Genomic DNA, 143,552 nt, shown 5'->3' with positions numbered 1-143,552 from the left:
GTATGACAAGGGAGCATGAGAGGAATGGAGGAACTTTACATAGGGAAAAGGGGAGGGAAGGGGAAGTGAGGGGCAGGAGAATAGGAAAGATGGTGGAATGAGATGGACATCATTATCCCAAGTACATTTCAAGTACATGTATGAAGACATGATGGTGTGACTCTACTTTGTGTACAACTAGAGACATGAAAAATTGTGCTCTCTATGTGCACTATGAATTGAAATGCATTCTGTCATATTTAACAAGTTAGAATAAATAAATAGTTTTTTTTTAAAATGGCTTGGTAGTGGAGCACTTGCTTAGCATGTTCAAGGTCCTGGATTCAATTCCCATTATCTGCAAAACAATAATAATAATATAAACATAAATATGTAAAAACAAGAAATTTCTTTCTCGCCATCTGCCCAACCTGCGCAGATAACCATTATTGTTTCTTTTTTTTTTTTTTTCTGGTACCGGGGATTGAATTTAGGGGCACTTGACCACATCCTCAGCCCCATTTTGTATTTTATTTAGAGACAGAGTCTCACTTAGTTGCTTAGCCCCTCACCATTGCTGAGGCTGGCTTTGAACTCACAATCCTCCTGTCTTAGCCTCCCAAACATCTGGGATTACAGGTGTGTGCCACTATGCCCAGCCCGTTATTGTTTCTTGTGTGTCATTTCCAGAGTTTTTTTTTTTTTTTTACATACATAAGCAAATATGATTACATATTACTACCACCTTTTTTTTTACACACAAAAAAATCATTCTAGACATATTCTGTATCCAGATTTTTTTTATAGTGTATGTAGGATTACAACATTTGTATCATGTGGGATAGGTATAAAATACAATTTTTTTTTTTTTTAGTTGTTGAGAATCTTTTTATTTATTTATTTACATATAGTGCCAAGAATCAAACCCAGTGTCTCACACATGCTAGGCAAACTCTCTACCACTGAGTCACAACCCCAGCCTAGCCCATATTTAACTTTTTAAGAAAGAGTCAAACGGTTTTCCCCCAGCCTATTTTATTTAATAAAATAATCAATGCTTGTTACTACCATTTATTTACTTATTTGACCTTTTTTTTTTTTCCTCAGTATTAGGGATTGAACCCAGGGCCCCTTAACCACCAAGCCACATCTCCAGCTCTTTCTTTTTCTTTTTTTAAGTTTTATTTTATTTTGAGACAGGATAAGTTGCTTAGAGTCTCACTAAGTTGCTAAGGCTGATCTCAAATTTGGAATCCTCCTGCCTCAGCCACTGGGATGACACACCTGGTTGTTTATACCATTTACATTCCCACGCCAGTGTAGAAGATTTCTAGATCCTGCACATCTTTGCTAGTACTTGGTATGTTCTGTTTTAAAATTTAGCCATTTGAAGAGTATAGTAATATTTCATTGTGATTTAAAAAAAAATTTTGTAGTTGTAAATGGTTAGAATGCCTTTATTTTATTTGTTTATTTTTATGTTGTGCTGAGGATTGAACCTAGTGCCTCACACATACTAGGCAAGCACTCTGCCACTGAGCTTCAGCCCCAGCCCTTCATTGTGATTTTAGTTTGCATTTTCGCATTTGCTCTAGCAAAGATGGTATCTTTTCAAGTACTTATTTTTTATATGTGAATATCATCTTTGGTGAAGTGTCAGTTCAATTTTTTTTTTTTAAGATTTTCTTGCTCAGTTGCCTGGGCTGGTGTCAAAATTCAACCCTCCTGTCTCGGCCTCCTGAGCACCTGGGATAACAGGTGTGAGCCACCACACCTGTCATCAGTTCAAATTCTTTGCCATATTTTTATTGGATTATTTTTTTTTTTATTGAATTCTATAAGTTCTTAATATTGTCAGGATACAAGTCCTTTATTTTTTGTACTAGGCATTTAACTGGGCGCTTTACCACTGAGCTGAGCTACACCCTAGCTTTTTTTAAAAAAATTTTTTGAGTCTGGGTCTTGCTAAATTGCTTAGAGTCTCACTAAGTTGCTGAGGTTGGCCTTGAACTTGAAATCCTCCTGCCTTTGCCTCTGTAGTCGATGGGATTACAGGTATGGGCCACCAAGCCCAGACTGTGTTTTCATTATGGTAATACTGTCTTTTTTTTTTTTTTTTCCTTTCCCTTCTGTGATGGGGGTCCAACTAGGGCCACTAGGCAGTGCTCTACTGCTTAACTACATTCCCAGCCCATTAATACTATCTTTTTTTCCTTTTTGATACTGGGGATTGAATCCAGGTCCATTTTACCACTGAATACATCTCCTGTCCTTTTTATTTTTTATTTGAGATGGTCTTGCTAAGTTGCCCAGGCTGTCCTTAAACTTGAGATCCTTCTTCCTCCGCCTCCTTAGTTGCTGGGTTTACAGGCTTGCTCAACAGTTCCCAGCTCAGTAACATTCACTTTTCAAGAGAACATTTAAATTTTGATCTAATCTAGCTGGCGCAGTGGCACATCCCTGTAATCCCAACAGCTAGGAAAGCTGAAGCAGGAAAATTGCAACTTCAAAGCAGCCTTATCAACCTAGCAAGGCCTTTGGTAACTTAATGAAACCCTGTCTCAAAATAAAATAATAAAAGGGATGGGGATGTGGTTCAGTGGTTAAGCACCCCTGGGTTCAATCTCTGGTACCAAAAAAAAAAAAAAAAAAAAAGCGTACTATAATTGTGAATATATCTTTTTTACTTTTAATTATGTCAATTTTTGCCTCATGAATTTTTTCCACTTTTTTTATTGGTGCATTAAAGTTGTACATAATGATGGGATTTGTTAAATATTCATACATGCACACAACATAATAATAAACTTTAACCAATACCACTCCCAACACTTCTCCCCCCGCTTCTTGATTTCTCACCCTTTGGTCCCTTTCCTCTACTGATCTCCTTTTGATTTTCATAAAATCCCTGCCCCCACTTTTATTTTCCGTTTTCCTCTCTAGTTTTTGCTTATGAGAGAAAACATATGACTTTTTTTTTTTTTAGTTGTAGACAGACACAACACTTTTATTTCATTTATTTGTTTTTATGTTGTGCTGAGGTTCGACCCAGTGCCTCACATGTGCTAGACAAGCACTCTACCACTGAGCTATTAATCCAGCCCTGAGAAAACATATGACTCTTTACCTTCTGAGTTTAACTTATTTTGCTTAACATGATGGTCTCTTGTTCCATACATTTTCCTACAAATGACATAATTTCATTTTTCTTTATTTTACCTCATGAATTTTGGGGGGTTACCAGGAATTGAACCCAGGGTACTTAACCACTGAACCATATCCCCAGCCCCTTTTTTATATTTTATTTAGAGACAGGGTCTCAATAAATTGCTTAGGGCCTCACAATTCTCCTGCCTCAGCCTCCCTAGCTGCTAGGATTACAGGTGTGTGCCAGCTGCCTCAGAATTTTTATGCCATTTAAGTTGTGTGCATATTTAGGATTGCTATATTTATCTAATGAGTTGATCCTCTTACAATTATGACGTTCTTATTTTGTCTTATACTTCTTCCTATTGAGTGAATCTTCCCTAATACTAATATAGCCAAATTAGATTTCTGTTGTTTAGTCTTTGATTCATCTTTATCCACTTTCTGTGTGTGTGTGTGGGGGGGGGGGGTGGTATTGGGGATTGAATTCAGGGCCTCACAAATATTTAGCAAGCACTCAACTACTGAGTTATGCCCTCAGCCCCTAACTATACTTTTACATTTAATCTATTTCCTACTCTAAATATAAAATGTGATTCTTAAACAACTTAAATGTTTGGGTCCTGCTTTTTTTTTTTTTAAATCCAGCCTGACAGTGTGTTTGTTGTTTGGAATGTTAGTTCATTTAATTATTTATGGTAATTATTAAATTGAGTATTTTAAGTTTACCATTTTATTTTCTTTCTTTCTCTCTCTCTTTGTTTTTTGTTTGTTTGTTTTGTTTTTATTTTTAGTACTGAGTCTTGAAACTAGGGTTTCTGGCATGCTAGGCAAGTGCTCTACCATTGAGCAAAATCCCCAGTGCTTTATCTCCTTTCTTCACTTTAATTTATAACTATATAAGTGTAATATAACTGTATAAGTTTTTAGTGTTTGCCTTAACAAGTATGTTGCACAGTATTACTTATTGTAGTTCTAAGAACCACAGCATAGATTCCCATTTATCATTCCCCTGCACTTATGATCTTGTTTTTATGAATTTTGCTTCTATATATGCTATAAGCCTCATGGTATATGTATAATATATGTGTGTATGTTGTATTTTATATAAATGTGTGTATGTATATGTATATGCATGTGTATACACACACATGTAAATATATGTGTGTGGGGGGTATGTGGGTGTATGTGTGTGTGTGTGTGTGTGTGTATGTATATATATATATATATATGGATGGAGATTTTTTTGCTTGAAATCATAAATAGTCTGTAAGGAAAATAAATATAAAGTAAAATAACTATCAGAAGTTCTTTTATGCCAGGCATGGTGATGCACACCTATAATCCCAGTGACTCGGAAGGTTGAGGCAGGTGGATCACAAGTTCACAGCCAGCCTTCGCAACTTATGAGGCCCTAAGCAACTTAGCAAGACCCTGTCTCAAAATAAAAAAGTAGCCAGGCATGGTGGCACATGCCTATAATCCCAGCAGCTGAAGAGGCTGAGAAAGGAGGATTGAGAGATCAAAGCCAGCCTCAGAAACTTAGGCCCTAAGCAACTCAGTGAGACCATGTCTCTAAATAAAATATAAAATGGGGCTGAGGATGTGGCTCAGTGGTTGAGTGCCCCTGAGTTCAACCCCTGGTACCAAAAATAAAAATTAAAAAAAGGGTTAGGGATATGGCTCAGTGATTAAGCACCCCTGGGTTCAATCCCTGATACCAAAAAAAAAAAAAAGTTCTTATGAGCTAGGGGTGTAGCTCACTGGTAGAGTGCTTTTTTTGCCTAGCATGTAACTGGGACCTAGGTTCCATCCCTAGCACTTGAAAAAAAAAAAAGTCAGGAGGAGAGAAATCCTTTCATATTTATTCACCTATTCACCCTTTTGGTATTCCACATTCTTTCATGCAGATCTGTTTCTATCTGATATTTCCCTTCAGTATGAAGAACTTTTAATACGTTTGTTGGAGAGAGTTTCTCAGGTTTTGTCTGTGTAAAAAATGTATTTAATGTTTATTTTTAAACACATATTTTTATTGAATGGAAATTTTCACACTTAGGGCTGGAGATGTGGCTCAAGCGGTAACGCACTTGCCTGGCATGCGCAGGGCACTGGGTTCGATCCTCAGCACCACATAAAATAAAATAAAGATGTTGTGTCCACCTAAAACTGAAAAATAAATATTTAAAAATATTCTCTCTCTCTCTCTCCCCCCTCCCCCTCTCGCTCCTCCTCTCTCTCTTTAAAAAAAAAAATTTACACTTAAAATAGATACATGAAAATTCTGTGTAGTGATGGAGTGCCGTGTGATATTTCAATTCATGTGTACAATGTGTAATGTTTAAATCAGAATAAATAATACATTTATCCTAAACATTTATTACATCTTTATGGTGAAAAATATTCAAAATCCCTTTTTCTAGCTTTTGTTTTCTTTCTTTCTTTTCTTTTTTTTTAATTTGGCATAGTAGGGATTGAACCATGGCACTTTACCTGAGTTTTATGACCAGCCTAGCTGTCTTGTCTATATTTATTTTCATATTGGGGATTGAACTGCGGGGCACTGTACCACTGAGCTATGTCCCTATCCTTTTTATTTTTTTATTTTGAGATGATTTCATGAAGTTACCATGGATGGCCTTCAATTTGTGATTCTCCTGCCTCACAGCCTCCTGAATAGCTGGGACTATAGGTGTGCACAACTGTGCCCAGCTGTTCCATTGTTTTCTTGCCTTTGTCATTTCTGTTAGAAATTAGCTGTAGTTAAAGAGACATATGAAGCTCAGTGGTAAAGTACTTGCCTAGCATTGTTGAGCAAGGTCCTGTGTTAGATACCACACACACACACAAAAAATATATATATATATATAGTTTTTTTGTTGTTGTAGAAGATGGACACAATACCTTTATTTATTTATTTATTTATGTGGTGTTAAGGGTAGAACCCAGTACTTCACATGTGCTAGGCTGTATGATAGATTATTTGAAATTGTACCATAGAGGCTAAAGATGTAGCTCAGTGGTAGAGCACTTGCCTAGCATGCTCAGAGGCCCTGGGTTTGATTCAATGAAACAAAGAAGAAGAAAAGAAAAATTATACTGTAGTCTTTCAAAGTTCTCTTTTTGGGGTTTTACTTTTAGTTCCATTTGGAATAATTTATATTTGCTTTTTTCTAAAAATTCATGTTTTTATTTTGTCCAATCTATTGTTATTTATTTTTATTTTTATTTTATCTCTGTTGCCCAGGCTGCGGTAGAGGTTCTAAGCTCAAGTGATCTTTTTGCTTCAGCCTCCAAAGTAGCTGTGATTACGGGTGCACACCACCACGCCTAGCTTAGTCCTTTTTTTCTGACACACAGCATCTTGCATTTGTAGTATTTCTATTTCAGTCTCTTTTAATTTCCATTTCTGTGCTGAATTACTCATCCATTCATTCTTGTTTACCTTTTCCACTACATTCTTTTAGATATTTGTTGCTGGTATTTCTTTTTTTTTAATCTTTATTTATTTTTATGTGGTGCTAAGGATCGACCCAGTGCCTCACACATGCGGGCACTCTACTACTGAGCTACAGCCCCAGCCCTTGTCACTGGTATTATAAAGACCCTGTCTAATACAACCATCAGCTTGTCTGTGGGTTTTCTGGTATTGACTTTCTTCATGGGTTAAATTTACCTGTTTCTTTACCCATCTAGTAACTTTTTTATTTGTTAGAAATTATATGTTGGGGGACTGGGGTTATATAGCTCAGTGGTAGAACGCTCACCTTGCATGTGCGGGGGGGCCCTGGGTTTGAGCCTCAGTACCACATTAAAAAAATAAATAAATAAAATAAAGATGTAAAAAAGAAAGAAAGAAATTATATGTTGGAGGGGCCGGGGTTGTGGCTCCATGTTAGAATGCTTGCCTAACATGTGTGAGGCGCTGTTTTCTTTTTTTTTGAATTTTTTAATATTTATTTTTTAGTTTTCGGCGGACACAACATCTTTGTTTGTATGTGGTGCTGAGGATCGAACCCGGGCCGCACGCATGCCAGGCAAGCACGCTACCGCTTGAGCCACATCCCCAGCCCGAGGCGCTGTTTTCGATCCCTGACACCACATAAAAATAAATAAAATATAGGTATTGTGTCCATCTATAATTAAAAAAGTATTTAAGAAAAAAGAAATTATATGTTGGAGAACAGTAGATACTAAGTATGTACTCCTAGAAAGCCATGCCCCTTTGCTATAAGGGAGGTTTGAGTCCATTTACTCTGTAGTTGGGCTGGTCTGGACTTCATTGCAGCCATAGTTGGACTCTGTTCAGCATTGGCCAGACTTCAGATGTCTTGCTGTGCTTTATAGACTTGCTGCTTCTGGTGTTTTTGTTTTGTTTTTTTGCTCTGGAGGATTTCTTTGGTCTTTTGTTTTGCTCCTGGTACTTTCTAAGAAAGGAAGTGTGCAAAGAGTGACCTCAGATATTGAGGTATGATTTGTATGTATGTGCCTCTGACTTCAGGTTTTCTGTTATCTTTATTATAGGTATTCCTGGAGTGGAGAGCCACTCTTTTTGACCTGCCCTACATCAGAAATCACTGATATCCCAGCCTGTAGCCACTGTGGAGGTCAAAGAATATTTGAATTTCAGCTTATGCCAGCACTGATCAGCATGCTTCAAAGTGCTAATTTAGGTAAACTTTATTAATCTGAGTTTATGCAATTCTTGGATTATCTTGGTATTATACTAAAATGATAGGCCATGTTTTTGTTTAATTATAAAATATAGTATTTTGTAGAAAACTTGGGAAATAAAAATTGCTTTAGGAAATTTATAATATAACATTCTGAGTGTAGTGGCACATACCTGTAATCCCAGTGACTAAAGTCTGAGGCAGGAAAATCTCAAGTTCAAGGCTTTGCCTGGGCAATTTAGTGAGATCCTATCTCAAGAGTAAAAAAATAAATAAAAAGGGATGGGGATATAGCTCAGTGGTAGGATGTCCCTGGGTTCAATCCCCAGCACCACCAAAAAGAAAAAAAAAAAAAAAAGAAAAATTATGATCTAACCAATCTAACACAACTACTAACAACCATTTTCGGTGATTAAAGGCTGGGCATTTCTACTCTTAATATTATTTTCATCACCTTATTATACAATCAAAATTTATAATCATTTAAAAACATTTGTTGCTGGGGACATAGCTCAGTTGGTATAGTGCTTGCCTTGCATGCACAAAGCCTTGGTTTGATCCCCATCACCACAAAAATAAATAAATAAATAAATACAAACTTTGTCTAGTTGGGTGCGTAGGCCTATGCCTGTAGCCCTACCTACTTGGAACGATGACATAGGAGAATTGCTTGAGGCTAGCCTAGGCAACATAGTTTTTGTCTCAGAAACAATGGGAAAAAATATAAATTAATAAAAAATAAATTGCCTTCTAAATGATTATAATTAATATTTTGTAATCATTAGTTTTTCTTTTGAAAATTTTAAAGAAAAATGTGAAGTTTTTTATAATAAAAGTACATTAACTTAGTCAGCTTCACATTACTATTACAAAATATCTGAGGAAATTAACTTTTATCAAGATGGCCAGGTATGGTGGCACACACTTGTAATCCCAGCTACAAGACAGACTGAGATAGGAGGATCATAAGTTCAAGTCTACCCTTGGAAATTTAGCAAGTCCCTGTCTCAAAATAAAATAAAAAGGACTGGGGATGTAGCTTACTGATAGAATGCTTGCCTAGCATGTGGGTTTAATCCTAGTACTTAAAAAAAAAAAAAAAAAAAAAGACAAAACCGTAAGAAGTTTATTTTGGCTTTCAGTTCTGAAGGTTACAGTCTACTATCAAGTAGTTCCATTGCTTTGAGCTTGTTGTGAGGATAGCACATCATGGTAGGAGCATGTGGGCAAAACTAGGCAGTGGAGCCAGGCGTGGGTGCGCACACCTGTAATCCCAGCAGTTTGGGAGCCTGAGGCAGGAGGATCATGAATTCAAAGCCAAACTCAGCAAAAGCAAGATGCTAACCAATTCAGTGAGACCCTGTCTCTAAATGAAATGCAAAATAGGGCTGGAGATGTGGCTTAGTGGTCGAATGCCCCTAAATTTTTGATACCAAAAAAAGGGGGGAGTGGGGGTGTGATGGGGATGTGGCTCAGTGGTTAAGTGCCCCTGGGTTCAATCCCTGGTATCAGAAAAAAAAAAAAAAAAGACAGCAGGGGGTAAAATACGGATAGTCAGATATCTGTCCATTCTTTTCCCATTTACAGAATAAGTCTCCATTCTCCAATTTATATTGGGACCAAGCCATATTACAAGAAAAATAATTTTTTTTTCTCTCCTTTTTTTCTTTAAAAAATCTTCTGCTTTAAAATAATTCCAGTTATTGCCAGGCATGGTGACACATGCCTCTAATCCCAGCGACTCAGTAGGCTGAGGCAGGAGGATTGCAACTTCAAAGTCAACTTCAATAATTTATCAAGGCCTTAAGCAATTTAGCAAGACCCTGTCTCCAAAATTATAAAGGGCTTGGGATATGGCTCAATGGTAAGGAGCCCCTGGGTTTAATCCCCAGCACCAAAACTTTAAATTCCAATTATGTTAAATGTAAGGGGTAAATTCTCGTTGATATACATTGAATTCCCATAATCTTCAGTGGTTCTGAAAAGGAAAAAACAGAACAAAAACAAGCCTGAGGCTATTCTTTGAGTCCCTAACCAAGACTGGACTTTTTTTTTTTTTTTGTACCAGGGATTGAACCCAGGGGCCCTGAACCACATCCCCAGCCCTTTTTAATTTTTTTTTTTTTTTTTTAAAGACAGGGTTTTGCTAAGTTGCTGAGGCTGGTTTTGAACTAGTGATTCTCCTGCCTCAGCCTCCCAAGCCACTGGGATTATAGGCATACTCTGCCATGCCCGGCCAGGAATCTATCCATATTGTATCTTCAGAGTATCCTTTGTCCCAATCAAGATCTGACCTATATGTCTGTCTGAAAATTACTGGCGGTGCAAGCATGCTTGTTCTTGTTATGTGGTCCTCAGGGTGCTTGATAGGCCCTCATGAAAAGAAATCTCTTATGAAGAAGAAAAAAAAAAAAAATCCTTAAAAAAATCCCTAAATCTCAAGTAGTCTAGGTACACATAAGGATTTACAATTTTTAAATTATTATTTTAGATAGCAAGGATACAATAAAACCTTGTAGAGAGCTTTGAGGCACTTTGGGATAGAACAAAGAAAGTTTTTTTTTTTAATATTTATTTTTTAGCCTTAGGTGGACACAATATCTTTATTTTATTTTTATGTGGTGCTGAGGATCAAACCCAGTGCCTCACACATGCCAGGCGAGCGCGCTACTACTTGAGCCATATCCCCAGCCCCACAAAGTAAGTTTTAATACAGATTTATTTATAGCTGACATTCACTATGTAGGGCAGAATAGTTCAGCTGGAACATGTAACATGAGACTGTATAGAGAGAGTTTAGAGAATGGAGGGGGAGGGCATGACAAGAGGTCATACTCAGAACTTAGATTTATGGCAGAAGATTAGAGTTAGGAGATTGTCCACTAAGTGTATCAGGTCTGAATGTAGAGATTAATGGAGGTATTTCTTTGATTATCTTGTCAGGGCCTAGTCCCTCCAAAAATGTCTCTAGTGAACCCCACATTTGGTAAAACAAAGGGGTACTCAAAACACTGGAAGACCAATCCCTCATATGTGTCTTCTGGATAAGAAACTTTAATTCTTTCTGATCCAGGAATGGGGTATATTGGCCAAAGAGTGTGTCCTACTTTTGGCACTTTTATCAACAAACACTCATCTTCCAGGGGAGAAAAGAGCTTTTGGCCAAGGAAAGCAGGAAGGAAAAGAGAAAGGAGGAAGGGAAAAACAGAAAAAAGAGATCACCTGTCTAAATCCCATAGAAGCTGAGAAACCTGTAGGTGGTCTTGCAATGCAGTGTGAGAGAAGAAGGAAAGGATTTTTAAAGATCATTGAGCTCCTTCACAGTTATTCAGAGATTCTACCAGCTCCCTAGAACGTCAGCAATCACTTTTTTTTTTTTTTTTGCAGTTGCCGGGGCGGGTCCCAGGGATTGAACTCAAGGCACTCAAACACTGAGCCACATCCCCAGCCCTGTTTTGTATTTTATTTAGAGACAGGGTCTCACTGAGTTGCTTAGGACCTCATTAAATTGCTGAAGTTGGCTTTGAACTCAAAATCCTCCTGCCTCAGCCTACTGAGCTGCTGGGATTACAGGTATGTGCCACCGCACCCAGCTAACAATCACCTTTTTGCCACTTGAATCTACACAGCTTGGGAATTTCCTAGCTGCCCAAGAATGGGAGCCATGGCTAGTGAGGCAGATTGAGGTTATGCTCTTCAGCCTTTGAAAGTAAAGGAAATAGGCGAATGCTAACAGAAAAAGTCGTAGCCAAATCAAAAAGAAAGTAGACCTACCAAAGTTGATGTCTCCAAAGTTCCCCATATGGGCCACTACGAGATGTAACAGAAGAGAAAGGGGGAATTCAATTTGGGACCAACGGGGTTCTTGGCATATGTAATAGAAAAGAATTTCAGCATGTGCCAGACAAAGGCATTTATTTAAATGCCTAAAGAGGTTTATTTAGGAAGAAGATATACATTCAAGGGAGAATGTGGGCTCTCTTGAGAATAAGAAGCTTAACCTCCCTTTTTATTTTTTATTTTGAGACAAGGTCACAGTAAATTGCTGAGGCTGGCCTTAAATATACGATCCTCCTGCCTTTAAGCCTTCAGAATTGTTAGAGTTACGGGCATGTGCCACTGCGCCTAGCCTCTCATTTTGATTTCTATTTGTATCATCTTGGAGAAATGTCTTTTCAAGTCCATTGCCCCTTTTAGTCAGGTTATTTATTTTTGTTATTGTTGAGTTGTAGAAATTATGTTTTCTTTCTTTGTTTTTTTCTTTTTGAGAGGGGTGATGTTAGGGGTTAAACGCAAAGTCTTTGTGTACCCTAGGCAAGCACTCTACCTTTAAGCTACATCCTTTTTATTTTGTGACAAGGTCTTACTAAGTAAGTTGCCTTAGCTTGAGTGTACAGTTATCCTGTTTCAGCCTCCTGGGTAGTTGGGATGGCAGGTGTGTACCACCATGCCGTTTTAAGTGTCCTTCGTGATGAATGTTTACATGCATTCACTCTTATGTATATACTCCCCCAGATTAAGATGGAGAATGTTGACAGTGTCCAGGAAGGCCCCTGGGCCTCCTTCCCAGATAGCAGGCCCCTTCCTCTTCAAGATCCTCACTCTTCTCATCCCTGTTCCCTAGGAATTTTGCCTGGTCTTGAACTTCACATAAATGAAATCATAATGTGTAAATGTTGAACCTGGCATTTCTATATTTTCCAAGAACCCCTCCTTGTTCTCTGACATTTTTTTAAATGACATTTTGTGTTTGTTGTTCAGTCTCTCTCTTTCTCTATCTCTCTTTAAGAAACATTTTCTCTGTTTTGGAGTTTTCTTTTGTTACTTGCATTGTCTGTTTCCTCCAATTTGCTAGTTTCTTCTGTGCTTGTTTTGATGACTGAATTTTATTGGAGCTTTTCTGTAAATGCCCGATGATGCTTGGTTGGTTGTTGCCGGGTTTCTGTTCTCACGACTAAAAGGCTCAGGGTTTACTCCAGTTGAACTGGGCTAACTGGGCTGTGCAAAATAACCACACAAGAGACACAAATACCTTTTTCTTTGGGATCACTGTGATGGCTCCTTTGACCTTAAGGATCCACAGGAAAAGAGAGAGAGCATGCACTGACCCCTTTTATTGAGGAGAAGCTATTCAAATGAGGCAAGGGGTCAGGTTTCAGGAAGCTGAGTCTATCTGACTGACATCTGGGTAGGCCACACCCAAGGGCACAGTAAGAGAAGGGGACACACACAAGGCACTAACAGGGAAGATTCTATTCTAAACAGGGCAAGGGGTTATATTATAAAGGAACAGGTGAGCATAGCTTCACCCATGGGACTGTAGCAAGACACACCCATGGACGAGACACCATCCCTGGAACCCAAGAAGGGTGGGGAAAGCTCTGCCACATTTCTGTGACTGATCATCTCAGTACCCAGCCGGGGAGTGTGACTCAGTCACGTGCAAGGTTGGTCTCCCACAGGTTGTTCCTGTTTAAGTTCAAGTAGGCATAGAAAGCCTTTAATCCAAGTGACTTAGGAGACTGATACAGGGAAATCGAAAATTCAAGGCCAGCCTAGGCAACTTAGACTACCTTAAAATATAAAATTAAAAAGGGCCAAAAATATAGCTCAGTGGTTACAGTGCTTGCCTAACATGCACCAAATCCTGGGTTCCATTCCCCAGTGTGTACATACACATACAAAAGCACACTAACTGGAAGTTTTGTGGGAAGAGTAGGATTTGTTTACTGGGCAGTGTCTTCGTTGGGTATATATTAAAGAGCCCTAAAAAGTTTGTATTTGGAGATTTTTTTCTCATGGAGGTGGTTCAATTTCTCCAAGAATGATCTTATACTTTTTTACCTTAATTGTAGATGTCTTGTTTTTATTTTCTTTTTTTTCAGATGTTTATTAAATCCTTTATCCTTTATTGAGTCTTAATGGGTCAGCTCTGCTTCTGACTATGCCTTGAATCCCTGTGCCTCCAGTCTTGTTCATTTGCTCTAAGGTTCCGTGGACTTGGCAGAAGTCTGGCTAAGCTGAGTGGCATGGCAAGCTGTAGGAGTTTTCTACCAGTGCCTGTGTCGCATCTGGAGTCTATTTTTCTGCTACTTTTTATTAAATTTGCCTTTTGACATCAGTGTCAACTTATTATATGATGCACTGCAATCATATTGTAGCTGAAAGCCATAAGCACAGTTTTTGCTTTATGTAATTATATATTTCAGCTTGTTAGGTAAAATCACTCCCTTTAGTAACATCAGTTATCCTGATACTGAATCATCTTTCTCCTTCACTTCTGTTATTTCTACTTACTTACCTAACCTTTTTGTTTACAGTGAGCACTTAAGATGTACCGGGCTGGTCTAAGGATTCATACGTAATGAAATCTTACTATCATGATGAACACATGTCTATCACAGCGAAGTATCATAATTCTCAAGGTGATAGAACTGGGGTGTGAATTCAGGCATCTTGTTCCAGAGTGTGTGCTCTGCCCACTAAATATACTTTGACAATGTGAATGCATCTCGTAATGTTATATTTGCTGGAATCCAGAATATGTTGTATTTTTCAGATCTTTCTGTGGAATTTGGAACAATTCTAGTTTACACATGTGAGAAGAGTTGCTGGCCTCAAAATCATCAGACTCCCATGGAAGAATTTTGTATTATACAAGAAGACCCAGATGAATTACTGTTTAAGTAGAAAATTCCCTTTTATTTATACAAATTAAAACAAATGTTAATATGCAAATACAAGAGTTTACCTTATTTAACTATCAAGTTATTAATTTTTACTTGTTTATTTTTTGTTTTGGTTTTCATTGTTCAGGGGACAGAACCCAGGGCTCTGTGCATGCTAAGCAAGTGTTTTGCTGCTGAGCAGCATCCCCTGCCATTATTTATTTATTTTGTGGTGCTGGGGATTGAACCCAGGGCCTTGTGCATGCAAGGCAAGCACTCTACCAACTGAGCTGTATCCCCAGCCCCCCGCCATTATTCTTGTTTTGTTTGTTCATTTGTTTTGTGGTAGTCGGGATTGAATCCAGGAGTGCTCTACCTCTAAGCTACATCCCCAGCCCATTTTATTTTTCATTTTGAGATAAGGCTTCATTAAGTTGCCCAGGCTGGCATCAAACTGTGATCCTCCTACCTTAGCCTCCCAAGTAGCTGGGATTATAGGCACGCACCACCATGGAGGCTCATAATTCTTAAGTGTTGATCTTTTTTTTTATGTTGTGGCACTTGTGTGGGTATTGGAGCCAGGGCCTCCTGACTGTGGGCTGGTCTGTCCTTCAGGGTTAATGACTTGACTACACAGTGACAGGTCAGAAAGTGGCTTCTCTCCAGCCCAGAAGGCCAGTGTTCCCTGCACAGGCATTCTCTTGGGCATTCTAGGGAAAGTAGCTAAAGAGCCAAGAGCCTGATTGGCCTATTACTACCCTCCTGTCTCTACACCCCACTACACCCTACTGCCAGTCCTGGATGCTGCCAAAGCAAAACACCCAGCCCACCTTGGCTACTTGAGGCTCCTGCCCTGCAACACTGACTGCTGGGACCTGCCCCTGGTTCTTGGCCCATGATCCCCTCCTGACCTCACCCACTTCTGCTCTCACTCTGGATATTATCCCTCTGCCTAAATGTCCACCTTTCCAGTCTCCCATTTTTTCATTCTGTTTCTATTATCAACCCTTTTCTGTCTGCTGCTCTTTGACAACAGTGTGAAAACACTCATACTAGCCATGTTCAGAGCTGTTCTTAGTCTGTGTAGATGAGGATGATGAGACCCGGATTATCAAGGGATGTAGTCCTTCTGAGCAGTATGTGACTGGTGAAAAATATACCTGCTCCTGCTCCTGGGCATAGCTGAGGGAAGGTGGCTGTATGTATACAAACTGGAAGTTCTCAGTGAGGCTTCAGGAATGCTGAGTTTGCAGAGCTAAAGCTGAGCATAGACCTGCAGAGGGAGCTTCTGTTTCTCTCTCATGCTTGCACAGCAACTGCCAGTTTCCTTGTGGCAGTTACATTTAGGCAGAGATGGCCTTAGCTTGCTAGACCAGTTATTCCAACTGGAACAGAAAGTAGACTGATCAGATTTATAGGTGGAGTATTTTGTATTTATTTAAATAGATAGTAATCCCCTCCTTTGATGTGAAAAATGGAGAAAGTTGTTGCATTAGAGTGTCTTTAAGGATCAGAAGTTGATATAGTTTCAGATATCCTAGTTAGGTGTTATGTTTCTGATTTTTAAGATGGAGACAAACTGCTTGCTGATCAAACACATCCTTGAATCTAGATATATATACTCGATTATAGGTCTTAACCTATGTAAGTAGAATACAGATTAGCAGGGACATTCCCATGATCCCATTAAAAAAATTGTTTTTTTCCCAATATTGGAGATTGAACCAGGGGTGCTCTACCCACTAAGCTATACCCCCAGTTCTTTTCATTTTGAGATAGGACCTCACAAAGTTGCCCAACCTGGCCTCAAATCTGTGATTACAGGCGTGTGCCACCATACCTGGTACCATAGAATTATTATTGTGGCATATTGTGGAGAAAGCAAAAAAGTGAAACTGGCCAGGAATGGTAGTGCAGGTCTGTAATCCCAGTATTTCCGGAGGCTAAGACAGGAGAATTTCAAGTTTGATTCTAGCCTCAGCAATTTAGTGAGACCCTTTCTCAAAAAATAAAAGAGATTCAGGATGTAGCTGAGCAATAAAGCACCCCTGGGATAAGTCCCCAGTACTAAAACAAAACAAGTAAAGTTCTGTTTGTCACTCCTTAAATGACTTAGGCCTAGAAAGACACCCAGTAAACATCCTGATGAGTTGGACAGGGTTATGGTATAGGTGGGACTTCCAGTTTTTTACTTTTTTTTTTTTTTTTTAAAGGGGTACTGGGGATTGAACTCAGGGGCACTCAACCATTGAGCCACATCCCCTGCCCTATTTTTGTATTTTATTTACAGACAGGGTCTCACGGACTTGCTTCAGGCCTTGCTGCTGCTGAGGCTGGCTTTGAACTCAGGATCCTCCTGCCTCAGCCTCTCAAATCACTGGGGTTACAGACATGTGCCACCTTACCTGGCTACATTTTTACTTGTGTTCTATTGTCACTTGTTAAGGTGAGCAAGCATATTACACTTTATACATATGTGCACATACACATGCACCCAACAAACCCACAAAGAAAAGCAGAAGTCCTCAATTAGGCACCAAGTATAACCCAGGCCAAGAGAACACAGGACAGGCAGGAAAGAAACCAAAGAAAGTGATTGATTTACAGAGTGTCTGGAGAGGGAAGGAAGGTCAACCTCCTGAGGCATCTTTTAGGTTTAGCTGTGGGGTGGAGCCTTGTGAGAGCCCAGCTAATGGTGGAGAAGGACCAAGCAGCCCATTACACAGAGGGGCCCTCCACCGTGGTTGACCCTGGTTCTTCTTCCACTTCTGCATTAGAGCAACAGCCTGAGTCTTCCTCATAGACCAGCTTGGTGTGGTTGCTGAACCCAGCAGCTGAAAGACCACAGAAGTCAAAATAGTATTTTTCTCCATTTTTAATGTTTTTCTACTTTCTTCTAATAAGTTGTTTGTTGGAAGTGCTGGAAATTGAACCCAGGTCGTCTCTCCTGCTAAGCAGTAGCTCTGCCACTGATTTGCAGTCCCAGACCCAATTTATTTTTGTTTGTTTGTCTATATTTTTCTTCATGGAGCATGAGAATTTGGGAAACATAAAAGTTCAAAGAACTAATAAATATTGTCTACAATTCTACCACATACCAATACACAAAATAGGGCTGGGGATATAGCTCAGTTGGTAGAGTGCTTGCCTTATATGTACAAGACCCTGGGTTCAATCCCCAGCACTACACACACACACACACACACAAAAAAAAAAAACCAATACACAAAATACTGTAATTTTTTTTTCTTCCTGTCTTTTATTTATTTATTTATTCTTTTGTTTTATAAAATTTAATCACATTGTATTGTTCCAGGAAAATTTGGTATAAAAGAACTGGCTCTAGTGCCAGGCATGGTGGGGCACACCTGTAATTCCAGCAGTTTGGGAAGCTAAGGCAGGAGGATTGCAAGTTCAAAGCCAGCCTCAGCAAAAGTGAGGTGCTAAGCAAACTCAGTGAGACCCTGTCCCTAAACAAAATACAAAATATGGCTGGGGATGTGGCTCAGGGGTCAAGTATCCCTGAGTTCAATCCCCAGTACCAAAAAAAGAAAAAGAAAAAGAACTGGCTCTAAGGATGCAGTGAGACTGAAGAAAGAGGCATACAGATCCAGGGTTACACAGAAGTACAATTTATTTAGGATTTAATGATAGAAGTGTGGTCAAATACAGCAGCAAGACCAATGAATTTGAGACTTGGGTTACAGGGAGGACTTATATAGTGGTCAGTATCAAAGTGATTTCAAAGGCTGGGAATATAGCTCAGTTGGTAGGGTGCCTCCCAAGCACAAGGACCTGGGTTCAATCTCAGCACCATAAAAGTGATTTCATTCAAGCTGGAAGATACCAGGTTTATCTCAAGCTAACATCAAGAATGTCAGGCACATTCTAGCAGCACCAGGGGGTCCAGTTGATCCTAAAGCCCACATTTCTTTTCTTTTTTTTTTGGGGGGGGGGGGCAGGTGCTGGGGATTGAACCCAGGCCTCACGCATCAAGGCGAGCACTCTACCAACTGAGCTATATCCCCAGCCCTAAAGCCCACATCTAATTCTGCTGGTTTTGTTTGTTTATAGAGTGAAAACAGACCTGGGTTACTCAGGAGCAGTCACGCATGGTGTTTACAACTCAAGGTGGTCATAGTCAGGTTAAGCTGAATTCTTACATGTTTAAATAGTTTTCTGTATCTTTTTCATTTAACATTTTATTGTGAGCATCTCCCCCATTGATATTTTCTCCATGACATAATTTGTAATTGATGCAAAGTATTTTTTAAAATAAATATGAAAAACTTTATACAAACTAGCCATTTGTTTTATCCAGTTTTTGTTATGATGACCATCAATCACTAAGATTAAATCTCTATTTTTTGTGTGTGAAGGGGAATTGAACCTAGGGGCACTTTACCTCTGAGCTATGACCCCAACCGGTTTTACTTTTTATCTTGAGATAAGGTCTTGCTAAGGTGCTTAAGTACTCACTAAATTGCTGAGGCTGGCCTCAAACTTGCAGTCCTTCTGTCTCAGCCTCCCAAACTGCTGGGATTATAGACATGTGCCACCACACCTGAAGTTTTTTTTTTTTTTTTTTTTTTGTGGTGCTGAGAATCAAACCCAGGGCCTGCACTATGCTAGGAAAGCACTCTACCACTGAGCTACACTCGCATTCAGCACAGGATAAAATCCTAGAATTTGAATGAATAGGTCAAAAGCTGTGTGCAAGTGCCAGGGGTGTAAGCTCCATGGTAGAGTGCTTGCCCAGCACTGCAAAAATAAAAAATAAAATTGATCTTCATCTCTGAGTGTCATGTCCTATATCTGGTGCCTGTACTCTCAGCTACTGGGGGGCGGGGGTGGCTGATGTGGGAGAACTGCTTAAATCCAGGAGTTGGAGGCCAGTCTGGGCAACACAATGAGATCCTGTCAAAATTAAACAAACAAACAACAACAACAAAAAAAAACAATAATAAAAACCCTATATACTTGCACAGTTGTAAGTTTTTAAAATCATACTGCTAAATTCCCTTCTAGAATCTTTTGGGTTTTTTTGGTACCCAGGATTGACCACTGAACCATATCTTTAGTCACCCCTCCCCTTTTAAAAATTTTTTTAGCTGTGGATGGACACAGTATCTTTATTTTTTTATGTGGTGCTGAGAATCGATCTAGGGCCTCACACATGCTACCGCTGAACCACAAACCCAGCCCATCTCCAGCTGTTTTTATTTTTTATTTTGAGATAGAGTTGCTAAGTTGCTTAGGGCCTCGCTAAATTGCTGAGGCTGGCTTTTACTAGTAATCCTCCTCTCAGCCTCCCCAGCCACTGGGATTACAGGTGTATACCACCATACCTGGCAGTAGAATCTTTCTTTAGAACATTTACCTGGAGCATATGGGAGCGTGTATTGCAGTTGGAAAAGAAACCGAACAAATCCCCCAAATTTCAACTGAGACTTTTTTCCTATTAAATTTTTACAACATGGGTTATTTCTGACCCCAGATGTATGGGGGTTTTCTCACATACACTAAGCAATCAACCAATTCTGCAGTGGTGAACACCAGCTAGGTGTCCTCAATTCAGTTCTGACACTACCTAGAGATACCCTCAGATCCTTCAGGTTGAGGGTTCAAGCCTCAAGACTTCCCCCTGCCAATTGCATAGCCCAGATTGTTTTACCTGTACTTCTGACCCATCAGCTCTACACTGGGGTTCCCACGATTCCTTTCTCATGTCAAATCCAGTTGTTGGAGTGGCTTGCACAACTTAGGGAAAGAAATTTACCAGTTTATTGTAAGGGATATTACAAAAATTGCAGATGAAAAGGAGCATAAGGCATGGTGTTGGAGGTGGGGAGTGGAGCTTTTGGGCTCTGGGCTAACATTCATGGGTTTGCCTGTCTAGATGCTCTTAAGCCTGTTCTTTCGGGTTTTCATAGACTTCATTGCAGAGGCATGATTGAAGCATGGACAACCTTGTAGAAATGTGACTGTACACAGAGGGTGTGATCTAATGCTCATAAGCTGGGTGGCAAAACCCAACAAGGCCTGTCAGTAATCTGCTTGGCCTCTCTGTGCAACATGCTTCCCTTCAGGGCAGGGACAGGATCCCTCTGGAATGAAACAGGTTTTATGACCTACTATTCAAGTGGGATAGCAAATTTCTTTATGGAAGCTGGACACAGTGGCTCAACCCAGCAACTCTAGAGGATGAGGCAGAAGAATGGCAGTTTGAGGACAGCCAGGTCAGATTAGGGAAACCCAGTCTCAAAAAACGAAAGGGCTGCAGATGTAGCTCAGTGGTAGATCACATCTGGGTTTATAACAGTGGTCCACTTCACCTTTGGAACATAGCCTTCACTGCTCTGTGGCTTATTTTAAAAGGAACATATTTTTCTGTTCCTCTTCTCCCTTTCCCTAACCTAGGACGCAGAGAACAAAAGTACCTTTTCCCATCCTAGGCACTTATCTGTCCTTGAGCCACACCCACCACTGGAAGAAGGGGTCACCAGAAGATCTAAGGCATGACTAACTCCCAAATTAACAAATTATTTCCTTTCCTTTCCTCCTTCCTTTAGGCACCAGAGATTGAACCCAGGGCGGCTTCACCACAGAGCCACTTCACCACAGAGCCACATCCCCAGCCCTTTTTATACTTTGAGATAGGGTCTTGCTAAGTTCCTTATGATCGCTCTAAATTGCTAAAACTGGCTTTGAACTTGAAATCCTCTTGCCTCAGCCTCCTGAGCCTCTGTGATTATAGGTACTACTATGCCAGGCTTAACAAGTGAATTTCAACTACCATCAAGGTGCACCTGGGACCCCCATCAGGGCATACTGGGAATGTAGCCTGTGAAGAGCTTCTTTAAAAGCCCTCTGTTCTCTTGATGGGCAGGAATCACAGCTCTAGACAAAAGTACCCTGTGCTTCTCCTTTGCTAGCAAAGCAATAAATCTTTTTTCTTTTTCTCAAAACTGTGTCCTCTGGGCTGGGGTTGTGGCTCAGTGGTAGAGTGCTTGCCTAGCATGTGTGAGGCCCTGGGTTCGATTCTCAGCATCACATGTAAATACATAAAATAAAGATCTATCAACAACTAACAAAAATATTAAAACAACAACAAAAAAACTGTGTCCTCCTTATTAAATTGGCATCAGGGATAAGGACTGAGCTTTCAGTAACAGGTTAACCCCTGTACTGCAAGGGAAGAAAACCTTTTTCTTTATGGACTACTCCAATACAGAAAGATTGAGTATCTATGACCTATTGTTACCGTAGTTAACTGGAGACAGAGTCCTTGCTTCCCCAATGCTGAAGTATAACACCAGAGAAGCACACGGCAGCAAGTTTAGAATGGAAAGTAGAAGCTTTAATAAAGGACAGCAGAAAAGACTTCTCCCCAGAGGAAGAAGAGGACCCAATAGGTGGAATCCGTGGAAGTGGGGAGGTCTTCCCTCTTTTATAGCTAAGGTCTTCTTTCAGCTTTCCCATTTCTGTCGCCGTTCCTGTCCTTAGATCAGTTATCTTGCAGTGATAGATAGTAGGTGAGGAGACCCAAAAGGTGAGGGGCAGACGGGCCTGAGGAGTAATCTGCGCAGGACAGGCCTGGGGCCGCTTCTGATTAGCATCTCCCTGTTTGCTGGGAGCTGTTTTATTAACATTTCTTTAGAATGGGCTCTGGGCCTTGGGAACATTAACATTTCAATTTCTCCAAGTGCTGCTCTGCTTTCCCAGGCTCCATTCTCAACATGGCCTTCATTTTCGATTTTACTAGATATTAGATCCGATTTACCTAACTACACTAACTACCTATCTTTCAATCTGGCTTCATTACCTTGAAGAAAAGACATTCTATTTTCTACAGCCCATCTTAGGGAGAGTCAAGAATTGGACAAAGACCTATATATATCATAATATTCCCAATTACTTGTTTCACTATCTTTTGACAACAGAATGTTTTATATATATATATATATATATTTTTTTTTTTTTTGTCAGTTCAATAGGTGAAACCAATCCCAGTGTGATTTTGCATGTTTGTTGTTGTTTGTAATGCTGGGACTCAAACTCAGAGTCTCACACATGCTAAGTTGCTGCTCTGCAATATTTTCTTATTAATTTGTAAGAGCTCTTTACATATAGGGGCAGTTTTCCAACCCATAAATAATGTCTTGGTTGGGAATTCAAACCGCTGCCTAAAAGGAGATCTTAAGAGGCTTCTCAGGTGGAAAAGCCGGTCTGTGCACATATATGAGAAGCACTACAGGTCTCTTCACCGTTGGAGGTCTCGGAGCCATTCGCAAAGAGGAAGGCCTGGGCCCAGGGGACACTACACACCACATCAGAGGCAGACCCGGGACTCCGCCTGCCTGGCGCCGACTGGCGGCCGCAGTGCGCAGGAGCGGAAGCTCGGCCGCCCTTCCCCCACCCGCTTCCGGGCGCGGCTCACTTCTCCCGCCTCCGCCTCCGCCGCGGCTCGTGGACGTCCCGCCATGGCACTGTCTCGGGGGCTTCCCCGGGAGCTGGCTGAGGCCGTGGCTGGGGGCCGGGTGCTGGTGGTGGGCGCGGGCGGCATCGGCTGCGAGCTCCTTAAGAACCTTGTGCTCACCGGCTTCTCTCACATCGACCTGGTGAGGGCCGGGCGCGCGCTGGCTGAATGGCGGGCTGCGGTGCGGGGGCCGGGGGGCTTGGGGCCCAGAGTTCGGGACCGGATTTGGGGGCGCCGAGAGCGGTTCAAGAAGTCCTGGGTCGTGGCTGCCTCTGTGGAGGGAGCTATTCGACCGGGACGGGGCGCGCCTTCGCACGTCGGGCCTGCTCCGGAGGCGGAGAGGCCGCGGGCCCGGGTCTTCCGGACGCTCCGTCGCGGGGCCGCTGCCCGCCCCCCCTCCTCCGTCCCCCTGCAGCGCCAGTTCGTGGCGTCTCAAAGCGATGGAAGTGGCCTCGTACCTTTTCACTTTGAAACTGTTTCCCAATTGCAGTGGAGTGAAGGAGAAGATTGAGTCTCGTGGATGTTGTGACTCTAATTTGCAGGTCTCCCCTAACTCAGAAATTACGACCCAGAGGACAGCTTTCACAGCAGCCCCACGTCCCGAGCGCTCGTCTGGAGCGGTTTATACTAATTCATTTACTCTTTACCACCATCTCATGCGTGTGCACTGTTTTCATCTCATTTTATTTTTAACAGATGAGGGAAGTGAGATGCAATGGGATTTAGTAACTTACCCTGGGTCACGAAGCAAAGTGGCAGGACTCCTTTGGGGCTCGCGCTCCTCCGCTGAGTACAGCATAGATACACTCGCTTATTTCATTCAAGATGTGTTTAGGGTTTTAACTTTTGCGTTGGTATACAATGACAGAAAGCTACTGTAATTGTAAGTCAGGTTATTTATCTCTTAGATTGGAGATAACACCTGGAACTTGGATGTGAGTTTAAGTACACTTAAGGTGTACCGGCAAGGTGAAGAGGGAAAAAAGTAGAGGAGACAGACTATTCTAATAAAAGAGTGAAAGGTAGCAGACTGAACTAAGGACTGATTAGAAGGAAGGAATATACACGTTTTTCTTTGCTTAGTTTTTCATCCAGTTCTGTACCGCAAATTCACATACGCTGATAAATACTGGTACTTTCTTAAAATAAGCATTTTGCAATAGATAAGATAGTGAATTTCCCAGTAATTCTGGAGGCTGAGGCAGGAAAATCACAAGGTCAAGGGGAGCCATTCTCACCAGTTTTTTTAGACCCTGCCTCAAAAAGAGGGGTTGGGGGCTAGTGATGAAGCTCATTGGTAAATTATTACCCTTGGGTTTATGTTTTTTGTTGTTATTGTTTTGAACTGGGGGGGGGGGGGGCGTAACTACTGAGCCATATCCCCAGCCCTTTTTAAAAAATTTTATTAGAAACACAAGTCTTCCTAAGTTGCTCAGTGCCTCACTAAGTTGCTGAGGCTGGCTTTGAACTTGCAATCCTCCTGCCTCAGCCTCTCGAGCCATTGGGATTACAGGCATGCTTCCACAGTGCCCTGCTGTCCATGGGTTCAAATCCCCAGCACCCCTCCCACCAAAGAGTGATGTGGGAACCTGAAAAATAAAAGGTTATATTTTTTAACATTTTTATTTGGTTTAATTTTTGTAGCAAAGTTAGAAGTACAAATAAATCCTTAGATGGTTATATGTTTTGACAGTGTTCACAAATTATGACTAAAACTGTTAGGATTTGTCACAATTTTTTTAGAATATGAGGACTGGGGATGTAGCTCAATAGTAGATCGATTTCCTAATATGCCTGAGGCCCTGAGTTCAATCCCCAGTACCAAGAAGAAGAAAAAAAAGCTAGAACATAAAATTTTTTGTGTGTGGTTTTTCTTTTTTTTAATATTTAGTTATAGGTAGACACAATATCTTTATTTTATTTTTATGTGGTGCTGAGGATTGAACCTAGTGCCTCAGGCATGGTAGGCCAGCGCTCTACCTCTGAGTCACAACGCCAGCCCTGTGTGGTTTTTTTCTTTTGAGGTAGATTCTCCTGTTGACCATACTGGCCTCCACCTGAGATCCTCCTGCTACAGCTTCCCCAGTAATTGTGATTGTCGTTATAGCCCACCTGCCCAGCTACACTTAGAACATTTGATTACTGTTTATTAAATTTATTGAACTGAAATTAAATTATTGCGGCCATTTTTTCCTTATATTTACTTTTTTGAGGGAGTGCTACTGGGGATTGAACACGGGCACTTTACCACTGAACTACAGCCCCAACCACCATCACCACGACCCCCCCCCCCTTTTTTTTTGGTACTGTGGATTGAACTTGGGCCCTGAACCACCATCACCAGCTCTATTTTGTATTTTATGTAGAGACAGGGTCCCACTAAGTTGCTTAGTGTCTCACTGTTGCTGAGGCTGGCTTTGAACTCTCAATCCTCATGCCTCAGCCTTCAGAGCCTCTAGGATTACAGGCATGCACCACCTCCAACCCCATTTTATTTTATTTTTCAAATTTTTGAGATAGGGTCTTGCTAAATTGCCTAGGCTGGCCTGGTACTTGTGGTCTTCCTGCCTCATCCTCTTGGAATAGCTGGGATTACAGGTGTGGGCCATGGCATCAGGCTCCTTATTTATTCTTTTTTGTTTGTTTGCAGTATAGGAGTTCTAACTCAGGGCCTCCTACATAGTGTTGAGAGCTCTGCCACTGAGCTACAACCCCGGGCCTTCTTATAGTTCTCATATATATTTTTAGGCAGCAATTAGATGAGACTTAAAACATGACACTTTTTTAACCATATGTAGAAAAGTTCTTTTATAGTCCTCAGTAATAATTGTAAGTGAAATTTGGTATATAAATGTAGGCTTGAATTAAAGAAGGCAGCAAGAATTTAGTAAATCTGGTAGTCACATATTATTTAATAAAAAGAACAGGGCACAGTAAAATTTATATTGGATTTGAAAGAAATTAGATTGAGATTTAGAATTTATATGTATGTATATAAATTTATATCTTCACTAATCTACACACACACTTTTTTTTTTTTTTCTTTCATGGTTCTGGGGATTGAACCTACAGGTGCTTTGCCTCTGAGCCACATCCCCACCCCTTTCTGTTTTTCATTTTGAGACAGGGTCTTAACTAAATTGCCTGGGCTGGCCTTGAACTTGTGATTATCCTGCCTGAGTCTCACAAGTAGCTGGGATTAGACATGTACCACCATGCCAAGCTAAATTTTATATTTTCAGTAAATCATATATATTTTAATGCCTTCAAAGAAATTTTCTGAAGTACTTATAAGGATGATTAAATAAACAAAAAGCATTCTTTTCATTGCAGGGGTGGAGGTACCTGGGATAGACATGAGGGCCATTTAACCACTGAGCCACATCCCCAAACCTTTTTCTGTTTGAATTTTAAGACTGGGCCTCACTAAGTTGCTGAGGCTGGTCTTGAACTTGTGATCCTTCTGCCTCAGCCTTCCGAATCAGTGGTCTTGAACTTGTGATCCTTCTGCCTCAGCCTTCCGAATCAGTGGGATTACAGGTGTATGCCACTGTTCCTGACAATTTAGCAGTTTTGGTATAATTGGTCTGCAAAGCATTTTCTCTGCTATGTAGCAAATATTAAAAAATTCTAGGTTATAAATGCTTAAGATAGTGATATTGTTCAAACATACCACAATATTTGTAATTTATCTGGGGTTTATGCATTTGTAGATTGATCTGGACACTATTGATGTCAGTAACCTCAACAGGCAGTTTTTGTTTCAAAAGAAACATGTTGGAAGATCAAAGGCACAGGTAACTATTTCTCATACTGTTTCTATAATCCTTTGATGAATCTTTTATTTATGAAACTCATTAAGTCCCAAGTTTTCAATTCTGCAAATATTTTAATGAAATTGACACAGGAGCATTAGAATAGGTTGGAAATCATAATCTAGAGCTTATTATACAACTTATGATTTTTGTCAGTGACATTAATATTAATGAATATTATTATTTTCACCTATTAAAGGAATATGTTTTTTCTGTAAGTATTTATTGTAAGGTTACCATAGTGGTATATTTTGCCCAAGTTAAGTTTTTTAGGTGTTATGTTGATGGGACAGTGAGCCATAATGGCTTAATTTTTGCCTTTCTTACAAGAGGAAGAAAATGGGTAAAGCTATCTCTTATTTATTTATTTTTTTTAGTTGTAGTTGGACACAATATTTTATTTATTTTTTAAAAAAATATTTATTTTTTAGTTGTAGTTGGACATGATATCTTTCTTTTATTTATTTTTATGTGGTGCTGAGGATCAAACCTAGGGCCTGGCACATGCTAGGTGAGCACTCTTCTGCTGAGCCACAATCCCAGCCCCTAAAGCTATCTCTTTAAGCTGTGCTGAGAATAAAAAGATGGAAGTGAAGGGAGGACTAGCCCTCTGTTTTTGGTCTACCAAGGAAATAGAAGTGTTCTACTTAATCCTGTAATTGGGGTGATTTGTTGTGTCTTCTTCATATTTAAATTTCTGATTTCCATAGCCTTGTTTTCCTGTACCCCCTAGAGGTTGGCTCTTCTTTGTAGCAAGAGAAGCTACAATCTTCATGATTTCTATGCTTAAAGCATCTTTTCTCTCTGTCAGTCCTTTTGTCCAATTCCCAGTTTTCTTTTCTTTTTCATATTTTGGCTCCTTTCTCCAGGGATACTTTGCTAAACCTTTAGACTTAGTGGATTAAGTGAGGTCTTCCTCTCAAAATAAGCTTTTTTTTTTTTTTTTCCAATATTATAGGGTCTTGCTTAGGGCCTTGCTAAATTGTTGAGGCTGGTTTTGGACTCCAGATCCTCCTTCCTCAACCTCCTGAACCACTGGGATTACAGGCGTGTGCCACTACACCCTACTCAAAACAACCATCTGTGTATCATTGTAGTTTGTATTTATACTTGTGTAGATGGTTATTTAAGGTTTCTTTTGATTGACACTTGGCTTTTGCAGTACACATTTGTTCGTTTCATTTTTTTTTTTTTTTTTTTGCAGTATTGAGAATTAAACCCAGGACCTTGCACATGCTAGGCAAGCTCTCTACCACTGAGCCACAGCCCTAGCCCTGTATATAATTCCTTCCTTCCTCCCTCCCTCCCTCCCTCCCTTTCTTCCTTATAGAACCTAAGGTATTATGTGCACTTACTTACCTGAGCACTTTATCACTAATTTACACCCTGTCCTCACATTTTATGTTTTTCCTGAGGCTTACCATTCATACAGAAGTGGATGTGCTATGGTATAGGAGAAGGTTGTCCTGTTTTATAAATATGATGAAGTTTAATCTTAATGAAATTTTATCACATTTTTGTATTTTGTTAGTGTTTAACATAAATAAGACTACTGGGTAAGTAGGTGAGTTACCAGAATTGTGTCTGCCAGAAGTACATTTCAAATGTATATTCAAAAAAATGTTATAGTAATTTACTGTTGTTTGTTTTCCAGGTTGCCAAAGAAAGTGTACTGCAGTTTTACCCGAAAGCTAATATTGTAGCTTACCATGACAGCATCATGAAGTATGCTCTAATTACTATATTGTGAAGTTGTATTTGCTGTGAATTTTTAATTAAGCTTAAGCATGTTATTTTTATTACCCAGATATGTGTGCCCAGATCATTATGTTTTTTTAAAAAGGTTTTTCTAGGATAATAAAAATCTGGTAGTTTGTGCCCATGTAAGTTAAGTGGTATTTTACCAGTTTATGTATGTTTACATGATCTAGATAAGTAATAAGATTTAAATATTGTTAATAAATAAGTTACTTGGACACTTAGGAAAGATCTTATATATATATTTTTGTTGGCTTGTTTCATAGTAGGAAATGATCCCAGAAGTGCTTTACACTGACCTACATCCCCAGTCCTTTTTATTTTTTATCTCGAGATAGGGTTTCCCCAAGTTGGTGAGGCTGGCTTTAAACCGATGATCTTCCAACCTCAGCCTTCCACGTTGCTGGGATTGTAGGCGTGTGACATTGCACTCAGTTCTAATTAAAATAAGATGTTTAAAATTCCTTGTAGATAATAATTCAGACATGTTTAAGTATATTTCATTCTGATTGATTTTAACGGTTGCTTGTTTAATTTAAAAGGTTTCCGTCCAAAATAATCTGTTTATCAATACTCTAATGTGGTAATTTAACACTGGGAATTATAGTGGGTCAATAATTTTGATAATATATAAATGATATATGAAATAAATAAATATTTAATGTGGGAGGCATGGAACAAAGAAACTCTGGGTACAAATTACCTTTTTTTCTTCTTCGTATGTGGTGCTGAGATTGAACCTAGGGTTTTGGGCATGCTAGGCAAGTGTTCTACCACTGAGTCACATCCCCATCCCCTAAGTTATCCTTTGTCTACAGTTGCTGTCTAGCTCAAAAGTAAATGGTATGAAAAATACTCCTTGTTTGTGGGCAGTTGGTTGGGTGCTTGCCTTGCATGCACAAGGCCCTGGGAGCAGTCCTCAGCAACACACATACACACAAATAGTCTTTGTTTGAGATACTAGAATTAGAGACAGCCTTAGGCTTTCTCATAAGGGCATTTGTATCTTCAACTTATTTTTTCCCTCTAGATGTTTGGTCTACAGACCTGCCTATAGCCCCATAACCCTCTTATCCTGTGTTGTTTTCCCAGCATGCTAAAAGCAGAGACCCTAGGGGCCTGAGTCCTGCCTGATTGGGACCATGTGGAGTGAAGCCATAGGCCAAGCAGATCCTGGGAATGTGTTCTTTATATGTTCCCAGGCACTTGGCTGCCCTGAGAAGGCCTGGTGGGACTAGTGAGGTCATGCCATCTTTCTGTTAAGTTTGAGATACTATTCTTATGCCCGAGGTAGCTGGCCAAAAAGCATAGGAATTTGAGGGAAATAATTTCTTTTAATTTACTTATGTTTGGAAAAAGTCAGACTTTATATGGTATATGTTCTTTTTATTTATATATATATATATATATATATATATATATATATATATATATATATATATATATATTTAGTTGTAGTTGGACACAATACCTTTATTTTACTTATTTTTATGTGGTGCTGAGGATCGAACCCAGTGCCTCACATGTGCTAGGCAAGTGCTCTGCGGCTGAACCTCAGCCCAAGCCCCTTTTATATGGTATATATTCTTAACATCAGTTATATTTTGCTGTTGTTACTTTATTACACTTTTCTGAATTTTGTATTATACTGTGAAGATTGTATATAAGGCTGGTTTTGTTGATCTTTTTGTTTTGCTTTGTAGCCCAGACTATAATGTGGAATTTTTTCGACAGTTTATATTGGTCATGAATGCATTAGATAACAGAGGTAAGATCATTTTACTATTTTGACATCCCTGTATTTTCCCTTCCCCATATTAAAGCTTTTAAGAAATTTAGTATTAAATTTTTTTTATGAGTTAGAACTTTAGAGAACTAAAAGGAAGTAAGACCAGGTTTAAAGTTTTCCAATTGGGCTCCCAGTGATTCAGGAGGTTGAGGCAGGAGGCTTGCAAGTTCAAGGCCAGCCTCAGCAATTCAGTGAGAACCTCACCAATCTAGTGAGACCCTGTGTCAAAATTAAAAGGGCTAGGGATGTAGCTCGGTCTTAAAGCACCCCTGGGTTTGGTTCCCAGTACCAAAACCCAAAAACAAAAAAGCATGTCACTTGCAATTTTTTCTAGAAATGATTTTTTTTCCAGGCAGGAATTCAGCAATTATATATACTTTACTAATTGACCACATGGTGTAAATAAAGGGGTGTATGTGGATGAGTTTGTTTCCTTGGTGGCACACTTTAAATACAGTGTGACTTTGTGTGGGGACCTAAGAAAAATGACTCTCCAGGTCTCATTAAAGACCAGTTAAAACACTATAAGGGGGACTGAACAGCATTTTTAAAGCTTCTCAGATAATTCTAAAAAGTGCCATCAAGGATAAAAGTTCATTGTTTGGGGAATGAGATGATAGGGTGCTAAAGTTAAAAGGCACAGCTCCTCTCCTTTGTGCTGGGGATTAAACCCAGGGGTGTTTTACCACTGAGCTAAATCTCCAGCCTTTTTTATTTTTTATCTTGAGACAGGGTTTCACTAAATTGTAGGGCCTCATGAAATTGCAGAGGCTGCCCTTGAACTTGATATCGTTTTGCTTTAGCTTCCTGAGTTGCTGGGATTACAGGTGTATGCCACTGTGCCTGGCCTTCGATTATTTTTAGTGTATCCAGTGCTATATAAGATACTAGACTGGATTGAAGGTGGTACTGGGAATTAAATCCTTGGCCTCAAACATTCTAGGCAAGTGTTCTACCTCTGAGCTGTATCCCCAACTTCTTTGTTTTTTAATTTTGAGATGGTGTCTGCTACATTGCCCAGAGTGAGCTTGAATTTAAGATCCTCTTGCCTCAGCTTCCTGAGTAGCTGGGATTATAGGTGTGTTATCACCACACCTGGCTCCCTTAGATTGTATTACAATTTTGGGAGGGGGAGGTTTGTGGGGATTTGACCCAAGGACACTTAAGCACTGGACCCCATTTCCAGTCCTTTTTATTTTGAAACAGGGTCTTGCTATTGCTTAGGGTCTCACTAAATTGCTGAGATTGGCTTTGAACTTGGAATTTGAACTCAAGACTCAGTCATGGGGATTATAGGTGTGCAACACTGCGCCTAAAGAAATGTACACATTTTAATATCGTATTCAAGCCCTTTACAACACAGGATGGTATTTCATATAACCCAATTTTGTATAACCAGTCATAGTTTGTGTGTTTGGAATGTGGGGGGAAATATTTGAATAATATTACTTGCCTGTAATTACTTCCACATGTAAAAGTATTTGTCAGATAAGTTTTGTAATAATTTTAGGCCAGAAATACCAAAAGAAAAAACATTGAAAGCCTGAATGATTCTTTTAACCTGATTCATCTTTTCTCTCCTAACCTTAAACTGCCTTAATTGTTCTTTATTTACTTATATGTATTACCTTATAATTACAGTAGAATAGTACAGCAGTAGAAGAAAAAGGTAGCCCTTTGATTTTTTTTTTTTTGTAGTTGTAGGTGGACAGGATGTCTTTATTTTATTTGTTTATTTTTGCATGGTGCTGAGGATCGAACCCAGTGCCTCACATATGCTAGGCAAGCGCTCTGCCACTGAGCTATAGCTCCGGCCCCTTGGTGTTTGTTTTTGCAGTGCTGGGCATCGAATGAACCCAGGACCTTCAGCAGGCTAACACTCCCAGCCCTAGCACTTTGGAATTTGAGAATTTAAAAATTGTTTCTAGGTATGCTTTTCCTGGAGTAAATTTTTTTATTTTGTTTTGTTTTTTAAAGTACTGGGGATTGAATTCAAGGATGCATTTTTATCACTGAGCTATATCCCCAGTCCTCTGATTTGAAACAGGGTCTCACTAACTTGCTGAGGCTGGCCTCCAATTTGTGATCCTCTTGCCTTAGCCTCCTCAGTTGCTGGCGTATAGGCACATGTTACCATACCTGGCTTGTAGTAAATTTATGACGTTGCTAATGAGTCTTAGAATGTCTATAATTCCTCTAGCCATAGCCATTAGAAAATTGTACATAAAATAAAAACGAGAAATGTTATGGATAAATTTCATTGTAGTTATTGATAACCAATTTGTGTTTTCAAAACACTTTTGCTGGGGCTGGGGTTGTGGCTTAGTGGTAGAGTGTTCCCCTAGTATGTAGTATGCACAAGGCACTGGGTTTGATCCTCAGTACCACATAAATGTAAAAGAAAGATATTGTGTCCACCTAAAACTAAAAAGTAAATATTAAAAAAAAAAAAAAAACTCTTTTGCTAACTAATATTTTTCTTCTAGCTGCACGAAACCATGTTAATAGGATGTGTTTGGCAGCTGACGTTCCTCTTATTGAGAGTGGGACTGCTGGTTATCTTGGACAAGTAACTACTATCAAAAAGGTAAAGAAGAGTTTTGTGCTTTACTTTCCAAATATTTATTTGAGACCTTAGGGAGGAAAGAAATAAACTTTGGATCCTGGTTTGGTGGTGCACACCTATAATCCTAGCTATTTGGGTGACTGAGGCAGGAGGAAGGAATGCAGGTTCAGAGCCAACCTCAGCAACTTAGACCCTGCCTCAAAATATAAAAGTCTAGGGATGTAGTTCAGTGATAGAGCACCTCTGGGTTCAATCTCCAATACTAAAAAAAAAAAAAAGGAGAAAATAAATAATGAACTTTGGGTTTATATACTGTAAGCAGGTTAACATCCAAGACAAAAGGATTTTCATGCCATATAAAACTTAAGATGAGGGCTGAGGATGTGGCTCAAGCGGTAGCACGCTCGCCTGGCATGCGTGTGGTCCAGGTTGGATCCTCAGCACCACATACAAACAAAGATGTTGTGTCCGCCGAAAACTAAAAAATAAATAATAAAAAAAAATTCTCTCTTTAAAAAAATAAAAATAAAACTTACCATGATGCTTAAAGCTATGGGTTAATTCTCCCAAAATTAGGATGCTATATAAGATACCCCAAAGGACAATAGTTGGAAAGATCTTTTGGATCTGTGCTACTTTGTTTGAATAAACTTATGCATTGAAATCCTTAGACTTGCAAGCATAATAAATTTATGGTAAACAATTCTTAGTGCTGAGACTACACCTTGTTCTGTAGTTGATAAATGGTAAACCACCCTTCTAGAAGTTACCTTTTGTGCTGGAGGTATGGCCTAATGGTAGAGCATGTGCTTATTATCAGTCCCCATCACTAAGTACATTTTGTCTTAAGGAATGTCTTGAGGGTTACTTTTTGTCTTAAGGAATTTGGATGTGGAGATCTGAAGAGAACTGTTTTGGGTGTATTTGTAAAATATTTCAGACACTTAAACTAAAGTATACTAGAGCAAATACCTGTGTGCTTATAACCTATTTTTATAAAATCCCCACATTGGGATCGATTTGCTGTTCAGATCTTTTTTTCTTCTAGTTATTTTAAAGAGTTAAACAAAAATACATTTTGAGAATTGCTTGGGAAGTTTTGAAACTATGAAAAGGAAGTGCCAGGCTCAGTGGTGCCATGCCTGTAATCCTAGCCGCTTTGGGAGGCTGAGGCAGTAAGATTGCAAATTTAAAGCTAGCTTTGGCAACATATGCGAGACTATTTCAGGAAAAAAATAAAGAATTGAGGGTATAACTCACTGGTAAAGTGCCCCTGGGTTCACTAATTACACTGTATTTAAAATTTGCGGGTTTTTAGCTGGGCACAGTGGCACAGTCTTATATTACCACCTACTCGGGAGACTGAGGCAGGAAGATCACAAGTTCAATGCCAACCTTGGTAACTTGGTGTGATCCTGTCTCATGATAAAATAAAAAGTGTTGGAGATAATTGGTCTTTGATAGAGTGTCCCTTGGTTCAATCTCTAGTACCAAACACACATGTGCACACACCCACACCAAAAAGGGAAGAAGAAAGATTTTCAGATTTTATCTTATTTGTTTTGTGGATGGGGGCAGTTTATCTGTGTTAGTATTTAATTTATTTCAACTATTAAATAGTGCCACTGGAAGCTCACTCATTATCATTCTACAAAGGTGATTGTACCTGTTAGTGTGTATTAAATTTAGTTGAATAAATGGAGGTTCTCAGTGTCTGTTCATATATCAAGGCAGTAGTTCTATTTTTTCATGGTAATACACAGCATAACTGCTTGTGGCTATGCCTCTAAAGAAAGAATGTTGCAGGGTCAAGGGCACAAGAAATAGTGTTGTGGGGGAAAACCCTGAATTTGCTATAATTTATATTAAAACAGTATTTTCTGGATTATTCTTTAGTATAAATTAGAAAGACATTATTTACCTCATTTCAGTGCTCCTGAGACACCAGTGTGCATTATAGGACTGAGGTTAAGAGTTGCCAATGAAAAAACAAGCGAAATTTGGTAATACCTAGGATTTTTTCCATGTTTCTAGGTAGCTCTTAAATACTTTTAGTTTACATAATTTTTATGAGATTTTAAAGGTATGGCTGTGAATAATGCTTAATAAATTTTCACCTTTGGGCTGTTGTCAAGGAAAGCTATTTGTCTTTCTGGTAGCTTTTTTTTTTTTCCTGTTTCGTACAATCAACACAAACTTCTCTTATTTGACATTGAGGTAGAATAATTTTTATTGGTTTGATGTAGGTAATGTTCATTGGGCCAGGAATCAGAGGAGTCCTGGCTTATTCTTAGCTGTTACTGTGGTTGATTTAATTAGCTTTTGTATTAAGAGATTATTTATCTGTAAAATAATGATCTTGGAGTTGATAAATATTGAAGTATTATTAAATATTAAATTATTATCTTAAAATTTCCTAGATAGCATAAACAGGAATGTAGGTGAAGGAATGAAGTGTTTATATTACCTTATAATGTTGAAAAACCACCATTGAAATAAATATTTTTTTCATGTCCTGATTTTGTAGGGTGTGACCGAGTGTTATGAATGTCATCCTAAGCCAACCCAGAGAACTTTTCCTGGCTGTACAATTCGTAACACACCTTCAGAACCTATTCATTGCATCGTTTGGGCAAAGTATTTGTTCAAGTAAGAGAATATGTATTTCTGGACATACTTTTTAGTACTAATGATGGGAAATGAGATCACTTTTATTTAAATAGCTTACAAAGATTGTACTTATGGTTAAATACAGTGACGGGACACTTAAGTAGGTTTCCTATGGTATTTCTTGGATTAAATTAAATTCAGACAGCATTCATTGCATGCCAAAGACAATTTAAGAAGCTTAGTCTGATATTGGAGACAGGCACATAACTAAATAAATACAAATAAGTATATTTGGAAATATGAAAACATACTTATAAATAACCCATTGGTTTAAAAAGAAATTACAATGGAGTTAAAACTTTATGGGGCTTGGGCTATATCTTAGTAGTAGAGGGCTTGCCTACCATGCACAAGGCGCTGGATTCCATCGCTAGGACCACAAAACAACTTTGTGATGATAGTGGAAAATACTACCTTGAAACTCAGTAGAGTTCATGGAACATGGTAGATGAAAGAAAAGTTATAAGCTTACATATGTGAAGAAAGGTTGAACAATTAATGACCTAAGGATCCAATTTAAGTGAGAACATGAACCACAGAATAAAATAATAACAAAATGAAGGATATAGTTGAAATAAGAGCATAAAAATCCTAGGAGGTTTTACTATCAAATAGGAAAGAACAGAATTTTAGCACAGATTAGATTGATATTAAGAAAAGAGGGGGCTGGGGTTGTGGCTCAGCAGTAGAGTTTGGCTAGCACGTGCAAGGTGCTGGGTTTGATCCTCAGTACCATGTAAAAAATAAATAAAGATATTGTGTCCACTACAACTAAAATAAATAAATAAATATTAAGCTAAAAAATTAAAAGTGGATAATAAAAGGAGAAGAAAATGTTAATACATTGACGATTTTAATGGTCTAGATAAGTTGATTTTTTTTTTTTTTAAAACATGTTAGATCTTTTTTTTTTTTTTAATATTTATTTCTTTTTTAGTTCTCGGCAGACACAACATCTTTGTTTGTATGTGGTGCTGAGGATCGAACCCGGGCCGCACGCATGTCAGGCGAGCGCGCTACCACTTGAGCCACATCCCCAGCCCCAAGTTGATTTTTTTAATATTTTATTTTTTAGTTGTAGTTGGACACAATACCTTTATTTTATTTTTTTATGTGGTGCTAAGGATCGATCCCTTGGTCTCGTGTGTGCTAGGTGAGCACTCTACCGTGAGCCACATTCCCTGCCCCTAGATAAGCTGATTTTTAAAACCTTACAAAACTGACTTACAAAGAAAATATAAGCTGGGCTTGGTGTTTCATGCCTGTAATCCCAGCAGTTTAGGAGGCTGAGGCAGAAGGATTGAGAATTTACAGTCAGCCTCAGCAAAAGTGAGGTGCTAATAAGCAGCTCATTGAAACCATGTCTCTAAATAAAATACCAAACAGGTCTGGGGATGTGACTCAGTGGTCTAGTGCCCCCAAGTTCAGTCTCTGGTACCAAAAAGAAAATAGTGAATACAGCATACCTTGGACAAATTTAGTAGCATATTTTGAATAGTGCATCAAACCTATGTTACTTTACAGTATATGAATTCCAGTGTATTTTCAAAGAATATCCCAATTTTGGGTAAATAGGCCTAAAGAAATTTTTTAAAAAGGAATACTAAGTTCATATTATGGAGCTATCATGTCTTTGTTGTTGTTGGGGAATTGGGGTTATGGCTCAGCGGTAGAGCGCTCGCCTAGCACGGGTGAGGCCCTGGGTTCGATCCTCAGCACCACATAAAAAGATAAATAAATTAACTAAAGATATTGTATCCAACTACAACTAAAAAATAAATTAAAAGGTACAATATATATGCATTTGGAAAAGTATCCATATATAGTAAACGTAGATCTGATAAAGTTTCACTAAAAATAAACTCTCCAGGCATTGTGGTGCATGCCTTTAATCCCAGCTATTCCTGAAATTGAGGAAGGAGAATCGAAAAGTTCAAGGCTAGTCTCAGCAACATAGCAAGACTCTGTCTCTGTCTCAAAAAAAAAAAAAAACAAGGCTGAGGTTGTAGCTCAGTGGTAGAGTGTTTGCCTAGCATGTGTGAAGCACTGGGTTTGATCTGTCTATGACTAAAAATATTAAAAAAAAAAAAAAAAACCCACTCAAACTTTCTTTATTTGGCAGTTGTTTGTAGAACTGATTGAGATTTACAGAAAAGTGAGACGATAGTACAGAGTTTCAAAGTATCCTCATACCTCATTCCCCCATTAACATTTTATATTAGTACAATATATACATAACAGTTAAAAACCAGTATTAATCCAGGCACTGTGGCACACACCTATGATCCCAGCGGTTCAGTAAGCTGAGACTGGAGGATTGCAAATTCAAAGCCAGTCTCAGCAACTTAGCAAGGCATTTAGCAACTCAGCGAGACCCTGTCTCTAATAAAAACAGGGCTGGGGAGGTGTCTCAGTGGTTAAGCATCCCTGGGTTCAATGGCAGTACAAAAAACAAAAAAAAACCTCATTATTAACTAAAGTCCTTATTTTTTAGATTTCTTTAGTTTTTTACCCAATATTATTTTCTTTTAATTAGTTGTAGGTGGACACAATATCTTTTTATTTTTTTATGTGGTGCTGGGGATTGAACCCAGGGCCTCACATGTCCCGGAAGAGTGCTCTATCGTTGAGCCACAGCCCCGGCCCCCAATATTATTTTCTAAGATCCCATCCAGGATACCACATTACAATTAGCTTTTATGTCTTTTTAGACTCTTTGGCTGTGACAGTTCCTTAGTTTTTCCTTGTTTTTGACAACCTTCACAGTTTTAAGGAGTACTGGTCAGGTACTTTGTTGGTTGCCCTACTATTGGAATTTGATGTTTTTGTCATGATAAGACTGGGATTATGGGTTATTGGGAGAGATCAGTGATTAAGTGCCATTTTTAATCCATAGCAGGGGGCATAGGCTATCAATATGGTTGATGATTGTTGATATTGGCCTTGATAATCTTGCTGTTAGGTTTCCCCACTGTACTTTTTTTCTTCCTCCTCATATTGTACATTTTATTTTTGTTTATTTGTTTTGATACAAGAGATTGAACCCAGGGGTGTTTAGCCACTGAGCCACATCTTTTATTTTGAGACAGGGTTTCATTATGTTGCCCAGGCTGCTCTTGAATTTGTGAGCTCAAGTGATTCTCCTGCCTTAGACTCCTGAGTAGTTGGGTCCATAGACCTGTGCCACCATGCATGGCTCTTCTCCCCCTGAAATTATTATTTATTCAGTCATTTATATTTATGTGCACTTGTTAACATTGAATATATTTTTTTTCTTTGGGTTATAATCCAGTATTACTTTATTTTGTTGCTCAAGTTGTTCTAGCTTTGGCTCTTGGGAGTTCTTGCAGTTGGCTCTGTGTTCTTTTGATATACCCTCATCAGTGTGTGGCTATTTTAAGTAGTTCCTTACTTTCTGGCTGTACAAGATGTTTCAGAAATATTTTATGTTTCCTGCTCCTAGAATAAGCCATTTCTCTCTTTCTTTCTCTCTCGTAATTTTTTTTATAGTTGTAGATGGACAAAATGCCTTTATTTTGTTTATTTTTATGTGGTGCTAAGGATTGAGCCCAGTGCCTCCTCACTCATGCTAGGCAGAGCACTTTGCCACTGAGCTACAGCCCTAGCCCAAGCCATTTCTCTTGAATCCTAGTTTCTTTTATTGAACAGCTGCCGCAGTCTGGCTGGGCACAAAATCACGAGCCACTCACAGCCTTGTAGATTCAAACAGCAATTCTTTATTCCCAGCTGTCACCGGCACTCTACACGCACGTTCTGGGGGAAATCCACACTCTCCACCAGTCTCTGAATCCCAAATACTCTCTGAATCCCCTTGAGAACTCAAGGCGCCTGAGGCAGCAGGATACGCCCTATTCCCAGCAGGAATCACCTTAAACCCCGATCCACCCTAAACCCGGATCCCGGATCCGCCCTGGTCCTTGAGCAAGGTCACCTTTCATGCAAAGTCACTGCAAATGACCTGGGTCCACAATGGAGAGTCCTTCCTCTAAGCAACATGGGGTAGGCTGACAAGGAAATGCCATGTGTCGTACCTACTTAGCTATGGCTCTCAGCAAACAGCGATTTTATAAAATCAAATCTGTGTAGGCATGCAACTGGGGTGTTGTTTTAGGCCCTCTTAGCTGATAGAACAGAAAATAAATGTTTATATAAGTCTCTGAAGATTTCTATATTTCTATTTTTAACCATCTCTAACTATTGTAAGCTAAACATGAGTTCATGTTAAACTGTAGTTCGTTACTACATGAAGCATTTTAGCTTCTTGGTGTGTAAACTCCCAGATTGTTCAAAACCTTGCTCCCACATTTGCCCTTCATGTACTTAATGTAAGCTTTCCTTTCATTTTAAAAAATGTTTTGAAGTGACGGTTCAGATAAGGATGCCCATTATTGCTGCTTCTATTTGGTTATTCTACTGCTGAGCCTGCACAATAAGAAAAGGAAAATATTGGCTTAAGAATTGAGAAAGGAACTGGGGTATATAGTTCACTGGCAAAGTGATTGCCTAGTATATATGATACCCTGGGTTCAATCCCCAACACTGAAAAAACATATTGGTGAGCTGGACACGGTGATGAACACCTATCCCTTGAGTCCAGGAATTTGAGACCATCCTGGGCAACATAGAAAGACCCTATCTCAAAGGAGGGAAAGGAAAAAACAAACTGGTCGTTTGCATGCAATATAGTTGGTTGTCTACATAGAAAACTCTAAAGAATCTATAGACAAATGATTAGAAATGATAGTTTACCAATGCTGCATTTCTATATGCAACATCAAGTGTTTAGAAAATGTAATTTAAAAGTAGATAAACTAAGCTGGGTCTGATAGCAGTAGTCCTCTGTAGTCCCAACTATTCCGGAGAACAATATGGATCACTTGAGAATAGGAGTTCCAGGCTAACCTGGGCAACTTAGTGTGAGAAAGATAAGAGGGGCTGGGGTTGTGGCTCAGTGGTGGAGTGCTTGCCTAGCATTCATGGGGCACTGGATTCGATCCTCAGCACCACATAAAAATAAAATAAAGATATTGTGTCCACCTAAACTAAAAAATAAATTTAAAAAAAAAAGAATAGAGAAATATATACATATATAACTAATCATAACAGATAATTAAGTATAAAAACATAAAACAGGATAAAGTACCTGAGAATGAATCTTAAGATGTATAAGACCCAATACAGTAAATAAATGACTGTTGGAAATAAAAGAAGGTAACATAATGAAAGGAGAAAAGGAGGCACAGTGACACACGCCTGTTACCTGAGCAACTTAGTGAGACCATATCTCAAAAATAAAAGGGGCTGAGGATGTGGCTCAGTGGAGAGCACCCTTGGTTTCAGTCCCTAGTACCAAAGAAAAGATAGAGACTGAGTCTGAATTGGAAGTCCCAATATTGTCATTTTTTTCCAAATTATAGATTCAGTGCAGTGCCAACTAAAATCTTATCAGGGATTTTATTGAAACTTATTTAGCTGATTTTTTAAAATGCTTTTGGCGGGTCTAGGATGTATGTAGCTCAGTGATCGGTAGCATGTGCAAGGCCCTGAGTTGAGTCCCCAGCACACACATAATACATACATATGTACTTACTACACACACACACACACACACACACACAAACAATTCATGTGGAGCTGAGCATGGTGGCATACACTGTAATCCCAGCAATTCAGGAGACCGAGGCAGGAGGGTCACAAGTTTAATGCCAGCCACAAAAAGTTAGCAAAGCCCTTAGCAATGTAGTGAGAGACCCTGTCTCAAAAAATAAAAAAGGGCTGGGGATGTGCACCTGGGTTCAATCTCCAGTACCAATAAATAGACGGACTGGTTGATGATATATGGAAGGAAAGAACCTAAGGAGCCAAAACATTCCCAGGGAAGAATAATTTGAGTAATTTGCTATTACAGATATCATGATTTAATATAAACTAAAATTAATTAGTATGTTCCTAGTGTAGGGATAAACAGGTCATTGTGAGAGATTATATATCTCATGACAGTATTTTATACGCATGTGTATAGATACACATACACACACATATATGTATATATGAGCTGAAAAGAATAGATTAAGTAAAAAGTAGGGAAGTTGGTATCCTTGTGGGAAATTTTTTCACGTCCTAAGTTAAGCAATATATTAAAATTAAGTCTAGGGGCTGGGGTTGTGGCTCAGTGGTAGAGTGCTTGCCTCGCATGTGTGAGGCACTGGGTTCAGTCCTCAGCACCACATAAAAATAAATAAACAAAGGTATTGTGTCCATCTACAACTAAAAAAAAAATATTGTTTTAAAAATTAAGTCTAGGGTAATAGGAAAAACTTTAAACCTTATAGAAAGACATCTTCATCCTTAGGATTAGGGAACAATTTTCTTAAGACAAGTTGTTAACGGTAAAAGAAAAGATTGAAACATTCAAATCCTTTAAATACTTTTGTCATCAAAAGATGTTTTATGATGGATTAAATAACGGGCCATTGTGTAGGAGTAAAGATTTGTGATAGTCAGCTGAAAATTGTGATCTAGAATAAAAGCAAGATGTAATCAATAAGAAATGGTAATCAGGCATTTTTTTCCTTAAAGGGAAATCCAAACAAGCAACACACATAAATAAATATGTTTAACCCTACAACTGATGTACAAATTTAGACATAAGACCACACAGCTAGATACATTTTACACTTACTAGTTGACAAAGCATTAAGTCTAGAGATGATGTAAATCAATAGGAACTCTCAGACCACCATTGTTGGGACTTAAATTGATTCAACCAAAGGGCATTTTCTTATAAAATGAATCAGAAGATAACCTAAGTCATATCCTTGAGGAAAGATTGGAAAGTTTTATATCCATAAGAGTTATTAAACAGTTTTTAGGATAACTTGAGTAATAAAGGAGAATCTCAGCTTAATAATTTTCTATTATTTCTTAAAAGATCATGCATAAAGATAAATAATACCACTAAAAAAGGGTCTTCACTGTTGAATTTCCCCACCTAGAACATAATGTTGAACAACTAAATGCAGTATACTTTTAAAATGTTATTCCTCTGTTAAAATGGTATCTCCAGAGGGATATAAAAGCTATTCACTAGAATCTACTAAAATTTGGCCATATTTGTGTTGTGGCTAATGTTAGCATGCAAACTGTTTAAACAGATTGTTTCAATGCTCATAGGTTTATGGAATGCAATTTATCCATTGTTCACTATTTATCCCTGCTAAACATTAAATATTCTGAATTAGTTGTTTGTGACAGAAATAGGAAAATTATGGGTTGGGGATATAGCTCAGTTGGTAGAGTGTTTGCCTTGCATGCATAAGGCCCTGGGTTCAATCCCTAGCACCACAAAAAAATAAAAATAAATAAAATAAATAAATGCTGTTCTGGGATATCTATTAAAAAAAAGGTAGGACAATTAACTACATTTGCTCAGAATTTCCTGATGTTCACAAATACTTACTGTTCTTAAATTTAACAGCCAATTGTTTGGGGAAGAAGATGCTGATCAGGAAGTGTCACCTGATAGAGCTGACCCTGAAGCTGCATGTGAGTAAACTATTTGACACATTTTCTTTTTTAAATATTATTTTAGTTGTAGGTGGACACAATACCTTTATTTTATTTATATGTGGTGTTGAGGATCGAACCCAGCAAAACTTACATGTGCTAGGCGAGCCACATCCCCAGCCCCTCGACGTGTTTTCTTATTGTGGCTGCTCTCTTTATTTCGTTAATTTGACATTGGTAGCTTAAGAGAAAAGTGATGGGTTTTTTTTTTTTTTTTTTTTTAATGTTCTTAAAATATGTTGTTTCAACTTTAAAACAGTGTTTACCAAAAGGATAGTTTCATTTTATCAGGATAGAGGGAAATATATCAGTTAGGAGTTGTTCCCAGGAGCATTCTTTCAACTATTATACATGTGACCTTCAAGGGAAGCACAAAAAGATGCTGATAACTTTTTTTATTTTCCTTTCTTCTTGAACTTAGAATGTGTTGCTTTTGAGTGACTTCTGTGAGTGACATTTTCCCCCCACATGTAAGAGCTCAGTTTTACACTGAAAAAAAAATACTATTGTTTTATAGGGGAACCAACAGAAGCTGAAGCCAGAGCTCGAGCATCTAATGAAGATGGTGACATAAAACGTATTTCCACAAAGGAATGGGCAAAATCAACTGGTTATGATCCAGTTAAACTTTTTACCAAGGTTAGGTTTACTTTTTTTTCTTTTTCCCCTGGGGATTTAACCTAGGGGTACTTTACCACTGAACCACATCCCCAATCCTTTTCATATTTTATTTTCAGACAAGGTCTCACTGACTTGCTTAGGACCTTGCTTAGTTGCTGAGGCTGGTCAAACTTGTGATCCTCCTGTGTTAACCTCTTGAGTTGCTGAGATTATAGGCATACACTACTCTGCCCAGCCTAGGTTTATTTTCTTTATAATTGTGGATAGCTCTATTAATCTGATTGTGTTTGTTTTAAATCAATACATAGAATTGAATTAAACTTTTTTGTGCGTATATGCTAACGTCCTAACAAAATGACTGATGTAGTCAGCACATGCAAGTTTGGAAATTTTAGTGCCTATACTAAATATCAGTTTAGTATCTCTCCAGGAGGTAAATATAGAAGCTTGCATCCCCCTCTTTGTTTCCTTTTGCTGTCACAGAAGTTGGTTTTCTTTATAAACAATTTTGGTTTAATCCCTTTTATCTCTTCCTGTTCAAATCATCTGTTAGCAGTTTTGACTTGATTCGTTCTAAATACCTCTTGAATCCTAAATTGCTTTTTCTCATCAGTTTAATATACAGGATAGTTTTAGAAAGCTCTACAAGGCTTTTAAAATTGAATCTGCCTAAGTATTGCTCAGCTAGGCCCTTAGTTCTAAGTTTTCTATTTTTTCTTCTTTGACTCTGTGGCAAATTATTATCACAGTAAATACTTGAAACTTTCTCAGTTTTTCTTAAATTGTCTAATGCATTCTTGCCACCCTAAGGACGTGGTCTTAAGCTTATAGTAAGAGGTTTGTAGCCATTGGACATAATTTACCTACCTGTTGAGAATATCTCACTTGACTGCAGGCTGTTATCTTTTTGTTTGTGTGGAAGATAAACCTCTTTTGGTAAAGGCAGACTTTTCCAGAGGGCATTTTTCTTTGGCTTTGTACCTTGTTCTTCAAACAGTTTTTCTCCTCTGCTCTGTGTCTTGGATCTTTCTTGGTTCCTTCTGTCTACTTTACAGTATGCATAGGTCCCACTATCTTAAGCAAATGGGCTACTGCTCACTCCAACTTATATTCACTTCCTTATGTTAAGAAAGGTTGTCTCTCTTAAGGCTGTCACGTTTATTTTATCACAAAGCCTTTTTCTCGAAAAATTGTTTTTATTTCTGATATACTTAAATGCACTAAACACTGATGTGGACAGCATTAATAGCTTTCAAAGTAGTATTCTTAACACTTATTTTCATTGTAATCTGAGCAACATTTGAATACCAGAATAATCTGAAGTACATCTACAGTCTCTTCTTGAGCAGGTAAATTTAAGCATCTTCTTTGTGCTGGATACTTCTGTAAGTATTGGGGATTTAGGAGTGAACAAGACACAAGAACACCCTGCTGTAGATAGGAAATCAAACAGTGAACAATTAATTCCAGATTCAGTGTTTAATGATATTAAGTTCGGATGATTTTGAATTCCTGAGTTCCAACGGGTTCAAAAGAGGTTTTCTAGAGGAGGTGACATTTAAACTCAAGACTAGAAAGAATAAGGATGGGGATAGAAGTGTAACATGTACAAAAAATCTAAATTGAAAAACTGAAATCATTCCCGTTCAAGGGGAAAGTGGAAAGGGATAACTGAAAGTCAAGGAAACAGCAGATTAGCCAAGGCTTTCTAGGCTGTGTTAAGGATGTTATACTGCACCAGTGGGAATTTATTGAGAGCATGTCTTGTAGGATCACTGTAAAGACATGGAGGGGGATGTAGTGTACCACTCTAAAACTCGATATTCATATTGTAACTAATATGAGTCAGTACCCATGGAGTTGTGCAGTGCCAAAGTAATACAAGGTACAAGCCATCTGTATTCACAGTGGAGCATGGAGAAGTAGACTCAACAAGACTTTGGATGTATACAGTGAGGAATCTGGAAAGCTAACCTGGTTTCTCATTGGGCTGGTGAATAGTATGGATGGGTGAGGCAGAAAGTAAATTTTGTGGGGGTTGGGGGAATAGGAGAAGGTAATACTGTCAGTTTTGAACTCATGTAGATTGCTCTCTATCATCAGAGCAATGACAAGTTGTTCTATAGGTAAGTAGGAGGTTTAGGTGTGTTTGGGATCCGAGTTTATAGATTGAATTTAATTAATAGAAATGAGCATGATGTATCAGAGATGATGGGATAATGCAAAAGTCTGAAGGACTACTCTTGTCTGGCAGACTTTTCTTAGCCAAATGTTCAGTATCCTTTACTTTTTTTTTTTTTTTTTTGTACCAGGGATTCAACTCAGGAGCAGTTGAGCACTGAGTCACATACCCAGCCCTTTTTTGTATTTTGTTTATAGACAGTCTTGCTGAGTTACTTAAGGCCTCACTAAGTTTCTGAGGCTGGTTTTGAACCCGCAATCGTCCTGCCTCAACCTCCCAAGCCGCTGGGATTACAGGTGTGCACCACCACGCCTGGCTACAAGTTGTTTTTAGCCTAATGTGCTGCCCATATCATATCATAATGAACTTAACTTCTTGCCTGTGTACTCATTTTAAATGTTACTATTTACCTTGTATTCTTTTTCTATGCCTTAGATAGGTAAAACAAAAATCCTCATGGTTTTCAGCTTTATGAGTTTCTTACTAAATATTATTGTCATTGTTTATATATTTAGCTTGTTTTCCAAAGATTAAAGATGAGTATGCTTTCATAGAAATTTTTATGATATTTCAATTTAGCTGAAGGTATATTCTTACCTGGTACCTGCAGTAAATTTGTTGAATAAGTTAATCACAAATAGAAAGGCTTTTAAGAGGATAGGATGCCCCTGTTCCCAAGAGCACTTCCCTAGTATGTGGGAAGCCCTGGATCTCATCGCTCACACTACAAAAGGGAAAGAGATGGAGAGAACAATGATAAGGAGAAAGTAAAAATAATTAAAACACCTGAAATCCTACTATTTCGGTTTTTTGTTAGTCTACATGTGATAGTGTTTTATTATAATAATTGTGTGTTTGGGGGTTTTATACCTCCTTTTAGCTTTTATTTTTTTATTTTTTGCACATGTAAATATTTTAGAAGGGGGAAGGCACATTTCAGAGAGGTTACAGAAATTTGGTAATTGAGTTGTTCTAGAATATTTGTGCTTTATTGGCCTGGATCCATGAACTTGAAGATATTGTTCACCTGATTCTCTAGTATCAGTAGTTGTATTCAATTCTTGAAGTTTATTGATAGTGTTTATTAATCCCTTTAATTTGTATGATTTTGCTTCAGACTGAACTTTGGAGTTTTAGGGGAACTTTGGGGGAGGTGGTTCAGGAGGTCCAGGCAGTCAGCATTCCCTTATCCTCGCTTAACTTCTTCTTCCCTTAACTGTTTTACTGGTTTTAACTATTTTATATGTAGGGATTCTGTGTAAACATTTGAATATTTTTTTAATGGCTTTTGAAAATTGTTACTCTGCTTGCATTTGACATGTGTGATTTGTTTTGTTTTGTTTTTGTGGATTGTTTTTTGTTGTTGTTTTATTTGTTTGGTACCGGGAGTTAAACTCAGGGACACTTGACCACTGAGCCATATCCCCAGCCCTCTTTTGTATTATATTTAGAGACAGAGTCTCACTGAATTGCTTAGCACCTCCACTACCCTTTTGCTGAAGCTGGCTTTGAATTTGCCATCCTCCTGCCTAAGCCTCCTGAGCTGCTGGAATTGTAGGCGTGTGCTGCAGGTGCACCTGGCTTTGACATGTGTTTTTAAATCAGATTTCACAGTAAATCATCAATGAAATTTTAATGTATTTTATCAACTTGGGACTTGTAGGGCTCATGGGATTTATCTTTTCTTTTTTTTTAAAGCTTTTTAAAGATGATATCAGGTATCTATTGACAATGGATAAACTATGGCGGAAAAGGAAACCACCTGTTCCATTGGACTGGGCTGAAGTACAGAGTCAAGGTAAAAAAAAAATACATTTTAATCAGGGCTGGGGCTATGGCTCAGTGGTAGAGCGCTTGCCTGGCATGTGTGAGGCACTGGATACGATCCTCAGCATCACAAAAAAAAAAATAAGTTTATAAAAAATATTTTTAAAAAGAATTAAACTCTGCATTCCATCTTACACTTAAAAAAATATGTTTTACTTTTTGGAATACCTAAACTGGAAATCACCTCACCAAAAATGTTTTAAGTACTGTATTTTTTTTTGAAATTGTGTTCATATGTTAAGATAACATGAAAAAGAAAAATCATTAGATCTATACTCACATTGAGAAATAGCCATTATTAATATTTTAAGGAATGTTCTGATCATCTTAATTGTGCATACAGATGCAAGTAGTCATGTACACGTTACATAAATGGAGTCATATATTATTTGTATATGCTTTTGCAGGGGGATACTGGATTGAACCCAGGTATACTTTACCACTGAGCTACATCCCCAGTTCTTTTTGTGTTTTATTTTGAGACAGTCTCACTGAGTTGCTAAGGCTGGCCTCAAACTTGAAGTCTCTTGCCTTAGCTTCTCTTGTAGCTGGGATTACAGGTATGCACCACCGTGCCAAACACTGTTTTTATACTCTTGGCCTGCTTTTTTCAGTCAGTATTATTTAACTAGTCATTTGTTGATTAATATGTAGTTGCTTCATATGTTCCCTGAAACAGACTGCATCTATATGTGCATCTATCTTTGTACCTCTGTAATTGTCTTTTTTTTTAGATTTAATTTTAAAACACATTTTTTAAAAAATTAAATGAAGGAAACTTTTAGTGACCACTTCCTTATTCCACTCTTCATTGACACATTGTGTTTCTAGTTCATGTGAACTGTATTGCAGTATGTGCACAGCAGTGCAGAGCACACTGGAACTTAAAAGATCCCTGGAGATTTTAGTCACCACTTTGAAGCAGTTTTCAACAATATAAGATGCTTAAAATTAAGCATTGGGCAAATTGAAGTATGATTCAATAGCTTCCATTTACTGAGTGATAACTATGTACTAGGCATAATGCTTATCATCTTTGTTATATCCATGAATCCCCCAGTAATGCAAGTCCTGATGGCCTTGTACTTTTTCTATCAGTTTTAACAGTTTTCTTGTTCAGATACTTGTACTGTAGTGATATAATTTTAATGAGATTTGCTTTATATGTAGACTAATAAGAATTGGTGTAGGATTGAATTTATTATGTAGATCACATTAGAGAAATAATGCTTATTGAAATTTGTAATTATTATTATTATTTTTTGAGGAGAAGAATCCAATCCATCAGATCAACAAAGTGAACCCCAGCTAGGTCTGAAAGACCAGCAGGTTCTAGACGTAAAGAGCTATGCAAGTCTTTTTTCAAAGAGCATTGAGACTTTGAGAGTTCATTTAGCAGAAAAAGGAGATGGAGCTGAGCTCATATGGGATAAGGTTAGTATTAAAAATGAGTATCATCTATTGCTTATGTATCTGATGTATAGTTCTTAATCTGTAATAGCAACTAGTATTTTTTTGTTTTTTAGATATCATTTTTTTTCTATCAGATTTTGAGGAAATATCTATAATTTGGTGTGGATGTTTTCATCTCTAGTTACTATATTTGTCAGATTCTTCTTTTTTCTTTTGACATTACTGGCAGTTGAACCCAAGGCTTAGGCAAGGCAAGTGCTGTACCACTGAGCTTCACCTCAGCCCTCCACTTTTGAAGTGTGAATTTTCTATAAATAAATTTGAGCAATGTAATAAAACTTTATTTTGGATTCTAGTAATACATTTATAATTACGTTGACTAGAAAGATAATGTGAATTTTATTAGTGAAATGTTTTACTGATTTAACATTCTGTGTAATACAGACTTATTTAAAGTGATCATGAAATCTTTTCAAAATGACAGCTCATTCGCTGTGTATTTGATCTAGAAAGTAATAAAATTGCCTTTTTATTGAAATAGATATAGCTGTTCAGAGATTTAAGAGAAATACTTCTCAGTATAAAAAATGATATATATTTATTCTTAAAGTTAAAAATAATATTTAATAGTGCTCTGCAGTTAGATATTGTATTTTGAGTTCATTTTACTTAATTTTAATTGTAGTCAGGGGATTTTAAAAGAGTCAGACCAGTTTTAGAAATCCAAGATACCTTTCTGTGCACAAATTTTGGAACTTTGTTTAATCAGATATCTAAAATAAAGCTAGTAAATTTAAGTTCTTGAGGTCTTTGGAGGTGGGGGGGGGGGGGTATTACTGGAGATTGAATCCAGGAATGCTTTGCCTCTGAGCTGTATTCCCAGCTCTTTTTGAGGCAGGGCCTCTCTAAGTTGCTGAGGCTGGCCTTGCACTTTCTTTTTTCTTTTCCTTTTCCTTTTCCTTTTTTTTTTTTTTTTAGAGTCTTCAATTTCAGATTTTCTAAAATATGTAACATCATTTAATGTGGCCTTGAATTTTCTATCCTCCTGCCTAAGCATCTGGGATTACTGGCATACACTACTGCACCTGGCTCTTGAGGCTTTTTGTTTGTATTTTATGGTTGCAGGATTGAATCCAGAGGCACTCAACCACTGAGCTACATTCCCAATCGTTTTTTGTTTTTATTTTGTTTTATTTATTTAATTTTGAGGAAGGATCTTGCTAAGTTGCCCAGTCTGGCCTTGAATTTGGTATCCTCCTGCCTCAGCCTCCTGAGTCACTGAAATTATAGGTGTGCACCATTATACATTAATCTTTTTGGTTTACATGATACTAAGGGTAGTTTTTCAAATATTTTCATTGTTCTAGATATTTGGAAAGTTTTTTTTTTTTTCTTTTTTAATCTGTCATAGGGGCTAAAAAAGGGAACTTGGAACTGAGAATTGTTACCTTCTTCGGTAAAGTCCTTTTGATACCTAATGGGTATCATAAGCCAGTTGCCTTGGAAATTCCTCATGCACACTATTGATAATGTGAAATATTCTTACTCATCCTTAGCACAACCTTGTGAGATGCTCAGGAAGGTTGATTTGTCTGAAGTTGCACAGCCAGTTAATAAGTACATGAAGGAACTCACTTCCTAACAGCTCTTTTTCTTTTTTCTTTAAGAATAAAAAAGCATCTTCTTACAGAGAGAGAGAGAGTTACATCTCAACTCAAGAATTTACCAGAAAATAGAAGTAGAAACAGTCATGACAGGGAGTAGCATTTTGAATTTGGAGATGAACTAGGTATATGGTGATAAACAAATGTTAAACTCTGAGCCTTTGCTCCAGGAATTACTCTGGGCCATGCAAAAATAGCATTTGCCTTTAAGGGTGGTCATCCTTATTAGCTGAAAAGTGACCCAAAGGCTGAATAAAAAATATTAACATGGCTTGATAAGTCCTTTTTCAGCAGATCCACTGAACTAGAGTTGACTCCTTCAGCTCTAGTTTTGTACACTGAAGAATTCTGCACAGGGCATTGCTAGTAAAAAGGGCATATCCAAAATGTTTTCTTCCATCCTGTTATATCTTCTTAATTCAAAGCAGAAAGCCTTACCGAAATCTAATTAAAGAGTCTAGGATATGGCCTCAAGAAAAATGCAAATTATAAAGAAAAAACTTTGATCATGTTTCGTTATCTGAAGACACAGCACACATGGGTGAGTGGTGTATCTCTGAATGGAGTTTGGAGGAGGAGAGCCCAAAGTAGTAGTCTAGGTCTTTCTGAGACTTTAATGAAACTGTTTTGTCAAACAGCCTGTGTCTTTGCCTGGATTCTGTGCTTATCCAGCAATTATCTCATTATTAACTAGTGAACCTAGGAAAGGGTTGCCATCATCAATTAATGGAATTGGGATTCTGGTGTATTATGTACTTGGTCCCCAGTGCATTTGTTTAAGCATGAGCAATCTCCTAGAAGCATGGTAGTTCTTGATGTTATTTTTTGACTGTATTCCTGGACCAGAAGTCATAAGCCCCTCTCCCTTTTATCCAATCTCCATGCTACTTACTTGAGAGTAGCCTCTCTTTCATGACTACCTCTTGTTCTGGTTAATTGTCTACAATATTATACATATGTGAAGGTACTCTTGTATGAAAGTAGTACTAGTCAAGCTAGTGAGTTCATGGGAAGACTTGTTAAATAATTTATATTATTGGCAGGATGACCCATCTGCAATGGATTTTGTCACTTCTGCTGCAAATCTCAGGATGCATATTTTCAGTATGAATATGAAGAGCAGGTTTGATATAAAATGTAAGTTGTTTTGTACTTCATTTGTATCATCAAAACCTCAAAGTTGTTTTTTCTTTTTTAACAGCTAAACATGTTCATCTTTTTCCCCCCACAGCAATGGCAGGGAACATTATTCCTGCTATTGCTACTACTAATGCAGTGATTGCCGGGTTGATAGTATTGGAAGGACTGAAGATTTTATCAGGAAAAATAGACCAGTGTAGAACAGTGAGTATTTCTGTTTGCCTCTTTTTATTCAAGGTCTTTTTAAAATTGTAGGAGTTGATATATAGTCAGTAGTAGAGCATTTGCTATGTATGTGCATGGCCCTGAATGCAATCCTCAGCACACACACCCCCAACTCCCAAAGTATAAAAAGCACGTAAAACAGACATTTTTTAAAATTAAAACAACAAAATTGATTTAAAGCAAAGGAAAAACAATTGTTTTAGTTATCTTGTGTGAGTGCATGTTTAAGTAATCTTCCTGGAAATTTCAATAGAAAAGAAAGCACATTGACTTATTTTTATCTAATAAGTGAAAGCAGAAGCTAATTCGTTTCTAACATTTCCAGTTTTACCAAATTCTTGGAGAAATTTAGCATGAGATCTACATATTAAAAAGATTTTCCAATTCTATGGTTTAAAAAAATGGTTATTCTTTGGTCATTGGTCTTTGGTCATTCTTTTTATTCTCTTTTAGAATTATTTTATATTCTTTGATTAATTTTCAAGTCTGAAATCTTTACTACGGATATGTCCCACCATTTCTACTAGATCTGTGTTTTGTTTACTTAAGTCTTGATTTATGGTTTTGTAACAATGTATTTTAGAATTGTAGCTATGACAGTTCAAGTATCTATACATACCTTGAAGTACATTACCTCATAGAGTATTTGTACTACCAACCTAGGATAATCTTTTCTTTTTGTGGTACTAGGTATGGAACCCAGGGCCAGTGCATTCTAGGCAAGCACTGTGCCACTGAGCTCCATCCCCATTGCTAGAACTACTTTTAAATTCTCGACTTTAGGTTTTCAACCCATACGTGTTTAGACAGTAAATCTGCTTGGTTCCTTTCTTGCTGTAATGATTGATAGGAAAGACATTAGCCCTTCCACCAAACCCAAGGTCAAGATAATTCCTCTTGCTGTTTCTATTGGGAAGGTGTTTTTCTCTTTGCTCTCCCTCATTTCCAGGTTCTTGAAAGAGTTCCTATATTAGTAAAGGATGGGCTAGGTGTGCCTCTTCAGGCTAAACCACTTGACTGGGCACCATGGCATACACCTGTAATCCTAGTGGCTCCAGAGGCTGAGGCAGAAGGATCACAACTTCAAAGTCAGCCTCAGCAACTTCATGAGGACCTAAACAACTTAGCGAGACCCTATTTCAAAATGAAAAGGGCCAGGAGTAGTTAAGTGCCCCAGTAGTTAAGTGCCCCTGTGTTCAGTTCCTGGTCCCCCCCCCGCCCAAAAAAAAAAGTCTGAACCACTTGAATGTTCTGTTTGGTTCCTGCTTTTGTTATTGAGTTTGTCTTAGGAGGCTTTGCTTTCTTACCGGCTCAAAGAAACTTCCTAAAAAGTTCAAGTAACCAATACTTTTGCTACTGTTTATGTTCTCCTTTTTATGATAGTGTTGTAATCAAAGGACCCGTTTACATTTTTAGTTGTAGGCTGACACAGTACCTTTATTTTATGTTTTGTATGTGGTGCTGAAGATTGACCCCAGTGCCTCTCTCATGCTAGGCAAGTCCTACCTCTGAGCCACAACCCCAGCCCCAGGACCCATTTATTTTTCAGGAATTTTTAAAAATGTCCAGCCTGCAATGGTATTCTTTTTTTTTTTTCTTTTTCAGAATTAACAATACATTCTTTATTTCATTGTTGTTTGGCAGAGCTGGGAATCTAACCCAGGGCCTAATGTGCTCAGAAAGCACTCTATTACTATACTACACCCCCAGCCTTTATAAATTTTTTTAAGGTAACTTCTATGTTTTCATAAAATCTCAGGGTGAAGGAATGTACAGTCATATAATCACTCTACCATCTTGATTCAATTCTTTTTTTTGTTTGAGTGCCTGGGATTGAACTCAGGGGCACTTTTGACCACTGAGCCACATCCCCAGCCCTATTTTGTACCTTTTTATAGAGACTGGGTCTCACTGAGCTCCTTAGTACTTTGCTGTTGCTGAGGCTGGCTTTGATCTTGCTATCCTCCTGCCTCAGCCTCTGGAGCCACTGGGATTACAGGTGTGTGACACTGTGCTGATTCAATTCTATTTAAATGTTTATTTTGGCTGCCATAATTTTAATTTCTAAGAACTTTTTAAAAATTGTTCTTCGGCTGGGGATGTGGCTCAAGCGGTAGTGCACTCAGCTGGCATGCGTGCGGCCCAGTTCGATCCTCAGCACCACATATAAACAAAGATGTTGTGTCCACCGAGAACTAAAAAAAATAAATATTAAAAAAATTTTTTTTCTTTTTATAGCAAACAACTTTTCCTATGGCTTCAGTGTCCCTTTGAGCCCACAATCATAATTGATTGTCAGACTTACTTTATGTCAGTTTCCTGTAACATCCTTCTGATTTCTTTGCTCGTTTCCATCCACCTCTTGGACTGTTGATACCTATATATCTGGATTTACTTTGTTCACATTTTTAAATGAGTATTAAGATGGATTAATAATGTTTGCCTGGGTATTAACAGTGATACCTTTTTTGGAGTGATGATTGGTCTGAGTGCCTTTACACAGACTGAGTACACAATCTGAGTTATATCCCTAATCCCAATTTTGTTTTATTATTACTTTCCTTAGTATGCTTAATCTTCCTGGCAAAGCCCAAAAATCAAAGAAATGTTTCCCCCATTTGTTTTTTAGTTTGCTTTCTAGCCCTGCTACATGACCAGTATTCACTGTAGGGAAAAGTTACAGAGGGGGGACTCTACTGTCTCCAAGGATTTACTCCTTTAAACTTGGGGGAATCTATAGGGTTCTCCTTTAGAGTTAATGATTCTTAGTAGACACAGTGCTACATTGTAGACGAATATGGAAAATGTGTATCTAAGCTTCTTCTGTTCTTCTGACTTTGTTGTATTTGTTTAATCTTGCTAGTGTGCATCAAACTTTATAGTAGTTTAAGGTTGGGACCTTTCCTAATTCAGTGTAATTTTAAAAAAATTGGTCTTGGTTTTTAATTTTTTTGAGGAGGAGATATTAGACAAATAGCATTAATACCAGTATCTTTCCCCTATTTCCATAAATGTTATTTTAATTGTCCTAGGAAATTTGGAAAGGTGGTCACTTTTGTTCCATATATCTGTAAAAGCATTATCATTAATTGCAGAAGTGTGTTGGTCTTAAAGAGGTTGACTTAAAGTAACTGAGAATAAAAACTATGAAGGAGGGGCTGAGGATGTGGCTCAAGCGGTAGCGTGCTCGCTTGACATGCGTGCGGCCCGGGTTTGGTCCTCAGCACCACATACAAACAAAGATGTTGTGTCCGCCGAAAACTAAAAAATAAATATTAAAATTCTCTCTCTCTCTCTCTCCGCTCTCTCTTTAAAAAAAAAAAAAAAAAACTATGAAGGACACCCAGAAGCTGATAATGATGATACCAGAGACAAATACGGCTATACTTATACTCTTGCTAAATTAATCAGCAGAAGCATGTGGAGTCGGTTTACTCTTTAGAGTAAACCCAGCTGTTTATATGGTAGCTAAATAGAAAAGAAGATTAAAAAACTAGACTCTTTAAAAAGTTATGATTTTCCTGATCCTTGCCATCTCTAGAGGAGGATGTTTAAGTAATGTTGTTTTTTTATTAATATACAAAATGATGTTTTAGATTGGTACATAAAATTGTAATTCACATTTCTGATTCCTGCTTTTTGGTTTTTCTCCAAAGATTTTTTTGAATAAACAACCAAACCCAAGAAAGAAGCTGCTTGTGCCTTGTGCACTGGATCCTCCTAACCCCAATTGTTACGTGTGTGCCAGCAAGCCAGAGGTGACTGTGCGACTGAATGTCCACAAAGTGACTGTTCTCACCTTGCAAGATAAGGTGAGTTCAGGGGCCAATTCTCTTCCCTAAAACAAAAAAATCCAAGTGTCCTTTTATCCTTTAAAGCATATTACTAAATACCTAGTAACAAACTAAATTCTAGGTAATTGCTCCGAAAATCTCTGAAGTGAGTTGCTCTAATTTCCTGGATTATTTTACTATCTAGATTGCTGTGCTTTTCTCTCTGATTCCAGAATATGTGCCTCCTATCCCAGGCACATAAGGTATAAGTGTATTTGTCTGGAATATGTACCATAGGTGGCATAGTATCATGGCATGCAGACTTCTTTGCTCTTTATTTCCCACACAGTGAGTAAATTCTGATTTTTGTTCATTTGTTTGTTTTGGCAATAATAGGGGTTGAATCCCAGGACACTCTACCACTGAGATAAGTCTCCAGACCTTTTTATTTTTTATTTTAATATAAGGCTGGCCTTAGACTTGTGATTCTCCTGTTTAGCCTCCCAAGTAGTTCTTTTTTTTTTGGATAGATAAAGAAGTGTCTTCGCAGCTGGGGATATAGCTCAGTTAGTAGAGTGCTTGCCTCACATATAGAAGGTCCTGGGTTCAATCCCCAGCACCAAAAAAAAAAAGAAAGAAAGAAATGTCTTTGAATAGTTTTGGCTATGGCCAAAACCCACAAAGAGTTTTTATGTTTTGTTTTATGGTAGTACTGACAATTGAACCCGGGGTGCTAGACCACTAAACTTGGCTATATTCCCAGGCTTTTTTTTTCTCTTCTTGAGGCTGGCCTTAAAGTTGTGATCCTTTTGCCTTAGCCTTCCTACTAGCTGAGATTATAGTTACAGACTACTGCACTTGACTCAGACAAGGTATTTTTATGAATTGTGAATACTTGACTAAGAATAGCAAAGTTCTATGTTTCCAGTGGAGCAAAATCCCAGTTAGTAGCTTTGTATTAAGGGTAGGGATAACTTGCAGAGTTCAGGTGCTCTAGATGTTGGATAGTACCCATTTCCACAAAATTAGGAGGCTGTTAATTATTTATGAAATCTGAGACTTAGTGACAGTATATAGATTTTTGTAATATGACCTGATTCTGGATTCACTTGTAGAGCAGGAGTATAAGAAATGGGGGTTTAAGATATAGTCTAAGTCCTGTGTGGTGATGCACACCTGGAATCACAGCTTCTTGGGAGGCTAAGGAAGGAGCATCACAAATTGGAGGGCATCTTGGACAACTTAATAAGATCCTAATTCAAAATAAAGAGGGCTAAAGATGTAGCTTAGTGGCAGAATGCTTGTCTATGAGTGAGGCACTGGGTTCAATCCTAAATTGTTTAGATTACTTTTATTGAACTTTTTTAAATGGCTGAAAAGTGTCCCTTCCCACTTAGGGAAGCATTTTGGATTGTTCTCTGATTGAATCCATCACAGTGCTACATATTTACATACCTCTTAAGATAGGTGATTAAGCCTTTCCCAAAGTGGGTAGGGAATGACCTTCCTCCCAGAACTCGCTACATAGGGAAGACTAATTTGCAATCATATCTTGGTCAGGGAAGGCAGCAGATCTTGGTTAACTGGCCATTGGAGGGTTGCTGCTCTCTTTTATTCCTAGGAATTATTATTGTTGAAAATATTGACTTGGGATTAAAGATAATTCCTTTATTTGAGGGTAATTAGACCCCTAGAGAGATACTCTATATCACTTTTTAGGAGCTGGTAGTGATCAGAATATGATCACTTATAAATCTTCCAAACCTATATGGAATTCAGGAAGGATGAGGTCATCTGAGAATCAGGTTAGTAAGAATTTCTTTTCATCTGTCAAACCTTCTGTTACAGGGCTGGCATAGAAACTGGGATGAAATGTTAAGTTTGGAGTCCACTTCCTAATGTTCAGGGGAAGAAAATATCAAGAGCCAGTCAAGTAGTTCTTAAGTCCCATTTAGAGGAAGTTTGCTCTGATCTACATTTGTGGTTGAATGTGGCTAACTCTCCAGTTTTTCCTAACTAGCCCCTTTATGAAAGGAGAAAGTAAGAGCCTTTATAGAAAAAAATCTAGAGGTTTTTATTTATTTATTTTTAAATGGTCTTTAAATGCCTCTATTAATATTTTTTAATCTTTTTTTTCCCCTATAGATAGTGAAAGAAAAATTTGCTATGGTAGCACCAGATGTCCAAATTGAAGATGGGAAAGGAACAATCCTAATATCTTCAGAAGAGGGAGAGACAGAAGGTATTATTGCATTTATCCACTCCCCTCATTTAGGGGCATGAAATTATTGCGCACTCTAATGTGCTAACTAACGTGTACTCTCTGCTCCTCAAAGGAAGGAGAGTGGAGTACAAATTATCTGTTCATTGCATATGTTACTCGGTTCCATGGTAATGGGGGTGACGTTTGGTCATGGAAGTGTTTTCCCAAGGTGGTGTTTCCTTGATGGAGTCACCACAGCACAAATTTGGATGCTTCTAAAACTCGATACTAAGGGACTATTTCTCAATAACTCAGTGGACAGATTGTGACCAGTTTTAGTGACTGCATTATTCTTGTCTGCTTCCAAGGAACCTCTTTTCCTGTGTCATGGAACCTGGAGGCTACATTGGTAATGAGAAAACTTCTGGCTTTTAAATCAGTGGGGAGGATAATCTTGAGTTTCTTGGGTGTTTCTAAGAATGGGGAAGTCTTGATAGCCTGCTCCTGCTACACAGCAGAAAATGTTGGTGAAGTCAGTGCCTAGTTTTAGCTCTCTAAGCTTTCGTAAGTTTTAAACAGGGCCTAGGAATGTGGCCCAAAGGTAAAATGCTTGCCTAGCATGCACAAAACCCTAGGTTGGCTCCTGAGTACCTCCACTTCCCCTCCTCAAAAAACAAAAAACAAAAAAAAAAAAAAGGAAAGAAAAAAAAATCTAAGCAGGTTATTACTTTTGTTAAAGTATTTGTTAGAAGATAAGATAGAATACATTTGATTGGATTCTGTTGAAGCTTCTATAGTAAGAATTGCATTGTAATTAGACCTCCTTCAGATTACTTTAATCAGTCTGATTAGAAAGTTCCCACATTCCTTCTGCTATTTTTATATCTCATTTCTTGGGTTACCAGTTTATTCTTCCATGTCCCAGTTCTTTACCAGTGTACCATTATTATTTCCTGTGTGTCGGCTTTTTTATCACCTATTTGTCTAGTGGTCATTTATTCACTATTCTTTGCCAGGTGCTAATAGGGATTCAAATATTAACCTTTCTTTAAGGCTTAGTATCAGGATACTTGGTATAATTGCTTGTTGAGAATTGTTTGGGATATTAGATCACATGTAATTGGAGGCCATATATTGGCTGGGTGTCAGTCTATTACAGGAGTCCACTTGAATATTCATGTCCCATTTTAGCTAACTGTCCTCATCCTAAAGAAGTTTTGGTTTGTGATATGTTGTCCCCTTAGTTTTCACTAGTTCTTTCAGATGTTAGTTTAAAAATGGAGGGCTAGGGATGTATCTCAGTGTATAGTGCTTGCCTAGCATGCATGAGACTTTGGGTTTGATTCCAGCACCCCCTTCCCCCCCCCAAAAAAAAAAACAAAAAAAAAAATATGAGGTCAAGAATCTCAATAGTTAAAAACATGTCCCTATTTCATGGAGTACATGTGGTACTGAGGTTGAAACAGTGGTTATTCAAATGCATGGAATTCTGTATTTTAGGCATAGTCTTAGGGTATTTATAACAAGCATGGATTCAAGATAGCAGTCCTTGGCACAAGGTACTTTACAGCCTGGAAGGAGAGTAGATTTAGTATATAGTATATTGAAGAAGGGTCAAGTACAGGGTATGAATTGAAGGAGAACATATTTTGCTTTGTGGAGGGAGGGTTAGGGCAGCAAGAGAGGGGAAATTGTTGGGTTAACTTTTAAAGAAGAGCTGGGGACCTGGACAGAGAAGGGAAGGTCTGCGTTTGGATAGAATAGATAGCATCTATAAAAGCATAAACTAGTAAAACAACATAAAAAGCTCTAGAAATGGAGAATAATTTGTTTCCATTACAGAATGAAAGTGCCGTAGGGTTGGCAGTGGTGGTGAGGCTGGAACTTTCTGTGTCATACTTGCTGTGTTTGTCTTTCTCTTCTCCTCTGACTTGCCTGGCCCACTATCCCATTCGCACCAGGGTTTAAACACAGGAGCAGTGTGGTTCCATATAATGTGCAGAGGGTCTATTAAAGAGGGTGTGAAGTAGAGGCAAGGAGCCAGTAAGGGTTAGAAAGAGTAGCATCATTAGGCCTGTACAATGTTGTTAGTAGACTCTGGATTCAAAGATGATGCTAATTCTCTAAAATAAGAACCCATATTAACTTTTGAACCCATTAGTTCTTTTTTTTTTTTTTAATTGATTTTATTTTTTTAAATACGCGACAACAGAATGCATTACAAATCTTATTACACATATAGAGCACAGTTTTTCATGTCTTTGTATGTAAAGTATGTTCACGCCAATTCATGTCTTTATATTTGTACTTTGGTTTTTGTTTGGGTTTTTTATTGTTGTTGTTGTTTTGCATTACATATACCACAATTTTCATATCTCTGTATATAAAGTAGGTTGACACCCAATTCTTGTCTTCATACATGTACTTTGGATAATGATGTCTATCACATTCCACCATCCTTGCTAATCCCCTGCCTCCTCCCTTTCACTCCCTCCCCTCTTCCCTATCTAGAATTCATCTATTTCTCCCATGTTCCCCCTCCCTACCTTATTATGAGTCAGCATCCGTATATCAGAAAAAAATTCAGCATTTTTTGGGTGGGGGGGATTGGTTAACTTCACTTAGCATTATCTTCTCCAATGCCATCCATTTACCTGCAAATGTCATGATTTTATTGCTAAGTAAAATTCCATTGTGTACATATACCACATTTTTTAATCCATTCATCCACTAAAGGGCTCCACAGTCTAGGTTGGCTCCACAGTTTAGCTATGAACCCATTCTTTCTGAGGAGGATTATATTAACTGAAAGGGTTTGAAACTGGAACTGGAATTCAGTAGGAAGTATCATTGTCCAAAGATATTCCACACAGATGAAAATAGTTCAATAAAAATAATCTGGAAAAGAACTAGAAGAAACCTTCAGTATTTTCTGGGTGTCAAAAATTTAGGGAATGCCTGGTGTAGGTGGTGCATGCTTTTAATCCCAGCGGCTCAGGAGGCTGAGACAAGAGGATGGCAAGTTCAGAGCCAGCCTCAGCAATTTTAGCGAGGTGCTAATAAGCAACTCAGTGAGACCCTCTTTCTAAATAAAATACAAAATAGGGCTGGGGATGTGGCTCAGTGGTTGAATGCCCCTGAGTTCAATCCCCAGTACCCACCACCAAAAAAGAAAGAAAGAAAGAAAGAAAACCTTTTAAAACATTTTTCTTAAATGAAAGAAAAATGGTTTAAAAAAAAAAAAAGCTAAGTGCGATGGCACATGCCTGTAATCCCAGTGGCTCAGGAGGCTAAGGCAGGAGGATCACAGTTTCAAAGCCAGCCTCAGCAACTTAGCAATTCAGCAAGACCTTGTCTTTAATAAAATATTTAAAAAGGGCTGGGGGTGTGACTCAGTGGTTAAGCACCCCTAGGTTCAATCCCCAGTACCAAAAAAGATTATTGAATTGAAAATTTAAATTATGTAGAAATGTATAGCCTTTAAATATAATTAGCCAGGTGGGGTGGTATATGTCTGTAATCCTAGGTACTTGGGAGGCTGAGGCAGGAGGATCACAAGTATGGGGTAGCCTGGGCAATTTAGTGAGGCCCTGTCTCAAAATTATTTTAATCATGGTAGCATATGAGGTGGGAAGATCCCAAGTTCCAGGCCAGCCTGGGCAATTCAGTGTAAAAAATAAAAAACAACTGGGATATAGCTTTTGTTTGGGGGGATTGGCTAACTTCACTTAGCATTATCTTCTCCAACGCCATCCATTGACCTGTGAATGTCATGATTTTATTCTATTTTATTGCTGAGTAAAAATACCACCTTTTTTTAGAAAATAGTTCCAGTTCAAACCCTTTCACTCATCCACAGTGAGTGGATATAGCTCAGTGGTGGAACTCCCCTGAATTCAGTCAGACCCTAGTACTGCAAAAATAAATAGATAAAATTTTAAAAATGTAATGAAAGCGGTTGCTGATGTTGTACAACTGTAGAATGCTAGCCTAGCATGTGTGAGCCCTTGGCTTCAATCCTCTGGTACCTAGGACCAATAATAATAAACAAACATGATAATATCACCATAATTGTTTTTTTTTTTTTTCCTGGTACTGGGGATTGAACCCAGGGCCTTAAAGATGCTAGTCAAGCACTCTGCTACTGCATTACATTCCTTAGAAAATCTATGTGCCTTGTATAACAAATATTCAATAAAATAGACTTCGGAGGGAATATAATTTGGCATGAAATTGGGGAAGCAGTGTTGTTGTTATTGTTGTTTTAATATTTTTATTTTATTTATTTTTTTATGTGGTGCTTAGGATTGAACCCAGTGCCTCACACATGCTAGGCAAGTGCTCTACCTCTGAGCTACAACCTCAGCCCTGTTTTTGCAGTTCCAGGGATTGAACTCTGGGCCTTTCACAGGCTAGGCAAGTGCTGAGCAATCTGTCACTGAACACTTGCCTAGCCTGAGGATGAAGTTTTGAATGAAACTTAACTGCTTTTGTAGGCCAGGAAAGTGGAACATTTGGACAAGCAGGAGAGAAAGGATAATTAAGGCAGAAAGGCCTTAGAATAGAGGGAAGAGATATGATACCAGAAAGTCATTTGGAGGAGTTGTTCTTCAGTGGAGTATTTATAATTCATGTAGCAAAGGTTTTTGTTTTGAGGTGATGTTTTACTGTGTTGCCCAGGCTGGCCTAGAACTAATGGATCATCCTGAGTAGCTGGGACTACATGTGCACGTGGTGTGCCCGGCTACAAAGAATTATTGAATGCTAAGAACTGTGTGCTACATGCTGGGGATTTTAAGATAGAAATGATAGGTGAAGCCAGCAGCTGGGGAGGCTAAGGCAGGAGGATCACAAGTTCAAAGCCAGCTTCAGCAAAGAGCCAAGCGCTAGGCAACTCAGTGAGACACTAAACAACTCAGTGAAACCCTGTCTTTTACAAAATAGGGCTGGAAATGTGGCTCAGTGGTTGAGTACCCCTGAGTTCAGTCCCAACTACAAAAAAAAAAAGGACGATGAAGAAAAGAAATGATACGTGAAAGAAGAGAACAAATTGAACTGATTATTTGGGGGACATTTTGATAGCTTCTTGTTGAATAAAAAAATGAAAAGTCCATTTGTTTTCCTTGATACAGTGCTGGAATCTTATCTAATTGTAAAATTCACTAAAAAGTGTACTAGGTTGTCACAGATATCTTTTTACAAGTAGAATATATTTCAGACAACTCTAAAAGTTGCTTTGACTTTTCTAGGACTCCAGAATTAATTTGATTTGAATGAGAAAAGTTTCTCAGAATTTCTCACTTTGGTCCCCTTGTAGTAGTACATTGACTGAATTCCTAAGTACCTAACAGTTTCAGTGTATTTGTCTGCTGTATCTACCAGAACAAATACCACAGCCTAGGCAGCTTAAACAACAAAAATTTATATTCTTCAAAGTTCTGAAGACTGGAAGTCCAAGATAACATTGTGTTGCAAGGTTTAGTTTCTTCTCAGGCCTCTCTCCTGGGCTCGCTATGTGTTCACATGGCCTTCCTTTTGTGAAAGCACATCCCTGAGTATTTAAATTTCTTACTACAGGGACACCAATCAGATTGGATTAAAGCCTACTGGTAAAGGGTTCGTTTTAATTTAATTACATCTTCAAAAAGTTTTATCTCCAAGTACAGTAACATTCTGTGGTTCTGACAGTAGGAATTTTGGAGGGACATAGTTCATGATAGAGGAGTGTCTTGTTTTGTTCGTCCTATTGGGGACTGAACCCAGGGGTGTTCTGCTACTAACCCCTACATCCCCAGCCCTTTTTTAAAAATTTGAGACACGGTCTTGCCAAGTTTAGAGGCTGGCCTTGAACTTAGGAACCCTCCTGCCTCAGCCTCCTGAGTCACTGGGGTTACAAGGGGTTGGGGTTTTAGTTTTATTTTTTGTTTTTTAATCTTTTTAGTTATATCTTTATTTTTTAATAAATTTCCATATGGTGCAAAGGATGGAACCCTGTGCATCACATGGGCAAATGTTCTACTACTGAGCTAACACCAGTCCCAGGGGTTTAGCTTAAAATTAACTTGACTGCTCCATGAAGACATAACTAAAGGATCTACATTTCTTTTCACATTTTCTAGCTAATAATCATAAGAAGTTGTCAGAATTTGGAATTAGAAATGGCAGCCGGCTTCAAGCAGATGATTTCCTTCAGGACTACACTTTATTGATCAACATCCTTCATAGGTAGGAATTATTAATATTTTATGTATAAGAAATTAGAATATACAAATTTAAGGTGGAGGAAAATGTTTCCTACCAGTAAACCCTACTGTTCAGTAAAAACTGCAAGTGTATTTGCTTGAGTTGGCCATTGAGTTACCTGAAGTTTGACCTATAGGAAGTTTGAGGATTCAGAAATAAAAGGGAGGGGCCAGATGTGGTGACACACTCTTGTAATCCCAGCATCTTGGGAGGCTAAGGCAGGAGGATCAAGAGTTCAAAGCCAACCTCAGCAAAAGCGAGGTGCTAAGCAACTCAGCAAGAACCTATCTCTAAATAAAATATAAAATAGGGCTGGGGATGTGGCTCAGTGGTTGAGTGCCCCTGAATACAATCCCTGGTACCCCCATAAAATAAAAATAAGACTAGAAATAAAAGGGATAAGCAAAAAATATTTAAGGGTTACCATCAACAATGGTAGCTGATGTATGACTTAGAGTATAGGCCTTTGAGTAGTTCTAATCAGTGGTGAGTTCATTTTAATAATTCAACTGGAATAAAATAGTTAATTTTTAAAATTCCTCAGAAGATAGAACTACTTTCCCCCATAAAACAAATAATTTTATGATTTTTTTATTGTAATAAAAACTAAAATATTAAGAAACTAACCTGTACAGATTCCTTAGTCATGTATTTTTTTTTCTCTTTGGTATTATTTCCTACCCACCTAGAAAACAAGACATTGAATGTACTTATGTTTCAGAATATTTACATAAATATATACAGCACAGTTACAAAGCAAATAGTCCTCCATGAAGGGTAATAACTGTGTTTGGTATCCAAACATTTTGCCAACATTGCTATCTTATACTAACCTCTGTAGTCTTTTGTGTCATTGTTTGAAGGTAATATTTATTTATACTTGTTTTATAAAAAGCAAAAAACAATGTCTGGGCATGGTGGTGCATGCCTATAATCCCAGCAATTTGGGAGGCTTGAGGCAGAATTCAAGGCCAGTCTTGGCACCTCGGTGAGACCCTGTCACAAAATAGGAGAAGGGCTGGGGATGTGGCTCAGTGCTAGTGACCCTGGGTTCAATTCCCAGTACTGTCCGCCCCACGTCCAACAAAACAAAAGTCATAAAGTGATAGGAAAGACTGAGTATGGATTACTAGTAAGAAGTAATGGAATTAGAGAAAGACATCACTGGGGTGTGATCTTAAGCCTCAGTTGGACACCAGTTGGCTACCAGTGGCATGCTGTGTTCAGTTTTGAAAGAAAAGATAGTGAAAGGACATATATAGTAAAGAAATATCACATGGTGTCTAAAAGAGGAGGCATAATTAGGGTTTTTTTTTTTTTTATCATATTTTTTAGCTCTCTGGGAACAGAACCCCTTAAAACATGTAAGTCTTTTGTTTGACTTTCATGCATTAAACTTTCATACATGTTTTTGGGAACTCATGTACAAAAGTGGGGTGCTATCTAGAAAGATGGGTGGGTAGCCCAGAAACCATGTAACCCTAATCCCTAAAACACCAAACTGCTTTGGTAGAGTGATTACAATTTTTTGGCATAGTGGCTGAAAAAATGGTGTCTTAGAAATTATTTTGGGCTATGGTTTCAGACTCAGTTTTCTACATAAACAATAGAAGTTATTCAGCTTTTTGTTTTGTTTTCTTTGTTTAAAGCAATTCCCTAATATGAAAGTACATTTGTTTTGGCCACTTAAATTAGTTTTGAATTATCACAGTCTTTTTTTATTGTAATTTTTAAAAATTTGAATCTGGTTATGTATTTTGTACGCAGCATATACTTGGAACTTTTGAGAACAGTGTCTCTTGTTACCTTCACTGCCATTATTAGGATATGCACCCTCTGCTTTTTGTTTGGAGTAGGTAATGATAGCATTAAGGATGCATAATTCCTTTGAATTATGTAATTTTGTTTTGTAAATAGTTGTAGCAGTGGTCCTGTTTTATGGTATGCAATTCTTTTACAGTGAAGACCTAGAAAAGGATGTTGAATTTGAAGTTGTTGGTGATGGCCCAGAAAAAGTGGGGCCCAAACAAACTGAAGATGCTGCCAAAAGCATTACCAATGGCAGTGACGATGGAGCCCAGCCTTCCACCTCTACGGGTGAGTCCTGGCCTCAGCCAGCAGATTAATTATCCACTAAGCAAAAAGTATGGAGAAACAAACTATAATTATAGTTAAGAATGCTGATTGAAGTAGAAATTCATAAAAATACTAGAGATGTATGCTGATTTGGTATTGATTTGATAACAGAACTTTGAATTTCTGAACCATGAAGACATTTAAGACTGAGGGAAATTCTTACAGGAAATGAAAACCCTTTGTTATTTTTTGTTAATTGGAAATATCAGTGAATTTACTAATGTCTAAAGTTTCTTCTAACTAAATAGTAGGCTGCTCATTTTATTTAGGAGCAACAAATCAATATGTATCTATTTTGAATAGACAGGTGTGTGGTAAGTATGGGATTTTAGTGTTTGGTAAAGTGCATCAGAGGGATTTGTTCCCTGGTGTCAGTGCTGGAGCTTGGTGCTTTTCTAAATAACTCATTCTTTTCTATGCTCTGAATGTTTACTTCCCTCCTCCTTTTTTTATTCATGAAACTAAAAGTTTCCTATCAGTTTTTATCTTCTCTGTTTCCATTGTGTTGACTCCCTGTCTTTGCATTCTTTGGAATATATTTAGTCTTTGTTCTAGTCTTGAGAGTGTGGGGATGGACTTTGAGACTATTATATAAAGTGTAGTTCTCCTATGGGCTGTTTTTCCCCCTCCGAAACAGGCTCCTTTGAAACTATTATGATAGCTTTTAAAAAATTGTAATTTGAAGTAAACATTTATTGATCCTTTGCAGTAGGCAGATTTAAGAGGCTATTAGTAGTAAGATATAGGTAGTTTGCTTTTGATTTTGGTAGAGGGGGAGATAAAACTACTTTATTGTGTAAAGTTACGAGCATCAAATGTGGAGCTCCCACTTTGTAGGCTTGAATCCTGGCATCATTTTTGCAGTAGTGTGACCCTGGGAAGGAAGTCAATCTCTGTACCTCACTTTCCTTTTCTGGAAAATGGATAATAATGTTATCTTCTTTATAGGGTTGTTGTGATGATTAAATGAGTTGTTATATGCAAAGGGCTCAGAACAGTTCCTGGCACATTGTAAGTGCTGTTTGTTACGTTGTTGTTGTTGATGTTGTTACCTTCACTGCCATTATTAGGATATGCACCCTCTGCTTTTTGTTTGGAGTAGGTCATGATAGCATTGAGGATGCATAATTCCTTTGAATTATATAATGCTTGTTACCACTTTTATTTTACTTAGAAAAAAAATAGGTGCTTTTCCTGGGTTCAATACCCAGTTAACCCCCCCTCGAAAAAGAAAAAGGTGGGGAGGATAGCTGCTTGTTATTTAAAACAGTAAGTAGTGTGAGAAGGGACGGTTCCCTAAGGATAGCCATTATTAAGTTTGATATAAATTCAGAGAGTTAGCTTTAAAGTATATAAAATATTGGTGAACCACTAATAACTCCCACACTTTTAATCTTTTTTTTTTTTCCTGAAATAAGCACAAGAGCAAGACGATGTACTCATAGTTGATTCAGATGAAGAAGGTCCTTCAAATAATGCTGATGTCAGTGAAGAAACAAGAAGTCGCAAGAGGAAATTAGATGAGAAGGAGAATGTCACTGCAAAGAGGTCACGTACAGAACAGATGGAAGAGCTTGATGATGTCATAGCATTAGATTGAGCAGAAACCCTCCTGATACGTTAGTTCATCTGGGCAGGACCAGATTGTTATGTCCTTTGTTCCAAAGGGAAAATAATGACAACGGTGACTTGAAAATGATTCTGCTCCCTTTGAAAGCATTCATTTTGCTAGAACTATTAGAACATTGGCGTATGCTGTATTGAAAGTAGGAGTATAGTTTTAAAACCCTTTGAACAAAGTGTGTGCATAACCAGTCATGAGATGAAACACCACAATGCATGTTGCCTTTTTAATGTAAATACCCTTAGGTATCATTTAATAGTTCAAAAATATTGTGGTTTAGTAAAGTTGATACCTGGTTATAAATATTATGCCTTTATTTTTGGCTAGAAGAAGAATTATTTTTAGCCTAGATCTAACCATTTTCATATTCTTAACTGACTGAAACAGATTCAAAGAAATATCAAGTGCTATGCATTGAAACTTGTTTTTAAATGTTAATTGGCACTATGTATATTAATGTAAAACAATGTTAATTTACTCAAATTTTCAGTTTGTACTGCCTGGTATGTCTGTGTAAGAAAACAATTTTTGTGTATTGTTACAATTTCAGGTTATTTATATTTGATGTTTTGTAAAACTCAAATGATTATACTGTACTTATGGACCAAATAAATGGCATCTGCATACTTGTTACACATGTCTGAATAATTCCCATTTTTCCTGCCTTATATCTACATTAAGCATGCTAAAGTCTTTGCATTTAAAAAAAAAAAACTTCAGCCAGCCAGGCATGGTGGTACATGCCTATAATTTCAGCCACTCAAAAAACTAAGACAGGAGGAACAGAACTTCGAGGACAGCATGTACAGCTTATTGAGACCCTGTCTCAAAAGAGAGGTGGGAGGGTGGCTGGTGATGTAACCCAATGGTGGATCATTTTCCTAGCATGAGTGAGGCCCTGGATTCAGGCCCCAGCAATGCCAAAAATAAAAAATTATTTTAGTAAAAAAAATTATTCCTAATGGGTGTGAAGGTTTAAAAGATCTCTATTTTTGGGCTGGGGATGTGGCTCAAGCAGTAGTGCGCTCGCCTGGCATGCGTGCGGCCCAGGTTCGATCCTCAGCACCACATACAAACAAAGTTTAAAATTTTGATTGTTTTGGCTGGGGATATAGCTCAGTTGGTAGAGTTCTGGCTTCACGTGCATGTGGCCCTGGGTTCAATCCCCAGCTCCACCAAAGGAAAAAGAAATTACATTGTTAACATTTAGCCTATTTATTGTTGAACATTTCTTAAGTGGTCTTTGCCCAGCCCCATAACTGGGACCTTGGATTTGAGATGCTGTGTTGGGTGTAGGGATCTTTCCTCCTTTCTGCGCTTTTTGGATTGTCCTGTTCTCCAACAGAGGAGTCCCTTCTTGAGCGTACTGTTCACAACCTAGCTCTAACCTACAGATATGGCTAGAATATCTGGGTGGAGTAATACTTAGCCTCCTTGAGCTGGAGCCCAGAAGTCCTTGGCCCTTGAGAGTGGTCTTGTCACACAGATGGTACCTTGAGTTTTCAGAGATCAGAAACCCTTAAGCTGTTTTCCTCGTGGTATACCAGTGTCTTTGGTGTTTTGGGCAGTAGACCTTCAGTTGATGACAATAACTACATTTCACATGGATAATTTATTGGATTTTCTACTTTGTGTAATTCTCTGCCATCCCGTTTATTAACTCTTCTTGTTTTATATCTTTTGTAAATTCATGTAATCAAAGCCTTTAGAAAAGTCATGTTGTCTGCCCTCAGGAGCCTGCTGCTTGATGCCTCTGGGATAGACTGATTTCCAGCCTTCTGCTCGGCCCCATCCTGAAATACAGTGTCAAATCAGCCTCCTGGGGAACAGTGTGGTGACATTGTCTCAAAAGACTGATCTACATATCAGCATGTACCGTGAGAGGATTCAGTGTTTTAATCTAGAGCCTGAATCATCAATGAAATAACTGACGAGGCAAAGATAATTAGTAGATCCCAAACCCTTCAGTGCAAGCCTTTCAAGGAACAGTCAAAGCTCAGTGCAACAATGTTGCTGCACAGATCACCTGAAAGTAAAACTTCAGTCCCAGCAATGGGTAGCTCTGGTTGTCACCACCATAATCATGTGACCAAATCTAGCAGCACTAATGGAACTACCTGATATTAGGTGCTTCCTGATGAGATGATAACAAGAACACACAGCACCTTGCCAAAATATAGCCTGAATCTAATAAGCATCTAGGTTTAACTTTTAGCTCAAAGGAAGTAGAGAGGCACGTTAAATAACAGTGAGAGGAAACAGACAGATGCAGATGTGTTATGTTCCTTCCATAATCCATCAGTCTGGATTCTTCAGTTGAAGTCATTATCATTTAAAAAGGAAGAAATTATTCTGGATTAAAGGAAATTTAAGAGACATAACCAGGGATAACTATTTCCTGGCTCAGCAAAATAAATGACATTAGCAATTTTTTTTTTAAATACCTGAGACAGGCTCAGTTTATTTATTTTTTATTTATTTTTGAAGAGAGAGAATGAATCTTAATATTTATTTTTCAGTTTTTCGGCAGACACAACATCTTTGTTTGTATGTGGTGCTGAGGATCGAACCTGGGCCGCACGCATGCCAGGCGAGTGCACTACCGCTTGAGCCACATCCCCAGCCCAAGCAATTTTTTTAATATTTATTTTTCAGTTGTAATTGGACACAACACCTTTGTTTTGTTTATTTTCATGTGGTGCTGAGGATCGAACCCAGGGCCTCGCACACGCTTGCCGAGCGCTCTACTGCTGAGCCACAACCCCAGCCCAGACATTAGCGATTTTAGTAACAATTGAAAATTTGTATTGAAAGCCAAGTGCAGTGGTAACTCCTGTAATCCTAGCTACTTGTGTAGTAGGGGATTATGAGATTAAGGCCAGCCGAGGCAATTTAACAAGATCCTCTCTCAAAATGTAAAGGACTGGGGATGTAGCTCAGTGGTCAAGTGCCCTTGGGTTCAATCCTTATAGCAGAAAAATAAATAAGCAAGCTTCTCATTCTTAGCTGTAGAGGTAGGGAGGGCCTCTTGTTTCTTTGTATTTTTAAAGTAGAAATCCTGAGGTCCAAAATCTCCATTTGACTGTTTTGAGGGAGGTTATATTTAGAGAAGTATTTTTATAGATACTTTCATACTGGGAACACATTATTTGCATTCTGCACTCAGAAGGAACATATTCCCTCCACTCCCCTGCCCTGTATCCAATTCAAAACAAATTCCAGCCAAAAGCTTATTTGAGGAATTTTAACTGCTCTCACTAAAAAAGTAAAATCAACTGGGTTGGACTATAGGGCTACAGTGCTTTCCTGCAGTTTGGTTATATTTTGTAGATAACTACCTCCCGGTAAAGTAACATTTTAATAATTTTTGCTAAATGTCTCTGACTCATGCCAGCTTTAAAATGTTTAAGTCTAGCAAATGATGACTCACACTAGACTGGGAAAGGTTCTGAGCAAGAATTTTATTAGAATATATAATGTAAGGTTCTCAGGGTACAAAGTGGTGCTGGGGATGGAACCTTGGGCCTCAAGCTAAGCAAGCCCTCTACCACTGAATTACAGTCCCCAGACCCCAACAATTTATTTCCACTGGGCAAGTCAATTTCAGAGTTAGATATTTTGCATACTATGTCATTCACTCATTCAATAAATATAATAGCATCCCTCTTCTGCACTACAGTGAAAAGCATTATTAGTGTCATTAGCCTGGGCAGAAACCTTTGAGAGCAAGACACAAACGGAAATCCAACTACTCATGTCAGCAATAAGTGGTGGGATTGAGGCTCTGAGGTCCTTCAAACTAACCAGTTGGTTCCAGCAGCAGTTTCCAGGATCTCTGAAAGTCATAAACACCAACCTCTTGCTCAAAAATGTATTACTGGTATTGCAAAAGTTTTACTGATTGAGCATCCATAAGTAGATCTTCCCCATTGAGCTATATAGACTGGCTAGAAGTTTTACCATGGTATAAGATTTGGGCAGAAGAAATTCCTGTCCCTGAGTGCATGATAAGGTTTCAAGACAAGAAAAGATGGCCTCTTGACACTTGAAAGCAAGCTGCAAATGTTGGTTTCTAAGCCTAGTTTTTAGACTGAGGACCAGTCTAGGGCTTCAAGTGTCAATGCTTTGAATCTTTTCTGCCCTTCTCAGAATAAGGGAAATAATAGGACCAAGGGATGTTGAGAGTAGACTAAATCTGCAAGAACAAGAGACATCTGAGAAGAAGGGATGGAAAAATCCCTTTGAGTACACCTAGTAAAACTTAAGAGTATATCAGATAGCCCAGCTCCAGGAGCGGAGGGGACAGTGTGCTTCAGGTTTAAGATTTGTGCTGATCTCCACAGAAGAAATTCTGTAAGGGTGAAACCTGTTGCAGACTGAGGGGAGAGAAAGAAGTGTGGATCCCAGCAACCTCCTCCTTGTGGAATTTGACTGCATAACATTCCCTTTCCCTCATAACCCAATTTTTCCAGCCATTGCCGGTTGACATAGGACCTAAGATTCCATAGGAAAACCCCTGAATTGTGTTCATAATTAGAATCCAGACAGGACAGACAACTAAGGGGGTAGCTAGATGGAAGCCAGATTACAAGAAGGAACAATGGGGGCGGGAGGGGTCCATAAAAAATGGGTGTAGACAAAGTCTGACTAGGATGAACTTCTGGGGCTTCAAGATGGTGGCTCAGAATGTGCTGTGAGTTCAGACATGTTCAGTTTTTGCCTCCTGATTGCTGAGACAAAGGGAAGACTGGTTAACTTGGGAGGATGTGATACTCCTCCTTCTTCCAGCCGTGGTACCAAGGCAGCGGTATGTGGGAACCAGCTCATCCTTTCTGGCAAGCACTGATGATACCTCTCTTCCCAACTCTGCTCAGTGACCCATATTGGTAGTTTGAAATTGGCCCTAGTGGGAGTATTTACACCATCGTAATTAACAAAAGGTACAAGTTAGGACTGCTGATTTGTATAAAATTTCTCCCCAAGACCTGGTTGTTAATATATACCATCAGACCACTAAACAAAATGGAAAGAGGAAGAGCGAAAAAGAGAAGGAAAGAAACACAAAAGAACACTCCCACATCAGTGGAGGGCAGAAAAGGCATCGGTGGAGGCCAGCAGTGGATCCATGGACAGTGGTTCAGGTCTCATGAGTTGGCCTGTCCCTTTTCTTCTCCATTGTGCTTCTCAAGGCAGAATAAGGGCCTGGTGTAGTGACCCAAGCCCGAAATGCACCCAGGTGTAATCCCAGCGGCTCAGGAGGCTGAGACAGGAGGATTTTGAGTTCAAAGCCAGTCTCAGTAACTTAGTGAGGCCCTAAGCAACTCAGCGAGACCCTGCCTCTAATAAAACATAAGAAAAGGGCTGGAGATGTGGCTTTTTAAGTGGTTAAGCACCCCTGGATTCAATCCCCAGAATTAAAAAAAAAAAAAAGACTGTCTTCCTGGATTCACCAGTCTTGACGGAAAATGGCATGGTGTTCTGCCAGGTGCATGATGCACGCTTGGAATCCCAGTTACTTGGGAGTCTGAGGCAGCAGGATCATGAATCATGAATTTGAGCCCAGCCTGGGTGACTTAGCAGGACCCGTCTCAAAAAAAAAAAAAAAAAAAAGGAAGAAGAAGAAGGTCTTGTTTTGTGGGACAAACCTCTAGTCACCTCTTGTTCTTACCAACGTGGCCTCTATGGATGTATGTCCAAGGACCTTCAGCAACATTAGTGCTTTCAGGAGCATCCTTTTGAGCTACAGCCAAAATCAGAGGCTGGGCTGGTGCTCTTTTGACATTCTCCCTCATCTGCCCTCCCAGGATCCCCGCGTGTGCTAGGCAAGCCTTCTACCATTGAGCTCCATCTCAGGGTGACTCCCTGTTGTCACTGCAGCTGAGGCTTGCTACCCACTGGTTCTGAGCCTGAGGCCTGCTTCCGGCCTTGCCTGGCCTTCGAAGGGCCTATGTACAGCAACCCGGCGCGTGGACCAGTCCCCACCAAACACAGTTCCTAGTTCTAGGCGCGCCTTCCCCACATCCAGGAGGGGGCCCGACGCTAGAGAGCTGCCACTTGGCATCAAGACGGGCGGGGGGTCCCGGGGTCATGCAAGCTCCTAAAGGCGCATCTGCACGAGATGCACAGTGTTCTAGAGTGGCGGTGCGGGCGCAGAGCTGTCTGCACAAGGCTGAGCTTGTTGGGCCCGGCGCCTGAAACCGAGGTGGCGCTGGGAAGTAAGATGGGAGACGATGTGGGAAACCTCTGTCTACTGAATAAATATCTCCAACCGGGATTGGGGGAGCTTTCTCTAGCTCGGCCCTCGGGAATCCGGAATCTATTCAGAGGCCCGACGGCCCGGGCGCACGACAGGCCTCGGACTCTCGCGGCGCCACGGTTGGCCGCTTTGCCACCGAGGGCCAGCTGCAAGGCGCCCGCCCCAGCGTCCCGGCGCGGCCTCCGCGCCCCTCCAAGCTCCTGGCGCAGCGCGGACACTGCGGCTCCGCCGCCGCCACTCCCCCCACATTCCAGAGGCCGCAGCGCCGTCTCCTTCCTCGCATTCCTGCCCCCGCAAAGGAGTCCCTCCGGCCCCCGCGCGGCCGCGGGGAGGAGGGGGCGCGGCCGAGCGCCTCAGAGCGCACATTCCTCCGCCGCGCGCGCCCTTGAACGGAGCGCCGCGTCCCCTGGCCCGCGCGTGGCCGGCGGAGCGACCCCGGCCCGGCGCCGGCCCCGCCCCGCCCCGTGCCCAGGGGTCCCGGGGCGGGCTCCGGGCTTCGGGCGGACGATGCGGCGGCGCGGCCGGAGCGGCGGCGGGAAGCGGAGGCGGAGGTGACGCGCTAGGGCCGGCGGGCCGGGCCATGCAGCGCTCCCGGGCGGCGGTGGACGAGGCGGCCCTACTCCTGGCTGGGCTGGCCCTGCGGGAGCTGGAGCCGGGTGGTGACTCTCCAGGCAGGGGTCGACGGGGGCCGCGGCCCGGGCCGGGAGAGGAGGCGGTGCAGGCGCTGGGCCGCAGAGGCAAGGGCGGCGGCGGCCCCGAGGCCGGGCCGGACGGACTGAGCCGCGGAGAGAGAGGCCCGCGGCGCGCAGTGGCTCCCGAGCTCAGCGCGCAGCCGGCGGGCAGCCCGCGGGTCAGTCTGGCGGGCTCCGACGGTGGCGGCGGAGGCGGTAGCACCCGCTCCAGCGGAATCAGCCTCGGCTACGACCAACGCCACGGCAGCCCACGCTCCGGTCGCTCCGACCTGCGTCCGGGCCCAGGTCCGTCGTCTGTGGGCAGTGCCCGCTCCAGCGTGTCCAGTTTGGGCTCCCGCGGCTCGGCGGGCGCCTACGCTGACTTGCTCCTGCCCGGCGCCTGCCTTGCTCCGGCTCGCTCCCCGGAGCCTGCTGGGCCGGCCCCCTTCCCTCTGCCTTCTCTGCAGCTGCCCCCGGGCCGAGAGGGCGGCCCGAGCGCGGCCGAGCGACGGCTGGAGGCGCTCACCCGGGAGCTGGAGCGGGCGCTGGAGGCGCGCACGGCGCGGGACTACTTCGGTGAGCGAACTCGGCCGCGCAGCCCTCTGCGCGCTGGCCGGGGTCAGAGGAGAGCTCGGGGTGGGCCAGGCACTGGGCGGGTGGAAGAGGCACCAGGATTAAGAAGCTGTGTCGCCCGCGGGGCTAGCGAGCCGGCGACGTTTTGCGAAGAGCCAAGTCTAGGGTATTCCCAACAGCAGCTAACTGTCTAGGTCTCCCGCCAGAAGGGGCTCTAGCAAATAAGTTGATGCGCTTAGAGACTTAGAGAAAAAGTCAGGTTGGCAGATAGAATAAGCAATTTTTTTTCCTGATCATTTCTTCTTCTTCTTCTTCTTCTTCTTCTTCTTCTTCTTCTTCTTCTTCTTCTTCTTCTTCTTCTTCTTCTTCTTTCTTCTTCTTCTATGCTGGGGATTGAATCTAGGGCCTTATGCTTGTGAGGCAAGCACTCTACCAACTGAGCTATATTCCCAGCCCAGGCCATCTCTTCTTAACCCTTGGTGATTGCTTCTGTTTACCTTCCTTGATGTTTCGTGCTCAGAAGGGACGCCCGGCATCCCCCCCCCCCCAGCAGTATGGGGGTGTGGACAGGAACAGGAAGGTGGAGAACCCTGGGTACTCTTGGACCCGCCTGACCCGAGGCTGTGGGGATGCTAGTGGCGGGAGGTGGAGACTGTGGGAGGGAGGAGGAGCCCACCTTGCGGGAGAGGAAGACCCAGCCAGGCACACTGGGCTGCTGGAGGCTGTGCTATGGATATGTATCTTAAAGGAATTGTGCTTCTTATGAATTTGCAAAGCTCACCAGTCTGACAGCTTCTGTTTCCCAGCCCCTCCCTGGCTTTCTCATGCCTTTCAACAACTCTTAGGGAGAGGTGGGGCACAGAAGTATTATAGAGCCCAAGGAGAGAGTATCCCTCCCTCCCTCCTTCCCTTCCAGATAAACCCATAGGGTGGAGGCCCCTGGCTTTAGACAGGTGATTATCAAGGGTGATCGGCAAGCCTGGGAATGAGGCTGTCCTGGGATTTTTATCTTTCTTGCACTCAATGGAGCCAGCGGCTCTGGACTGCGCTCTACTGGATCTTTTGGGATTGAACCTAGGGGGCGCTGAGCCACTGAGCCACACCCCCAGCTCTTTTTATATTTTTTAATTTTGAGACAGGGTCTAGCTAAGTTGCTGAGGCCGGCTTTGAATTCGGGATCCTCCTGCCTCAGCCTCCCAAACCCTGGAATTATACTTGTGTGCCTGGCCCTGAACTGGATCTTGAGAGATGAGGAGGCTGTATATTGCAGGCCAGATGGGAGCATCCCAGGCAGAGAGAAGGAAGTGAGCAAAACAAGGCCAAGGAAGATTTAAGAAGGTCCCAGAGGATTGCAGCCCAGGAGGGGCCAGGGGGTCAAGGGCATGTGTGCACTGAAGGGTTGGCCTGTTTGGGGGTTGGGGAGCACCTCCCATGTGGGGAGACAGGGTGAGAATTTGTGGTTTGGCAGATCTGGTGGTTGCCGGTAGCAAAGAGATGAGAGAGAAGCTCTTGCCTCCTGTGCCAGGCACATGCCAGGAGCAGAGCCATTCCGTTCAAGAGGAACACTCTTCAGTGCTCTCTTGAGGAAGTAGTGGCCATTTTCTGTTCCTTGAATATTACAGAGCTTGGGTGAGGGGTGCGGCTGATTATCCATGGCCACCCAGAATCATTATGTTACTCTGGGTGGCCCTAGTCCTATCAGGTAATTTTGGAAGTGAAGGGGCCAATAGTAGAAAATGGTAGAGGTCAGGGGGCCATCTTTTCTAAAGAGGAGCTGGGGCTCAGCTTTGTAGTCATGTGGGAGTCTGAGAGGACGGACAGATTGTCCCCCCCCCCAAGAACAGCCAGAAATTGAGATTTAGATAAACATTTAAAAAAAAATATATTAGCAACGATTTGTTTGAGTTATATGGTTCTAATGACATTTGACTTTTTTGAGGTACAAGAGTGGCAATTTTGGCCCGGTGGTGGCCCACGCCTGTAATCCAAGTGGCTTGGGAGTCTGCAAGTTCAAAGGAGGATTGCAAGTTCAAAGCCAGCCTCAGCAAAAGCAAGATCCTAAGCTACTCAGTGAGACCCTTCTCTATATATATTAAATAAAATACAAAATAGGACTGGGGATATGGCTCAGTGGTTGAGTGCCCCTGAGTTCCATCCGTGGTACCCACCCCCCCCACACCAAAAAAAGTGGCAATTTTAAGCTGGGTGGGGTGGCACGTGTCTGTAATCTCAGCAACTCCAGAGGCTAAAGTAGAAGGATCCGAAGTTTGAGGCCAGTCTGGGCAACTTAGTAAGACCCTGCCTTCAAAATAAAAAATTAAAAGGACTGGGAATGTGAATTAGTGGTAAAGCACCCCTTGGTTCAATCTCCAGTACAAAAAAAAAAGTAATATTATATAGTTCAACTGGAATAATAGAAAATTTTACTAAAGGTCGTCTCCAGGTAGCATGAGCACTAGCGATCTCGAGAAACCTAGTGCACAGAGCGTTTCTCTCTGTGCCATCTTCGTCCCTTCTCTTTGGCTCTGGTGCCCGCTGACCTCTTGGTCACTCTCTGTCATTCGGTAATATCTTTGGAACTTTCCCTCTCCTCCCTGAGGTCTCCTGCCACTAGCCTGTCAAAAGCCTCAGGCCCCTGGAAACTCTTTCTGCTGGGTGGCCTGCTGCCTTCTCCCCAGCCACCCACTCCGGAGCCACACCCTGCTTTTGCTTTTCTCTAGCCCCTTCATTTCCAGCAGCTGCTTCTCACCATGACCTCGGATTCCTCTCAGTTGTCTGCCCAGTGACCTGCCGCCCTTTCCTGATGCTCCCCCAGGCTGAGGGGCTCAGAGGATGCTCCTGGGACCACTGCAGAGTTCTGGACTTCAGCCTCAGTGGACTCCCTAAGACTTGGTCACTTGGCTCTTCCATTTCCTCAGCACCCTTCCTCTCTCCTCTGATGTCCACTCTTCCTTTCCACTTCACACAGAATATTGTGGTCAATATTGTCTCCACCGGCTTCCTGTTTCTCAACCCCAGGCTCTCTCCTGTCCACAGCCAGCCCCTCGCTCCTGCCACCTAAGAGGATAAGAGTCCTCTGTCCCCAACCTCCACCTTCTCCATCTTCAGTTTTCCTCTGGTTATAAATTTGCACAAGGGTATTTCACTAAAAAAAAAAGTAAAGAGTAAAGATGACTCTCAAACTATATGGCCACACCCCATGAAGGACACCCCAGCCCTTTCAAACATTCTTCCCACCCCAGTGTTTTGCCAAGATCATCTTTGCTAATTTAAATACCTTCCTATTCCCCATGGCCACCTGCTGTATCTCCTCTCACTTGACTGACCCACGTCTTACACAGGACACTAGTGATGTCAGGCCCCAGCCCGAAATGTCTCATCTCACTGTGGTATCCAACAGTGTGGAGTCTGCTCTCCTCACAGCATCCTGCTCCCTAATTTCTGGGTCTCTCCATGCTCCTGCTTCTTTTTTAGTGTATTTTTCTTTCTTTCTTTTCTTTTTTTTTTTTTTTTGGTGGTGCTGGGGATTGAACCCAGGGCCTGTGCATGCAAGGCAAGCACTCTACCAACTGAGCTATATCCCCAGCCCAGTATATTTTTATTAAAGTGGTGCATGTACATATTTAGAGAAAAATCAAATAAAATGCAAAAATAAATAATGCAGAATAGAATCGGATCTTCCTTTCTTTATCCACCCTTCGGTTCTGTTTCTCTAGAAGCACCTGGGTTTTCTTCTTTTCTCCTTTCTCTGTTTTCCCAGTAACTTAATCAGGGAAATGACAAGGTCAGATTCTCAAAGCTGATGGACAAGAATGAGCGGTCTGGCTGCAGTTTGGGGAATGGATTACTGGGGGCCAGGTTGGGAGGCCAGAGGGAGTGAGGGGAAGGAGTGAAGTCAAGGTTAGGGGACAGAGGTTCCCAACTGGAGGTGAGGGTGAGGCACCCTCCTGAAGAGCCCAGAACCTGGGTACATGAACGCACCATCTCCTGAGGGGGAGCCACAATCTATAGTGGTTTGGGGGAGTCTGGAGCTGTGTCGGCACACGGAGTGTCTGGGGCCTTCTGAGAGGGCAACCAGCACTCGGGAGTCCAGGCTGGAGGGTCGCACCTAGAGCCCTGGGCAGGTGAGAGGATGGGACTCTTCAGAGAGACCTGGGAAGCTGCAGCCATGCACAGGGACCTGCAGCGAGGGTTTGCTTGGTCTCTACATTTTAAGAACACTTAAGTTAGTAATTAATTTCAGAATAGAAGGATTTCATATACAGATCTAGATGTCTAGCTTTTTTTGAAAAATTAGGGTCTCTGGCCGGGCCTGTGGGCCTGCCTTCTCACTTCGGAGCCATCTGTAGAACTGAGGCAGCTGGACCACGTATCTGGGTCCCCCAGGCCATTTGTGTGTTCCTGCCTGGTTTAAGTTGTGGTGCTGGGGATTGACCCCAGGATCCTGTGCGTGCTAGGTAGGTGCTCTCCCACTGAGCTGCACCCCTCACCCTTTTATTTTTTTATTTCGAGACAGGGTCTCCTTAGGTTTTTGTGGCTGGCCTTGAACTTGCAACCCATCCTTTTGCCTCAGCCTCCTGAGTAGCTGGGAGCAAACCACCCTGCCCAGCTCTTCTGTGGTTTTATCTATTTATTTATTTATTGGTACTGGGATTTGAACCCAGGGTGCTTAACCACTGAGCCATCCCCAGCCACCCCCCGCCCCCTTTTTATATGTTATTTAGAGACAGGGCCTTGCTGAGTTGCTAAGTGCCTTGCTAAATTGCTGAGGCTGGCTTTGAACTCTCAATCCTCCTTCCTCAGCCTCTAGAGTCACTGAGATGACAGGTGAGTGCCACCATGCGAGGCTTCCTGTGTGGTTTTGAGGCATCTGAATTGGTCCTCCCCACACCACAGAGGCCAGGACTGAGCAGGGGAGTAACCAGGAGAGCTGGGAAGGGAGAAGCCAGGTGTAGGTTAAATCCTGGAAACCAAAAAGGAGGTGAGATCAGATGGGAAAGAGCATAGACATGAGCAGTACGAGGTGACTGAGCGCACAAGCCATCTCTCTTGGCTGAGGGGAGGGCGAATGGAGTGGCTGGTGAAGAGGGAGGTTTTTTTTTAAGGTAGGAGAGACTTGGCCATGATTCCACAGATTGAGCATCCCTAATCTGAAAATATGAAAAGCTCCAAAATCCACAACTTTTTTGAGCATGAAATTGACACTCAAAAAGTTTCAGACTTTGGCATTTTCAATTTCAGATTTTCTGGTGAGGGAAGCTTAAAATCTGTGCAGATATTCCAAAATCTGAAAAACCCCCAAATCGAAAACACTTTGGATCCCAGGCATTTCAGATAAGGGGTACTTAGCCCGTGTAAAGACAGAGAAGGCAAGAGGGAGGGGTTTGGCAGAATGTCCTGGAACATCCGAAGATTGAGGGTCTAGAATGTAGGTGGAGCCACCTTCATGCCCTGTGGGGTACTGGGGACCCTGAGTAACTCCGTGAGGGACTCAGGTTTCAGGCTGGGCTGCCTGCTAGGTCTCCAGGAGGGCTGGTCAGAGAGTCCCCTAGGGCTGGAGCCTGGCTGTATCCTGGCATTTCTGGTCACTTCTCCTTTCTACCCACTACCAGACCCACGGGCCCCGTTCCTTCCCCTCAGCTAGGAGTGGTTCCCAATTCCATCCAGGAGTCCCAGATACCTGCACAGTGACTTATCTTACTTTCTTCAGGTCTTTGTTCAAATACTGCCTTGTCAGCAGGGCCTTCCCTGATCATTCTTTTTAAAAATCACAGTCTCAGACATATTCGTGTGTGTGTGTGTGTGTGTGTGTGTGTGTGGTGCTGGAATTGAACCCAGGACCTCATGCACACAGGGCACGCACTCTACCACTGAGCTGCACTCCGGCCCCTAGATCTATTCCCAGCCTGACTTTTTTCTGTGGCTTGTTTCCACCTGACACATTATTTAGCTGCTGTTGTCTGTCTCCTCCATGGAATGCAGGCTCCTTGGGGGAGGGGACTTTAGTCCATGGCAGAATTTTTCCAGCGCCTGTGGGCTGTGTGGCAGGCGGTGCATGTCTGTGTGCTGACTGAACAGGAGACCGTGTGGGCCTGTAGTACAGATGAGGAAGGGAGCCCGGGGAGGGTCGGCGACTGCCTTGGGTGCACCTGTGTGGTCTTCACTCTCTGTGTCTGGGTCAGAAAATACATATTTTGAGTCTGAAGAACAGGATTTGGTTCATGGACAGCAGAAAGGATTTTTCTCTTAGTCCAAGAATGCGGGCTTAGAATGACATTTCTAGGAATTGATGTATCTAATAACTACGCGGTTGACCTCAGTTGGCTCTGACCCTGTGTCAGGTGCTCTGGAATCCTCAGACGATAGTAACAGTAGTGGGTTTCCTGTAGGGTCCCCATGTGTCATTAGAGACTGAATTATGTTGGCCTAGAGAAGTTAACCTGCCCAAGGCCAGGCAGATGGGAGGCATCAGGACTGGGAGCTAGATGTCTGTCCATCTGACTCCAGAGTCCGTGGCGCCAACCACTGCTCTGTCCTGCCTCTCCTCCCATAGGCATTTGCATCAAATGTGGGCTCGGCATCTATGGAGCGAGGCAGGCGTGCCAGGCGATGGGGAGCCTGTACCACACCGACTGCTTCATCTGTGACTCCTGCGGTAGGTAACCCCTTCCCTGTCCCTCTTGAACCCCAGGCACCCAGTTCCTAGGGTTATCATACTCTCAGACATATTCTTGTATGTGTGTGTGTGTGTGGTGCTGGAATTGAACCCAGGACCTCATGCACACAGGGCACGCACTCTACCGCTGAGCTGCACCACCCAGGGCTGGGGATGTGGAGCTCTGGCCCAGGCTGGAGTGTGGAGTAGGCTGGTCACAGTCTTACTGTGCACATGGGTCTGGCCTGTTTGAGAGGTACAGGCTCTGGGGAGATCTGCTAGGGCCTGGGTGGGGAGCCATGGAGTCACTGAGGTGTAGGGAAAGGCTGTCCCTCTGCTCCCCCGCTTTGGGGTCTCCACCCTGTGCAAGGTGCTGGTGTCTGCCAGGGAGCAGGTGTGGAGCCCGTGACAGTCTTCTGGACATAGGCCTGATACTCTATTTCCTGCCCTTTATTTTTGGTCCCTATTTTACACACAGTGTAAACTATAAATTTTGTAATTTAACTTAAACAAAATTATAAAACTAAAAAAGTAACTGTGATCCAATAGATTCTATATTCTTGATTTTCCCACTGTTCTTCCAGACCTTCTGAAGCAGACATCTTTTATTTGTTTGTGCTAAACATTTTAACCTTTTATTACAGAATAATGTATGCAAAGTGTTATATTAAACAGTTCTCTTTTCCTTAGTACTAAGGATTGAACCCAGGGGTACATTACCACAGCTACATCCCCAGTCCTGTTTTTTTGTTTGTTTTTAATTTTGTTCTTTTTAAAAAATTTTTATTTTTTTAAATTTTATTTATTTTTTTAGTGTTCAGTGGACACAATATCTTTATCTTATTTTTATGTGGTGCTGAGGATCGAACCCCGTGCCTCACATGTGCAAGGCAAGTGCTCTACCACTGAGCCACAATTCCAGCCCCCTTTTTTTTTAACTTTTTAATTTTGAGACAGGGTCTCACTGAGATGTTGAGTTTCTCACTAAGATCCTGAGACCAGTCTTGAACTTTTGATCTTCCTGCCTCAGTCTCCCCAGTTGCTGGGATTATAGGCATGTCATGGTGCCTGGCCTGAGAAGTATCTTTTTTGTTACCAGGCGTAAAACCCAGGGGCACTTAACCACTGAGCCACATCTTCAGCCCTTTTTTATATTTTTAATTTAGGTGTCTCTCTTAAAAAAAATGTTTTCTTCCAGTCGGATGCTTTCCCAGCGATTTAGGAGGCAGGAGAATTGCAGATTCAGGCCAGGCTCAGCAACTTAGTGAGATCCTGTCTCAGAATACAAATAAAGAATACAAATAATGGCTGGGGGTACAGCTCAGTGGTAGAGCAACCCTGGGTTTAATCCTGGTGCTGGGGGAAAAAGAAAAAGGCTTTTTCTTATAACGCTTTATTTTCTTGCTTTATTATACCTTCAGGGTTCCCCCACACCACCAAATGTTCCACTTACCCCTTTCCCTGTGGGGAGCCCCTTGTCAGTCTGAGCCAGTTGCCTTCTAGCTCTCATGAAGCACTCCTTCTGTCCCTTCCCATGCATACTCTCCGGATTGAGTTCACTATTTTCTGCAGGCGTTCAGCTGCCGCTAACAGGGAAGCTGCTGGGGAAGCCTCAGTTCTGAGCCCCTGAGAGGCCTGGCTGCAGGCAGGGTTTGTTCTAGTGGTTCAGGTCCTGTGATTTTCTCAACAGAGTTGCCCTTAGTTTTGGGTTCATCCTTAGGACAATTTCTCTCATTAGTGGTGAGATGTCCAGGTATCAGCTGGAGACTTCAGTTTCATTCTACCCGTCTGGGGAAAAGTGAGATGTCTCTTCTGGGCAGTGCCTTGCAGTAGGGAAACTTCTTTTCTAGAAATTGCCTACCAGACCTCTTTGTGTCTCATTGGTCAGGTCATCTCACACATCCATACCTGAACCAATTCCTGTGGCTGGTGGGTGTGCTGTGATTTGATTGACAGACTTGCCTGAGTCTCTGAACCAGTACTCTGTATGGGTAAAGGAATCCAGGCTTATGGGTGGATGTGCAGTGAGTTCAGGTTCTATGATAAAGCAGCAGCCAATAGTGTGGCTAAATTCTGATGCCTCCCCCCCTGCCCATGAGGGATTGAACCCAGAGGTGCTCAACCACTGAGCCACATCCCCAGCCCTTTTTATTTTTTTGAGACAGGGTCTTACTAAGTTGCTTCAAGCTTTGCTTTGCTGTATTGCTGAGGCTCGCCTTGAACTCGAAATTCTCCTGCCTCAGCCTCCCATCCACTGGGATTACCATCATGCCTGGCTAGAAAAATATACCTTAAAATAAAAAAAACCACGACGATTCTTATAATCAGTTCTTCTATTTAGCTTTTTCCTGGACAGCCTAGTCATTAAAGTGGACAAAGGTAAATGCCATAATCTTGCATAGGTATATTCAATAGTGTAGAGATGTCAGTTTTTCCTAAATTGATCTAGAAATGCATTAGAGTTCCAATCAAGCAGATTTTCATGACTTTGACAAGCTAATTCTAAAATTTGAATGGATAAGCAAAGGACTACAAATCGTCAAGAAGATCTTTTAGGAAGAAGAACAAGTTCTAGAACCTTCTACTACTCGGTATCAACACATATTGTAGATTAATTATTGTGTTAGCTTTTCAGCCCCGTGACTAAAATATCTGACAGGAACAACTTAGAGGAAGGAAACTTTCTTTTGGGCTCACTGTTTCAGAGGTTCAGTTCATGGTCCACTGACTTCATTGTTCTGATCCTGAGTGAAGCAAAACATCATGGTGAGCGGGCTCCCAGCTGCCGTGAGGGTAGCTGCTGAGGAAAGCAACTCAGCTCCTGGCAGCCAAGAAGCAGAGAGAGTGAGCAAGCAAGGAACCAGGGACAGATGGAGTCCGGTGGCATGCCATGGTAACCCACCTCTTCTAGCCATTTCCACTTGCCTACAGTTACCCCCCAGTAGTCCTTTCCGACTATTAATCTAAACACTGATACTTGCCTAATATGTGAGCTCTTCAGGGGACATCAGAGGTCCAAACCATAACAGTTACTTTCCTGGGTGTTGATGCAAAGATAAACAGACCTGCAGGACAAAATAGAGAGTCCAGGGCCGGGCATGGTGGTGCACACCTATAATCCCAGGAGCTCGGGAGACTGAGGCAGGAGGATCACGAGTTCAAAGCCAGCCTCAGCAACAGTGAGGTGCTAAGCAACTCATTGAGACCCTGTCTCTAAATAAAAAAAATACAAAATAGGGCTGGGGATGTGGCTCAGTGGTTGAATGCTCTGAGTTCAATCCCTGGTACAAAAAAAAAAAAAAATGCAGAGTCTAGAACCCACTCACGTCCACATGGAAACTTGATAGATGATAGAGGTGTCATTATAAATGGTTCTGGAAAAATTGGTTATCCATATAAAAAAAGAAATCAAATCCAGATGTAGCAAATATTTAATGTGAACAGCAAAACTTGATACTTTTTTTTTTTTTTTTTTTTTTTTTGGTACTGGGTACTGGGAGTGAAATCAGGGGCATTGACCACTGAGCCACATTCCCAGCCTTATTTTGTGTTTTATTTAGAGACAGGGTCTCACTGAGTTACTCAGCACCTCACTTTTTCTGAGGCTGGCTTTGAACTTATGATCCTCCTGCCTCAGCTTCCTGAGCCCCTGGGATTACAGGTGTGGGCCACCATGCCCAGCGAAACTTGATACTTCTAGGAATAAAGGGACCATATGTTTATTGACCAGTCTTCTGGTAAGAAGGTTTTGTTTTGTTTTTGTTTTTCCTTAGTCACACTGAATGTAAAAGCAGAGACCGACAATGACAATTTTGGCTGCATTGGAATTAAAATACTCATCAGTGTGGTGCTCGCCTGTAATTCCTGCCACTTGGGAGGATGAGGCAGGAAGATCACAAATTTCAGGCCTCGGCAACTTAGCAAGTTGTCTCGAAAAATGAAAAGGGTCTCGGGATGTGGCTGAGTGGTGAAGTGCTTCTGGGTTCAATTCCTAGTATAAATAGATGGATGGATGGTTAGATTCCTGGCTGGCTGGAGGTGTAGTTCAGTGGTAAGAGCGCTCCCTGGCACGTTTCCAATACTGCAAAACAAAAACCAAAACCAAACAAGGGCTGGGGTTGTGGCTCAGAGGTAGAGCACTTGCCTGGCATGCATGAGACAGTGGGTTCAATCCTCAGCACCACATAAAAATCAAAATAGATATTGTACCAACTAAAACTAAAAAAAAAAAATTAGAAACAAAAAGAACTTATTTTTTAAATGGTGCCATGATGAGAGGGGCAAGCAGTAGCAACAAAAGCAATACACTGCCATATGTACACCTTCAAGGATTACCGCTTAGAATATAGAAAGTACAGAAAATGTAGTGTTTTTATAGTTTGCTGTATTTAGGTGTGTTTTCCTTTATTTGTCCTGCTTGGGACTCATTGTGATTCCTGATTATTCAAGTCTTTTATTGACTTGGGGAAAATCTCAGCTGTTTTATTTTCCAAAATTGCTTCTGTCTTATTCTCAGTTATTTCCTTCTAGGATCCAAGTGAGAAATATGAGGCTTTCTCATTCTAGTGTGTGTGTGTGTGTGTGTGTGTGTGTGTGTGTGTGTGTGTGTTTTAAGAGGAGGTACTAGCTGGGCACAGTGGCTCACACCTGTAATCCCAGCAGCTCAGGAGGCTGAGGCAGGAGGATCATGAGTTGAAAGCCAGCCTCAGCAACAGTGAGGCACTAAGCAACTCAGTGAGATCCTGTCTGTAAATAAAAAAGAACAAAACAGGGCTGGGGATGTGGCTCAGTGGATGAGTGCCCCTGAGCTCAGCCCCTGGTAACCCTCCCCCAATAAATAAAAAGAAAGAGGAGGTTATGCTGTGCCACCTGGGCTAGCCTTGAGCTTGTGGTCCTCCTGCCTCCTGCTTCCCCGGGAGCTGGGTTACAGGCACCTAGTGCAGTTCTGTCTCTCAACCTCCCCTTCATATTATCCACTTCTCCATCTCCCTTTGTTGTATTTTTTTTACTCTCTTTGTTTCCATTTGGTGCTGGGGATGGAACCCTGGGCCCCTCCCTCTATCTAGGCATGTGCAATGGCACTGAGCCCACCCTCCCCTCCTTGTTGAATTCTGTTTAATTAATTAATTTCTTATTTTGTAGTTATAGATGGACAGCATGCCTTTATTTTATTTATTTATATGTGGTGCTGAGAATGGAACTCAGTACCTCACACACGCCAATCAAGCGCTCTGCCACTGAGCCCAGCCCCCAGCCCCCAGCCCCAGCCCCTCTGTCTACTTTCTTCAGCTCTGTCGTCTCAAAAATCTGAAATCCAAAATAAATAAATAAATAAATAAATCTGAAATCCAGATCGCTGATTTTTCTCTTCAGCTGTGTTTAATATTCTGTTTAACTCTTCTGTTGAGTTTTTCAATTCAGTGATTGAATTGTTACATTTCTAGATGTTCCCTTTGGTTCTTTTTTTTTTTCCCCCAATCTGCCTCAACATTTTTGATAGTCTCTTTTGTGTTTATCAACATTTACAATGAAAGATATATAGATCCTAAGTATATTCCAGCTAGATACGTTTTAACATATGTATGTATGGGCCTCTGTTGTTACCACCCAGAACACGTAGAGCATTTCCACCACCCAGGAGATTCCTTTATGCCCCTCCCCCATCAACTGTTAATCAATTAGTTAATTAATTTTTGTGTCTGCAGATCAAACCCACGGCCTCGTGTGTATCAGGCAAATGTTCTACTGCTGAGATACACCTCCAGCCCGTTTGTTTACTTATTTTATTTTTCTAAATTTTTGTAGTTGTAGATGGACAGAATGACTTTGTGTATTTTTATGTGGTGCTGAGGATCGAACCCAGTGCTTCACACATGCGAGGCAAGTGCTCTACCGATGAGCCCAGCCCCTCCCTACTGCTTACTTTTAATTGAGAACAATTTACTTTCAGTGTAACAAACAGATCTTAGGTATATAGAGGCGAGTTGCTCCACCACAGAGTTACACAGCCAGCCCTTAGGTATACAGCAAAAAGGTTTTGGGAGGAATGTGTACGTTCACACCCCTAGTGAACATATAAGAAATTTTAAACACCCTCAGAAAGTTCATCTTACCATTTATTTATTTATTTTTTAAATTTTGAGACGGGGTCTTACTAAGTTGTTTAGGGCCTTGCTGAGGCTGGCTTTGAACTCACGATCCACCTGCCTTAGCTTCCCGAGCAGCTGGGATTACAGGTCTGCACCCCCACGCCTCGCCATCTTGCCAGTTTTCAGTTGATTCTCATGTGTTCTCCCTGTCAGACCTGCCCAGCCAGTATTCTAGTTCTTTCTTCCTTCCTTTCTTTCCTGGTACAGGAGAACTCTAGGGCACTCTACTGCTGAGCCACATCCCCAACTCTTTTTATATTTTATTTAGAGACAAGGTTTTGCTAAGTTGCTTAGGGCCTGACTAAGTTGCTGAGGCTGGCTTTGAACTTGCAATCCTCCTACCTCAGCCTCCTGAGCAGCTGGGAATATAGGCATGTGTCACCATGCCCAGCCTCACTCCTTTATATTTGAGCAGGGTCTCTTTAAGTTGTTGCTGAGGTTGGCCTCAAACTTGCCCTCCTCCTGCCTCAGCCTCCAAAATAGCTGGGATTACAAGTGGGTATCTCTGAGTCCAGCTCAGTATTCTGATTTCTAGCTATAGATTAGTTTTGTCTCTTCTGGAACTTTATATAAATGCATTTGTGTAATATGTCCCATTTGGTGGCTAGTTTCTTTTGCTGAGCATGCCTCTTTTTTTCCAATCCATTTCATTGCGTATATCAGTAACTCACTCCTTTTTATTATTGAATAGGAATCCATTGTATGAATACACCACAGTTTGTTTATCCATTAACTTCTGATAGATACTAGATTGTTCTGTGAACATTCTTGTAGAGTTCACTTTGTGGACATATGTTTTCATTTCTCTTGAGTAAATTCCAAGGAGTGGAATTTCTGGGTCACAGGGTGAGTGTATGTTTAACTTTATAAGAAACCGCTGGACTGTTTTCCAAAGGGGTTGTACCATTTTACACTCCCAGTAGAAATGGAAGAGAGTGCGGCTAGTCTACATATTTCCAACAATTGGCATTTTGTCTTTTTAATTTTAACCATTTTAATGGGTGGTATCTTATTGTGGTTTTAATTTATATTTCCTTGGTGATTAATGAGGTTCAACATCTTGTTTGCTTCTTGGACATCAATATATATTTTGGAAAGTTTGTTCAAGACTACTACCTGTTTTTATTTTGTTGTTGTTGTTTTTATTTTGTTTTTTTTTAGAATTGGAAGTTGGTACAATTTTAGAATTGTTGCTGGGGGTTGAACCCAGGGTCATTTAACCACTCAGCTACATTCCCTACTTCTTTTATTTTCATTTGAGACAGGGTCTCACTATGTTGCTTAGGGCTTCATTAAAGTTGCTGAAGCTGGCCTCAAACTTGTGATCCTCCTGCCTCAGCCTCTTGAGTTGCTGTGATTACATGTGTATGCCACTGCACCCAGCTGTGGCATAATTATTAAATTATTAATTATTATTAAATTATAATTATTAAATTATAGGATTTTACATATGTATGTGTGTGTGTGTGTATATATATATATATATATATTCCGAGTATAAATTATTTGTCAGATGCATGTTTTATGAATATTTTCTCTAATGTGATTCTTCTTCTTTCTTTCCTTCTTTTTTCTTTTTTTTTTTTTAACTTTTGTAGAACCAGGTATTGATCCCAGGGCTTTACACATGCTAGGCACACAGTGAATGACATCTCCAGCCCTTTTTAAAGTTTTTATTTTGAGACAGTCTCTCTAAGTTGCCCAGGCTGGCCTCAAACTCCTGCCTCAGCCTCTTGAGTTGCTGGAATTACAGACAGGCCCTACCAAGCCTGGCTCTAGTGTGATCCTTAAAAACATTTTTAATGATGTCCTTTGATGTTTTTTTGTTGTTGTTTGTTTTGTGGTGTTGGGGATCCAATCTAGGGCCTCTCACACGCTAGGCAAATGCTCTATGACTGAGCCAGTCACCAGCCACTTTCTGTGACTTAAAAAGTTTTTGTCCTCCCTTGGTCACAGTGGTCATCTCCAACTTAGAGCTTTCTTCTGGAAGCTCTAAGTTGCTAGGTTTCATGTTCAGGTTGGTGACCAGTTCATATTAATTGTTGTGGATGGTGTGAGGTAAGGAATTGAGTTTTATTGTTTTTCTATAAGGTTATCCAGTTGTTCTTGCACCATCTGCTGAAGAATTTATTTTCCTCCTTGTGTATTTGTTGAAATGTTTAGGGTTTAAGCTGGGCGCAGTGGCTCACGCCTGTAATCCCAGCAGCTCCAGAGGCTGAGGCAGGAGGATCGCAAGTTTAAAGTCAGCCTCAGCAACAGTGAGGTGTTAAGCAACTCAGTGAGACCCTGTCTCTAAATAAAATACAAAATAAGTCTGGGGATGTGGCTCAGTGGTTGGGTGCCCCTGAGTTCAATTCTTTATAACACCCCACCCCCCGCAAAAAAAAAAAAAAAGAAATATATTATGAGTGTTTGGGACTTTATTTTGTTCTATTGATTTTTTTCGTTTTTCCTTATCCCAATATTATCTTGATTGCTATAAGCCTATAAAATAGGTAGCATAAATCTTCCAGGTTGGCTGATCTTTGTCAAGATTACTTGGGCAATTCTGGTTGCCAGGGGTGCTTAACCACTGCGCCACATCCCCAGCCCTTTTTATATTTTTAATTTTGAGACAGAGTCTTGCAAAGTTGCTTAGGACCTCACTAAGTTGCCGAGGCTGGCTGTGAACTTGCGATCCTCTTGCCTCAGACTCCGGAGTCACTGGGATTACAGGCATGTGCCACCATGCCCGGCTCTTTGCATATTTATTAATGAATTTTAACATGAATTTTAGAGTTGGCATATCAGTTTTTATAAGAAAAAAAAAGAAAGAAAGAAAGAAAGAAAAAAAGAGTGCTAGATCTTGATTGGATGGCATTAGGGAAAAATTAATCCCCTAACATTCGAAGCCATGAACGTGACTGTTACAAAGTGTGGAGGTCTGAGATTTCACCCTTCTTGCAAGCTGACAGGATAACCAGCCTTTCTTCTGTGATGCTGACAGAAGACAAGAGGCTTATGGTTGGAGATTCCCTGCCTGAGCTCCCTGTTCTCTTCCCTTCTGCCTCCCCCTGGAGTCCCACAGAGTTGACACAGAGTGGCTAGGGAGATGCTCCACACAGCCGGTGGTGTTTGTCAGGGCCCAGGGGCTTAAGGAACCTATTTTTTTTTTTTTGAGACTTTTTTTTTGGGGGGGGTCTTGCTGTGTTGTCCAGGCTGGTCTTGGGCTCTTGGGCTCAAATGATCCTCCTGCCTCTGCCTCTTGAGTGGCCAGGATTACAGGCATGCACCACCACCCCAGCAAGGATCCTACTGTTTTATAGTACGCTGCCAGCAAAGCTGCTTGACCATTATCCTGGAGGAACCTTTTATCTTTATAATACTAGAAGCAAACAGACCTGCCCTCTGTTCCCAGAAGACTCTCTTGTCTTCTAAGTAGTTTGCTGTGCAAATATTCTTGAAAAGAGAATCCAGAATGAGAGCTCCCAGCCCTCTCTCTGCAGAAACTTCAGTGGAAAATCATTGTCTACTGATGGTATGTCTTTCTGTATTTGTAAGGGTCTTTTTTTTTTTTTTTTTTTTGCTCCTTGTGGTACTGGGGATTCAACCCAGGGTCTCGTGTATGGTAAGCAAGCACTTTACTGATGAGCTAGGCCCCCAGCCTATTGTAAGTCTTTTTAAATTTCTCTCAGCTAAGTTTGATTTTACAGTATAAGGTCATAGTATCTTTCCATAATTTTATTCTTTTTCGGGGGGAGGGTAGTGGGGATTGAGCTCAGGGGCACTCAACCACTGAGCCACATCCCCAGCTCTATTTTGTATTTTATTTAGAGACAGGATCTCACTGAGTTGCTTAGTGCCTCACTCTTGCTGAGGCTGGCTTTGAACTCCCGATCCTCCTGCTTCAGCCTCCCAAGTCCCTGGGATTACAGGCATGCACCACTGCACCTGGCAAGTTTATTCTTTAGTTTTAATTTTTTTTTTTTTAGTTGTAGATGGACATAATCCCTTTATTTAATTTATTTTTATGTGACATTGAGGATCGAACCCAGTGCCTCACACATGCTAGGCAAGTGCTCTACCAATGAGCTATATCCCCAACATCCCCACTCCTTTCCCTTTTTCAAAAATTTTGGGACAGGGTCTTGCTACATTGCCAAGGTCAGCCTTGAAATCCTGATCTTACTGCCTTTCTTTTTTTTCATTTGTTGCACTCCGAGAACCTTTAGTACAAGGTTAAATCTAAAGCGGAAACAATGTAATATTTCACTGTCATACGGGGTGCTAGCTGTGTGCTTCTCAGGGACACCATTATTAGGTTGAGGATACTCCGTCTTGTTGCTAGTCAGGAACTGACACCTAATGGTGATAGGAAAGCCTCTGATAGTGGGCAGGTTGGCTGCAGCTTTTGTTCTGACTAGAATGCTCTTTCAAAGTGGGCAAAAGAGTTGTATTTCTTTTTTTTTTAAATATTTTTATGTATATTTTTTAGTTATAGATGAACACACAGTATATTTATTTTAATGTGGTGCTGAGGATGGAACTCAGTGTCTCAGGCATTCGAGGCAAGCACTTTTCCACTGAGCTACAATCTCAGCCCCAAAGAATTGTATTTCTAATATTTATAGATTAAGAAGATTCATTTTGTAGCTGCGTGCAGTGGTGCACACCTGTAATTAGCCACTTGGGAGGCTGAGGCAGGAGGAGTGCAAGTTCAAGAGCAGCCTGGGCAACTTGGCAAAATCTTGTCTCAAAATAACAAATACAAAGAGCTGGGGGAATAGCTCAGTTAGAGTCCTTGCTAAACATCAGAGATGCCCTGGATTTAATCCCATCACTGCAAAAAAATTAAAAAAAAGTTATTTTTCTTTTTTGGTACTGGGGATTGAACCTGCGGGCACTTAACCACTGAGTCACATTCCCAGCCCTTTTTAAAGATTTTATTTAGAGACAGGGTCTCACTAAGTTGCTTAGGACCTTGCTAAGTTGCTGAGGCTGGCTTTGAACTTGCGATCCTCCTGCCTCGGCCTCTGGGATTCCAGGCATGCACCACCACGGCATCCAGCTACAAAAATCGTTCTCATATTTGCCTTGACAGCCTCTTGCCAGGGTTCTGTTGACAGTGTGTTCTGATTTTTTTTTAAATGCTTATTATTATAACAATAATGACATTAAGGGGAAATTTTAAAATGCATCCATCATCCTCCCTCTCACCTGTTGGAGGAGAGAGCCAAGAGATGGACGCTGGCTCCATCCTGTTCGGCATTCCAGGGTCCCCCTTGCCACCCCTTGTCCACACAGGGAGACGACTTCGCGGGAAGGCGTTCTACAACGTGGGAGAGAAGGTGTACTGCCAGGAGGACTTCCTGGTGAGTCCAGGCTGTGCCCTTGGCCGTGCCATGGTGGGAGCAGGGGCAGGACTCCCTCTGACTCCCATGGAGGCCTCAGGCTAGGAGGCAGGTGCTGACTGGGCATCAAGTGCCCCTTTGTCATATGACGTCCTGCATCCTGTGTCCCCTTTACAGTACTCTGGGTTCCAGCAAACAGCTGACAAGTGCAGCGTGTGTGGACACCTCATCATGGAGATGGTGAGACCCTCCCCTAGCCTCCTGGGGCCCCTCTGACACTGGCAGAGTCTGAGGACCCCACCCTCTCACCTGTTCCAGACCTGCCAGGGGCTCAGAGTCACAGCCTCCCCCGGGGGCACTGCTGAGCCTTCCGCCCACGCTGACCCTTCAGTGCCTCCCACCCCCAGATCCTGCAGGCCCTCGGCAAGTCCTATCACCCGGGCTGCTTCCGGTGCTCCGTGTGCAACGAGTGCCTGGACGGGGTGCCCTTCACCGTGGACGTGGAGAGCAACATCTACTGCGTCAGGGACTATCACACGTGAGTGGCTGCTGCAATGAAGCAGGCGTCACCCGGGCTGTCACCCCGGCCATCTCCCTGGCCTCCCGGGGAGCATTTTTTAGGCCTGGCTGTCTGTGTTTTCCGTCCTTGGTCTGTCCTCTCTGACCTGCCCTTGAACACTCGGTGGCTGGGGCAGGCACGGATGTCTGCCTTGACCACTTCTCTCGGGCAGTTCAGCCACCAGCCGTACCTGCCTCCGCCTGCGTGTGCCCTCTTCCAAGTGGCTGGGACTCTCTTAACTGCTCTCACCACTCCAGGGCTGGGCCTCTCCCCTGGGATGGGGACTCGAGTCATGACAGACCCCTTCTCCTCTCTGTCTGGGGCCCGTGGTCCATTCCCCTTGCTGCGGCTCCAGGCCCAGGCTCGGTCCTGTGCTGCTGCCTCTCCTGCGTTGGTCCTGGCCACCTGTCCCTGGTACTCAGGGTGGAGCCAGGTCTCGCAGAGGTCTCCGCCGGGGTGGACCAAACCTGGACTTTAAGTGGCACAGAACTCCCAGGAAGCATGAGCGAGATGGCAGGACAGAACCTGAGGGCATTCTGGAGGTGGGATCGGGTGGAAGGGAACTGGGAGCCAGATGAAAGGGCAGTACCCAGAAGGCATAGCGGGAGCCAGGAAGCAGCCACAGGAGGAGGGAAGGCCTGATGCTTGGGCCATGTCTTGGGGCTGGGTGGGTGGACCTGTGTCCTTGGCCTGTGGTCACACTGTTGGTCACTTCTGGTTTCCTTTATTCCTCCAGAGTTTTCGCACCAAAATGTGCCTCCTGTGCCCGTCCTATTCTCCCTGCACAGGTAGGAACCAGTCACCAGGAGACAGTCAGATGCTGGCCCCCGGCCTCTGCCCAGTCCTGCCTGTCCTGTCTCAGATCCTAGGCTGAAGTGGGAGGGATGACTTCTGCTCCACATCCCTCAGGGACACGGGACACGTGTTGTGCCCAAACACACGGGAGCAGGTGTCCTGGCGTGGAGTTCCAGGGAAGCCGCAGGCCCTGCAGCCTGGCTGCCCCATTCCTTCCCCGTCTCCTTTCTCCATGGAGGAAGGTGGCTCCTGGGTCAGCTGAACTCTGCAGGTTGAGGCTGGGTGGGCAGCGGGAGAGGCTGAGGGAGGCCCGAGCAGCTGCCAGCTTGGGGCACAGCGGCCGTCTCAGGGCCAGGCTCTGCCCCGTGAGCTGTCTGTCCCGGGCTGCTGCCTGGGAAAGCAGGGTTCAGGGTGGCCTTCCGTGCCTCCAGAAGTGAAGGTAACACACATCCACACGGACACCCTGTGACACCCCTGTGACACCCTGTGACACTCACAACACCTGTGGAGCTGTTGGCCATGGCAGTGGCGGGGCCTGAGGCACATGCACTGATGTGGCCCCGGGAAGCGCTGGGTCTGTGCCCGCAGGGTGGGGGTGCCGGGCCGGGTGATAGAGCACGTGGTGCAGACGGCTAGGTGTGCACTTGGCACAGTCTGCCTCCAGGTCCAGTGAGCTGCTCACGTGTCTGACACTCTCTTCCTCCAGGGCTGTGAGACCACCATCCGTGTGGTGTCCATGGACAGAGACTACCACGTGGAATGCTATCACTGTGAGGTGAGCCTGGGCCCCCCGGAAGGCCTGTGGCCGGGGTGGTCCCTCCTCTTCAAGTCTCCTTCCCCTCGGTGTTCTGCAGGCCACCTCCTCTTTACACTCCTGCTCCATTCTGCCGTCTCCTCTCAGCACCCCCCTTCTCTCCTCAAGGCATGTGCTCTCTCAGGCCCCCCCCACCTCCGTTTTCTCATTAAATCAAATATTTGCTATTTACAGTATGTGGGGTGCTACGGTTATGACAGCATTGACTTTTCCTGCTGATTTAAAAGATGAATAATAAGAGCCAAGAAGGCATTGAGATGGCCTGGGGCTGAGGCTCAGAGGTAGAGCGCTGGCCTAGCATGTGTGAGGCCCTGGGTTCAATCCTCAGCACCACATATAGATAGATAAAATAAAGATCCATTGATGACTTATAAAAAAAAAAAAAGGCCGTGAGAAGGGCATTTCTAGGCAACAGAAGCAAAATGTACTTAGGTACAAAGGGAGGATGGTGGTTTTTGTGTCACGGGAGAAGTTAGCAGGAGCTGGGGACAAAATGACACAGGAGGGACTGAGTTGTGGCTCCGTGGTAGAGCGCTTGCCTAGTGTGTGTGGGGCACTGGGTTTGATCCTCAGCACCACATAAAAATTAAAAAAATAAAATAAAGGTATTGTGTCCATCTACAAATAGAAAATATAAAAAACAGAACAAAAGGACACAGGAGCCTAAGGAACCTGGATTTAGTCTGAGGACAATGGAGACAAAAAAGGAATGAGAAGGTTGCACTGGATTGCAGAGAAGACACACACTTCCATGCAGAGAATGGAATGGGGTGCAGTAGGGAGGTCCTGAGGAGGCTGCCAGAGTCAGGGCTGTGGTCTTGGGTTCAGGGACATGGACAGACTTGAGGAAGGCAGGAGAAGGGACTAGACTTGGGAGGTGATTGGATGCAGGAGTTCGAGGGGTGGGAAGTGTCCACCAGGACTCCAGCAGAGAGTGTGACAGTCAACTTTCTGTTGCTGTAACAAATACCTGAGACAATCAATTTATAAAGAGAAAAGGTTTATTTTTGGCTCATAGTTTTAAGAGTGTTCAGCCCATGATTGGTTGGCTGTGTCATTTGGGGCCTGTGGTGGCACATCATTGGGGGGAGTGTGTGGTGGAGCAAAGCTGCTCACCTTTTGGCTGGGACACAGAAGAGAAGGAGGAAGAAGCAGTGTGTGTGGGGTTCAAAGTTCTGTTGAAGGTGTGCCCTCAACCCGGGGGCGCTCCACCACCCAGCTGCATTCCCGGCTCTTTTTTAATTTTTTGAGACAGGGTCTTGCTAACTTGCCCAGGCTGGCCTTAAGCTTGTGATCGTCTTGCCTCAGCCTCCTGAGTGACTGGGATTGCAGGAATATGCCACTGCACCTAGACTTAAACCCGTTAGGGGTTCCGCTGCCTTCCAGTGGCACCGTGGGCTGGGCCTGGGGCCATCTAGGCTGCAGCAGTGAGGGTGACAGAGGAGGGATGAGATCCTCTCATTTTTGGTAGCTGGAGACTCCAGATGTCTGGTAGACTGTTAGATGTGCTGGAATCAGACTCCGCCAGCAGCTGTAGGAATTCCGGAGAGATCCGCGGTGGTAGGTCATCTCCTGGCCTCCTTTCTCTCAGGGATCACTGACTGCCTTGTTTGCTGTCGTGGGTCTGAGAGTCACTGTTCATATAAGGAGCCAGTTTTGTTTACAGTCAAAGTAGGAGGGGAAGCCGGACACCCTAGTGCACACCTGTAATCCCAGCAGTTTGGAGTTCAAAGCCAGCCTCAGCAGCTCAGCGAGACACTGTCTTTAAATAAAATACAGAAAAGGGGCTGGGGATGTGGCTCAGTGCTTAAGAGCCCCTGGGGTCCTTCTCTGGTGCCAAAAAAAAAAAAAAAAAAGTTTGGAGGGGAAATCCATTTCTTATCACTCTGCCACAGGGGAAGGGGGAGCTTGTCAAGGGAACACACGTGGCAGTGGAAGCTGGGGAACAGATGAGGCCTTCCAGCGAGGGTTGTAGAGGGAGGAGAAAACCCCAGGAATACTGGTATTAAGGGGCCAGAAAGGGAGGATAGAGGAGTGGTAGGAAACCAAGGAGGGTACGTTGGTTACAGAGTCCCAAGGAGGGGGCACGGTCTGCAGTAGGAACAGTGAGGTGTTTGGTGGGGGCAGATGGCCCAGTGGGAGCAGAGTCCTGATGGGGGACCCAGGAAGGAGGAGGAGGAGAGCTGTGGTCTCTAGAGGGGCTGTGGCTTCTCCTCCAGCACTAACAAGGCCTCAGTGTCCCTCTGTCTGCTTAGCCATCCCAGGGGCTCTAGAATCCCCCTTGGAGCCACTGACCACAGTCCTTGGACCGTGGCTGAAGCTGAGTAGCCCATCAGGCTGCTGGGGACGTGAGGACTGTGCTGTTGCCCCTGCCCCAGGCTGTGGGTGGAGCTAGGGGTCCAGCCTCCCTTCCTCCTCCCCTCTGGTGGGCAGGGGCAAGTAGCAGGAAGGATAGGAAGAAGACCTGCCACAGGAGTGACTTGGGACTTGGGGCTGTGACTTCAGGGCCTGGCCTGTGGGAGTGGGGCAGGTGTGGGTCTCAGAGGCTTTGGGTCACATTACCCCTCCCCCCTCTGGTGGGGCTCTAACCCAGGTCCCCTTCTTGCACACTAGGCTGTGTGACATACTCCAGCACTGCACCATGCCCCCAGTCCTTCTAAAGTCACTCTTAAGGCCGCTTGGGTCAGACATTCCGCGCCCCTGATGTGAAGTTGGAGCACTTCCTGCACACTGGCCACCCCTCCTCCCCGGCCCCTCCCCGGCCCCAGGACCACCGGGTTTGGTTTTCCTCGCTTGCATTTTCTCCTCCGGTCTCTTTTGCCTCTTCCTCTGCCGAGGCTCAGCTTTTTGTCCCCTCCCTCCTAGGGCCACATCCATCTACTTACTCTTGGTGTCCAAGAGGCACCTCCAGTGCGCACAGGGGTCCTTGTCCTGCCCCTGGCAGAGTGCCAGCCGTGTTGTCCAGAGCCTACCGATCTGTCCCCACTCCCTGACCTCCGATTGTCCTAGTTGTGCCCCCTCCCCCTTACTCTGGTGTCCCCGCCTGTGTTCTTTCCTAGGACTGCGGGTTGCAGCTGAGCGGAGAGGACGGACGCCGCTGTTATCCCCTGGAGGGCCACCTGCTGTGCCGACGCTGCCACCTGCGGCGCCTCGGGCACGGCCCACTTCCCTCCCCCGCTGTGCACGTCACTGAGCTCTGAGCTGGGGCGGGGTGGGCGTGGACGTGGGAGGAGGGAGGGTGGCCCTGGTCAGTGTCCCGTGGGCCCTGCTGCCGCTTCCACCCGCTCCATCCCACACCCGCCCAGCTGCTGGCCTGTCCGCAGGGGCCGGACCCCCGCGTTGAAGCTACTTCTATTTATTCACCGTCTGTGCCTCCCCAAGCCACTTCCCTCGGGTGCCCTGCTGCCTCCCACCTGCCCAGTCACCAGCTTTCGGTTCCAGGACTCCCTATGTTCCTGCAGCCTCCTGGGCTGTGGGTCGCTGGGCGGGAAGGGTGGAGAGGTCCGCCTTCCTTGGCCGGGCCTCTCCGCGGGGAGCCACTTTCCTTGGTTCGGAAGGCGCCTGGGACCCCCTCCAAGCGTGCGCCCCGGGGTCGCAGAGGGCACAGGTCGGCTTGTGTTTCCTAAGTGCCTTGCCCGCTGGTGGGTGAGGAGGGTGACTTGTTTTTGTGGGAACATTGTGGGATTTGGCTATGGGGGCTCGAGGGTGTTTTCAGCCACAGTTTCCCCTGCCCTGGCCCCTGGCTTGGGCCTTGCCCCTCCCCACCATCCTCAGCCCCCGGCCAGGACCTCGCGCCCAGCTCCAGCCGCAGGTGGGGGCGAGGAGCGGCCGCGAGGGGGCGCACTGCGCGCCGGCCCGGGAAGCCCCTGTGCGCGCGCGCTGTGTACCAGGCTCCACAACAAACGGATGTGATTTGACTTAAATTAAGTTTTTCCTTTGAGGATATTTTCATTTTCTTTAAAAGAATATAGTTTTCTTGTAAGAACTTGGACTGGGGTGGTTATTTCTTAAAATTACAGCAGACTCACAGAGGTCTTATTTGTATATCACATAGCTAGATTTGGGGGTGGTAACAACATTGTCCTTTAACTATTTTTGTGTAAATTCCTCCAAAACCTCACAAGGTGTGCCTGCATTTCAGAACTTAGTGGGCAAAGGAGGGTGTTGTGTGTCACTGTCTTAAGAGCTGTGACCTCATAAACTGTGTTTTGGGGAATGTAGATTCGATTTTTTTCTTTGAAACACACATGAGCAGTGGGGCCCAGATTTTTCACTGACCCTTGATGTCGGTCTTACACTTGGGCGGGGATGGGGGGGCTCTGGTCATGATCAACTGTGGTTGGTTTTCATGGACTGTTTTGAATGAATCTGTTCACACACACACACACACACACACACACACACAGCATTAGAGGGGAGGTCTCCTTGCTTGTAGAATCATTCATCTGCCAAGATTAAGGTGCTAGGAATCCCAACCGGGTGCACAGGAGAGGACAGCAGGGACAGTGACATCCAGCCCCCGAGGCTGGAGCTGGGAGGCCCCCTGGTGGGCGGGAGAAGCAAGTACATGGAAGTTTGATGGTGGCTAATAAGTTACTTAATGCAGTAATTAAGTTATGAGATATGGAGGTGTCCCTCCAGAGAAGGGGACTTCATCAAAACCAGAAGACTAAATCCCAGGAGTGCGAGGCTCAGTTTCTGGTGTTTGCTTCTTTTGGAGCCGGGTTGCTTTGCTTTCTTGCCAGTTCATTGCAAAGCTTTCTTCTGAGTGCCCTTCTTTGCTTCCCATTTCAAACCTGCTTTGGCCATGGTTTCTCCTTGTCGCAAACTCAGTCCAACTCTCTTCCTCTGTCTGCAGTGGAGGTGGTCCCTGCTCTCCAGCCGTGTGGGTCACCACTGCCCTCCATGCCCCTCCATCTTGGTTCCATGCTCCCCTGATCCAGGTGGACTGAGTCCCCACCACCTGGAGCCCCCATACTTTGTCAGGATCAGAACCAAGGCCATGCCTCAGTTCAGGGCACCCTGCCCTTTCTCTCTGGGCCCCATATGGCCTTATGTCAGCACTGGTGACAGCCACTGTACCCTACTGCAGAGCCACTGCCTGTGCAGTTTCCTCTGCCTGGAGCCACGGTGCCCAGTGCTCTCGTTTCTCATCACATCCTTCAGATCTCAGACTCCCTGAAGTCAGGCTCCAGTTACTACACTCCAGTGACAGAATTTTGGGCCCCTCCAAGTTTATTTAATAAGAGCAGCATCTCCAGTCCATTTTCAGGAGTTATGTTGATTTGGGACTGAGGGAATAGTGTGAGAGCCTGGAAGACAGGCTGGACCCTCCCAGACCCACCTGTCCCTAGGATATCTCCCTGGCAACACCTCCAGCTGTGCCTTTGTTCACACTACTTTCATGTATCTGAGCAATAATTCTCTTGACATCCTTCTCCCCACTAGGTAGTGAGCCACAAGACAGACAGGCTCTGTCTTGGCCACGTTTGTCTCTGCAGTACCTGGTGTGGGGCTGGTGCTATGGCCAGAGCCAGAGGTGCTCTGCTTAGTCCCGCCCCCTTTGATTAGCATGCCCAAATTTAGTCTGAACTGTCCAGTGAAGGAGCCATAGGCAGCCTACAAAGGCCCAGGAGCAAGGGTTTACACAAATACTATGCACACATGCACATAAAATGTGTGCCCATTTGCCACATTGCAATATGTGTACAAGGGTGCCTTAACATGGGGCCTCTGTTCAGCACTCATGCTGCTGCTCTGTGTATGTGTGTGTGTGTGTGTGTGTGTGTGTGTGTGTATGAAGGGGGGAGAGAGAGAGAAGGAGAGAGATTGAATATTTGAGACAAAATGAGAAGCTGTGAGGGAGCGGTCAGGAGATTGGGGGAGAGGATAGGAGACCGAGAGGTTGAGAGGGAGCCTGGGTATTGGAGAGAATGGTGTGGAGGGGGACGGAGGGAAAGGGAGACTGAACTCCTGCAGCGAGGCCAACAGAGCCTGGAAGCCACCCCCTTCCTAAGGGGTGGGTTTCCCCAGAGCCAGGAGATTTGGAAATATTTGGATGGTTCTCAGCCTTAGTCACTCTGCTCAGGAAGCTCCTGCAAATGGAAAAGGCCACCTCCTATAAGTGACCACAGCTATGGGGTGTGTATGTGTGTGTGTGGCGGCTGGGTCGACGGTGGGCTCTTGGAGCATCCTGGGTCTTGGGCATAAGGTGTCCTCACAGCCCCAGGGTGGGCAGGGAAGTGCTGCCCTCTGAATACACGACTCTCCCACAGATTCTACATCACCTGCCTGAAGTTACCTCTCCCACCCACCTGTCACGGTCACCTGTAGAACAGCCAGGTTGCTCCCCTCCCTGTGCCTGCACCTGGGCCCCTCCTTGCTCTGTCAGCCCTGCAGACCCTGGGCTCCAGGCAGAGAGAGGTCTGACATTCACTTACCCTCTTTGCTCTGGGGTCCCCATGTTCCAGTTGAGGTAGCCGTGCCAGTTAGGGTTTCCAGCTACCTTGAGCCAGGCTCCCTGCCTAGCCCCCTGCCGGGTATTGCCACATGACTGAACTGCATGGGCCTGAGCCAGAATGTGTCCCTGTGGCCAGAGTGGGGCCTTGAATCTCAGCTTGTTCCCGAACCACACTTTCCCACAGCCCTGCCCAGCTTAGCCTCCTCTTTCCACCTCCAACAATTTGTCCAGTCTGACCCTGGGAACTGGGGGGGCTCTAATGTGGGAGACAGCTCTCGTGGGCGGATGTGAAGGACCCCATGGCCAGGTACAGAGCTGGGAACAGAGTCTCCTTTAGAGTGCAGCAGTCAGGGCTGCCTGTGCACGTGGACTGGGGGACCTGTGCCTGCTGACCCAGTGCATGCAGGGGTCAGGAGCCACCAATGGTGGGGAGGGGGGGTGCGGAGAGGCCACAAAGCCCTGAGAGAAGACAGCAGAATCCCTGGGGAAGCCTCATTGCTAGGGTCAGTGGGGAAGGGTGGCACTGACCTGTGGTTTGGACAGCTCCTTCCTTCCCACCCCCACTTCCCTTCCTCTTCCTTCTCTGTTCTTGTTTACAAAAACATGAAGGCTTTATTTTACTTGGTCTGACTTCTGGGCTGAGCAACTGGGTGATGTGTGGGAGTGCGAATCTACAATTCTGGTTTGTCGTGGAGACAGGCGGCACGAGGAGTGGGCAGTGGGAGACGTCAGTCCAGAGCTTAGGGGAGAGTCAGGGCCGAGTCAGCACCAGGGAAGGCAGCTGTGGCTAGAAGCATTTGAAGTTGAGAATGAGATCACATGGATGGAGGGTGAGACCAGAGGTGCCACGGAGGGCAGAGGGGACAGTGAGGCTGGGTGGCAGGGAGAGAAGGTCGAGTAAGGTGGTGTAAGAGATGAAGAGGGCTCAGGAAGGAAGGAAGCGGTCAGTCATGGGGCTGCTGAGAGAGGAGGAGCAGGGTGAGCAATGGTGTTGGAAAGACGGAGGTCACGGGCCACCAGGAATATGACAGCTTCTTCAGTGCAATAATGGCGAAGTAGATCAGAGGCCACTGAGATAAGGGGAGAGAAGGAAGTGGGGGAGAAACTGATTATTCTTGAGCATGTTGGGGAGAAGTACAGCTGCCGATGGGGGCTTTGGGGTTGGGTGAATTCTTTTAGGATATTGTGTTTGTCGGCTTTCTGTTACTGTGACAAATATTTGAGGTAATCAACTTATAAAGAGGAAAAGTTAACTGGGCATGATGTGTGCCCTTATAATTCCAGTGACTCTGGAGGCTGAGGCAGGAGGACTGCAAGTTCAAAGGCAGCCTCAGCAACTTAGTGAGGCCCTAAGCAACTTAGAGAGACCCTGTCTCAAAATAAAAAATAAAAAGGGCTGAAGGATGTGGCTTAGTGGTAAAGTGCCTCTGGGTTCAGTCCCTAGTACCCAAGCCCCCACCAAAAAAAAAAAAAAAAAAAAAAAGAAAAGTTAATTTTGACTCACAGCTTTGGGGTTTGGTCCATGATTGATTGGCCCCGTTGTTTGGGGGCTCACGGCAAGGTGGCACATCATGGGCACAGTGCAGGGCAGAACTGCTTACCTCATGGCCAGAGAGCACAGAGAAAGAGGAATATCTTACTATCTGCCGGGTTTCTGTTCTCGCGACTAAAAGGCTCAGGGGTCACTCCAGTTAAACTGGGCTGACTGGGCTGCACGAAATAACCACACAAGAGACACAAATACCTTTTTCTTTGGGGTCACTGTGAAGGCTCCTTTGACCTTAAGGGTCCGCAGCAGGAAGAGAGAGCGAGAGGAGAAGCTGTTCACATGAGGCAAGGGGTCAGGTTTCAGGGGGCTGAGTCTGTCTTCATGATGTCCACTGTCAGCAGGTTGACTGACACCTGGGTAGGCCACACCCAAGGGCACAGTAAGAGGAGGGGACATACACTAGGCACTTCCATGGAAGATTCTATCCTAAACAGGGCGAGGGGTTATATTACAAAGGAACAGATGAGCGTAGCTTCACCATGGGGCTGTAGGAAGGCACACCCATGCACGAGACACCCAAGAAGGGTGGGGAAAGCTCTGCCACATTTCAGTGTCTGAGAGCCTCAGCACCCAGCCGGGGAGTGTGACTCAGTCACGTGTGAGGTTGGCCTCCCACAACTATCCCCTCCAGGGGCACATCCCCAGTGACCTGAAGATGTCCTGCTAGGCTCCACTATTTTTTCCCCCACCAGTTCTGGAGATCAAGCCCAGGGGCTTGTAAGTATTGGGCAAGTGCTCTACCATGGAGCTACAGCCCATCTCTTTTATTTTTTATCAAACATTTTTTTTTTGAGAATTTTAATATTTATTTTTTAGTTTTCGGCAGACACAACATCTTTGTTTGTATGTGGTGCTGAGGATCGAACTCGGGCTGCACGCATGCCAGGCGAGCGTGCTACCGCTTGAGCCACATCCCCAGCCCCAGCCCAGCTCTTTTAAAAAAATATTTTTTAAAATTTGAGACAGGGTCTTGGTAAGTTATCCACACTGGTCTCAAACTTGCGATCCTTCTGCTTCAGCCCTCTGGGTTGCTGGGATCATAGGTGTGAGCCACAGTGCCTGGCCTAGGCACCATGTCTTCTAGGTTCTACCGTCTCAAAAAGCACCAGGCTGGAGACCCAGTCTTTTATATACATATAATATATTATATATATACATATAATATATTTATATAATATAAATGTATTATATTTATATATTATATATAATATAATATATTTATTTATTTATCTATCTATTTATTAATTTATTTTCATGTGGTGCTAAGAATCAAACCTAGTGCCTCACACGTGCTAGGCAAGCGCTCTACCACTAAGCTACAACCTCAGCCCTGAGACTCAGTCTTTCAGATCCCAACTAGAGCAGATGTTGAGTTCTGTGTGAGGCTCTCTACCCATGTCTGTAATTATACCCCACAAGTTTGCCTTCCCACCGGACGGTCTTCTCTGCGGGGACAGGGTCTTTGACTGCAGCCTCTTCCCAGCATCTGACCCCTACAGTGTGGGTGAATGGTGGCTAAATGACCGGGTTTCTCCAGGTCAACCTCTTGGAATACTGACAAATACATAACAAATGCTTGGGGAAGGTTGCTGCTATTGCTTAGGTGAATGAATGTGGAATAAGGTATTTCTGCAGTCTGTATGTGGGTCCCTGAGTGTGACTGGTCTGGGTCACTTCAATAGAATGTGTGCTGGCAGGGACACTTGACTCAGCAATGGGGACCTATGTGAAACCACCATGCAGCTGCCTTCATGGTCCCTGCTGGGTGGTCTGATGTCTGGTCCTGAGGTCACAGCACTGTTCCTGCCTGACTCAGCCTGATCACTAGAGGGAGCCCACGAGCAAGCTGTAAGCCCTCAGCCGGTGCCCTCAGGGCCATGTCTGTGCTGGAGGTGGAGATTTGGGTCCAGGGCCCTCTGGGGAGCCTTCTCTGCAAGTCCTCCCTGGGGTACACTGCTTTCTTTTCTGGTCACCTGCCCCTGTGTGCTGCAGGAGCTCATCTTTCCCATCAGTGTTGCCCTTGACCTCCTTTTCCTGTCCCTAAAGCCTCACCTGCCCAACTCTGCTCAGGATTGGGGCAAGACCCTTCCCCCTGCCTTGAGCCAGGGGAAATGTGGGTTTGTTCCTTTATTTATTTGTTTTGGTACCAGGGATGCTTAACCACTGAGCCCAGCCCTTTTTATTTTTTATTTAGAAGGTCTCCCTAATTTGCTAAATTGCTGAGGCTAGTTTTGAACTGGCCTCTTGCCTCAGCCTCCCTAGCTGCTACGATTACAGGCGAGTGCCACCATGCCCACTGGCTCCTCTTTTTCCTTCTCAAACATAAACTCATTGACCTGCAGCAGTCCTGGCCTCCTCCCCGCTGCCCTCACAGGAAGAGTGACTCTTGGACACATTCCAGCTTTCTCCACTCCAGACCCTCCCTGGACTCAGACCCTGTCCTGTTCCTGCCTGCCTTCAGGAGTCAACTTGGAGTCATGGTTTTACCTTTCTTTTCCATTTCTCTCCCTTCCCTTTCCCTCTTTCCTCTCCTCTTCTCATCCTCCTTCTTCTTTCTTGTTCTGTTGGTGCAGAGGATTGAACCCAGGGCCTTATGTGTGCCAAGCAAATGATCTATCATTTAGAGATACCTGCAGCCCCTTTTTCCAGCTTTCTGTGTAAGAATGCTCCACATATACTAAGGTTAGAAATTCTACATGTACAAGTTAAAGGAAAAAAGAACATGCCCTGGGTCTACTTTCCAGACTGAGAAATAGCACTTAACTCTTAGCCCCAATGTGCCCTGTTCTGATCACATCCCTTCCATCAGGAGCAACTGTATTGTGAGTCTTGGCGATCCTTCCTTTGCTTCTCTGTATAGTTCTACCACCCCTGTGCGTATCCTTAAACAATTTATTGTTTAGTATTGAGTGTTTGAGGACTTTATGTTAATTGAAGCATCCTTTGTGTTTTCTTTTTTTCCCCTAATTTTTATTGGTGCATTATAGTTGCACATAATGATGGGATTCATTGTTACCTATTCATACATGCACACAATATAGTAATGTAATTTTCCCAATATTTCCCCCTTTCCTTCCCTACTTCCTTCCCTGTACCCTTACTTCTACTCTACTGATCTTCCTTCAATTTTTTTTGTTCTTTTTAGATACATATGACAGTTGTATTTTGACATATTATACATATATGGAATATAACTTATTCTAATTAAGACCCTATTGTGGCTGTACGTGATGTGGAGTTACACTGGGCATGTATTCATATATGGACCTAGGAAAGTTATGTCCGATTAATCCCACCCTTTCCTATTCCTATCCCCCCATCCCTTCCCTTCATTCCCCTTTAATCCACTGAACTTCTGTTCTTCCCTCCAGACCCCGCTGTGGTGTGTTAGCATCCACATATCTGAGAAAACATTCGACCTTTTTTTTTGGGGGGGGCTGACTTATTTCACTTAGCATGATAGTCTCCAATTTCTTCCTTCAGTTTTTAGGAAATACCCCCTGAAAGGAAAGTGACCACAACACTCAGAGCAACCAAAAGATCTTTATTGCAGCAGTGCAACAAAGAGAAAGGAAAGAAGGAAGGAGAGAGAGAGAAAAGAGAAGAGATGAACAGGGAGAGAGCAAGAGCAAGAGAGAGACAGCGCGCATAAGAAAGATAAAGAGCAAGAGAGAGAGAGCAAGAGAGAAAGAGCAAGAGAGAGGGGGGCCTGGCAGGAGGGAGTTTTTATAGCCCAAATCTAATGGGGCCTCTGGGTCTGCAAGCTGCCTTGTTGGCCCAAGGGGGGGTTAAGTGTTCAGCCTTAAGCAGGGTTGAATGTTCAGACTTGAGGCAAACAGGTGATAAAGGACCAGATAGAGGGGGGTTTGAGTGCGTGGGCTATCTTGCAGCCAACATCTGTTCAGCCTGCTCTGCACCCAACACCCCCAAACTTACTTCTCCTTTTTCCTCTCTAGCTTACACATACGAGGGGAAACCTATGATCCTTTGCTTTCCGAGTTTGGCTTATTTCACTTAGCATCATGTCCTCAATTTCCATCTGTTTTCCTGCAAATGACATAATTTCATTCTTATTTATGGATGCCTAAAACTCTGTTGTGTATATATCTATTTTCTTTATCCATTTATCTCTGTTTGAAGACACCTACGCTGGCTCTACAGCTTGGCCATTGTGAATTGTGCTGCTATAGGTGTAAGGGCCCAGCTAACACCGGAGGAAGAGACCACCAAGAGACTGACTTTATGCAATAAGCAGGAGGGGGTTTATTGAGATTCCAGCATGCTGGGGCTCTGTGCCCACTCGAGAAGGGAGAGCAGCCCAGAGCCCAGAGCTGGGGTTGAACAATGCTTAAGTACACTTTTTTGGGGGGAGGGCGGGGACTTTACATACATCACAGTCTCCTTTAACAAATCACCATACACCGCGGGAAAGTCAAACTACAATTCTTAGACTTGATTAGTACATACATTGGTGGGAACAGGGCTGGCTGGAGTGATAGGTCATTCTTAAGGAGGGGGTTACATTTAAACTGATTGGTTCGGGCCCTGAATGTCTACGTGACAAGCTGCACAGGATCTTAGGCTATAAAGCAACTAAATGGCCAGTAGGGCATTGTCTTAACTGCCTCAGGAATTTAACCCATGCTTTGCAGTTTAGAAGCAGGTTTACAATGCCTGGTCCTTTACATTTTAACTCAGGCTTTGCAGCTTAGAAACTTTACCCTTTCATAGGCAGTCATATGCATGTATTGCTAGAGTAGCTGACTGTTCTTCTTTAGGATACAGACAGAGGAATGGTATAGCTAGTGGTATAGTTAGGAACCTCCAAATTGATTTCCATAGTGGTTTTGTCCTAATTTACAGTCCCAACAACAACGTAAAAGTATTCCTTTTTATTCACGTCATCCCCAGCATTTGTTAGTTATTCTTTGTATGCTTGATGGCTGCCATTCTAACTGGAATAAGATGAAATCTCAGTGCCATTTTGATTTGCATTTCTCTAATTGCTAATTATGTTGAACATTCAAAGAAAATATATTTGTTGGCCATTTGTATTTCTTCTTTTGAGAAGTGACTGTTTGGTTCATTTGCCCATTTATTAATTGGGTTATTTTGTGTGTGTGTCTCTGTGTGTGTGTGTGTGTGTGAAATTTTTTGAGTTTGTTTTAGATTCTGAATATTAATTCTGTCAGAAAATACCACAGTCTGGCTGGGCACAAATAACCGAGCCGCCACAAAGCACTTGTATGTTCAAACAGGAAACTTTATTGCCCGAACTCCACCAGCACTCTCTCCCACTACACTGGGCTGCACGCGCACTCTTTCGGACCCCCCCCCCCCCAGAGAACTCAATGGGAACTCCAAAGTAGCGGGTGCCGCCCTATTACCGGACAGTAAAGGTCTAATATACAATTGAATACACAGCTTAACATAACCATCATCATCTCAATGGCTTGCTGGCGTCACCTCTCAACCACTCCCTTCTGGCAAAATCCCATGCCTCATCCTGACTCGGCTGTGGCCCTCAACAAGAAAAGAAGCCAGCAAAGATTCTCTTCCATTCTCTGGGTTCTCTCTCCACATTCTTATTGTTCCCTTTGCTGTGCAGAAGCTTTTTAATTTTATGCCATCCCTTTATTAACTCTTGACATTTTTTTTCCTGAGCTTTAGGGGTCCCATTGAGAAAGTGGTTGCCTGTGCCTGTATGTTGGAGTGTTGACCCTACATTTTATTCTAGGAGTTGCATAGTTTTTGGTCTAATTCCTATGTTTTTGATCCATTTTAGTTTTTGTGCAGGGTGAGAGATCAGAGTCTAGTCTCATTCTTCTATATATGGATAACCACCATTTGTTTAAAGGGCTGTCTTTTCTCCAACTTATGTTTTGGGGACCTTGTCAAAGATCAAGTGACTGTATCTGTGTGGGTTTGTCTCCGTGTCTCCTATTCTGAACCATTCATCTATGTGTCTGTTTTTCTGCCAAAACCATGCTGTTTTTGTTACTGTAGCTCTGTAGTATAAGTTGAAATCTGGATTGTGATGTCTCCAATTCTTTTTGCTCAGAATTGCTGTAGAGAGTCTTTTGTTCTTCCAAATGAATTTTAGGACTGTTTTTTCTAGTTCTGTGAAGAATGTCATTGGTATTTTAGTGGAGATTGCCTTGAATCCCCTATATTGCTTATATAGTATGGCCATTTTAACAATATTAGTTCTTCCTGCCCATGAACATGGTGGGGAGGGTCTTTTCATCTTCTGAGATCTTCGATTTCTTTCTTCAATGTTCTATAGTTTTCATTGTGGAGGCAGTTTACCTTCTTGGTTAGATTTGTTCCTGGGTATTTTCTTTTTTAGGCTCTTTTAAATGGAATTGTTTTCCTGATTTCTTTCTCAACAGATTCATTATTAGTGAAAGACCCTCCGACTCCCTGTCCAAGGAAAAGCACACGAGACACTGGCTGCAAAAGCAAGAGGCGATTTATTGATACATAGGCGCCTGCGGGTGCTCAGCGAAACCTCAGCGGGAGCTTCGGTGAACTGGCACACCGGGCTCTAGGGCACAGATCTTTTATAGGGAGCAGGGGGTTAGTTTTTAGCTTAGCACAGTAACAGTTATTCTATTGGTTCCTCTGAATCCAGTCGTTAGGTCACCTGGGGGGTAAACTTGTTTTTCCACTTTATGTTCTCGGAAAAACCATAAAATTGCATCCTGTCTTTTTAGTTCCTGTTTTTAAACCTGCATCCCGTCCTTTTGGTTCCTGTTTTTTTTAAACCTTGTTCCTCAAGTTTGACCGTTAGGGTTATCTATATGGAACATCTTGTGGTAGCATTGTGCTACGTGCTGCTGGAGGGGTTTTGACATGGGGGTTGTGTAAGGGAGCATCTTGCAGCTTCAGGGCCCAGGGGTTAGATTTCCTAATGTTGGGCCTGGGGCCTTGAGGTCCTTCATTAGTATACAGGAAAGCTGTTGGTTGGTTTTGTAACTTGCTACTTTGCTGATTTTGTTATTAGTTCTAGCCGTCTTCTGGTGGAGTGTTTTGGATCTTCTAAGTATAAGATCACATCATCTGTAAACAGTGATAACTGACTTCTTCCTTTCCTATTTTTATCATTTCATTTCCCTAATTGCTCTGGCTGGAATTTCTAGTACTATATTGAATGTGAGTGGTGAGAGTGGACATCCTTATCTTGTTCCATATTTTAAAGGAAAAGCTTTCAGGTTTTCCCCATTTATTATGAGGTTGGCTTTGAGTTTTTAGTATGTAGCCTTCATGATGTTGAGGTAGGTCCCTTCTATCCCTAGTTTCTTCTGTGTTTTTTTTTTTTTTAATCACAAATAGGTGCTTAAATTTTGTTGCAAACCTTCTCTGCATCTATTGAGATAACTAAGTGTCCTTAATTACACTGTAAGGAATTACATTTATTGATTTGCATAATTAAGCCATCCTTGCATCTCTGGGATGAAATCAACTTGATCATAATGTACAATATTCTTTTTTGATTTTTTTTTAGTTATAGATGGACACAATACCTTTATTTTATTTATTCATTTTTATGTGGTGCTGAGGATGGAACCCAGTGCTTCACACATGCAAGGCGAGTGCTCCACCGCTGAGCCACAACCCCAGCCCATGATGTACAATATTTTTAATATGTTGCTGAATACAACTTGCTAATAATTCATTAGGGATTTTTGTATCTAAGCTCATCAGGAATATTGGTCTGTCATTTTATTTTCTGGATGTGACTTTGTCTGATTTTGGTATGAGTGTGATACTGACTTCATAGAATAGATTTGGACATGTACCTTCCTATTCCTGGAATAGTTTAAGGTGCATTTGCATTAGTTCTTCTTTAAAGGTCTGGTAGAATTCAGCTGAGGCTCCATCTGGTCCTGGGCTTTTCTTTTACTGCTTCTCATTGCTAGCTTCTTGGAGAAACTTTTCGGAATTGGCAGCACCCGGGACTCTATCTTCTCCTGGATGAGGGCCGTCAAGGGTGAACTTTGGAATCTGCTTCTTTTTTTTTTTTTTCTTTCCCCTTCGATTCACGTTTTTCCACAGGTGAATGGTAAGGGTCACACCCCAGGGGCAGCGGCAGGAAAGGCACCAGGTGAGTAGGAAGTTCCGACTCTGGGCTGCCTGAGCTCTGGAGAGAGAGGAGGGCAATCATGTCTGGGCAGGACAACCTCAATAAAACCTCGGGACATGGGGGCTGCGTGCAGCCTCCCGGTGATCTGTCGGAGGGTAGTGTGCCCTGACCCACAAGGAGGGAACATGGACACAGACATGGAAGCTCTGTCCTTTTTTCCAGACCAACCTGTGAGTATAGTCTTTCTCTGGACGTCCTGGAAGTCCTTATCCACTTCTTGGCTCTGTGAGTCATTCTGGTGAATAATCAAACATGAAGAGGTTGTGGGAGCCCCCGGATTTGTAGCTAGTTTGTCAGGGGTGTGGGTGGGCTGGGTCTCCAGGTGTGGCTGGAGTGAGGGGGGTCTTGTGGAAGACTTTGTTCTTAAGTCTGCTTTTATCTGTGGAGTGTGTGGCACTAACTCCGTGTAGTTAGGGTCAGGATAAGATTTCAGGACCCCGTTGGGGGTGAAATAGGGCACATTATATGCATAACCATCACTGTGTGTGCCGGGGTGAGAGGCTTGGTGTGTGTGTGTGTGTGTGTGTGTGTGAGCACTGAGGTGTGTGAGTGTGTGGGTTGGATACCCCAAGGGGCGTATGTGCCATTGTGAGTTTGATGGGGCCCATGAGACTTGGGAGCCTGTGAAGCTGTGTTTGGAGTCGCTGTGGTTATATGAGTGTGATTGTGTGGTTGTGTGGTTGTGAGTCTGCCTGACTCTGCTGGTGTGTGTGTGCCAGGGCTGAACATGGGAAGGTGGAGATCTTCGGGAGGTGGGTGACGTGGTGCTGAATGGTGGGAAAGAGCCTTCAGGGCTGGGGGACTCTTCCTGACATTGCATGATTTGGTGACAGTCTTCAGGGACATTCACCTAAACCAGACTCTTGGCATGACAGACCAAGGTCTGAGGGATGGGTGAAGGGAAGAAGCACTCACTACATGAGTGCATCCTGGGGACAGAGAACTGCGGAGGACGACAGATGAAAGGGGTTGGGCCCATGAGCGTGGCCAGGTGGGCCCAGGTGAGTGAGCACGGGCCAGGGAAGCTGGACAGCTGCCCCATGCCACTTGTCTATCTTCCTACTCTGGGCCCTAGAGCATGGCGGGCATCTTCCCCAGGCCCTCCACAGAGGGGAGGGTGAAGAGGGCTGGGAGGCTCCCTGAGGACACTTTGGCACCTTGAGGCTTGGAGGTGTGTGCTCAGAGTGGTCTTTGTGTACCTGTCCCATACTAATTTGTGATGAGCACTCGCCTGTCCCTTCCCGTGGCCCCCACCCAATGCACACACTCATCCACCACTGCTGTGCGGCTGTCACAAACACCCACTGCACACCCTGGACACGGTGGCTCACATAGCTGCCTCACAAACTCCTCTACACCTGCCTGAGGTTACCTGCCACACAGGTAACTCACCTGCAAGACATCACCAGAACACACGCTTGTCTATGCCAACGTGGGAGCGGGGAAAGGTTTGCATCTTCAGCTTCGAGGATCCTGGGAATGGTGGTGGCCAGAGGCCAGGGAGGCGTTGAGCCAAGAAAGTAGACAAAGACTTCCAGGAACTCGCGGCCAGGCTCGTGGCTCTGCCTGGCTGAGGTGGTCAGCTTGGTGTTGCTAATGATGAAAATCCCAGGTGAGGACAGCCAGGGGAGGGAAGGGGTATTTTGGGTCACCATTCCAGAGATTTAGTCCCTGGCCAGCCGACTCCATTTCTGGGTTCCAAGGTGAGGCAGAACATGGTGGCAGGAGGGCCTGAGGGAAGGGCGCTGCTCTACTCGTGGCAGCAGGAGGCAGAGAGAGCAGGGGAAGGGGCCACAGAGAAAATGAACCCTTGTAGATTGTGCTGCCAGGGCCACCTCCTCGGCCCTGTCCCCTGCCTGTATTACCACCTCTCAGTCCATTCAAACCAGGATGGACTAATAGGTGACAGCTCTCATAATCCAATCATTTCACCTCCAAATAATTCTGCGTGAACACAGGAGCTCTGGGGGACACCTCATATCCCAACCATGAGGCTGGCCTGGTCTGGCTCTTAAGTAGAGGTGGACATGGGCCTGAGGGATGGTCACATGGCCAAGCTGTGTGGGTCTCAGCCAGGAACTGTTGTCCCCAAGGCCACTCTGGAACGCAGATCCTGCCACACAGACACGAGCTCCTTCCCTTGTACTTCCTCTTAGCTGTCCCTGCTCAGCCCAGCTCTCCTCTCGCGTCCCCCACTGCTGTGGGGTAGAAAAGTCACACTGACCTTGGGGAGCAGAGCTCCATTGGCTGGGCTGCTAGTGGGAAGGATGGGTTTTCCAAGACACAGACACGGTGGTAAGCTGAGCAGTGGCACCTGGGGACCCTGGAGCAATGTCCCCCTAGCATTTGGTTGATGCTGGAAGTCAGTCAGCTGGAAGAGGTGTGATGGCACTTCTTGGGGGCAGCATTTTTCCTTTCTGTCCATGCAACTTTGGGATCTAGAAGCCTTAGTTCATGAGATACTTCTACCAGGGGACACGGGAACGATTCTGTTAAAATCAAAAGTTGAGAGCACTTCCTGGCCACGTTGGTGTCCTCACCCCAGTGGGCAGGCAGAGAATCTGTTGTCATGACTGGTGTGACTAACCTTGTTCATCAAGGGGAAATGAGGTGACTACCACACAATGGGGACAAGAAGGATATGTGTGGAGTGTCAGAGATCCCCATGGCACCATTTAGAACTCGCTTAACCTGTGGTGATGTTAATGGAAAGCTGAGACTCTCCACTGCAGACAGGACTGGTAATGGCCCCCTCCTTCTGGGACAAAGGTTTGGTCTCTCATTCAGGGAGGGATATAGTGAGTTGTGTATAGTGAGTTGTGTTTGCTCTGGGAAAAGAGGGTATGAAATGGGATAGTGGAAAAGGCAGTAGGAAATATGATCCTAAGTGCTAGCTATGGAATATGAGGATTTGTAGAAGTGGGCTGTGGTGGTTATGAGTATTTCTTATTTTGACATGTATATGTTTGTGTGCGTGTATTTTTTTAAACTATTCCCTTCTCTCTTTCTCTTACCATTCACTATAGGATATGTAATAGTGCCAGGTGCAGTGGTGCACGCCTATAATACCAGTGACTCGGGAGGCTGAGGCAGGAGGATCTCGAGTTCAAAGCCAGCCTCAGCAACTTAGTGAGATCCTATCTCTAAGTAAAATACTAAAAAGGGCTCAGGATGTGACTCAGTGGTTAAGTGCCCCTGGAGTTCAATCCCTAGTACCAAGGAAAAAAAAATTTGTAATAGTATATAATTTTTCCCCTTTTCTTGGTGCTGGGAATTAAACCCAGGGCCTTGGCTACGCTAGGCAACACTCTGTCACTGAGCTATATCCCCCAGGTCCCTGGTTAATCTTTTTTTTTTTTTGGACAGGATCTCCAGGCTGACCTTGAACTCCTAGGCTCAAGCAATCTTTTTGTCCTAGCCTCCTGAGTAGCTGGGACTATAGTCATGTGCCACATGCCCAGCCCCTAGTCAATCTCATGTCTCAGTAGGTAATAGGGTATCAAGGATGTAAATCATTAAGGAGAATGGACATCATTCATCAGTGGATAAACGGACTTGGCGCCTTATTTGGTGACTTACTGCATTTTCAGTTCTACAAGAGACAGTCGATCCTGAAGGTGGAAGCATAATTTCTGGGATCTCTGGAAGCTAAGCATGGTTGCAGGAGGTGTACGTGAAGGCCAGATTGTCAAGAGTGGCCTCTGGTGGACTTGTGCTGGACTGGACCTCCCTCCTTTTTTTTTTTTTTTTTCTTTTGGATACTAGGGATTGAACTCAGGGGCTCTCAACCACAGAGGCACATCCCCAGCCCCTTTTTGTATTTTATTTAAAGCAGGGTCTCATTGAGTTGCTTAGCACCTTTCTTTTGCTGAGGCTGGCTTTGAACTTTCGATCCTCCTGCCTCAGCCTCCCAAGCTGTTGGGATTATAGGCATGTGCCACGGTGCCCAGCCATGCATAGTTCTTGACTGGTGTCCATCACATATCCTCATGTGAGATTCGGAAGCCAAGCGTGGAGCAGCAGCCACATTTCTGTGCTCGGAAGGTTGGTGCTGGGCACTGCACTGTGGCTCCTCCTCTGTCTCACTCGATGTTAAGTCAGCTGAATCTCCAGTTCTTCTGGCGCCTGCTAGATCTCCTCCGTCAGCTTTCCCCAGCCCTCACCCTGGCCACCTGGCTGCTGACCGCAGACCCAGCACCAGAGGCAGAAGCAGCAGCCTTACATGGACTGGCTAAGCAATTGTCACCGTGGCACAAGGGTGAATCCCTGTAATAAATACCTCGTTCTGTGTCATTCCTAGAGATTCTGTTTCACTGATCAGCCCAGGAGGATGTGGTTCCTGATCCTGAGATAAGTGGGTATGAAGAAGATAACAGCTTCCCTTGGAGCAGACTGAGGGGGATAGCAGGCCCTAACAGGAAGGATGCTGTAGTTTAAATGTGGGTCCCTTGCGTAGTACTTGATGAGACTTAATTGCCACTGTACAGTGGTTAGAGGTAGGACCTTGAAGAGGTGTTTAGGTCTTGAGGGCACTGCTCTTATGAATGTATCAGGGCCATTGTTAGGGGAATGGTTTTTAAATTTTTTTAAATTTATTTTTTATTGTGGGACTGGGTTTTCTCCTCTTGTACTTTCTCTGTTTGTTTTGCTCCTGCCATGCCATGCCTTGTATTAAGGCAGCAGGAAGGCCATTATCAGATGAAGGCACCTTGATAATAGGACACTCAGCCTCAGAACTGTGAGCCAGTTTTTTTTTTCTCCCAGAGAGGCACAAGAAAGAGGGATTAGCCATGTTATTCCTCATCGAAAAGGTGATCAGCGCCATGACAGACCGAGGGGCCATTTTTCCCTATAGCCCAGCAGTGTTGACCAACAGGACATTTATACCTCGGGCAGACAGACAGGCATGGGCCCTTCTAGCGGACAGCTTGTACCAGGAGGAGCAGCAGCAAAAGCTAAAGAAGCTCTTACAAACATGGGTGAAGTTTTGAAAGCTGCAGGCCGTGACTTCAGTAATGTGTTCAAATAAACTGTTTTGCTGGCTGACATATTTCAAGAACCATTTTCCTGCTAGAACTGCTTACCAGGTTAGCTGCTTAACCCAAAGGAGCATGCGCTGACATTGAAGTGGTGGCTGTCCAAGGACGTCTCACTTTAAGTGAGCACAGTGTTCTCGTTCTCATCGTGTCTTTGTTTGTTTGTTTCATTATAAAATTTTTGCTTAAACAATTGTTACATGCCAATAATAATACAGGGTTAAGTGGTAAGTTGACAACTGAGAAATGAAAGAAGGAAAACACCATTATTGTGTTATAAAATACAGCATTCAGCACAGCAAATTAAAAAGAGTCAGGATACAGATGCCTATGCTATCATATAAACTAAATAGCCCAATACTGTAAGTCCAAAGAAGCAAAGAAAGGCAGAAATGAAAATAAGTTGGGTGGCGGGGCAGGGAGGAGAAGAAAACAGAAGGCAGAGTATGGAGAGCCTTTTACTCTAGTGTACCCAAAGTTAAGCGTGGAACTAAAAAGTCTGTATACTTAAAAAAAGTGTGTATAAATTATATGAACTGCAGTTTTCATAAAAGTCAAAATAAGATCTGCATAGGACAAAAGATATGCCTAAGCAACATATCATATTTGCACAAGGCCACTGAACGTCATGAATATTAGTAACAATTGTAAAAGCTTAATTCTACGGCAGACTGAGTGAAGATGAAGACTTCAGTTTGGTATTCTATAAGCCCAAGATTGTACACTACTCTTATTATATAAAAGCTGTAAGGATATATAGTTTTTTTGTGCGTAGGAGGAACTCTTGTGCTTCTCGATGGCACATTATCTACTTTCTAATATGTGAAATTAATACAGACATTTATGAAAGGTTGTGCAAAAGTACTGTATTTACAAAAATGACACAAAAGTGAATTCAACAGTCGATGCACATGCATTCTTCATTCACATCCTCAACAATGAAAGGTATTTAACACTACAAAACTAAATAAGAGTACTAGCTTCAATGGCAGCTGTTAAGCACTGAAGTCACGTAAGTTACACCAGAATGGGCAAATATTGCCCAAATAAAATTCTATTGTTAAAGCTGAAACAGGTTTAAGGCCATTCAAGTTCAAGCACAGTTATACAAATCTTTCAAGGCCCCCTCGTATTTTCATTTGAATTTGTGATCTTTCTTCAAACCTGTGGTCTTAAACTTCTGTTTGACAAAATCCAGAAGGAAAATACAGAAGAAATCAATACAGAGGTTACATTAAATAAGAGTAACATACACAGCTATAATTAAGATAAGCGAGGAAGGCAAAACATTAAAATTGTAAAATTTGCTTATTACTTGTGGGAACCTTTATTAGGAGTTAGGTGATATATACAAATATTTTCAAGTAGATTACTTATGTTGCTCTAACATGTCCTTTTCATCAATGCACTGTTAAAACCAATCAAAACCTCTACACATGTATATTCCAGCACATACTATGGCTACCTGCAAAGCCGCCAGTCTCATTTAAATGACGTAGTGAATGAAAAGAATAAAAGGTGGATAAGTAACATATGAGGAGAAATAATGGGAATTAGAAAATTCATGCAGATCAGCTCTTTTAATCAGCCAGCCAGCTTGCTAGCAACAAGGGATGGTTTCCGTTGAGGAAAGTCCTAGGGAGTGGGAATATGGTCACCAGTGACCTCTGTCTTATCCGGGGCTGCAGTGGGAAGTTGCTTGTTCTTCATCTTTGCTTTTGCATGTTGCAATCCCCAGAATCAAAATATTTTTGCCCTTTCTGCAATCGTTTCCTTAAAAAATCTGAGCCTACAGGCTTTTGTCCCAGGTGAAGATACCTTGCTTTTAATTTTGCTTCTTCAGCTTTCTCTGGACGAGTCACTTTATCTTCCATTTCCTTCTGCTCCTCCCTCTGCCTAGCTGTGCTCCTCTGGCCCAGTGCAACCGAACACTTCCTCATCGTTCTTTAAATGAGAACACATGATGAGTGTAACGCCACATCATGTACAACCACAAGGATAGGAAGTTATACCCCATGTATGTACGATACGTCAAAACGCATTCCACTGTCCTGGGTAACTACAAAGAACAACAACAACAAAAAATGAATTCACATCTTGATTTTTGCAATTGATATCGGAAAAGTGTATGTGTAACTAAAATATCTGAAATTATCATGAAAATACCACGTCATAGAGGGATTTGACATAAATTGATTATAATATAATTGAACTGAATAATGAATGCGGTTACTGATGCTATAACTCATTGCTGAATATGGGAGAAGAGATGCTCCCTACACAGTCACTCAGATGAATAAAAGGATAGGGCAAATAACACAAAGGAAAAATGAGTCATTATTCCTGAAAAATATTAAGGAGCAAACCTAATTCAATGAAATCCTATTAATTTAATGATGTGAAATATTTAGTTCTCATGTTAGATATGGGATTCTGCTTTTACTTCAGTTAAAGTAAATATTCAATCTTGAATGGTAGAAGTAAAGGAGAAGTAAAGTGGACCCAAATTTTATACAGATACTATTTTCTAATGGAAATAAAAGACATGCAGATTTTTTAAAAAGAGAACTGTGAGCCAATGAAAATTTTAATCTATATTTTAATTTTAATTGATATATAACAATTGTACACATTTATGATGTATGATGTGACATTTCCATGTATGTGTACAATGTGTAATTATTAGATCAGGGAAATGGGCATCTATGTCACCTTAAAGATTCATTACTACTTTGTGTTGGGAACATTCAAAAATCCTCTTGACTGGCTGTGGTGAAATATTCAGCCAATAATTTTCTCTTTTGATTGGTGCACAATAATTATATAGAATCGTGTTTCATTGTGGCATATTTGCCACATACATATAATATGCTTTGATCAGTTTCATTCCCCAGGATCCTCCCTTGCTGTTCTTCCTCCCTCCCCCTGACTTTCTTCCTCTACCCTACTGGCCTGTCTTCCATTTTCATGAGCTCCTTACTCCTTTTTTCTCTCTCTAGCTTCCACATGTGAGAGAAAGCATATGGCCTCAGATTCTCTGAATCTGACTTATTTTGCTTAACATGATGTTCTCCAGTTCCATTCATTTTCCTGCAAATGACATAATTTCATTCTTCTTTAAGGCTGAATAAAACTCTATTGTGTATCTAGATCACATTTTCATTATCCATTCATTTCTTGTTAGACAGCTAGGCTGGTTTCATAGCTTGGCTATTGTGAATCGTGCTGCTATAAACCTGGATGTGTGTATTGCTATGGTATATGCCGACTCTAATTCTTTGGGGTAAATACAGAGGACAACCAATAAATTTCTGTTCCTTTTTATGAATTACCCTGTCTCAGGTGTTATGTTGTAGCAGCACAAAACACACTAAGGCAAAGGTCAAGTTCAATTATAACAAGAAGGGGAAGGAAATATCCCCAGAACAAGCTAGAGGACACTTTGCTGATGGCAGCCTCATTTCTGGAAGATGTAATAGAAGTATTTTGAGAGTTTTGAGAAGGTTAAGGTCAGAAGAGAGGATGTGAACTAATAGGAGGTGTAGGTCAGAAATCCAGCCACCGTGAGTGAGCCTGGGAACTGTCTAAGGTGACCGAAGACAACCATGGATATGGGGGTGAGTATTCCTGGCAGAGGAGCCTTGGCACTTCTTGGGATGCAGCTCCCCAGAGCTGAGTAACGGGGTAAGTTGTGTATGTCCCCACTCTCTCCAGCTGTCTTCAGCCCTTCTTTTGGTAAGGTGGGCTGCTTAGTGTGTGGGTGGAGAGTGGTAGGACTGAGTGCAGAAGGGAGACATTTTTCCTGCACCCCCATCATGGCTGATCTCAGAACTGACATTCTAGGAGGAGAATAGCAATTCTGGGGGTTTCTCCTTGTGACCAGCAGCACAGAAAAAGGCCCAGAGAAGATCCAGGACCAGAGAGCATCCCGTGCTACAGCAAAGAGACCATCAAGAAGGACCTGTAATAAAGATCTAGTGTGAGGTCATCCCTTGTGTCAAATATTTGAACAGGAGGTAGCTCTGGAGCTGTGGAGGGACTGAGAGAGGATTTAGCGCAATACCCGGTTGCTGTTAGAAAGGTGAGTGCTGGAGGATAGAGAGGGAGGAGGGGTTGGGGAGATGGCTCCTGCTGGGGGCTGGTCTCCAAGTGAGGGTGATCAGCAACAGGTAAGTGGCAGAGGAGTCTGTGTGAAGAGCAAGCAGGATGAGCCAGAGGAAAGATGCATCAGGGATACAGGCCTTGCTGAAGACTGACAAGTGTCTGGGCACTCCTGAGAATCCAGGTCCCTAGAACTCCCAGATATGAAGTTTGCAAGACAATGAAAGACAGCTGGGCATGGTGGCATTCAACCGTAATCCCAGCGACTTGGGAGACTGAGGTAGGAGGATCTCAAGGTGGAGGCCAGCCTTGGTGAGACACTTTCTCAAAATAAATAAAAAGGATTGGGGATGTAGCTCAATGGTAAAGTGCCCGTGGGTTCAATCCTTGATACCAAAACAAAACAAAACCAACAAAAGACAATGCAATATGACGTGACAATGCAATATGACATGACACAATAGAGCAGAACCCAACATTATTCAGCTGTAGCAGAACATCGATGAAAGTCTGTACGGGAGAGAGAGTCATGGGGCAGGCTGACTAAATCTGCTTCCCTCAACCACATCACTAGATATCTAGCCTTTAGTCACCCACATTTTTGTGATAGACCAAACCCTGATCTCCCTGGGGCTGAATTTAGGGCTGGGGCTGGGATTGGAATCTAGGGTAAGATATGACATTAAACTTCCTGCCACTAATCCTCAGCCCTTTGGGGAACTTGACTGTCTTCCAGCTGAGCTGAGGTTCTGATGGATATTTCTGGGCACACTCAACAGGCCTTCTGCCTATCTGGCCAGCCTGGCTCCCACATGAATCTGGTCATGGCCTGAGTGGTGATCAAATATATGTATTTTCTTAATTGAACTTATTTATTTATTTAGAGGTGTGGGCTCACTGTGTTGTTAAGGCCAGTCTTGAACTTCTTAGCCCAGAATTTTTTTTTTTTGTAAATATTAAAAGTGTACAACCGGATAGATATCTATCTCAGATTTTATAGTTTAATCCCAGCCCTAAACTCAGCCCCTGGGAGATCAGCATTTGATCCATCACAAGAGAGATGCCAGATTTGGATCAGATACCTGATCCAAATACCTGACGAAAACTTGGAGGAGGAAAGACTTATTTTGGCTCATGGTTTCAGAGGTCTCAGTTCATGGTTCATGGACTCTGGTGGAAAGATATGACAGCCAGCAAGGAGTGGGAGAGAAAGAGGGAGAGAAAGGAAGGGGCCAGATATATAGTGTATATATAGTACCCACGGCCACACCCCTGCCATGCCCTGCCTGCCTATAGCCACCACCCAGGAGTCTGTTCAAATTATGAATCCATCAAATGGATTCATTCACTGATGAGATCATAGTTCTCACAGTCTAATCTTTTTAGCTCTGAACATGACACATCAACAGTTTGGGGGACATTCTAGATCCAAACCATAACATTTTGCCCCTGGACCCTAAAAGTTCATGTCCATCTCACAATGCAAAATGCACTTAGTCCATCTGTAAGAGTCCTCAGAGTCTTAACAGTTCCAATGTGGCTCAAATGTCCAAGTCCGAAGTCTCTTAGGACACTCAAGACAGATTCTTAGCTGTGATCCTCTGTAAAAATCAAAATCGAGTCAATAAACAATGGTGTGCAGTAAACATTCCCATTCAAAAGGGAGGGCTGGGGCATAGAAAGGAGGAACGGAACCAAAGCAAGACTGAAACCCAGGCGGGAAGACAAGTCCTGTAGCTCCACCTCTGTCTGCCACTTGGGACATAAAATGGTAGTGAGATATGAGCTACAAAAGCCTTGATGTGAAATATTTAGTTCTCATGTTAGATATGAGAACTCTTGGGCCTTCCTGGCTGCAACCCATGTGGCCTCCCTCTTAGGCTGAGTTTGCTTGAAGCCTGTGGACTTCCTCAGCAGCAGGTCCGTGGTTTGTCACCTCCTAATCCTGGGGTTGTCTACTGCAGCTTCTGCTTTGTTCTCACAGCTTCCTGTATTGTCCCCCAGGGGCGGCCCACAAGGGATTCCAACCCTCTACACTTTTCCTGGCCTCCAGGCCTCTGTTTCAAACCTCAGGGGAAGCCTGGGTGACTGTGCATTCCTGCAGAGCCATCCACGTGGCAGTGGGTGACACCAAGCTCTGCTGTCACTTCAGCAGGCTGGGTCTCCTGGGACTATGGCTGTCCGGCCTCTGAGGGCGTTTATAAGAGCACCCCCAGAACTTGAACTTGCTTCTCAAAGCAACAGTTTTCAAATAAGCTCTCAGCTTTACACAACTGAGCTCATGAAGGTTTGATATTTTTTGAATATGGAGACTGAATACAGGAGTGCACTACCACCGGACCCTACATCCACCCAGCTTTCTTTTATTTTTAGGCAGGTTCTCACTAAGTTGCTGAGGCTGGCCTCAAACTTGTGATCCTCTTGCCTCAGACTTCTAAGTCACTGAGATAACAGGTGTGTAACATGGTGTCTGGCTCCAGTCTCACAGACAGTCTTGGGACGTGGACAAAATGTAGACAGATTCTTTGTCAGAATGTAACATGAATGGCTTCTAAACCAATTCCCAGTAGAGTCCTCATTCAAATCTGGAACCTCAGGAGCATATTATTTATGGTCCACATTTCTGTTGGTACTCTGGTCTGCTGAGCTCCCACCAAAATTTCCCATTAATTTCTGCTTACAACATTCTTTTTTGTTTTTTGGTGTTGCCGGGGATTGAACCCAGGGCTTTGTGTATGCTAGGCAAGCACTCTACCAACTGAGCTGTTTCCCCAGCCCCTCTGCTCATAATATTCTTTAGTTTGCATCTTCAAATTTCAAATTTCTGCAAACCAGTTCCAAAGGCTTCTGAACCACTTGGTTAGGTGCAGTTGTCAATGACCACGATTTCTGTGTGAGTGCCAATTTCTGTGTCAGTCAGCTTTTGGTCTTTGTGATCCAAATATCTGACAAGAACAACTTACTTAGAGGAGGAAAAAATTTATTTTTGCTCATGGTTTTGGAAGTTTCAGTTCATGCTCAACCAACTTCATTGCAGAAACATGTGGAGGGTGTAGTGAAGGAAAACTGCCCGGGTCCTGGCAGCTGAGAAGGAGAGATAGAGAGAGAAGAAGAAGAGGAGGAGGAAGAGGAGAAGGAGGAGGAGGAGGGGGCAGGGAAGAGGAAAAAGAAGAGAAAGGAAGGGGCCAGGGACAGATATAGTCCTCAAGGCCCATTTCCTCTGGTCATCCCTGCCCCCCATACAGTGACCACCCAGTGGTCTATTCAAATTATGGATCCATGAAATGGATTAACCCCCTGAAGAGGTCAGAGCCCTTACAGTCCAATCTTCTCACCTCCAGACATGGCTGCATTGCCTAACACATGCGTTTTTGAGGGGACATTTCAGATCCAAACCAAAACAATATTATAGTGAAATGATTACAACAGTCAACAAGTTTCCCTATCCATTCATTACCTTCATTCCTAGAGACAGTTTGGATTCTGGGACAGTATTCCATCAGCTGGTGAATTGTGACAGAAGATGGAGTCCTTGAACGATCCACAAAGAGTCCGCATTTCATTCTGAGAAAGGACAACCAAGAGTCCTTGAGGACTTTGAGGACAGAGTATTCAGATGGCAGCCTGGTGAGTGGCTCATAGGGACTAAGCCTGGAGCAGGGATTGGTTGTTATCATCCAGGTCAGAGTCAATAAGGATGTAAAATAGTTTGCCCATTGTTTGCTCATTTCTTCATGAAAAGTTCAAGAATGTCCTTGGATGCAAGCCTTGTGGGCACTTGGGAATGTAGGTAAAATTCCATTGTGATGCTGAAAGTGACTTTGAAGAAGATTGTTCGTAGATCATACCACAAGGGCATGACCTGCCAGTTACATTCACATAACTCAAAAGTCATAAGGACTTTTCAAATTAAGTTTCAAATTAACATGAACCTCGGGCTGGGGGTAGAGCTCAGTTGGTAGAGTGTTTGCCTAGCATGCACAAGGCCCCGGGTTCAATCCCCAGCACCACACAAGATGAACCTCAGCTGTGACTCTATCATCCCTCCCTCCCTCCATCCACCATCCATCCTTGCTGTCCACCTATTCATCTATCCCGCTGTCTTTTCAGCTGTTTAAATTCTATAGCATACAATTAAGCTGCTACCAGTGAAATAAAATTTTTTCCCCACCCCATCTCTCTAGATCAGTGTTTTGCCAACGTTTGTTTTTGTCTCAAGAATCCTCTATTCTCTGAAAAGTGATTGAGAATCTAAAAAAAATATTCAAATAGTTTTTAATCTCATGGGATCCCTGAAAAGATCTTGAGGACCCTTCAAGGACCATGCAAAACACTTTGAGAACTATTGGTTTAGAAGATACACACATTTAAGTAATCTTACACAATTAAAAAAAAGTTTCTTCTGTAATTTCTGTTTATTTCTAAGTATGCCATCCATACGATGTGGAAAAACTTGTTTCTCTAACCTTAGCAGAATCTACTCCCATGATCTATATTGGTTTTGTTAATCATAGGATTAGTGAAACGGCTGTACGTCGAGTTCTCTAGGAAGCCAACTGTGAAAGGAGCTTAAGTCCAAGGTGTTTATTCAGGAAGGACTACCCTTGGGAGCAACACCTGGGCAAAGTAGTAGGCAAGAAGTAGCATTTGGTAAAAAAAAAAAAGTCAAGTTCCAGTGTAGGCCCAAAAGATTCTACTGACTCCACAAAGAGATCTGGAGCTGGTCACCTCATGTGTCCATTGACGATTACAAACAAACCAGGGACGCTCAAGGGAAATATGTGGGAGCCAAGCACATTCTTCTGCCTCCATTGAGTAAAAGCAATCCTACCTCTCTCCCCCAATGATCAAGGTCAATTAGTCCTCAAAGCTGATTCTTCTTTCCTGGGTTCCCAGATATTGGAGAGCAGAATGCCCAGGCAGCAACTCTAAGGTTTTACACTTGACCTTATCCAAAAGGATGATAAGTGACTCAGCCATAGCTTTGAATTTAATGGAATTCTTTTAAAAAATTTTAAATTTGTTCTTTTAGATATACATGACAGTAGAATGTATTTTGACACATCATACATACATGGAGTATAACTTTCTATTCTTGTGGTTGTACATGATGTGGAGTTTCACTGGTCGTGTGTTCATATATAAACATAGGAAAGTTATGTCTGATTCATTCTAGTGTCTTTCCCATTCCCATCCCCTTCCTTTCTCCCCACTCTCCCCTGTCCAATCCAGTGAACCTCAACTTCTTCCTGCCCCCCACCTATTGTGACTCAGCATCCACATAGAAGAGAGAACATTCAGCCTTTTTTTTTTTTTTTAGGATTGGCTTCTTTCACTTAGCATGATATTCTCCAGTTCCATCTATTTACCTGCAAATGCCATATTTTCATTCTTCTTTAAGGCTGAGTAATATTCCATTGTGTATAGTACCACATTTTCTCTATGCATTCCTCTGTTGAAGGGCACGAAGTTTGGTTCCATAGCTTAGTTATTGTGAGTTGAGCTACTATAAACATTGATGTGGCTGTTTCACTGTAGTATGCTGATTTTAAGTCCTTTGGGTATATACTGAGGAGTGGGATAAATAGGTCAAATGGTGGTTCTATTCCAAGTTTTCTGAGAAATCTTCATACTATTTTCCATAGTGGTTGCACCGATTTGCAGTCCCACCAGCAATGCATGAGTGTACCTTTTCCCCCATGTCCTCACCAACATTTATTGTTGCTTGTATCCTTGATAATTGCCGTTCTGAATGAACTGAGATAAAATCTTAGAGTAGTTTTGATTTGCATTTCTTTAATTGCTAGAGATGTTGAAACTTTTTTTCATATATTTGTTGATTGATTGTATGTCATCTTCTGAGAAGTGTTCTTTCAGTTCCTTGGCCCATTTGTTGATTGGATTATTTGTGTGTGTGTGCGCACGTGCGCGCGCGTGCACGCATGTGTTAAGTTTTCTGAGCTCTTTATATATAAAGATATTATATATCCTCTATCTGAAGTGCATGTGGTAAAGATTTTCTCATATTCTGTAGGCTCTGTCTTCACATTCTTGATTGTTTCCTTTGCTGAGAAGAAGCTTTCTAGTTTGAATCCATCCCATTTATTGATTCTTGAATTTAATTCTTGCATTATAGGAGTCTTATTAAGGAAGTTGGGGCATAATCCGACATGATGGAGATTTGGGCCTACTTTTTCTCTATTAGGCTCAAGGTCTTTGTTCTAGTGCCTAAGTTTTTGATCCACTTTGAGTTGTGTTTTATGCAGGGTGAGAAATAGGGGTTTAACTTCATTTTGCTACATATGGGTTTCCCATTTTCCCAGCACCATTTGTTGAAGAGACTATCCTTTCTTTTGGCACATTTGTCTCGTATGAGATGACTGTATTTGTGAGGGTTTTTTTCTGTGTCTTCTATTCTGTATTGTTGGTCTACATGTCTATTTTGGAGCCAATACCATGCCTTTTTTGTGACTATGGCTCGCTCTGTAGTGTAGTTTAAGGTCTGGTATTGTGATGTCTCTGTCTTTTTGCTGAGGATTTCTCTGGTTATTCTGGGTCTCTTATTTTTCCAAATGAATTTCATGATTGCCTTTTCTAGTTCTGTGAAGAATGTCATTGAGATTTTAGTAGGAATTGCATTAAATTGTTATAATGCTTTTGGTAGCCTGGCTATTTTGACAATATTAATTCTGCCTATCCAAGAGCATGGGAGATCTTTCCATCTTCTAAGGTCTTCTTTAATTTCTTTAGTGTTCTGTAGTTTTTATTGTAGAGATCTTTCACCTCTTTTGTTAGATTGACTTCCAAGAATTCATTTTTATTTTTAATTTTTTTGAGGCTATTGTGAATGGGGTAGTTTTCCTAATTTCTCTTTTGGTGGATTCATCACTGATGTATAAGAATGCATTTAATTTATGGGTTTTGATTTATATCCTGCTACTTTACTGAATTTATTCATGAGTCCTATAAGTTTTCAGATGGAGTTTTTTTTTTATCTTCTAAATAAAGAATTATGTCATCAGCAAACAGTGACAGTTTGAGTTTTTCTTTTCCTATTTGTATCCCTTTAATTTCTTTCTTTTGTCTAATTGCTCCGGCTAGAATTTCAAGGATGATGTTAAATAGAAGTGGTGAAAGAGGACTTCCTTGTCTTGTTTCAGTGACTAAGGCTATTCTAAGTGACCACTTGGTGTTTGTGTATGAGTCAGTCATTTGACCCCCCTGACTGTGGGCCCTGTGTGCCTGGTCCTCTGAAGGGCAACAGGCAGAGATGCTCCCCTTCAGGATTCCATCTCTGGGTCATAAGCTGGAAGAGGTGAAGCTGAAGTGAGTGGGAGTTTTGTACGGTCCTGGCATCCTGGGATGTGGTATTTTGCTCAGAATGTGGGAAGAGGGAAAGAAAGGCACCTTCTGGGCTACACGCCCTGGGACTTGAGGAGGTACAGTGTGTGCAGATCTTCAAGGATGTACTCAACATCAGCCTTCTATTCACAAGCCTTTGCTTCTCCAAGTCATTGGTATAAAACGGCTACAGCTTGAGTTTGCACAGATAGCAAGTTGGGCTGGTGTTCGGCAGACTCTCATGTCAAGTGCCTTTGGTCCAAGCACCAGCAATATGCACAAATAATTGACAGAAACCCAGGCAAGCATCTGCTGTGGCTGATGAGAGAGATGGAAAAGCCATGAGGTCAGAGTTCAGGGAAACCCCCCTTTGCAAAGGTCTGGAGCTGGGAAAGGGAGGGCAGCAAGAGGGAAGGAGCAGGGCCACCCTCCTTTCCCAGTGCTGCTCTCCTCCTAGTCGGGCTCAACAAATATTTGCTAAATGAGTTTGTCCTGATGTGACAAACCTGGGAGTGTGCTGTCTCTTTGCGTAGGCATTTCCGGTAGGCCTCTGGGTCCATATGGGTGTTTCTCTGTGTGTCAGGCAGGGGAGCTGACATCTGTGCCCCGGGGTGCCAGGGCTGCTTCCCATAGTGCTTTTGGGCCTACTTTTATCAAGGATGGTTCTGGCTGGAAGGACCTAAGGGACTTGGGCCAGCACCAAAGATACTCAGTGAGCTGCCGGGAAGTTTCCTCTGGCAACTCCTAGATTCACCCAGGCCACCCAACCTGATGGGGTTGCCTGGAAGGAGCATCAGCTATCTCTCTGGGCATCCAGAGAACTTCTCAGCAGTGCCTAGGAGATGAGCCTCTCTAAGGACTTCCAAGATCAAGTGGTGGTAAATTAGAACCTACCAAGATGGTTGCAGGGTCCTTGAAACACCCCGACCTTTCAGTTGTTCACGTTTGCACATAATCTTGTCCTTCTTGACCTCACTCATCTCCCTGGCCATCCGCATCCTGGGGTAAGCCATGTCTCATGCTGTTTCTTTGGGTACTCGCTGACAACCCCTGTATCAGGAAAAACGAACCATACCATTCTCGTTGAGCTGGAGCATTGTTACAAAATGTCAAAACACTAATGTATAACTTCAAAACATGTTGATGATACATAATCTCAGCTTACTTCACTTCTCCTCAACCATTAAAAAAAAATCCTTGTGCATTGCTCTATCTCACCCATTTGCAACTCTCAGCTTCCAGTGCAGATGCACATTTAATCATAAAGCTAATGAAGCATACATTTAGGTGCCCTGACTCTCTCGGAGGACAATTCAGTTGCCAGAAAGGAACACAGCAATATGTTTACATAATCATATTTTTTTAAATGAAAAAATAAGATGTTTACACATAATAGGTTAAAATTGTCCCCTCTTTTCTCATTCTAAGTCGCTCTTCTTTACATGTTATCTATGAAAGGTGTTGGAGTGTTCCGCAGGCATGTGTAGTTTTAGTAGTGGAACAATCCATTTGTTGACAATTCATTTGTAGTTGAATGCACCCACTTTAGCATAGGCTTTGATGAGTTTTGAGACTCCTCTGGGTCTCTCTTAGTTTGGGTCTTCCCCTCAAATCTTAGGTCTTTCTCTGATGATTGGAGCCGACCTCAGGGTGGTGTGACTGTCCCGGGGCTTGCCCTCTGTCATGAGGAGGGCTCCTTTCTTTGGCGTCTTGTGATGGCCTATGCCAGCATCTCTGCTGCTGCTGCCCATACCTGGGGTTGTGGGTTTGCAGTTTCTTCAGTAAAGTGAGGACAGAGATGATGAGTCTTCCTGTTCTTTCTATAGTGTCCATGAGATGTAAGCATATTTCTTTTTTTTTTTTTAATTTTTATTCTAATTTGTCATGTACGACAGTGGAATGCATTACAATTCATATTGCACACAGAGAGCACTAGATGTGAGTGTACTTCTGTTTTATTCAACTATTTCCTTTGTGAGTCCCCTTGAGGACTCATTAAGTTCTATGCCTTCCTGCGGAGGCCATCCTGGGGAACACAAAAAAAATACCTGTCCCTTCCATGTGGCCCTTTTCAGAAGCCTGGATTTGAGGACTGAGCCGGGTTTCCTGACTCCTGGGTCTGCCAGCACTGCAGACTGAGGATGCGTGTACATATGTTATAATTTTGAAACATGAGTCAGTGCTATATAATCTTTTCATCTTTTTTTTCATACCTTTATTTTATTTATTTACTTTTATGTGGTGCTGTGGACCAAACCCAGCGCCTTGCACATGCTAGGTGAGCCACTACCACTGAGCCACAACCCCAGCCCCTAATGTTTTTTAATATATAAATAAATATTTAGTTATAGTTGGACACAATATCTTCACTTTGTTTGTTTGTTTATTTATTTATTTTTGGTATTGGGGATTGAATTCAGGGGCACTCAACCACTGAGCCACATCCCCAGCCCTATTTTTGTTTTATTTAGAGACAGGGTCTCCCTGAGTTACTTAGGGCCTCACTTTTGCTGAGGCTGGCTTTGATATTTGCCATCCTCCTGTTACAGCCTCCGGAGCTGATGGGATTACAGGCGTGAGCCATCGTGCCCGGGGTTGTTTATCTACTTTTGTGTGGTGCTGAGGCTCAAACCCAGTGCCTCACATGTGAGAGGCAAGCGCTCCGCCACTGAGCCACAACCCCATCCCCCAGCCCCTAATTTTTAAGAAAAGAAAGCAAAGAGAAATTTCCTGCTACGGTGGTGACAACCAAGGAGTCATTCACCAATGCAGAACCTCACTGCAGCCAAGGAGGCAATCCTGCTGCGTGCTGGGTCTGGGGTCTCTTCCTCTTTGGGGGGTATCTCAGTCCCGTACCCAGAGTTTGCTTCCTTGGCTCTGTCTTTTCCTGGATTCCAGGCCTTGACCTGTAGAGAAGTCTATACTTCTGCCAGGAATCCCCAGGAGTCCCATGAGCAGGGGTCAGGGGGTGCACCACTGAAGTGTGTAGGAAGTTTGGGAATATCCCAGGATACAAGGTCCCTAGAGAAGGAAGTGGTGAGAGGGCATCTTCCCATCCCTCCTTATTATGGTAGAGGATGAAGCCTCTGAAGAGCCAACCCGAAGACCCCAACTCCCTTCCTCCCGCTGCCCTCTTTGAACCTCTTCTGTCTGGTCACCTTTCCTTCCCAAGTAGGTCGACGAACGTGGGTCCCAGGGTTAATTTGTGTTCCCATCAAAACAGACCCAGACACAAAGACTTGGGAGCAGACAGTTTATTGGGAGGTGATCTCAGGGTGCTCACATGAAAATGAAACCGAAAAATGAGGAGAGACGTGGGACGGGCAACTAGGGACTCATGCCAGAGCCAGTCCTCCAGAAGCCAAGGGGGCTGGGGTCTGCCTCCTTTGAGGGTGGCCCTGTGGACATTAACTCCCTCAGACTTTCAGAGGGAGCCTAACAATGGTCCATCAGGTTCCCAGGTGCTGGAGACAGCAGTGGACCGAGATCTGCCTGTAGGGGACAGTCCGCCGCAGCTGCAGGTGGCCCAGGTAGGTGGGGGTGGAAATGAGGCAGGACTTCAATGACTCTGGAGGAAATGTCCCATAGAATAAGAGATCAAAACCCATAAACTTTTGACAAGATCATCTAAACCCTAGGTTTGGATGTCAGACAGAAAGATATGGCCGGACATCTGCTCCTCACCCCACTCACCCCCACTCCCCATCACAGGTGATCCAAAGATTCGACAGGTTGGAGAAAGGGAATGAGAAGGGAGAGAGCACATGGACCATATCCAGATGTCCCTTTGGTGTCCAGGAGTCCCCAGGGACTGGGGAAGTTGAGCTGTAGCCAAAGGACCGTGTTCTACCTGAGGACAAACTCCTTATCACTCATCTCTCCTCATCTTTAGATAGGGCACCTGCCACACCTCCAAACTCAAGGAGGGGCGGGAGGGGGGTAGCCTGTACCCAAGACAACGTGAGATCCAGCACCCCCCCCACTCATCTGGGTGGCAACTCTCCTTCTGAAGCCCGGGAACTTTTTATTTCAGTGTTGGGGACCAAACCCTGAACCTTGCACGTGCTCGGCAAACACTCTACCATTGAGCTGCACCCCAGTTTGCCGCAGTCTGGCTGGGCACAAATCACGAGCCACTGAAGCAGGAACAAACTTTATTTTTAAACTGCAGGAGAACACTTCACACAGCTCCCGGGGAATCCTCCCGAACGCCACGAGGCTTGTCTTGGAACCCCCCCCCCCCCGCCGGAAATATCTCTCCCAGAAATCCCTCCTCCTGCACTTCCCCAACCAATGGGAACTCTCGGGGAATCCCCGGAAATCCCCACAAGAACTCCCAAATAGTGCGAGAACTCAAAAGTTGCGGCAGAGGCGGATAGTAATGCCTCGCCTGTCAATCAATACTGTTGGCAAAATGCCAGGGGCCATACAGACTCGGCTGTGGCTCTCAGCACCAGTTCTTAGAAGCCCTGGAGCTTTTAAATCTGTAGAGTAGGGGAGCGATGGGATACACCTCCTGGGTCCCACGTGTGGGGGGATAAGAAGGTCTCTGCCCCACAGTCTTCTCGTGTCTCCTAAACTCCCCTGGGTCCTTCAGAGGCAGGAACCACCTATTTCACAAGCAGCCTCCAGCCAGACCCTCAAGAACTAGATTAGTGGGTCGCTGACAGCCAGGCCTCACTCTGGGCAAGGTGGTCTTCTCCTGTGATATTTGGTCTGAAGAGGGTTTGAGTGTATCCCCCAAGGTTCAGGAGCTTGAGCCCCCAGTGTGGCGATGTGAAGGTGCTGGAACCGTCAAGAGGTGAGTAAGTGAGAGGTGTTAGGTCCTGGGGATGCTGCTCTGGGAAGGGATTAATGTTGGTCTCTCAGAGTAAGTTAGTTCTCCTGAGTGAGTGGTTGTTAAGTGAGGCCACCCCACATGCTTGGCCCTGTGCCCAGTTCCCTTTCTGTTTGTTATTTCATCATGTTGGGAGAGCCAAGGTGGCTCTCATCAGGGGACAAACAGATGGGGCCACCTGATCTTGGACTTTCAGTCTCTAAAATGGTGAGCTAAGAAAAACCTCTTTTCTCTATAAGTACTCAGCTTCAGGCATTTTATTATAGTAACAGGAAGCAAACTAACATATCCTACTACCCTCAAGTCATGCCCCACAAGGAGAGAAGAAGTGCTCTCAGGATCACCCATGGTGGCCTTCTATAAGCCTCTTTGTTTTGAGGACCCCTCCTGGGCACAGCCCTGTGGTGTGTGTCCAGCACACTTTAATCTGTGCAACTCTCAGTGGGTTGTGATGGAGTTGTAAAGGAGGTGGCAGAGGCCAGGACACAGGAGCCTGACAGGAGACAGCAAGACCTGAGAAAGGCTCTGGGATCATGACACAGAGGAGAATCATGGGAGGAGCTCTGACACTCTAGGACCCTAGATTCCCACTCTGTGTGTAAGACACAGCTTGTAATGTGATCATAGGAGGAAGCTGATCCCACAGTTTGGTGGTCTGCATTAGGATAAACTGGGGCGTGAGAGTTGATTTCCTGGTCCTGTCTAGGTTCAGTACTTGCACCTCAACCCTCTGGTTCTTTCTCCTCTGTTAGATACTTAAAGAAGGGGCCCCTTCTAGACCATTATTTTACTTTGGCCTCACCACAGCTGTGGAGAGAGGAGGTATTATTTCCATCTTAGAGGTGGGAATCAGAGGCTCAGGGAAGTACTATTGGACATTCATAGCTACACAGTGAGCCTGGGACCCCCGCCAGCAGTGGCTAGAGGGGATCTGCTGCCCAGAACCTACATGGTCTTCAGCAGATACGTTACTTCTCTGGGCCTGAGTTCCCTCACCTGCAAGACTAAGACTACTCTCATCTCTCAAGGTTTCTGGGAGGCTAAAACTTGGTAGATTATGCATGTGACCTAAGGATCCGGTCCACAGAAATGATTAGACAACTCTGGCTGTTGGAAATTGTCACCTTGACAGATCTATTAAATCCAGTGGAGGAACAACCTCTCACAGCACTCAAATCCAGCTGCAGTTGGAAGTCACACTAGTTGTCCCTGCTGTGCCATGTCCCGTCTCCCACCGGAAGGCCTTATCACGCTTCCAAGGACTAAGGACTCTTTCATGCATTGCAAGGAATTTATTGCTGGAATCTTTAGTCAGGCACCTGGACAGGGTGGATTGCTGGGACTACATAGTGATCAGGCAAATGGCTTCCTTGGGTCTCCTGGGAAAGATGGATCCCTCAACACAGATCGCTTGCGTATACTTTATCCTGCAAAGAGAATGTCAGGAAGCCTGAGGAGGCGTCAGGGGTGAAAGACATCAGGCCACACCTCACACTCTGCTGGGTACTTCCTGGAAGTGCCCCGCAGCCTTGTCTGGAGCATGGCTCTTGGATCTGAGCAGATAAAGGAAGATTGTTTTTTTCCAAATCCCCTGCATCACCAGAGCATCCCAAGGGGTGCCTGAGAAGCTCTTATAAAACTCCTGCCAATACAGCAAAGAGGAGGGGATGGTCCGCCCTGCTGGGGTGAGGGTGGGAGCAGAGTCTGGGACAGGAGGGAAAGAGGCTTGAGGGGATATGGCAGCGTTTTAGGGGAGCGGGAGTCAGGGAGACCAGAGTCAAGGCTCTGACACAGGAGCCACGTGGTGCCTTGCAGACAGCGGATCCTGGACGTTCTCAGGTGGGTCCAGCAAACTGAAGAGCCAGGGCCCATCCCATCGATCCGGGGTACCCCGAGTTCCCCTGTGGTCCTCCCCGCTACTGCAGGTGTCTGTTCCACCGTCCCTACCCCATCATCCACAAGGCGTTTTTCCTTTCAGATAGATTCCTAGGGAGGAGCCTTGACAGGGACGAGAATGAGTGCCCCCACCCACTGCATGGGGATGAGCAGATGTCCCCACCAGCACAGAGGCCCAGACACGTTCAGTAGACTCACCAGCCCACTGAGCACCAGATCCTTATCCTCTTCTGTCAGTTTGGCATCAATGCATTGCTTTAGGATTTTAGCGTTGTTCAATACTAAAGGGTTACTTTGGAATCTTGACACGTATGTAACATATTCTTCGAGGGTACCCTTCATGAAAATCTCAACATCCTTTTTCACAGCCGGGCAAATATCACAATCTGGAACACAAAGACAAGCTGAGCTTCCCTTGAAAGACACACATCAGAACACATTCACCCCCACCCTGCTCAATCCAGCATGATCAAAACTGCCCTGGGAAGGTGTCAGAACCCCTCAGAAACCCACATCCCCAGGCATCCGGGATGGTGACCCAGGCACCCACTTGCACCCAAGATCAGGAGGAGAGCAGTGCCCAGCAGCACAAGAGCACTAGCTGGCTTCATGGTGCAGGTGGCAGATGCATCCTGCCAAGCCCAGGGCCCTTTTATACCTGCTCTGGGTTCCACAGGAGGACAGGGAAGGGCCTGTGTCTGAGGACTCTTCCCCCTCTCCCAGGCCACAGCTTGGAAGTGCCAGGGGCTGTGGAAGGAGGAGATGTGTGTTTTGGAAGAAGACTAGCTCCTGAGTCAACAGAGGCCCTTGGCTCGGCCTTCTAGTATTTGTTGTTTGTCCTTCACTCTCTTAGATGTATCCTGAGCTACAGGAGAGCAAGGGCTTCGCTGTGTGTCTTAGGACTAGGACAGAAACCAACACATGGTAGGTGCTCCATCAAGGGAGCTGGGACATAGCTCTTTGTAGGGCACTTGCCTGTCATGCACACGTCCTGGGTTCCATCCCCAGCACTGAGAAGAAAGAAAGAAAAGAAAAAAGATGTGTGTTAGATGAATTGAAGGGGTATCTCTCTCTCTCTGGAGTCTATATCCAATCATATACTTGCTATATATGTATTTATGAAGTTGGCTGGTATTAATTTTTAAAAACAAAAGTTTAAAGTATTTTGATAAGTCAGAATTAAGCATTTTTTTTCCTGGAGGTACTTGATTCATCTTTTCTGTAATCAATAGTGACAGAATAAGGTTTACTGCAGCCTCAGAGCAGTAGAATAAAAGCTTTTTGATCCCAATCACTTCAGTTAGAATGGCAAGTATCAAGAATACAATGGACACGGGGCTGGGGTTGTGGCTCAGTGGTAGAGCACTTGCCTAGCACAGGTGAGACACTGGGTTTGATCCTCAGCACCACATAAAAATAAATAAATAAAATAAAGATGTTGTGTCCAGTTACAACCAAAATATATAAAATAATAATAAAAATAATACAACAGACAGGGCTGGGGTTGTGACTCAGTGGTAGAGAACTTGCCTAGCACATGTGAGGCACTGGGTTTGATTCTTAGCACCACATATCAATAAATAAATTAAGATTTTGTGTTTATCTACAACTACAAAGATATTTTCAAAAGGAATATGACTAACAACAAATGCTTGAAATAAGGTGGAAATGTAAATGAATACAGCCACCATGGAAATCAGTGTGGAGTTTCCTCAAAAGCTAAAAGTAGATATTTCATATGATCCAGCTATACTGTTATGGGTCAGGCTACATGGACAATGACCAAACAGACTCCATTTTGCCTGAGACTCCATATCATGTAAGAAATCCTTCTCCCAGGGAAAGCCCCACCTCTTTACCCAACAATAGTTGCTTAGCATAGCATATTTGGCAACCAAAAATGGCAATTCTTATATGATATAAAAGTATTCTCTCTTTGGTTCCCATTTTTCTTGGACAATGACCCTGTCAGAGAGTGATTGTCTAGATGTTAGTAACCATTCTTTAACTTGTACACAACTAGGGATGTTTGGGCCCATTCTATTTTCTGTTTATGATTTTAAATCTCATGATGTTTGTTTATGGTTTTGAATCATAGCAACAGCCATTTATGCCTTAATATGGTTTTTAATATGGTACTCAAACCCTGGAAGTGGGTGGAAGGGTATAGACTGCAGCTGACCCCTTGGCCTGCCAGCTGGTGGATCTGGACCACAGGCTGGTGAATAAATTTTCCATCTCCTGCTTTAAGGTCGACTCGGTGATTTATTGCAATCTCGCCTTAACAATACAACTTCTTAGTATTTATCCAAAAGAATTAAAGTATATTTTAGAGATAAATGTGTATCCATGTGTGTTATTATAGCACAATTCCAATAGCCAAGTTATGGAACCAGCCCAGGTGCCCATGAACAGAGATGCATGGATAAAGAAAATGTAGTATATACACCAAGGCACATTATTAAGAAAATATCTAACATACAGAATAAGGATAGAATTTTAAAGTCTTCTAAACAAAAATGGCAGATAATATTTAGAGGGAAACCAATCCGGATCTCAGCTGATTTCTCAACCTAGACCCTCAGAGCTAGAAGGTCTTGGAATAATATATACCAAGCTCTGAAAGAAAATGGTTGCCAGCCAAGAATACCAGCCAGAATACCAGACTCATCAAAATTAAGCTTCAGAATTGATGAAATAAAAGCCTTCCATGATAAACAAAAGTTAAAAGAATTCACAACTAGAAAGCCTGCACAACAGAACAAAAAAAGTATTTTTATGAAGAAGAAATGAAAAATAAAAGTGAAAACCAACAAAGGGAGGAACAAAACTAAAAGAATAGTAAATGAAAGGAGAAACTAATTCAAAATAAAAACCAGAAATCAAAATGGAAGGGAATAAAAATCATTTCTCAATAATTACATTGAATGTAAACGTACTAAACACATCCATCAAAAGACATAGCTTGAGCATTGGGGTTGTGGCTCTGTGATAGAGTGCTTGTCTAGCATTCTTGAGGCACTGGGTTCAATCTTAGCACCACATAAAAATAGATAAATAAAATAAAGGTATTGTGTCCATCTACAAACTAAGAAATATATATATATATATATGAATTATTTTTCTTCTCTATTTATGAAATATATACGTATTATATATGTATTATTTCTTCTCTATTTAATATATTTCTATTTCTATTTCATATATATGTATATATGTGTGTGTGTGTATATATATATATATTTCTTAGTTTGCAGATTAAAAAAAAAAGACATAGTCTGGCAGATTTGTTTAAAAAACAAGACCTAACAATATGGGGTCTCCAAGAGACTCACTTCATAGGCAAAGATATTCACAGACTGAAAGTGAAAGAATGGGAAAAAAACACATCATTCACATGAATCTCATAAACAAGCAGGGGTTTCTATCCTCATATCGGATAAGGTGGACGTCAAGCCAAAGTTAATCAGAAGGGACAGGAAAACATTTCATACTGCTTAAGGGAATTATACATCAAGAAGACAAAACAATCATAAATATTTATTCCTCAAACAATGGAGCATTTATGTATATCAAAGAAACCCTTCTAGCTTCCAAGAATCAGATAGATCACAACAAAATAATACTGGGTAATTTTAACATGCCTCTGTCACCACTGGATAAAACTAAATAAAACAAAAACTAAATAAAGGGCTGGGGTTGTGGCTCAGTGGTAGAGTGCTTGCCTAGCATGCATGAGGCACTGGGTATGATCCCCAGCACCACAATAAAAAAAAATAAACAAAATAAAGGTATTTGTCCATCTACAACTAAAAATATTTTTAAAAAAATTAAGTAAAGAAGTTATAGAACTAAAAATACAATTTATAATTTAGACTTTACAGACATATATAAAATATTTCATCCATCAATGACTTTCTTTTCAGCAGCATGCAGATCCTTCTCTAATGTAGACCATGTTATGTAAGATATCACGTTTGTGGGCACGCAATTGTAATGCTACCTTCATATACCTTCATATATTTTTAGCATCTGTAGGGTTATTTTGATAGCTCCCTTTCCATTGATACTAATTTTTGTGTTCTTTTTCTTCTTTTTTTATATATTTATTTTTTAGTGTTTGGTGGACACAACATCTTTATTTTATTTGTATGTGGTGCTGAGGATCAAACCCAGCGTCCGGCGCATGCCAGGCGAGCGTGCTACCGCTTAAGCCACATCTCCAGCCCCTTCTTTTTTCTTGATTAAACTTGTTTGATTTTTATCAACTTTTAGCTGTATTATTTCTTCTCTATTTCATATACTTCTGCTCCAACTCATTTTTTTTCCTTTCTACTACCTAATTTGAAAATAATTTGATTGTCAACCTAGCTTCTTTCTGATAGAAGTACCTTAGGATATAGATATTCATCTGATCACTGTTTCATTCCAGGGATTCTGATATTTTAAGCTTTTTTTTTTTAAAGAGAAAGAGAGAGAGAGGGAGAATTTTTAATATTTATTTATTTTTCAGTTTTTGGCGGACACAACATCTTTGTTTGTATGTGGTGCTGAGGATCGAACCCTGGCCGCAGGCATGCCAGGCGAGCGCGCTACCGCTTGAGCCACATCCCCAGCCCATAAAGTTTTTAATATTTATTTTTTAGTTTTTGGCGGATACAGCATCTTTGTTTGTATGTGGTGCTGAGGATAGAACCCGGGCCGCACGCATGCCAGGCGAGCGCGCTACCGCTTGAGCCACATCCCCAGCCCTTTATTTTAAGCTTTTGTGATCGCTTAGTTCAAAGCACTTTTATTCACTTTCCTTGTGCTTTCTTCCTTGACCTGTGAGATATCTGTAAGTGTGCCATTTAATTTTGAAGTAGTTGACATGTGGGAATGGGGTTCTTCCATGACCAGTGCTGCCAATTTAGCCAGTTCTGACAAGGGGCAAATGGGGATAAGAAAAATAAAGACTCATGGATGCAGACTGTGAAGATATAGCTGGGTCAGGTGGAGCACTGCTCTCTGGTGGAGAAGCGGGTCTAAAAATTACACCAGCAATCTATATTTTTTTTATATCTCATTATCAGATTAAAGACTATGTAAGCATTATACTTTGTGTGCAAGAAAGCTACAGAGTTAGCAACATTTTTAGCTTATTCTGCAGTTACATTTTACAGTTGCAATGTGCAATGTTAGGAGCTATGTGTAGCTCTCAAGAAAGTCCATTGTTTAAAGCTACTGTTAGGTGGGCAGGTTCAGGAGGAAGCTGGCGAAACATGGATCTCGTAAACATTGTGGTCGCCTAGCAAGAAAATTCCTCTATTTCCAAGAGCTATGTGCCTGAGATCAAGGTTAAGGCTGATAAGACTCATCCCAGAGCCTCCTCATGGAGGGAATTACCACAGTAGCTAGGCATCCTGCACCTTTGCACGGAAATTTTCTCAGGCACCAAGCATGCCACAGCCATGAAGTCATCAGAGACCCCAATCTCGGACACTGCTCTCCCATTCTCTGTCACAGCTCTCCACGGGGTTCTATATATCTTAAGGTGATTGATTTCCTTCTTTTTTAAAAAATATTTTTTAGTTGTTGATGAACCTTTATTTATATGTGGTGCTGAGAATTAAACCCAGTGCTCACACATGCTAGGCAAGTGCTCTACCACTGAGCCACAACCCTAGCCCAGGGTGATTGATTTGTAATGTAATAAATCATGCAGGAAACACAGGCTGCATGATTTCAATTTTTTTAAAAAAGTAATGGAGATGTTTTTTATGTTGATTGTATTGGTTATATACCTGTTGAAATATGTCAAAACTGATCAAATTGTATACTTCAAATATGTGCATTTTATCGTCCTTCAATTTTACCTCCTTAAAGCTATAAAAAAACAAAATAAAAAGTGGTATATATACACAATGGAGCTTTATTCAGTCATAAAGAAGAACTAAACTATGTCATTTTCAGGAAAATGGATGGAATTGGAGACCACAATTTTGAATGAAATTGATTAGAGTTGGAGGGAAAAGTATCATATGTTTTCTCTCATATATAGAAGCTAGAAAAAAATTTATACTTTTGTGTATGCATGACTAGGCCACAACAAAACCCACCATTCATATAATTAATATGGACACTAAAATAAATAGATTTAAAAAGAACAGTGCCAAACAGGATTCACAACCGGTAACTGCCGTGTGTAAAGAGGTGCCAAGTGCTGAGCTCCATTTGTTAGCTGTCCTTTGGTCTGTGACACTTTCTCAATCTTTCTTTGTTTTTATGACCTTGGCAATCTCGAGGAGGTCTGGCCAGATATTGTAGAATGTGCTCGAAACTGAAGTCTCTTCCTTTCTTCTTTTTTCTCCATCCTCTTCCCCCTCTGCCTCCTGTCCCTTGATCTCCTGGTCTTTTGCATCCTGGGCAAGCACTCGGTCACTGAGTGACCTCCCCTGCCCCAGACTGAGTTTGTCTGCTGTTTTCCTCATAAGTGGTTTTTGAGAAGACACCACAGAAGTCAGGTGCCCTTCTTACACTGGATCAGAGCACACAGGATACCAACACGTCTTACCCTGGTCATCACTGGATCCCTTGAGAAACGCTAACCAGGCTTCTTGACTGTTTCCCCTCTCTCCCTCCTTCCCTCCCTCCCTTCCTTCTCTCTCTCTCTCCCTCTTTCTCCTGGATTAAACCTGGGATCTTGCTCTACCCCTGAGCCGCATCCCCCAGCCCTTTTTATTTTAATTTGAGACAGGGTCTCCCTAAATTGCTCACATTGGCCTTGAACTTGCGATCCTCCTGCCTTAGCCTCTAGAGTAGCTGAGACTGCAGGTGTTTTCACCACCACGACTTGATGTTTTCCCCTTTTTCTATTCTTTCCTTTGGAGACATCTTGTCCACTCTCCAGGAGGGAGAAGAAACAAGCGCCACCTGCTGTGGGGTAGGACTGACCTGCACTATTTGAAATTTCTTCTACAAGGAATATTTGCCTTCTCTTCCCCACTTATTTATTTATCCAATCATTTATTTTTTATCAGCATGGTCTCACCTACATTATTTTATACTTGGGTTCCAGTCCAATGCTATATTATTTACTTTGTTCCAGATTTGACTATGGGGAGTTTTTTTCAGGCTCTCTCTCTCATGCTGGGACTCAAACCCAGGTCCTTGGGTATACTAGGCAAGTGCTTTACCACTGAGTGGCACCTCTAACTCTGACAAGCTCGTTTTATTTGTGACAACAACCTGCTTTCCTAGGGTAGGTTGAGCTGAGCTCTTGAGAGTCTGAGCAGATGGAGTAACACCTCTGGGTCAATCAGCTCTCTGGCCCGTAGAACTCCAGCCCTCAGGTCTACAGGGCTGAGGACAACTTAGGTCTCCAATGCAAGGGGATGAGTCCCTCTGCCTACTTCTCCCTGATGTTACTGGATGACCTATGCAGTTCAAATCTCTCCTGATGAAGCGGGAGACAGCTAGGAGAAGGGACCTGACTGGAGCCATAGGGAATCAATAAGGGGCCTGGGAATTAGCTCCCTTAAGCGTGATAGGGAAGCTGTTGGAATGATCCATTGGTGAGTAAAAACGAGAGCATTGCCAGCACCCTAAGGACACCCACATGGCCACATGCTTTGGGACATCCTTAGCAGAAAGTGATTCAGAGCCACCTACCCTTGGAGGCCCATTCTGGAGACTACAGCGGCTAAGATGTTCAAGTGGCCCCAATCAGGCCCAGGCCTACCCATTTTTTCCACAAGTCTTAAACTTAGGCAAAATGTCAGTTTTCTGGAGGATGTTTGGGTTACCTATAGTGACACAGACCTGTCCTTGACTCCCCGTGGTTTTATCTCTACATTTTGAGGGAGTTCTGCATGTTGGAGCCAGGAGAGGAGGGAGAAGGATGTAGCCAGGAAATAGAGGTAAAGTCGGGGCTGGGACAACAGAGCATTTGGCTCAGAATGGAGCCCAGGAGAAAGGTCAGGTCAGGAGGATCTTTTGGCAAAGGTACTACCACTTCTCTCCAAAAGCAGACAGCACCAAGATAAACATCTCCAGCAATTTGCTCCTCAGAGTGGGAGGGGCTTCCGGTACTCAGGAACCCTGGGTGAACTGTGTGTACCAGGTCCCTGCCTACAGGCATTTGGATCTCCTGGGAGGGTGAGGGCTGGGCTCAGGGAGCCAGTGGCTTATAAGGCAGTAGAAACCCTTCCCTGAGCAGAGCAT

At 42.6% G+C, this 143,552-nt stretch overlaps 3 protein-coding genes and 1 pseudogene across 9 annotated transcripts in view; 3 read left to right on the top strand and 1 right to left on the bottom strand.

The window, feature by feature from the left end:
- The window catches only part of Pdcd2l (programmed cell death 2 like), a 19,485-nt gene extending 4,931 nt beyond the window's left edge, over nucleotides 1-14,554 (top strand). For 3 of the 4 annotated variants that reach the window (XM_071604573.1, XM_027941442.2, XM_027941441.2), the window contains 2 exons: nucleotides 7,651-7,799; nucleotides 14,359-14,554. In XM_071604573.1, coding sequence (XP_071460674.1) covers nucleotides 7,651-7,799; nucleotides 14,359-14,489 — 280 coding nt within the window. In that variant the 3' untranslated portion in view covers nucleotides 14,490-14,554. Of the gene's footprint in view, nucleotides 1-7,650; nucleotides 7,800-11,186; nucleotides 11,373-14,358 lie in introns of all 4 variants that reach the window. The other variant, XM_071604574.1, reaches the window with a different exon arrangement.
- Nucleotides 14,555-22,892: 8,338 nt separating this feature from the next.
- Uba2 (ubiquitin like modifier activating enzyme 2) lies at nucleotides 22,893-68,815 on the top strand. Of its 4 annotated transcripts, none has more exons than XM_071605225.1 (17): nucleotides 22,893-23,088; nucleotides 26,660-26,743; nucleotides 28,416-28,486; nucleotides 30,223-30,287; nucleotides 32,795-32,895; nucleotides 35,402-35,523; nucleotides 43,043-43,110; nucleotides 43,649-43,770; nucleotides 47,633-47,732; nucleotides 49,029-49,195; nucleotides 51,882-51,975; nucleotides 52,070-52,182; nucleotides 55,860-56,015; nucleotides 58,122-58,218; nucleotides 64,299-64,404; nucleotides 66,383-66,519; nucleotides 67,507-67,970. In XM_071605225.1, exons 1-17 carry the CDS (start codon nucleotides 22,951-22,953, stop codon nucleotides 67,515-67,517), a joined length of 1,752 nt encoding a protein of 583 aa, XP_071461326.1. In that variant the 5' UTR covers nucleotides 22,893-22,950; the 3' UTR covers nucleotides 67,518-67,970. The 4 variants fall into 4 exon arrangements, with proteins under 4 accessions (XP_071461326.1, XP_071461325.1, XP_071461324.1 ...); XM_071605224.1 differs by lacking the exon at nucleotides 67,507-67,970 and adding an exon at nucleotides 67,977-68,815 and having other exon boundaries at nucleotides 22,894-23,088; nucleotides 49,035-49,195; XM_071605223.1 differs by lacking the exon at nucleotides 67,507-67,970 and adding an exon at nucleotides 67,977-68,815 and having other exon boundaries at nucleotides 22,894-23,088; nucleotides 49,032-49,195.
- Nucleotides 68,816-74,953: 6,138 nt separating this feature from the next.
- On the top strand, nucleotides 74,954-99,985 carry Wtip (WT1 interacting protein). The gene is made up of 8 exons (XM_027941179.2): nucleotides 74,954-75,685; nucleotides 82,236-82,337; nucleotides 93,770-93,837; nucleotides 93,994-94,056; nucleotides 94,224-94,354; nucleotides 95,112-95,163; nucleotides 95,877-95,945; nucleotides 99,044-99,985. Exons 1-8 carry the CDS (start codon nucleotides 75,019-75,021, stop codon nucleotides 99,182-99,184), a joined length of 1,293 nt encoding a protein of 430 aa, XP_027796980.1. The 5' UTR covers nucleotides 74,954-75,018; the 3' UTR covers nucleotides 99,185-99,985.
- Nucleotides 99,986-118,759: 18,774 nt separating this feature from the next.
- On the bottom strand, nucleotides 118,760-119,049 carry LOC114097547 (cAMP-regulated phosphoprotein 19 pseudogene; annotated as a pseudogene).
- Nucleotides 119,050-143,552: the final 24,503 nt, after the last annotated feature.

Source organism: Marmota flaviventris, chromosome 18 (genome assembly GCF_047511675.1).
Source record: "Marmota flaviventris isolate mMarFla1 chromosome 18, mMarFla1.hap1, whole genome shotgun sequence".
In the NCBI taxonomy this organism is placed as follows: Eukaryota; Metazoa; Chordata; class Mammalia; order Rodentia; family Sciuridae; genus Marmota; species Marmota flaviventris.
This window is presented reverse-complemented; position numbering and strand designations above follow the sequence as displayed.

What these genes read in the sequence shown, in the direction of transcription:
- Uba2 (XM_027941450.2), top strand. Translation starts at nt 22,951, where the DNA reads ATGGCACTGTCTCGGGGGCTTCCCCGGGAGCTGGCTGAGGCCGTGGCT. An exon ending in AGCTGACCCTGAAGCTGCAT is followed by an intron (nt 43,111 to 43,648) that starts GTGAGTAAACTA and finishes ATTGTTTTATAG; the next exon opens with GGGAACCAACAGAAGCTGAA. An exon ending in CCAGCCTTCCACCTCTACGG is followed by an intron (nt 66,520 to 67,976) that starts GTGAGTCCTGGC and finishes TCCTGAAATAAG; the next exon opens with CACAAGAGCAAGACGATGTA.
- Wtip (XM_027941179.2), top strand. Translation starts at nt 75,019, where the DNA reads ATGCAGCGCTCCCGGGCGGCGGTGGACGAGGCGGCCCTACTCCTGGCT. An exon ending in TGCGTCAGGGACTATCACAC is followed by an intron (nt 94,355 to 95,111) that starts GTGAGTGGCTGC and finishes TTATTCCTCCAG; the next exon opens with AGTTTTCGCACCAAAATGTG. An exon ending in GTCCTATTCTCCCTGCACAG is followed by an intron (nt 95,164 to 95,876) that starts GTAGGAACCAGT and finishes CTCTTCCTCCAG; the next exon opens with GGCTGTGAGACCACCATCCG.